A 144179-nucleotide genomic window follows, 5' to 3' on the forward strand; every position below is an offset into this window, starting at 1 on the left:
TACAAAGATCCCTTACTAAGAGAAGCCCTGTGAAGCCACTTCTTAGGTTTTTATTTATTCATCTCTTTGTATCATATTTGCATTCCCTGAGTCTCAATTACTTCATCTGTAAAATGGATACATTTGATCAGGAAATCTCTAAACTATTCAACATTTACGTTTCTGAAAATCCATTTTTAGAAACCTAGTGTTATTGCATGAATGGTTGGATTTTAGTCATCAAGAAAAGGTCTAATTACTTTTGGTGGTTGCATGCTGTAGGGTAAACAGAAGTCAAATTATACTGTTGTACACATGACCATACGTAATGTTGTAAACCAATGTTACCTCAATAAAAAAAGGTCTAATTATCTTCTACTTTTTTAAAAATAAACAACTGTTGAATGCTGGCTCCCCAAAACGTTGCCAGAACAGTCTGTGGATAAGGAAAAGCTAAGTTTATTGCATACCATATTGGGATAGCATATCCCAAGAGGGTCACTCACCAGCATCTCAGAGAAGTGAGGATGAAGCTGGGATCTTTACAGACATTTTGAAATCTGGTTTAGTGTGTGAAGTGGGGCTGGGATACAGTTGGATAAGGGTCATAATATTGGTTTGGTGGACGCAGCAAGGCAAGCGTTTTGAGCCAAGGGGTTCAAAGTGTCGATTTGCCATAGTCTTCCAAATGTTTCTCTCCGGAGCTGTCACCCTAGGCTCTCGATCCAATCCTTACCTCTCCCCCTCTCAATGGATGACCTGATTTCCTACTTTCCTCGGACCAGGCCACCAGGCATGTATATTCCTTGAATTCTTCTTTGTCCTTCAAAAAGTTCTCCTTGATTTCATCCATTCTTTTCTCTTTACCCCTCTTTTAGAGAACAATGCATTCTTCTCTTAAAACTATCTATAACTTAGTCTTGTTTCCTCCTCATAGCCATTCACCCATTAGTCATCTGCTCTTTCTTACATGTTAATCTTCTCATTCCTCATGATTCCTTTCTCTTGGCCTAAAAACATGATTTCAAGCCATGGTCTTCAAGCCATGGAAGGTTTCAAGCCATGGTCTTCTCCTGTTTTTTCTCTTCTGCCTGAGTCTCTATCCCTTGCTTCCTTGACAAGTCCTGACAGCCTTGATGGGGACTTGGAAAAAGAAAAGCTCTCCTTCCACCCCAAATCCCTCTGTAGTTATCATCTTCTCACTCTCCTATCCTTTCCTTCTTCGCCAGGGTTTTATAAAGTGTAGCTGGGGCTGCTTGTCTGCACTTCCTCATTCCCATTTACTTTCTATTTCACTGTAATCTAATGGCCTTAGGAAGGTTACAAGTGATTTCCTAAGTGCCAGTTTCAAGGGAAAATTCAAATTCCTTATCTTTGTGGCATTTCACACTGCTGACCACTCCCTTTTCATTGACAAACATATTTCTTTGCCTTCTGCCATCAACCCTTCTTGATTTTTTTCTGAAACTCCAGAACTTTTCATTCTCTCTAATTGGTTCCTTTTTCTACCTCTGCTCTTTAAATGGTACCATTATTTGAGGTTTGGTACTTGGTTCCTCACTGTTATCACAATATCTGTTCTCATGGGATGATTTTAACCGTTATCACTCACTCATGGGTAATTTCCTAAATTAAAGTAAAAAAATTTCCAGCATGATCCTCTCTTTAGTTTCAGATATGCAGTTACCTGTTAAACATTTCCACTTGGATCAAATTTATTATTTGCAAAATGAATTTATTATATTTTTTATGAAAGCTCTTCCTTCTATCCTTGACTCTATTAATGGAACCACTATCCACTCTCCAGTGTTTCCCCAACTTCCCAGATGATAAGCATCACTGGCAACACCTGTTGACCAGATTACAAGGCCTCCCACCTAGAAATTCTGATTCAGTTGACTGCGGTGGGTAGCTTGGAAAGCATAGATAGGACGGGGCATCATTCTTGCCCTTTCCATCTGCTTCGCTCCTACACCACCCATTTGGTCACTGGGATCTGTCCACTGTATCTACCAAGTATCTCTTACACCATAACTCTCCCCTCGTTCACCACTGTTACAGTTTTAGTTCTGGCCCTTGTGAATTGTTTGGTTTAATAATTGTTTTCTGCTTATTCTGCAAACCTAAACCTTCTATTCTCATTTTACTGAACATGCAGAAGTTCTTTGTTAGGCCACATTCTTCCTCATCTCTGTTTCCTCTTCCTGAAATACAATCCCCCATGCTAGCCTCCTTTTACTGTCAAACTAGTCATCCTCTGAGACCCAACTAAAGTAGGTTAGAACATTGTTGCTTGAAACATGGCAAATATACACTGATTTTGAATGACTAAATCCTTAGGTACTTCTTTATTTAGTTTCATCCGGAATGTAGCTTTTCATGCTCTTGGCAAGGGAGACATATTTCACTGCAGAAACATAAGTAAACTATAGCCCACATTTTGGCTTCAGATAGGCTTGAGTTTAATTCCTATTATTTCTATTTAATGATGCAGGATTTTGGGAAAACTCCTTAAACTTTCCAAACCTCAAGTCCTCATCTGTAAAAATAGAGATGATAATAGTGAAAATTTAATAACATAGTGGAAGCAATGTGTTGAACCCAGTTCCTGGCACAGTTGGGCTCCAGAATCTTTGTATAGGTGATAATTTATAGTCCAAATTAGAACTGTTTTTGAGAATTAAAGAAGGTGCTATTAATAATTTTCCTGGAAGACAGGTATAAACCAAGACTGTTACCTACATACAGGAGAGATCTTCAGGCCACCTTCTCATTGTAAGGAAGATGATAACTAAAGGATTTGCCTTGAAGTTGTATTGGCAGATGAATCCCACTCTTTTTACCTAAACCATATGATTGAGGTGAAAGTGGGGTGGACTAAAGACCCTCTTTGCACCATCATTTCCTGGCATATGGCAGATGCATAATATGTGTAATCTTTATGGTTATTAACCCAAGAAACTGTTCTGGTCATGCCTCTTTCTATTTTCACTTCCAATCTAAACTTTGAGGTCTTGTCCACATTCTCTGTCTCAGACATTAACCTTTCCACCCCCTTAGTCTCTCTGGTTGGGCATCCAGTAATGGCCGCCTTGTAGGGCACATATGTTCTTTGAAAAATGAAAAGGAAGCCTCACTCACTCTGTCATCTGGGATGGATGACTTAATTTTTACATGCAAATAACTCTATGAAGTATTAAGTACTAAGAGCTATGCTCTTGGTTATATCTCAAAGTGGCACTCTGGTGAACTAAAAGGTTATCCCATCATCTAGGATATGTCATTAGCATGGTGAAAAATCTAATTTGGCTTTAGCCTCTTTTGTTTTTGCATCTGAGCTTTCACTGATTCAGCTTCAAGGAAGTCCAGTCCGGAGCACACATGCCAAGCAAGGAAAGACTCCAGAAGAAAAGCACCAGGGCAGGCAGGTTTCTGGCTTCTCATCCACCTTGAGGAGGAAGACACGGATGAAATGGCTCTTCTTTTCTAGTATTACCTGCAGCTTTAGAAATTCAAGAGGCGTCCTGACACTTCCCAAGAGGATGGTTGATATCTGGAGAGTGACTTAGGCTCTGGGAAACCCTCTTATGAATTGCTGTATTGGCTTTAATTTGGAATGACCTTATTTTCAATTCAAATATTTCAATGGTTTGTCATGTTGTCAGTCACTGCAAGTGACCAGGGCTGGCTGCAAAGCAGGTATTTAATAAATATTTGTTAAATAATCCAGCAAGCTTTATCCATTCTTTTCCTTATAGACATATGCACATTTAATCTATTTTTAATTTTCAGCTTCTCTTCATGTCTATTCACACATGAAAAATTCATTAAATTTATAATTTTTCCAGTCACCATACTGGATCTCAGATTGATTGAGTGCTGTCACAGCCCTCAAGGAGCAAATGTTTCTGGTGGGAAGGGCAGAGAAATGAACAGAAGAATTGTGAAATCAGAAAAGTCAATGAGGGGAACATGCATCAGTTGTTATGGAAGCATGAAGGAGATTGAGCTAAACAACCAACTTGGGCAGACAGCAGTGGTAGAGATGTTAGGGACGGTTTGCTGGAAAAGGAACTCTGAGCTAAAGCTTATAGAATGAACAGGAATTCGGAGGTAAGTAGTTGAAAATGGGAAGGGCATTTCAGGCAAAAGGACAACATGAGAAAATCTGTAAGACAAGAACAATTTTGTGTTCAAGGGCAAAGAGAAGCAGCTGAGTGTTGCTAGAGCATCTTGTTTCAGGTGGGGAATGGGAAAGGGTGAAGCTGGAGGAGCAGGGCAGGCTCAGATCATACAAAGAAATCATGCTTTGTTCTCTCTTTGTTGAGGAGTTATTGAAGAATTTTGAGTAGATTTGCAAAAATGGAATACTGTAACTGAGAGGAGGAGGATGGATTTGAGGAAGACAAAATTGCTTAGGTATAGAGGTGAGGGGGAGAGATAATGAAACTGGTCCCTGGGTATACAACCTTGGGGATTGGGTAACTGGTGTAAGAATGAGACAGCACAGTAGTTCAAAACATTGTCTCTGGAGCCACATGACCTGAGTTCAAATCTCAGCTTTGCCACTGCTAACTGTGTGGCCTTGAGGAGGTGACCTAATCTCTCTATGACTCAGTTTCTTCATCTGTAAAGTGGGGTTGGTATTAATAATATTTATTTCTTAAGATTCTTGTAAGGATTAAATGAATAAATAGGTGTAATGGACTTAAAATTATGGTGGCACACAGCAAGTACTATAGAAGTAATTACCACTTTCATCATGGGAAAGGAACAGTTTTAAAGGGCAAGAGGCTGAGTTCAGCCTCAGACGTTTTGGTATTGAGAATCCATGTGAAGACATCCAGTATTTAGTTTGATATGTTCATCTGAAGTTCCAGAGAAAGGGCTTGGCTGGAGGTAAAGATATTTTAAAATTTCAGCATATGAATGTCTTAATAAAAACATGAGGGTCGAGTCAGCAGAAGGAAGGAAATAATAAAGATTAGAGCAGAGATAAATGAAATAGAGAATAGGAAAATAATAGAAAAAAATGAACAAAACCAAGAAAAGTTTCTCAGAAGGATCAACAAAACTGAGAACCTCTTGGCTAGACTGAGAAAAAGAGAGAGAAGGCTCAACTAGCTAAAATTAAGAATGAAAGAGGAGACATTACAACTGATGTCACAGAATAAAAAAGATTGTAAGAGACTACTAAGAACAATTATATGCCAACAAATTGGATAATCCAGAATAAATGAATAAATTTGTAGAAACATGCAATTTACCAAGGCTGAATCATGAAGAAATAAAAAATCTGAACAGACCTGTAAGTAGTGAGGAGATTGAAGCAATTAAAAAAAAATCTTCCAACAAATAAAAGCCAAGGACCAGATGGCTTCACTGGGGAATTCTACCAAATATTTAAAGAAGAATTAACACCAATCCTTCTCAAACTCTTCCAAAGTATCAAAGAAGAGGGAACACTCCCAAATTCATTCCATGCGGCCAGCGTTAACCTGATAACAAAACCAGCTGAAGACAAAACAAGAAAACTACAAACCAATATCCCTGATGAATACTCATGTAAAAATCTTAAATGAAATTCTAGCAAACCAAATTGAACAGCACATTAAAAGGGTCGTATATCATAACCAAGTGGAATTTATACCTGAGATGCAAGGATGATCCAACATGAAAATCAGTCAATGTAATACACTACATTAACAAAATAAAGGAAGGACAAAAACCATATGATCATCTCAGTCAATGCAGAAGCATTTGACAAAATTCAATACACTTTCTTGATAAAAATAGCCAACAAATTAGGCATAGAAGGAAACTACCTCAACATAATAAAAGCCATATATGAAAACCCCACAGCAAGCATCATACTGAATCCAGAAAGATTGAAAGCTTTTCCTCTAAGGTCAGGAACAAGGCAAGGATGCCCACTTGCACCACAACTATTCAACATAGTACTGAAAGTTCTAGCCAGAGCAATTAGGCAGAAAAAAAAAAATACAAGGCATATAAATTGGAAAAGAAGAAGTAAAACTACCTCTGTTCACAGATGACATTATTTTATATATAGAAAACCCTAAAGAGTCCACCAAAAAGCTGTTAAAAAAGCAAACCTAAAGTACAGTCAACAAAATAATAAATGAATTCAATAAAGTTGCAGAATAAAAAACAATACTCAAAATAAATTGTGTTTCTATACACTAAAAATAGGCAATCTGAAAAGGAAACAATCCAATTTACTATAGTACCAAAAAGGATAAAATACTTAAGAATAAACTTAAACAATCAGATGAAAGACTCATACACTGAAAACTATAAAATATTACTAGCTAAAAGAAATAAAAGAAGATATAAAAATATAGAAAGACATCCTGTGTTTGTGGATTGAAAGACTTAATACTGTTGAAACTTTCATACTACCCAAAATGATCTACTGATTCAATGAAATCCCTAACAAAATTGTGACAGCATATATTGCATAAATAGAAAAAAAGTCCTAGAAATGCAAATCAAAACCACAATGAGGTATAACCCTGCACCTGTCAAAATGGCTATCATAAAAAAAAAATTCCACAAATAGCAAATATTGGAGAGGATGTGAAGAAACCCTCATACACTGTTGATGGGAATGTAAATTGGTGCAGTCACTATGTTTTTTTTTTTTTACTTTAAATTTACTTTAAATCAGCCATTCAGCAAAGTCAGAGTTAAGTTCTTTTATTTTTTTGCTTTTATTAATTTTTAATACATCTTTATTAGAGTATAACTGCTTTACATTGTGTGTTAGTTTCCGCTGTACAACAAAGTGAATCAGCTATGTGTATACATATATCCCCATATCTCCTCTCTCTTGAGCCTCCCTCCCACCCTCCCTATTCCACCCCTCTAGGTTGTCCCAGAGCACTGAGCTGATCTCCCTGTGCTATGCAAAAGCTTCCCACTAGCTATCTTTTTTACATTTGGTAGTGTATATATGTCAATGCTACTCTCTCACTACATCAGCCTCCCCTTCCCCCACTTTGTCCTCAAGTCCATTCTCTACATCTATGTCTTTATTCCTGCCCTGTCACAAGGTTCATCAGTACCATTTTTCTAGATTCCATATATATATACGTTAGCATACAGTATTTGTTTTTCTCTTTCTGACTTTCTTCACTCTGTATGACAGTCTCTAGGTCCATCCACCTCACTACAAATAACTCAATTTCATTCCTTTCTATGGCTGAGTAATATTCCATTGTATATATGTGCCACATCTTCTTTATCCATTCATCTGTTGATGGACATTTAGGTTGTTTCCATGTCCTGGGGTGCAGCCACTATGGAAAACAGTATGGAGCTTCCTTAAAAAAGTAAAAATAGAACTACCATATGATTCAGCAATTCTACTCCTGGCTATATAACCAGAAAAAACAAAAATACGAATTTGAAAAGATAACATGCACCGTAAGGTTCCAAGCAGCACTATTTCTGATAGTCAAGACATGGAAGCAACCCAAGTACCCATCAACAGATGAGTGGATGAAGAAGATGTGGTACATATATACAGTGGAATATTAAACAGCTGTAAAAATGAATGAAATACTATTAGTTGCAGCAATGTGGATGGACCTAGAGAATATTATGCTTACCAAAATAATTCAGACAAATACTATATGATATAACTTATATGTGGAATCTAAAAAATAATACAAATGAATGTATACACAAAACCAAAACATGGGATTAACATATACACAGTACTATATATAAAATAGACAACCAACAAGGACTTACTGTATAGCAGAGGGAAATATACACAATAGTTTGTAATAACCTATAAGGGAAAAGAATCTGAAAATATATATATATGTATATAACTGAATCACTTTCCTGTACACCTGAAACTAACACAATATTGTAAATCAACTATACTTCTATATATATAAAAAAAATCATTTCCCAAGTTAAAAAAAAAACAAAAGTGAAACAGAGTCACAGACATAGAAAACAAACTTGTGGTTACTAAACGGGAGAGGGAAGGTGGGGGGAAGGAGCAAATTAGGAGTATGAGATTAATAGATACAAACTACTATACACAAAATAAATAAGCAAAAAGGATTTACTATATAGCACAGGGAATTTTACCCCTGTCTTGTAATAACCGATAATGGAATATAATCTGCAAAAATACTGAATCACTATGCTGTACACCTGAAACAAACACAATATGTAAATCAACCATACTTCAATTAAAAAAGAAAAAAGAAAGAAACAAACATCCTAAAATTCACATGGAATCTTAAAGGGCCCTGAATAGCCAAAACACTCTTGACACAGAAGAACGAAGTTGGAGGCCTCACACTCTCTGATTTCAAAACATACTACAAAGCAACAGTAATTAAGACAGTATAGTATTGGCATAATGATAGATATATAGGCCAATGGAAGAGACTAGAGAGCTCAGAAATAAATGCTAGCATATGTGGCCAAATGTTTTGGACAAGGATGTTAAGACTATGCAATAAGGAAGGCACAATCTCTTCAACAAATGGTGCTGGGAAAACTGGATATCCACATGCAAAAGGATGAAGTTGGACCCTTGCTTTACACTGTTTACAAACTTTAACTCAAAATGGATTAAAGACCAAAGTATAATTCCTAAAACTATTAAACTCCTAGAAGAAAGCATCAGGTAAAAGCTCCATGATGTTGGATTTGGCAATGATTTCTTGCATATGACACCAAAAGCAGAGGCAGCAAAATAACAAAGAGACAAATGGGACTACCCCAAACAAAAACTTCTGCATGTCAAAGGAAACAATTAACAGAATGAAAAGGCAACCTATGGAATGGGAGAAAATACTGGCAAATCACATAACCTATAAGGAGTTCATTTGTATCATACTTCTTAGATTCCACATGTATGTGATATCGTACGATATTTGTCTTTCTCCATCTGGCTTACTTCACTCAGTATGATAATCTCTAGGTCCATCCATGTTGCTGAAAATGGCATTTTTTAATTCTCTTTTATGACTGAGTAACATTCCATTGTATATATGTACCACGCATTCTTTATCCATTCATCTGTTGATGGACGTTCAGGTTGCTTCCATGTCTTGGCTACACAAGAGCCAAGAGGTTGAAGCAACCTAAATGTCCATTGGCAGATGAATGGATACATAAAATGTGGTAGATACAGACAACAGAATATGGTGAGCCTTAAAAGAGAAGGAAATCCTGTCACATCCTCCAACATGGATGACCCTCAAGGACATTATGCTAAGCAAAATAAGCCAGTCACAAAAGGACAAATACTGTAGGATTCTACACTCACATGAAGCATCCAACGAAATCAAAGTCATAGAAACAGAAAGTAGAAAGGTGGTTACCAAGGGCTGGGAGGAGGGGAAATTAGTGTGTAGTGTGTTTAGAGATGCAGTGTTACAGGATGAAAAAGTTCTGAAAACCTGTTGCACAACAATATAAAGATACTTAACACTATTGAACTGTACACTTACAAATGGTTACGATTGTAAATTCAATATTAGTGTTTTTTTTTCTTTTTAACCACAATAAGAAAGTTAAAAGAGAGAGAAAATCAGATAGGAGTGTGGATAGAATTCTTCAGGAAATATGTGGAGAGTGAGAGTAGACCAAGGATGGTTCAGAGGTTCCTCCAAGATTCCTTAGTATCCTTTGGGAATACATTGGGAATGGGTGGACACCATACACAATCATTAAGAAAGACTGCTTCTTATCCCTGGCTATACATGTTCTTTTCTTTCTAGAAGATTTGGGGGTCTCAACGGGAGGTTATTTCCAAATCTGAATTTTATTCCCATAATGATTTCAGTAAGAGAAATTAGTAGATAAAGGAAATGCAATATTATATAATAAGTGGTGTAGGTAGAGCTCAGGAAGCAAGACTGACAGCCCAGCCAAGAAATGAGAAAGCCAGGTCTGGAAAGTGAAGATGCAAGAACTCAGGAAGGATCAAATGCTGGGAATGGAGTTACTTTGCAAAGTTAGGAGAGTCTGAAGTGCATCTGAAATCAGTGGGGAAACTAAGGTTAGCAACGTAATACCGTGGTGACTAGGTTTTCTAAACCAAGGTCGGCGGGACACAGGTCTGAGTCAGGGCAAAATGTTCAAAGCCACAACTGTGCTAGAAAATCTAGGACATTTGGCAGGCATTCCCCTGGCCCTCCTTGGAAGATACAGTGCCTTGAACAAAGGAAAAGCCATCATGAGTTGACTTGGGACTGTATCCACCCCTTTTTCCCACAACCCGTACCTCCAGTGGCCCAGCGGACGATGTGGGATCCTTGTATCTTCACGGATGAATTTGAGCAACAGGACCGGAGGAGAGAACACCAACTTCTATAAACAGGGACCTGCTCTGTGGGCTATCAATTTAGCTTTGTTACAGGCACTAAATTCATCAGCAAAATGTTAGTTAGACCTTCAACTCAAACGTTATAGCTAGAAACGAATGATGGGAGGTAACCCAGGCCCTAAATAATAGAGACCAGATTTTAAGTAATACCAGTGACTCTGTGTGTATTTATATCTATGTTTCTGAGGAGGTAAGTAATCCACATACTTCCTGCAGCTGAGCACTTGATCTTACAACATTTGGTATATAAGTAGTGTTGCTCTATAGGGCAGCTTTAAAGTAAAAGGAACTTTTCTCCCTCTCACAAAGTTCTATTATTGGCCAAAGAACCCCATCTCTCTCTCTCTCTCTCTCTCTCTCTCTCTCTCTCTCTCTCTCTCTCTCTCTCTCTCAGTTACATGCTCATGCACGCACTCACAAGCTCAGTCACTTAAAAGTTAAACTTAACGTCCTTTTTAATGGGAAAGTCAATGGATCTAAGTGCTTGAAGCTGGTAAAGGTGAAGAAAACCTTGGTTCAGATCACCCAGGGCTCCCATAAGCTGTATCTTTCCAAAGACATTTTATCTTGAGTCGACCTTCCCCAAAGAAATGCCATTTTCCTTCTCATCAACATCTCTGAAGAAACCAATAATAACTGATGCATCTCTCCCAGCTCTTGAACAAGCATTTAATTGAGAGCTTCTTTTTGATAAGTGTTCAGATGCGAGCCTGTCACCTGGGCCGTTCAGGCCTCCATGTATTCGTAGCACAACTCTGCAAATAAACAAAGCTTTGAGTTCCTGGAGAAAAATGCAGCTTACACAGCACTTAGGAGTGCTCAAAGAGCCTCTGTTCCCTCTCCATACTAATGTGGTTTCACAAGAAGACCAAGATTATTTTATTGCCCCAGGATGCCAGGAAATTTTCATTTGGCTCCCTCAGATCTTTGGGATAAAAGTGGGACAGTAAGGAAAAGAATTCCCTTTGCTGTCTTAGATTTCTGTTCTCCAGGAAAATATGTTATGTTTTCTAAGATCAGATACTCTGTCGTTTATTTTTAGCATTGGTAACTGTATTATTTTACATCCCCCAGTCCCCATTTTTTTCAAAGGAATATCTCCCCCTCTGCTTCTTCCTGTTTTGGATCTTTTCATGGGATTCCACTTTTGGCTAAAATACAGGTATAGTGCCTTTCACACATCATAGGCTTATTGACTGATGTAGAAATGAAGGACACAGGTCCATCGTAAGTAGAAATTATAATCAGTTAAAAACTAATGAAGTAATTAACCTTTCTAGTATACCCTAAAATAGTTCATAGTAGAAGTTTTTGAGGTGTGGACTGTCAGAATAAGTTTGAGACTATCTGCTTGAGAGTTTATGAGAAAGTGCTTCCCTGACTTTATAACATGGTACGCCCCCTGCCTCTGTCACCTTTGGTCGGCTTAAGTTTTCTTCATAGCACTCAACACCTAGCATCGTATTTGTTTATTTATTGTCTGTCTCTGTCCACTAGAATGAAATCTCCATAAATGAAAGGATTTTACCTCTGCTGCACTTCTGGTGCATAAAAATTGATGAATGAATGAATGACCCCACAGTAGGGAGGAGTAGCCTATTTGTATATTTAAAGAAAACTGAATGCTGACTTGAAATCAGCTTCAAAGCTATTATTCAATTTCTTAAGTTCTCACCTTAAATAATTCTGGCTCTGCTTTGCATTAAAATCTTCCACAAATTCCACAAGCAATGAGAGCAAATCTGTATACTCACTTTTCTGACTGAAGTGAAAGTATCCTCCCTCTCCCTCTCTCTCCCTCCCTCTCTTCCTCCTTCCCTCCCTCTCCCCTTCTGTCTCCTGAGTAGGGAGCTCTAGTGTTTGTTCCTCACTCAAAGGACTTGGTTCTCTGGACTTTGTATATCCTAGTCTTGTTTCCCTGGGTTTTCCTGAAATTCTGCAGAAATATCTGGTCTTGCAAAGTATATCAGCATTTGACAAAAAGAGAATCCAAAGCTGTCTACCACTTGTGAAATTAAAAATTTTATGAACGTTTGCAAAATGAGAAATAAAAACACAATGACATTGCCACGTTGAATTCATTGGGGAAGCAAATGTGGGTACAAATAATGAGTCATAATAAAAGTAACATATACATATTTTTCACACACATTTCTCTCCTGAGTTATCAGGTATTCTCTCTCCTCTCCAACTCTGTTCTCCATATACCCAAATGAAAAATTTACTTGCGCACTGAATAAACATGTTCTATAGGGGATATGTATAGTAAATCTTATTAGAAAGGAAATTTTTGCTAAACTGATTTCCTCCCCGATTGCTCTCAAAGATTTTTTCATATGCTTTTGACCGTAAATTTAATAGATTGTCACTTTGAAAACTTCTCCTAAAATATTTGAATTTTATTGGTTCTCCATCAAGTGCTGGGCAGCTCCATATACCCCGAGAAAACCATAATACACTGTTTAATTTTATGCTCACAACTAACTCGTGAAGTAGATGCCACTTACCAAACGAGAGATTGTAAAGTTCAGAGAGGTTAAGTTACACACTCAAAGTCACACAGAAGGCAAGACAGGGAACAAGGATTCGAACCTAGGTCTTCTTGGCTTTAAATCCCATGCTCCTCCTCTTGTCTATTAAACCTGTCATCTGACTGTCTACATAGTCACATATTTATTTCTTGTCCTTTTGGGGGTGGGGGAACACTCACACAACCAGAAAATGTCGATTAGTTAAAACAGCACTGTTCTAAGAGAGAAGGTATTCCTTAGGGCCTGGTTTTCTTACCTGCAGAATGGACAAAGGGAGTTTTAAGACTTCTTTCAGTTCTGAAATTCTATGGTAATAAATGATCTTAATTGGAACCAATAAGAATAAAATATAATTTAAAAATATAAGTGGTTCAGTGCTGGAAGCTATATTCCAAGCTTTTCCATTATTCAAAAAGAAGGAATATTCAAAAACATTACATTTTAAAATGTGTTCATATCAAGTATAGCTGTAAAGTTAAATATGGATAGAAATATATTTAAAAATTTAATTCTTCTCAAGTCAGGACAGTTATGACTGAAAAAGCTTCATATTTATTAGTTAATATTTTACGTATATATATATCTGTCTTTTAAAACTGTTACTTGAAAGGCACAAAGTAATTCCCAGGCCAGGCTTTGGAAAAGGCAACAAACACTGTGGCTTCAGTGAAGGGGCCCGTGGTTCCTGATAGAGCATGTGACCAGGGCATCCCCAGACACCAGCTCCACCCTGGGCTCTGGGGCGGTCCCCAAGGCCACCTCCTGGTTGCCATTTTGTTCTCCAAGGTTTGACCAACAACCGCCCCTCCCCACCAACTCCTGACATGTTAAAACTGGTGAGAAGGGCACTGTTCCAGAGTAAAACGGCCAGTCCCAAAGCCTTCCTGATCATTAATTTATGGTAAAATGCAGGTTTCATACCAGAGTCTCATTTTCATTTTGAGGCTAATGTTCCCTGATCTGAGGTTCTCCTTTTCCCTTTGAATAGTCTTGATTATTTTTAAATGCCCTTTGTCCTGTTCTATAAATCACACCGGTGCTTTCTTTTAATCATGTTTATATACATTAGAATGTTTTCCACTAAATGTAGACATATTTGTTACAGCTTTCTTAAAGTACTAACACTCTCTTAAAGCGCTGGGAAGCCAAAGTACAAATATCTAATGGCATTATATTAAACCAAGGTTAAAAAGTGTTGAAACACATTTTGAGTGTATTTTCTTTGAGAATGTTACTATTTTTGTCTAGTGGAACTTTCATTTTTGAGGGGAGTAGTGGAAAAAAAATCTCAGTAGAATTTTACCATAAACATAGCTTTATGGAGACAATGTGTGGTACAAGGAATGAGAAAAACAGGAGAACCGTTTCATTGGCAAGATACATAACTGAGTATCTGGATTTGCCAAGACAACACAGACATCGTGAAATCTGACAATCAGAATTGCTAGGATTTCAAGGCACTACTCAAATGTTGTTTAAAGATGGTCCTCACTTTCAAAGAGTGTCTACCCAAGTTGTATCTTTCATCCAGAAATTCTACTATCTAAACATTTCGGAGACTTTGAAATGGAAATTGTCTCCATAAAGCAATATTTTTTTAGGGGGGAGGCCAAACTCTCATGGAAAAATGTTCCTTAAAATCTTTATCAAAGCGAATAAAACTTCAAATCCAAATTCCCCATGCATTTGATGTTAAAGCCGGTTCATGCTTTGCCTGTATATTTTAATGAAATGATCTTAAGTCAGGATGCAGCGTTTATCTCGTCATTTGAAGAATTAATTCCAGAAGGAAAGTCAGAGAGGCTCATTGAACAGGGGAATGAAGTATATCTGAAACAAATAATCCCATCTACTGAATATAGCTTGTATTTTCTTATGTGGTTGGTAAAGGAAACTAAATATGAAAAATACAATAGTCGGCAGGTTAAGTAATTTAGTAATAACTTCACTTAAAAATGACAATAAATGGAGAAGTCATTTACAAAATGTCCCATGTGTGGGCATGTGCATGTGTACACACACACACACGCACGCGCGCACACACACACACACACACACACACACACACACACACACACACACCCTGTCCAACCCTGCCAGATTCACCTAGGGTCGGGAGAGTAAGATTTTCATCAGGTTATGGAATTAAGCCTAACCTGACTTTCTCATGTGAAGCATTTGTTCTGACATATGGTTTTTTTTTCTTCCTTCAACCTTGTTGGATTTTTTTATTCCATTTTTATAGGACAGCTTTGTCTCTGCACTAAACCATGCCACTAACACGTTACTTAATCTAACTGGCACATTGTAAAATTTTACACATGCGCTCATCCAGATAATTACACAATTAATTTTCACTTAGTTCATCTGAAACAGGATAATGAAATTTCCACTGGTGTACTGTTACGTCCAGGGGCCAAGGGTCAGTTTCCTGTTTGGATAAGGGTGAGTTTAAAGAGGATTTCTGACAGTCTCCTTACTTCAACTCTTTCTAAAAACATTGCAATGGAATTTCAATTTACAGCTCTGTTCAATGAAAGGAGCAGATGTTGAGAGTGAACCACCGCCATGCAAGAGCCTCCTTCCACACAGGTGCGTGAGGGAAGCCATCAGCTCTTCGCTTTAGAGACGTGTCTCTTCTACCTTCCATTCTGGACTGAAAAAGTGGCTGACAGGCACTTGGAATTCATTTTCCCCTCAAGATTTACACAACTGCTGAGCTGTGACAGTAAAGCAAAGATCTCGGTCCCCACTGCCTTGCATTCTACAGAAAAACGGTAGAATCTCAATGACTAAATTGTCCTTGAATTTAGAGGAACTTGAAATCATACCCTTGTGAAAATTTCTCACAGAGCAAAAGTGGCCCAGGATCTAGATTTTCCTGGTGGTAAAAGTGAAGAAATTTTACTTCGAAAGGAAGTATAAATCTTAATCTTTCCTTGACAGATTGCGTGTTTTGCTATAGTTTCCAGGTTTAAGAGTCTCATCTTAACACTAGGTGGGTATTTTATAAGCAGCAGTGAAAGATGCCCAACAAGGGTATGATGGATATCTTGACTAATCCATTTTCTTTCTTCAAAATATGCTTTTCATTGAAGAATCAGACACATTGCTAAAAGTCTACATGTGGTTGAAAGAAGAACTGGGTTCTAACACAAGTCAGCTTTATGTTAAATCATTATGCATGTAAAATGGTCATTGTATGGTGGTGATAAGAGTCCTGGCCAGAGCTATATCTGTTCATTAATATAACCTCTGTGAGTTCCCTGTTTTGATGTCAATTCCTGTCTAGATTAACATCGGGGGTGGAGAATTGCTTTTATAGCTGAATCCAAATGCCTGAACCTTGCCATGGGAAGGAATAGGCTGAGATGATTATTTATATTGATGATAAAGAAAATTACTAAAAGGAACTATAGAAAGTATGGGACATTACTATTAATAGCCAAGGATGCTTCTTCTAACTGCATTGGAAGACTCATATGATAAAACTCAAGAAAAAGAGGTTTCCGATTATAGTAGCATATTAATTCCAGATTTCCCAAAGAAATAATTTCACCTTCTAAAATAAGTGAATCTTACATACATCTCAAACAATTGAGGAGAAATGATCTGGTACTTATTGGGACAGTTTGCAAAAATGCATCCAGGTAGAGTACATTTTCTCTCTCATTTCCAAGGTAGTAAGCTAAGCTAGACTCTGCTCTTTCTCCAGCACTCCAGGCATGCTTCTGCCTTAGAGTCTTTGTACCAGCTATTTTGTCTGCTTGGAATCCTCATACTCCAGATAGCTACAAGAACTCTCTTCTTCCAAGTATTTACCCAAATCTACCTTTTCAGTGAAGTCTACCCTGACCATCCTATCTTGAAATTGCAACTCACATGGTCCTACCCGCTCTCTTGGTCCTAACTCTTCCAGATCTCCCTTTGTCCTGGTCTACTTTTCTCATACAGCATCACATTCGAACATACTGTAAAATTCACATATTTATTACACATCTATTGTTTATTGTCTTCTAATGGAATGTAAGCTCTAGGTTGGCAGGGATCTTAGTTTTGTTCATTGCCATATCCCAAGCACCTAGAATGGTGCTTGGTGGGTACTCAGTGGGTATGTGTTGGATAGCTGGACAAAAGAATAAGCTCTGTGAGGTCAGGTGCTATTTCCCTTTTACTCCTTGCTGCAATCACAGAAACTAACATTGTCCTTAAGAGATATGAGAAGCTTACCCTTTATTATGGAATAAATGAATGAAAAACCAGGTGTAGTCATTTTGCTTTTATATGCTAGAGATGCAGAGCATTCTGGGAAGGCTCACCACGCTAAGACCAGTGGGTGATAACATCAAAAGCATAGCAGGTAGTAGGAAGCAAAGTTTCAATCTGCAGGTAACTAAATCTCTGGGGTAATAGAACATACAGGCCTGTTCTGCTCTTGACTTATTCTCTATCTTGAGCCAGTCAGTCAATCTGCTTTGCGTTCACAGTGTTTCACCTCTTATTCTTGCAAGTATTCAGAAGGGTCAGTTGTATCTTTAATACATTTTTATGCTATGGCAGACATTGTAGATCAGAAGACTGTTTATTTTGCTTCTAGGTAAGACTTGGGGGGGTGATTTAACATATATTATTAAAATACATAACATACTTCCATACTTTTAAGAAAGGCATCATAAAACCTTGGTTGTGTTTAGTGCACACAAGAACAGAATGAAGACATTTCTGAAAATAGTGAGGTTGCAAACCTGTCTTCCTTTCTTGAAAGAAAAAAAAAAGCTTTTGCCTTGAGTAATCCTGAAGCATCCCTTAGAGTTCCATGATACTTGGGCTGTTCATGAACATGTGACCACTTGGGCTTGAGCAATGGTCATTGAAAAACCAGTTATTAAGGGATGGACGGACTCTGGTGACTTTCCATTTGAGGACAAAGAAGGAGCTCTTATGATATATATTTTTTCTAGGTGTATAGAACACAAACAGGCTACAGGTCACATTTTTAAATAAAATAAAGAACATGTGGTTCCTTGTAAGTTCTCTAATTTGTCATGTTGTTTTCACTGAACTCTAGTTGTACAACAACAATGATTTGAAGTAAAATGGAAGAGAAAATTGGTGGTTTTAATGCCTGTGTTCCACCATCATCCCAGGCTTAAATGATTTTCATTTTATAGCAATGCTACCTCTCTAGAGAAGTTCAGGCCAAACTTGAGGTTAGCCAGCTCCACAATGAGGAAGTACAGAGGCCAATAAATGCCATTCCTCCACTAGACTCTGACGTTTAGCACTTCTGTTATAACTACTAGCACTTCTCTCACTCCACCACTTACGTCTTATGAAAGACAGACATCCACTGAGTTCATTTCTTCTTCCATTGACAAGTAATCCCAACCATATTCACCTTCATGTATTGTCTAGATTCCAAATTTATAACCAATCTCCCTGGTAAGATCTGTCCAGAAAATGTTTAGCTGTTTGACACCCACACTTTTCTCAATCAGTGTCCTGAGCACCAATTTTCCCTTTCTCTATTTTCTAAATTTGTTGAATTTTCTGAGATCCCACGTTCAATCTCCATTGACATTTTGTACTGTTAGCCAAGGTCCTCAGGGAATCTAGACAAGGGGGAAAAACATCATTTATAAATGAGTGGAGTTTTAGGGTCTCTGTTCTTTATATATTATTGAAAACTGGGTGATGGATTTGCAATCCCCATGGCCTTTATCTGTCACTTCTTAATATAATCACTGCATTGCTTCCATATGTTCGGTTGTTGCCCTTCCTCCATTTCATTTTGGCCCTTCTCCATGTGCTGTGACTGAGTATCTAGTGACTGTCCAATGGAATGATGGGCACCTCACTGAAAATTGCCACATTGTACACCAGGTTCCTTACTGTTGAGACTGTACCACCTCTACTAATAAAAATCACTTTACTGGATAGAAACATGATATCTCCAATCTCTCTCTCTCTCGTCTTCAAGACACCGAAAAACCAATGTAGTCAATTTGCTCATTTCAATCAGTAGTTTGTTTTTTTTTGTTTTTTGTTTTTATTTTGCGGTACGCGGGCTTCCCACCATTGCGTCCTCTCCCGTTGTGGAGCACAGGCTCCGGAAGCACAGGCCCAGCAGCCACGGCTCACGGGCCCAGCCGCTCCGCGGCACGTGGGATCCTCCCGGACCGGGGCACGAACCCGTGTCCCCTGCATCGGCAGGCGGACTCTCAACCACTGCGCCACCAGGGAAGGGAAGCCCCTGGGAATCCCCCTCAATCAGTAGTTTTTAAAATCACCTAGTGTCTGAGAATGAGGGCTGGCATGAAGCTCTCAAAACCTTTTCCTCCTTGTAGTAGGTTCAACAGCGTCCCCTCCAAATTCATGTCTACCTGGAACTTCAGAATATGACCTTATTTGGAAATAGAGTTATTACAGATGTAATTAGTTAAGAATCAAGATAATATCGTACTGAATTAGGGTGGCCCTCAAGTCCAATGAGTATCCTTCTAAGAGACAAAAAAGGACCCACAGAGACACAGAGAAAAAGGTGATGTAAAGATGGGGCAGAGATTGGAGTGATGTGTCTATAAGCCGAGGGACACCAAGGATTGCCTGCAACCACCAGACTCTAGGAGGGAGGCATGGCATCTAGAAGGAACGAAATTCTAGAAAGAAATGATGCCTTGATTTCAGCCTTCTGGACTCCAGAACTGCAAACTGCTGCCTTACAACATCATATTATTTTGTAAATTACTAAGCCCTCTTTAAATGTCATTAATCATTATTATAATCCCGATTATACCAGCCTACCTTTAGAAGCTATTTGAATAAATTGATTGACACGCCTTTTCTCCAGAAATAAACCAATTCCTTTATTTTATTAAAAAGAATTCTTTATTTCGTTTAAAAATAAATTTTGTTGTCATAAGACACCAGTTGGCAGTAATCTGTTAAGGCAAACACAGATGATCCGTTAATCCTCTACATCCTTTCCTCCCTCCCTGATGGTTGGTATCGGATCAACCAACTCTGTCCCTCTTCTTCTTTCATTTCCATTCTGCTCAGACTGCTTCTGGAATATTATCCCTATAGCTGAAACCACATTTTAAAGGATGGGCAAATGGAGCCCACCTAGAGAAGAGTGAAGAGTCTGAATATGTGAGAAAGTTAAGGGAGAAATACAAGATGCCTGTATGTTTTTGAAAAATGTTTGCAGTGTGAAAGCAGAAGCTGCATTCTTACATGTTTTAACTTAGGTAACAGGTATTAAAACACTTTGCAAACTGTAAAATGACACGTAAATGTTAGTACATTATTATTGATCCAGAATGCTGTGTTAGAGATGGAAAAGGCTAGATATTAAAAAAATATTATAAGAAGTTTGTTGTACAAGATTTTTTATCAGTGAAGCGAGTTTTCCCAGGAAATCATGAAATGTTCTTGCAGGAGACACTTAAATCAATATGATATGGCCATTGGCCAGATAATCTATAAATGTCTCAGATATTAACGAGCTGAGTAATCTTGGGTAGATGATCTACATTCTCTGAATCTGTGTCCTCGTATGGAAAATAAAATATAAATATTGGTCATTTGGCATGGTTGCAGTGATGATATAAAGCACTTTCTGAGCTAGAAAGCAAAATACAAACAAAAGGTATTACAGTTACTTTTTACTCTAAATTTAAATGATTCTGCATGACCTCCCTTTCCCAGTTTCTCAGGATCTAATACCACTGTCTGATACCTTTACTGCTAAGAACAGAGTGGAGATTCTAGGAATCCCTGTGGGGTCTTTACTGATGCCTCAGTAATGCCTGCTATCCTGACCAGAACAACTTCATTTAGGGTTCTTCAGGTGACCATTCTGTATGCCTAATCCTGGAGACACCATGATTGGTATTTTTGTCGGTCTCTGGGCTTGGCTACTGTGAACTAGCCTTTTTTTTTTTCATAATTGGCTTTTGTATTTTGGTTTTCCTCACATTTTAAAAATGATAAGCTAATTCAACATTATTCTTATCACTTTACCATTGTTCAATATGTCGTCTAGGTTTGTAAAGGCTGTTGTTTTGACACTTTCTGTGAAGCGTCCTCATTTCTTTATGTTTTAGGTATTATTCATTTGGCCTGACCTTAATAAATGCACACTTGAAGATCCTCTATGATTTGTTTCTATAGTCCTCCAAATTAGTGGGGCTTTTCCTTTTATCTTTTTCAGATCTTGTGACTAATGCCTAAACAAAATTTCTACAACCAGATGAAAATACATTCTTCATAATACATTATGAGAATTGGAGGAGATAAAATAGGTTCACTTTGCATTTACGATTGTCTACACAGTTTCAAACTAGGAAGTGCCCAGACTTCCTTTCATCATTAACATTTAACTAATTCTATCAATTCAACTTTTCGAATAGAAATTCTTAACGAGAGGCTCTGTAACACCTAATAATTAACCTCTGAGGGACCAGTATGCCTACTCTTCAAAAATAGAAATTCTGTAATGCTCCTTTCTATCATTCTCCTGCAAAAAGGAGGTCTTTCACATTTCAAATATTGGCTTTTCCTGCTTCTACACATGGCAGATTAATTTGGCTTTTATAATGAGGTGGAATGTTTCAAATCTAAATTAACACCTTTGGCTTTACTTTGTGAGAAGACCTGTTCATTACTCTCTAGTAACTTAATGGCTGTGTTGTTCTATGAACAAAATAGTGTAATGTAATCTGACATTTATGACTTCCACATAATATCAACTGCTAAAGTTTGAAAAAAGTTTCTATTCAGAAAAAAACTCAAACTAATAAGCATGCATCCAATATTAAAATCGGGTCAGAGATCCTTTTCCCTTTCATTACGTATAATTTATGCCACTTGAATGTAGTTTAATAAGGTGGTAAAAACGCCAGTTGTGGTATCTCATAATACTTTTTATAAACTGGTTTTACAATCTCTCCTTTGTTCCAAAGTTCAAAGTGACAATTGAAATGCACAGGTTGCTTAGGAGTTCTTGAAGTTTCTCCTGGAAAAATTGGTGAATATATAAATTATATATATGTGTATCTAAATATATATGAATGATACATAGCATTTATGAATATTTTTGTAGAATATACTTATAGATAAGTCTTAAATGCTATTTATTTAAGGTATGTTTTAAAAATGTAAACCTCTTTCCCAAAGTCTTCATAATTTACTAAGACATTCCTTTCTTCCAGGTGCACTTAAGTTGATACTTTTCAGTTAAAAGGAAAAAAACAGAATTTAAGAAAAAGCTAGTTTTATATTATTGCTCGGGCCCTAAACTTTTGTTAAGATGAAACAAAAACTTCCCAACACTTATTCCTCACTTGGTCAACGTCAAACAATACCCTGAGGTGCTCTTACAATGGTGGCATTGTCAGCTTTCCATGACTTCATTCACTCACTGACCATTGCTTTACTTCCTGGCTGAGGTAAATAGGGCTTTGCGAGTACTTCTCCTAAGTCATTTCAGAGGAGATAAATTAAATAATGATTGCAATGTAATATTGTGATAGTGCTAAAATATTTCCTTCAGGTTTCAACTTTGAGCACAAGTTTCCATAATATATAATTTTTCATTTGCTAGCTCAAACTTTGGGTTTTATTAAATTCTACAGCTGCACTCAGTATTTATGCATTTGGTGACCAACCCTGATATATTATAATAATATGGAGTTAAGACTTTATATAAGAATACCAAAATGTTTCAAAAATCACTATTGACTTAAACATGGATATTCAACACAATTTGCTTAAACACCAATTGAACAAAAGCGTGAGACACATTTTAGTTTTTGAGCCAACGTTAAAACTGGTATTCACACAGCTTGCTCCATCCATCTGAAGTCTTCCATAGATTTATTTCTATTTTGAGGTGAGAGAATTATTCTAGAAGACCTCTATAAGAGGTTCCTGTTCACTGTTCAACCATGCTAGAGATTTCAGTGAAGTCGATACTCGATGAATATGGAGATACTCCTTAGAAATGTTTGTCTCAGTCTGCTAAAAACAACAACAACCAAACAATACAGAATTTGTATTGCTTTTTTCAGAGAAAAAAACACAAGGGTTGCAGTCAGGGCTGAGTTTAGTTCAGTTATTGTATTTACTAGCTGTGTGACCTTTGATATGCCACTTAAGCTCTTTGAGCTTCCCTATCTGTGAAATGGAACTAATTGCAGCGTTCTGTAAGATTAGAATCAAAACAAGATGTATATTAAATGAACACTAGAATGTATATCACAAGAATAATACATTCTCAAAATCATCGTGTTCATTATTGTTGGAGGGAAGTGCACATGACATACTAAGCAGTGGATGTGGTTTGCTCCGGTTTTCTTCAGGATTCAGTTAAGACCCTGTCTTCTCAAGTCATATACTCTTGCTTATTGAATATATCAATGCTAACATCCAGGAAGGGCTCACCCTCACATAGCTGGGGCCCAGGAGCAAAGGTGACTAGGGAAAATCAGCAAGAAATTGCCAGAATTTGGAACCAATAGGGCAGAAGAGTTGGCTTTTGGAAGAAGGACAGCAACAAAGGAACACTGGTTTCAGGGAAGGATCAAGGCTGTGAGTTGCACATCACGACCAGCTAGACTTAGGGCAAGAACCAATGTTTCCATTGGTCCAATTATGCTAAATACAGTCTTCTCTTCCACTCCCAGTCATATGCCCCTGAGTCTGGATTTAAGACACAGTCCTGATTTCACAGCAGCACTGGTCTTGAACTTGAAGGGGTGGAACACACTCTCCCCAAGTTCATGTAAATTTTTGTTTGGGAATACCTTCTTGGTTTATAGTAGTCAGCTAATTTCCTGGTGGGGAATACAGAGAGAAACCTAGTAAATTTTCATGGGAAAATACACCTTGAGTTGTTAGATGAAGCGAGGACCAATAGTTATGTCAAATATATGATGCGTGTTAAATACAAACCATTTGTTCTTGCAAATCCTGTGATTGAAATGGAAGTTTCACTTTATCCTTCAGAAATAATTTTGCATCATTTCGGATATGGCTTTCTTCTTTCTTTGTAAAATAATCTCCATACTTGAAGTCATCATGGTTATCCATGTTTTATGGTTCATTTTCATGCTCCCTCTCCCTCACTCCAAGGGTTATAGACACGAGAGAGAAGGAAATCTGGGTTTGAACCCCAATCGATGTCACTCTACCTCGAGTCTTGCTCCTCACAGCTTCAGGATGTGTAATCCACCATTACCACCACCACACTGTGTTGCCAGGCAACATCCTCAGAATGGTCTTCAAAGTTTACACTTGGAGGCAGAAGGACCTCTGTCAAGGCCCAAGCTCAGTAACATTATTAAAGGTCCTCTGCTGAATTATTATGTAACTTTCTGAAAAATTGAAGCATACTCAACACTCAGAGAGGAGAAGTTATTAGGTGTGTATGATGAGGGCTAAGTGGGCGAAGTTATTGTGCATATTGAAGAGGCAGGATTGTGGTAAAGCCAAATCTGTGGCCCAGACAGGGTCCTTAGAAGTTTGCTTTGCATTTCAAGAACTCAATAGGAAGGAAACAACCCTGTTTGTGTAGTGACCAGTGAAATAACCTCTTACTGCTTTTAATTAGATCTTGGTACCTATTGCAACTTCCTCATAGGGTAGGAGACTCTGAAGACTTAGTGTTTTGATGTGAAAACTGTCTGAAATCCTTATCAGTAATTCCTAGCCCCATGTTGTTCCTTCAGTGATTCTGAGGTTCTTGTGTAAAGATGTGTTAAGATCTTAAACAGCACATCAAATACTGATATCCTGGGCATCCTCCAGTTCCAAGTGTCAGAATGCTAAATACAAAAAGTTTGAGGAAGAATCACAAAATTCATTCCAGAAATCAGAAACTTGACAGAAGTAGGTTCTTCCCTGTGCACCATCCAGATCTTTCTCTGTCTGGCTGTGTTTGAGAGTCTCTTTGCGTACCTACTTCACAAGTGAGGAGTGGGAATAGAAATAGAAATATTCAGGGGAAACATTATCATGAATTTCATTCATTTATGGTTTGGAGGGTAGTATACCACAATGTAAACTGCTCTGAATTTAGAATCAGGGACATGTGGGTCAAATCTGAGCTTTGACTCTTGCTAGGTGGTACACATGACAACAGAGGAACAGCCCATTAATTACTATGGGATGATGTACATAAGCCAGCCAGTAGAGCAGTTGGTTCAGAGTAGATTTTTCAACTAACCACTGTTATCTATAGGAGCTGAAATGTTACATGTTTCTTGTATGGTTCAGGGAAGAGTCTTGCCCTACCAATCACCCTAGCTTCCTCCCCACACAAGTTAATTTTTCTAGTCACCAAATACCTTTAAGTAGTTACTACCTAGATCTTTCAAAACCCATTCTAAGAATTCTCAGATAGCTTTGAAATTCCAAGCGCTGATAGAGTCTCTCACACCCAAACATTTTTCTTCAGTTTTTAGAGATTCGGCTAAGTCTTATGATATTCTGGGGGAAAAAAAAGAAAAAATTGCTAAAACCTAATCATGGAAAAATGACATAGATAACTAATCTAATCTGTTTTTCTTCCCTACAGGAAATATTGACACAATGTCCATTCTTCCTTACATGAGATAACTCTCTGTCTTTAAAAGTTTTCCAATTGTTTGAAGTCAAACTGAAAGTAGGCAGAAAAAATGACATTATCTGAAATATCTGAGCTTGAGTTTGAAAAGCAATCTTGAAATACATGTTTATACAATGATTTAGAATAACACAAAATTTTCCAGTTGACTGTCCCTCAAAGATAACAGAACATGTGTTTATGTTTGTTGGTGCTATGAATTACTCTTAGCAAATTTTTATTTGATTCAAAATGCTTATAAAATACAGTGGTCCACCATAGCAAGGTTTCATGCCTTTAATAAATGGATGAGCACTGAGACAACTTCAGTGACGATCTCATGATTGCTGAGCATCTCTTGTTAAGTCATTGAGTCATAATGGACAATCTATTTTTAGGTAGAACTTGGTCTCATAGTCTTTTTTATTCAAGTTTTGAAATATTCTTGCTTAGTGGAAGAGAAATTAACTGAGGTTCTATATGCTTAAGGACTAATAGTAACATGATAGACTATCTACAAAGATGGTCTCCAATCTCCTCCTATCCATGTCCAGGCAGGCCATGCCTCCTTTCTTCTGGGCTGGTCTTGATCAAAAGAATGCAGCAAATGTGACTTTGTGCTACTTCTGTGTTTAGATCTTAGGAGGCCTGGTGACTTTTACTTTTATTGCTTGGAAGCCTACCAACTTGTAAGAAGTTTTGGTTTCTTAGTGAATAATGAGAAACCATGTGGAGAGGGAGAGAGTCCATGTAGAGGAGAGATGAAGCACCCCAATTGATAACCAGCACCAAAGTCCCAGACATGTTAGTAGGCATACTGTCTGTTCCAGCCTAAATAAAGTCCCAAGTACCTGCAGCAGCAGCATGGAGCAGAAGAACCACCAGCTGAGTCTAGCCAGCCTACAGAGAGGGATATATATATATATATATATATATATATATATATATATATATATATATATATATATATTTCTTTTTTTTAGCCACTAAGTTTTAGTGTGATTTGTTTTACAGAAGAAGAACAGAGGATATAACTCACTATCAAAATCAGAGAATGGAAGGTAGCAGTTCTTGAAATTGGAACTTGGTATATTGAAGCCTGTATTGTGGTAATTCTAGCAATATCAGGCATCAATAATGCAGGCTCATTTTCCAGAGGAAGAATCATTTGATTGAGTTATGTTGGTCTCCTTCTCAACATGACTTGCGGTCTTATTTGCATCCCCAACTTTTGCGGCAGCAATTCCTCCTGACTCTGCCATCTCCAGCCTGGGGCTCCTTCAACAGCAGGTTTGGGTTTCCTCAGTAAAGTTTCAAAAACGAAGAGACAGCAAACATATACCACTACTGTACATCCCAACACTAGTATGCAAATAATTAGGCTGAAGAGACGATGCCCTCTGGCACATGTGTTGGAAGAGTGTGGCAAAGATTTTGAGTCACTCTGCAAAGTAGTTTCTCACAGTGAACCACACTACACACTCTGGCATGCACAGAATGTTTTATACCTTAGAAAAAAATGTAGGAAGTGGTCTCTAATCAGGTGAGAGGTAGTGGGAGTCTGAACAGGGCTCATGATATTCGGGACAAAAAGGAAGGATAATGACCCAGGGTTTAACAACTGTGAATACATGGGAGGTGACAGATTTAAAGAGACGAGCGAGAAGGGAATCTAACATCTAGATATAAAATGAATGGGCTAAAACACATTGCCTTCTTTTTTGAGGGGAGGCAAGCAGGCCTTCAGCAAACTATCTTTTACTGGCATAAAAACTGCTTTGAGTTGATCCCACACTAAACTCCCATGGTCTACAAGCACAGACACTCTCATAAATGCTTAAAAGTAAAGATACTCTTTAAGTGTTTTCATTGGACTACTGGTCATAAATAGAAATCCAGATAAGAAGAGATATAGATTTGGAATTTAGGTTGACTGAATGAAACCAAAACCAAAACAAACCAACCAAAAAAATCCAACAGGGTGTTAATGAAGGCCCATCAGGATGGTGGCTTGTACTGCAAATTACTCAGGGACTCAAAGAGCCCAGCAAAGCTGACCACTGCCCAGTGTCTTATTATTTCCAGCAACATCTTTTCTTGAAAAGTTCTGGTATGAATAAAATGTTTTGTTTGAAAAGCAGTATGTTCTCTAGCAGTTTTCCAGGGCTTCCAGCCCCTATCAGGGTGCTTAAAGAATTTCTTTATTTTCCACTCTTGGATTTGTCTAGATACTCTGCTTAGCTCAGTCAGGGGAAATGTTCATACTCATTGGTTTTTAGGCATATTTCCTGGGTGAATCTCATATTTTCCATTTTCTTCTCACTGCTGGAGTATTCAAACATTCTATGCCATGTAAAAAACAACTGAAACCCCAATCTTCCATGGTCTCCATAACCACTCCAGCTGTCTGTCTGTCTCTCTTTTCTCACAGTCAAACTTCTCCACATCCTTATACAGGCACATCTTGTTTTATTGTGCTTCACTTCATCCTGCTTCACAGATATCGATACTGTGCTTTTTACATGTTTGTTGAAGGTTTGTGGCAACCCTGCATCGAGCATGTTTATCGATGCCATTTCTGCAATAGTATTTGCTTACTTCATGTCTCTTACATTTTGGTAATTCTCACAATATTTCAAACTTTTTCATTACTATTATATTTGTTATGGTGATCCATGATCTTTAATGTTACTATTGTAATTGTTTTGGGGCACCACAAACAGTGGCCATATGACAATGAACTTAATTGATAAATGTTGTGTGCGTTCTGACTGCTCCACTGACTGGCCCTCTCCCCCATTTCTCTCCCTCTCCTCAGGCGTCCCTGTTCCCTGAGACATAAAAATTTGAAATTAGGCCAATTAATATAACCCTACAATGGCCTCCAAATGTTCAAGTGAAAGGAAGAGTCATAAGTCTCTCACTTTAAATCAAAAGATTGAAATGATTAAGCTTAGTGAGGAAGGCATGTCAAAAGACATAATAGGCTGAAAGCTAGGCTGCTTGCACCAAACAGTTAGCCAAGAATGCAATGCAAAAGTTCTTGAAGCTTTAAAAAGCTGCTCCAGTGAATACATGAATGATAAGAAAGCAAAACAGCCTTATTGCTGATATGGAGAAAGTTTAATGGTTTGGATAGAAGATCAAACCAGTCTTAACATTCCTTTAAGTCAAAGCCTAATCCAGAGCCAAGCCCTAAAGCTCCTCAATTCTACGAAGGCTGAGAGTGGTGAGGAAGCTGAAGAAGAAAAGTTTGAATCTAGCAGAGGTCGGTTCATGAGGTTTAAGGAAAGAAGCCATCTCCATAACATAAAAGTGCAAGATGAAGCAGCAAGTGCTGATGTAGAAGCTGCAACAAGTTATCCAGAAGCTCTAGGTAAGATAATTAATGCTTAGTGTGACGACACTAAGCAACAGAATTTTCAATGCAGGCAAAGTAACCTTATACTGGAAGAAGATGCCATCTAGGACCTTCATAGCTAGAGAGGAGAAGTCAATGCCTAGCTTCAAAGCTGCAAAGGACAGGCTGACTCTTGTTAAGGGCTAATGCAGCTGGTGACTTTAAGTTGAAGCCAATGCTCACTTACCATTCCAAAAATGCTAGGGCCCTTAGAATTATGCTAAATCTACCCTGCCTGTGCTCTATAAATGGAAAAAGAAAGCCGTGAGAGCACATCGGTTTACAACATGTGGTTTTTAAAAAAAATTATTTGTGTATTTATTTATTTGGCTGTGTTGGGTCTTCATTGCTGTGTGCGGACTTTTCTCTAGTTGCGGAGAGTGGCAGATACTCTTTGTTGTGGTGCGCAGCAGCCTTCTCGTTGCAGTAGCTTCTCTTGTTGCGGAGCACAGCGTGCAGGCTTCAGTAGTTGTAGCATGTGGGCTCAGTAGTTGTGGCACATGGGCTCTAGAGTGCAGTCTCAGTAGTTGTGGTGCATGGGCTTAGTTGCTCCATGGCATGTGGGATCTTCCCGGACCAGGGCTCGAACCCATGTCCCCTGCGTTGGCAGGCGGATTCTTCACAATAGGGTATGATTTTCTCTATTTTGCAGATGAGGGAATTGAGGCGCAGAAAGGCTAAAGACTGGTTGGAGATCACACAGCTGGATGTGAACAAGTCTGTCTGTCTGCAAGGTCCATACTCTCCTACATACACATCATGCTGCAGGCAAGAAGCTCTTTCCCATTAGAGACCAAAAAGATATCCACCTGCCTCCAGAACAATAGTGCTGACCTGGTAAGGGCTACATATAGTAACAATTTTCTGTTGAAGGAAACCCACCAGCAGCCCCGGGGAAAATGGAAATTGATGGAGAGCTGTGTCTCGGTGGTAGTGTTCACGGTCTTGCTGTTGGCACACGCAAGAGTAATGCGCTGTCTTCTCTTCAAGTGGCATCAAGTGACAAATCCGCAGTGTGGGAGGGAGTTCGGGGGAATGAGAGCATTTACTGCAGAGAATGACAGCTGTGTAGTTACCCCGCATGGACTTCACCACTTCTGACTACAGCCAGGGGTTCTTCCCTTGTTCGCTCTGTTTATCCTGAGACCAGCATCTTCTACCCATAGTCAAACTCCTATCGTACTTCTAGTCTGTCGTGCCAACTGAGACTCGAGTCCCTGAGCCAGGAGGCATGAATGGGATGTTGTCTTTTGGGCTCTTGGGGAAAGTAGGAGTGGTGAAAAGAAGTTGTAACCACGGATTCCAGCAGCTTCCATCTCTAAGAAACAGGGAGTGTTTTATACCCTTTTAGGAGGTGGCCATTCAGATCCAGTCATGAGAGGAGACAGAAGAGAGGCTCAGGAGAAAATAAAGTTTATTTTATTCACAGGTCCTAGAGACAGGAGGCACACAGAGCCATGCAGATAAACCCCAGTGTGGTCAGGAGGCAGAAGACGGGCCTTCGGAGAGAGCTTAGGCTGTGACCTTTATTGAGATTTCCTCAAGAAAGGCAAGGCAGGGCTGGGTGAACAGTTCAGGATTGGTTAGTTTGAAGAATTTCAGCGGGCTCTGGGCTTTAGGGGTGGTCTCTGGTTGCCTGGTACCCGGCCCTGGGATGATTAAGGCAGAGGAATATTGCCTCCAAGGCTCCTAATGGTGTCCTAGGAAGCCAGCCTGGAGCAACCATATTTCACGTGTGACTGAGTTGTGTAACCTTGGGCAAGTTCATCATCTACTTGGGCCTCAGTTTCCTCATTCGTCAATAAAGCTTGAGCCAGCTGATAAAATCCTTTTCAGGTATAATTTACCATAATTCTTACATATAAACGAAGTTTATATTAGTGAAATTTCTGGGTTTCCTCAAAGGGAGGGGGGTCTGAGAGTACAGATTTTGACTTAACCTATAAATGCAAATATTTTTCCAGGTTTGCTTCTCTACTCAAAAGATCCTCGAGGTTTACAGTGAGTTAACACCAAATCAGAGAGGTAAGTTGTAAATTGTTTAATTGGCCAAAATCAACTGTAGGTCAGTTATTTCAAGACTTGCTCAATGTTAGTGTTTGAAAAACATCAACACCTCTATTATGTTGCTGGTTTTGATGGAAAAAAGTACATGCACCCTCTTCTAAAGAGAAGAGGCTTGGGAGGTAAGGAAACTCTCAGCGAGCCATCACACAGAGGGTGTTGTAATAAAAAGAGTAAAACAAGGCCTTTGAAAGGGAAGTGTTGATTGCAAAGCATGTATAGAGGCATTTTAAAAATAAAGCAGGCCCTATGTGGCTAAATGATCAGCAATGCTATTTGAGAGCTAGAAACGTAAAGACTGGCACGCAGAACTTTATTCATGTTAATCTATTCATCAGTCAGCCGTATTTAGAAGTCGTCTCAAATATATTTTGGATGGGCTGTGAGAAATTTACACAGAAAAAGTGCTATTGTGACTTTACCAATAAATTGTGTATTTCACCGTGTGCTAATGATTTTTTTTTTTTCCAAAAGAGAATATGCTGTGACCTCAGTAAACTTTTATATTTCAAAATAATGAAACAGAACCTTATTTTCTGGTGCCAACTTTCTATAAAATCACTCTTAAAAAATATGAATCTCATGGCAGCATGTAGAATTTTACACACAGCTTCAGAAGACTTGGAATAGATTCAAGATTCAAATGCCAAAATTTGTATCTGTACCTTTGACTTTTTTTTTTAAAGGTATATAGCATATGCTTACACTGTATCACATAACACAATCACATCTTAGATAACATCAGTAGGTTGATGTTCATCCTTCATTACATTTTCCACAGTGGACATTTTTATAGACCTGTCATGTGGAGGACAACAAATAAGTAGATGTTACCTTTTGTTCAGTCAAGGTCGTTGTAGCCCTAAAAATAACAAAAGTAAATAGTGTTGTATTTTTTAAAAATCTATATGTCAACCTTTAGACTGGTTAATTTGTCTTCAGTGTAGTGTCCTAGTTAAGAGCTAAGAGCTAAGGCTGCTTCATTTCAAAACCCAGCTCTGTCTATTACTAGCTGCGTGACCTTGAATGCATTATTTAACTTTCCTGTGCCTAGGCTTTTTCATGACTACAACAGGAGTCATAATGACACCTATATCATAGGATCTTATGAGTTATTATTTGTGAAGTGTCTTGGACAGTGCTTGGCACAAAGCAAATGTTGTAAGTTCTTGTTGTTTCTTATCATCCTTAGATAAATGTGGAAAGCTGGAGAGATAAAGAAAACCTATGTTCCGTAGGGTAAAAAATATCAAAGAACAAGCTGGCAGAAAAGGAGAATAATACAATTACATTGGTTATACAAATCATTTAATTGTTTGCAAATAATTTTAAATCTTTATGGTCAGGAATTTTCTAAACAATATTTTTATGTCAAGAATATTCTATTATAAGACGAGAGGAGAGTGAACATTAGTGGGAATGGTGGAGTAAGGACCTCCAAAGGGCTGCTCTATCATAAAAGCAAGGCATACCTTGCGAAAAATCATCAAAAACAAATTTTTCAGAACTCTGGAAATTAACCAAAGATTTTCAATAATCTATGGAAAATTTTTGAAAATCTGAATTTGGGTTAAAAACAGCAGATATTGTGATGTTTGAACTTGCCCTACTCCCATCACCCTCTTCTCACCTCTGGAATAGCCTTGAAAACCAGCAGTCTCACAACAATGATCGCTGTGAAAAATAGTAGCCTAGCAGGCACTAGAGGGGTCAGAACAGGTTTGGATCTCCTCAGAAGCATCAGTCTCAAAGAACTGTCTTTATCTGAGCTGTCTGATAGTTCTTGAAAACTCCCACTCAAAGTGCTTGCCCTCACTCAGTACGAACAGCATTTTTCCTGGGAGCGTTTGTCAAAAATAATCAGCAACAATTGTTAACATTGCCATTACCTGAGGCAGCGATAATAGTTGGGGCAAAAAAGAATCTGACCAAAACACTTATAAGAAAATTTGGAAAATGAGATGTTCACAGGGAGCTTTAAGCAGGTCTGACTATTCCTGGGAATCTTAAAGGTCATGTACATGTGTAAGGCTATGGAAATGCCCGAAAAAGTCCTAAGCTCTCACTTCTGGATGACTTGAGATGCCACAGAAACAGGGATGCAAAGTCAGGTCAGAATTGTAAATTGCCTTCCCGAGTGTTGAATGTGTGCCTGCCCCCAGATACACACAGAGCCCCTTGGCAAAGGCTAGAAGACTTACTGATTCCAGGTATTTAAGGAAATCTCTATTCGATCATTAGCTGACCACTGAACTAACTGAGCAGAGACTTCAGTGGCCACACATGAAAGAGAATACACACTTACACAATTTGCTCAGGAAACTCACTAGCTAAGCAGCCAGCAGCCACAACAACCTACAGCAGCAACAACAAACCCTGGGGTAGGGGGGATCTGATTTCCAGAGTCACCATGTTATATTGTTTAAAAAGTCCAGTTTTCACCCCAAAAAACCCCAAAACAAATGCAAGAAAACAAGAAAGAGTAGCAAATAATGAAAAGAAACGGTCAGCAGACGCTGTTCCTGAGAAAGCCCAGAAGTTGGACTTGGCAGACAAAGATTTTAAATAAAATATCTTAAATATGTTCAAGAACTGAAGTAAATCATGTCCAAAGGGTAAAAGGAAAGTAGAGAGCAGTATGTCACCAAATAGAGAATACCAATAAACAGAAAGAAATAAAAAGAAATCTGATAGAAGTTTGGAGTTTAAAAGAAGAATAAGTCAAATGAAAATTCAAATGAGGGGCTCAAAAGCAGATTTGAAGTGGAAGAAGAAAGAATCAATAAATTAAAGCCAGGTCAATTGAGATTATCAAGTTCAAAGAATGAAAAGAAGAAAGAATGAAAAAAATTGAATGGAGCCTATGGTGAGCCCTAGGACACCATCCTATGAGACACAGACAAGCATACCAAACACAAAACCAGAGTTCCACAAAGGAAGGAGACACCAGAAAAGAAAGAGAGAAATAAAGGGATAGAAAGACTATTTAAAGATATAATGGGTGAAAATACTCCAAATTTGATGATAACTATTAATCTACATATCTAAGAAGCTCAGCAAATTCTAAGTATAATAAACTCAGAGGTCCACTCCTAGACACATCATAATCAAATTGTCAAAACACAAAGACAATTACAACATAAATGTATATTTTTGTTTGTCACTCTTATTTTTCTCCTACCTGATTTAAAAAACAACTGCAAAAAGCAATGATTATAAATTTGTTTTGATGGGCATGTATTGTATGAAAATGTAATTTATATAAACATAATAGCACCAGGGAGGGGGAAGGCAATGGAGTTACTGAGAAACAAAGTTTTTTAATGTTACTTAAACTAAGTTGTTATTAATCTGAACTAGATTGTTATAAGATAAGATGTTAACCACTAGGGAAGCTACTAAGAAAATAAATAAAAATATAATAAAATAATGACAAGAGAATAAAGAAGACAAACTATAAAATATCTATTTAAGGCAAGGAAGGCAGTAATAGAGACATAGAGAACAAAAATACGTAAGATCTATACGGAAAACAAATTGCAAATGGCAAATGTAAATCCTACTTTATCATTAATTACATTAAGTATAAATTCACATTTCAATCAAAAGGCAGAAATTGGCAGAATAAATAAACCCTCATATATTGCTGGTAGATTGTAAAACGGTGCAGCATCTTTGGAAAGAAGATTGTGTTTCTCAAAATGTTAAAAAGTTTTATAGGACTCAACAGTCCCATTCCTAGATAGATATATACCCAAGACAAAAGAAAACACACATCTTCACAAAAACGTGTACACGAATTTCATAGCAGCATTCTCCCAAATAGCCAAGATGTGGAAACAAACGAAGTGTCACTCAATTGATTAATGGGTGTGGTGTGTCCATACAATAGAATATTACTAAGCCATAAGAGAGAACTAATAGATGCTACAACATGGATGAACTTTAGAAGCATTATAAAAAGTGAAATAAGCCAGACACAAAAGGCTACACATCGTATGATTCCATTTGTATGACAGGTCCAAAAAGTCCTCAGAGACAAAGATAATTGGTAGTTGCCTGGCTCTGGAGATGTGAGTGCGGGCAAGCTAACTGTTAACAGGTTCTGGGTTTCTTTTTGGGGTGGTGAAAATATTTTAAAATTAGATAGGAATGGTAATTGTACAACTCTGTGAATGTGCTAAAAAACACTGAATCATATACCTTAAACAGGTTAAATGAGATATTTTAAAAATAGTAAAATATAGGTAAGTACTTGACACTGCCTGACAAATACTAAGTGCTGAGCAAATGTTAGTTGTGATCATTAATTGGAATAGACTATTCTATCATTATATCATTGAGAATAGAAATGCAAAGAAAGAAATAACTAAACTTTCTGCGGAGGAAATAATTTATAGAGTATTTTACTAACACTTAATATGGGTTTCTGGAAGAGTGAACAGTCCCTGTGCCATGTGGGAAGAAGAAGAAAACATGACGTGCCATGTGGGGTATAATTGTAAAATACTGGTCCCTCCTTGCATTACTCAGGTGAATCAAAAGTCATCACTAAACAAAGAAATCTCTAATTCTAGCCCCCTGGTGACGGCCGTGCAGAGCTGCACTTGTGAGAAACAGCCTGGTTACAAAATAATGCCTTCTTTTCTGAAAATCCACCATGGTGACTTTCAGTCAGGGGTTCATGGTGAAGATCTGACCATGATTTATTTCTCTCTCAAGGGCATCCATAATAGCCTGGCCCCACAATGAACTCTGTTCTCAGCTGTCCTGGGCGGGGGTGGGCATGTCTCTTTGAGTTGAATCTTCATAGGGTAGAGAGTCTATATTTTAAATCAGAGAAGCTCAAAAATACCCTCTGAATTTGGTGCAAACTTCTCCCACTATTTTTAAGAGATACAGAAATTTACCATGATTTATTTGTATTTAAAAAGGCTTCACTTTATATTCAGTATGATAGACAATGGGGAAACCGCTGTGGAAGAAATTTCCACGTACGTCTGTGGCTCAGAGAGTACACAGGAGTGTACTCAGAGGGCTAGCCCTCCTAAATCAGGGCAGAACTGAACAACCAGGCTGAGGAGATGGGCTTTATTGGTGGACAAAAGAGACAGAGGAAGGGACTTCCCTGGTGGTGCAGTGGTTAAGAACCTGCCTGCCAATGTAGGGGACACAGGTTCGAGCCCTGGTCCGGGAAGATCTCACATGCCATGAAGCATCTAAGCCCGTGCTCCACTACTACTGAGCCTGCTCTCTAGAGCCCTCGAGCCACAACTACTGAGCCCACGTGCCACAACTACTGAAGCCTGCGCGCCTAGAGCCCATGCTCCGCAACAAGAGAAGCCACCGCGGTGAGAAGCCCTCACCGCAGCGAAGAGTAGCCCCCGCTCGCCGCAACTAGAGAAAAGCCCGGGCAGCAACAAGGACCCAACGCAACCAAAAATAAATAAATAAATTCATTTAAAAAAAAAAAAAAAAAAAAAGAGGCAGAGGAAGAAAACACTGGCAGAAGAAGAGTAAAAACGAGGCCAAACAGAAAGAGTTTCTTTAACGGCCAGGGAGGAAAGAATCTGGATGAGAAAACAGAAGAATTTGGGTTCCTGGCAGTTATCTGCATAAGACTTGCCCTGTCATCTTCATGTAATCACTCTCCACGTGAGGGGAAAGTCACACACAGGGAGAAAACACTTTTCCACATTCAACACCACTCCCTTGAAGGTCTGTGCCCATTGACACTATTCCCGAGGAGGTCAAGGAAGTTATGCATGAAATCACTTTCTTGTGGCATCAACCTCTTCAAAAAAGAAAATGCCAAAGCCTTTCCAGTGCCAGAGAAACTGGGATTTCATAACGCGGCCTACTTGTGGGTGTTTCTCTACCGCTATGATTATTAGTATGTCTGTTTTCTCTAAGGCTTAAAATTAGAACCCCAGGCCCACGCTTGTTTACAGTTCAGCATGTGCAAGGCCTGAACCACACGGCCTGGCCACCAGGAAGCGTGTGTGCGGGGCACTGCCGCTCTCCACACCGAGAGCATCACCCGTGGTGTGTTTAGACAGCAGAGCCCAGAAAAATGAGCACACCGTAAACGTTGCTAGTCATTCAGAAACCGAGATATCTGGAAGTGATAAAAACTACGATTGATAAAAGCTTGCCTTGTTAAATGTAGGCCACACATACTCTAAATAAAATATACCACTTAGGAAATGATTTGTGTTGATAAAACTTGATGGAGTTGTTTTTCCAAATGTCTTCTCCCTGCTGGGAATTTCACACTTTGGCAGGCTCTCCTCCCGGCCTCCCCAGTTGCCAGTCTCCTTCCTTGACCTGACCTGGTGTTGTTTACACGGCTGTTTACACATTTCTTAACAACTTTTGCAAAGGGCCTTTAATGACTTTCACTCCTGGCAGTGCTTAGCTTGAGGCAAAGCTCCAAAGGCTGCCAGTGTTGTTCTGTTTATTTGTGCAGTGCTCTCCCCCAGCTTCCCTCCTCAGAGAGGGGCCTGGAAAGCATGGTGCAGGTTAGATAGCTGCAGATGAGTTTTAAGACTTGGGCTGTAGTTTTTAGTAACGAAACAGGGTACTAGCCATTGAAATAATTCAATTAGGAACCGCCATCATGTTTCAAGGGGGCTCGATTAGAGAACCAGACATTGATATTTGAGTCCATTTGAAGCAGTAGCATAACAAGGTCCCAACTTCAATACTCATTGGTTGTAGAATGGAGGACAAGTCCATGATCTTTCCTGGGCCTTGGTTCCCTCATCTGCTAAATGAAGGGAGTGAATTGGATGACCACCGAACTCATATTTGGCTATAGATTAAGAAAGATAACAATTTCCTCCTGCAGAAGTCTTGCAGAATACTATGAGAAGAACGTTTGGCTTTTGGGCTACAGTAATAATTTAGAGTGTGATGAGGATAATTGACAGTCCAATTATGTAAAGTAAGCCATGAAAATGCATGTAAGATCTAGCTTATCTAGAGTGATTTTTTTTTTTTAACTGGGTATTGCCAACTCTTCCTTTCTACTTTGTAGAGACCATTGTAAAGCCATGGAGAAGCCAGGAATCCATCATGAAATGAAAGAGGCAGAGTCAGGAAAGACCAGGAGAGTCTGGGTGGGCAGAGCAAGAACATTCTGGAAGACGAGGAGCCCTGTGTGTGGCGGCCAGGGTTCCAGATGCTCACAACAGAGCAGTGCCCTAACTTCCACATCATTCACACAGGCTGAGCGGGGTGCTGCTGAAATTAGTGGCATTCACATCAGCAACGTTCTTACACCAAGAACATGACTCTCAAAGAAACAGCAAATAAGAATACCAAACTGGGTCTATCTGATTAAAGCAGTTTCAAACACTTCTCATTTTGAAGCGAGAGTAAGATGTGTTGGAATCACATGATATTTCAAAACATCACTGGTTATTGTGACAAAAGGATTCACATACTTGAAAGACTCAGAACTGTTCTAAATACAGAGAAAATATGCTAAAACAAATTAATGTAAATGTGGAGCTCTCCCCATTTCACATATCCATTCCTAGAGGAATATTCCCCTCTGGCTTTTTCTTCCCCAAATCCTCATGGTCTCATGATATATTATTTTGGTGGAAGTTTCTTAAAATGATGACGTGAGGGTTACCAGAGACATCTCCTTCTCATGGATGTTTACATTAGTTCCCAGTAGGTGTTTATTAGACACTTACTGCTGTACTAGGCCTGGGAATTCCAAACTGAAGATGACACACAAAGAATATGTCTCTGTCTCAAAGAGCTTAAACTCTAAAGATGGGAAATGCCAGATAATTTTGTAATGCAGCAGAAACTCTTGTAGAAGTTAGAAAATGCATCTGTGAGCCCTTTACCCTTGAGAAATCTCCTTTTTTACAACAATTGGGGAACACACGCTCACATGCACTCTGAATGTTGTCCCTCACCACATATACTTGGGTTATTGGTTAACTTGGACAATGAAAGCAGCTTCTTTTGAAATATTTTCTGACTGGTGATTTTTACAGCATTATCCAGGTAGATGATCCTTGCATTACTGGGGTCTCTCAGTTCCCTGAATGCCTCTCTTCTAGTGATCTTTCTTCTCCTCTACCTTACTCTCGGGGTCATTACCAACATTATCATTATAAAAAACTGCAACCCCTTTATAATTTCTCCACAGCAGGATTTATCATTGCTATGGACCAGTGACTGCTGTTTATATTTCAGGTTTTTCTTCTCTTTTCCAAATGAGACCTTTATTTGAGGTTAACTGCCTTTATCTCACCATTGTGCATTGGAGGTGTGTTTATGTCTGGGTGGGGATGGCAGATACCATGTCTTTTTGTTCAAAGGTTGATGGTCTACAAGGAGCCACACCAGATCTACTAAAGAGGAGTGCACAGTGTGCTCCAGGAGGGGGAGAAAAAACTAGAATGGATGTGTGTACAGCAAAGTGGATCAGTTACACATATACATATATCTCCTTCCTTTTTGGATTTCCTTCGCATGTAGGTCACCACAGCACTGAGTAGAGTTCCCTGTGTTATACAGTAGGTTCTCATTAGTTATCTATTTTATACATAGTAGTGTGTATGTGTCAATCCCAATCTCCCAGTTCATCCCAACCCCCTTTCCCCCTCCTTGGGTCCATATGTTTGCTCTCTATGTCTGTGTCTCTATTTCTACTTTGCAAATAGGTTCGTCTGTACCATTTTTCTAGATTCCATATATATGCGTTAATATACAATATTTTTCTCTTTCTGACTTACTTCACTCTGTATGACAGGCTCTAGGTCCATCCACGGCTCTGCAAATGGCACAATTTCGTTCCTTAGTATGGCTGAGTAATATTCCATTGTATATATGTACAATATCTTTTAAAAAATTTATTTGTTTATATTTTTGGCTACGTCAGGTGTTAGTTGCGGCACACAGGATCTTTCACTGCGGCGCACAGGCTTCTCTCTAGTTGTGGCATGCGGATTTTCTCTCTCTAGTTGTGGCACGTGGGTTCCAGAGTCCGTGGGCTCTGTAGTTTGTGGCATGCAGGCTCTCTAGTTGAGGCATGTGAGCTCAGTAGTTGTGGTGCTCAGGCTTAGTTGCCCCACGGCATGTGGGATCTTAGTTCCCTGACCAGGGATCGAACCCACGTCCCCTGCATTGGAAGGCAGATTCTTTACCACTGGGTCACCAGGGCAGTCCCTGTACCACATCTTCTTTAAGAATGGATGTATATATATTTTTAACTTTGCTGATATAGTAAATTAGAAAGAGGTGAGTGATTAGGAGAAAAATAAACCAGGACAGGGAGAATATTTATATGGGAGATGGAATTTTGGGATGACTAGAGAAGACTTTACTGGAATCAGGTGGAAAACATGAGAGAAAATACTGATATAGAAGAATAACTCACGAGATCCGGCATCTGAAGAATAGCATTTTCAGCAGAGAATTGACAGAATGGAGAAATAATAAAAGAAACTTCCCATAGCTTAAGGGAGAGACTTAACCAGTGTGTCTACCTTACATAGGATGAGAATCCAGTTGGTATCAGATTCTTCAAAACGAGCAATGAATGGTAGAAGCAATGGTTTTAAAGTTTTGAGGAAAACCTATTTTCAATCTGGAAAATATCAGCCCAGCCGAACTATCAATTGTGAAGCCAGAATAAAGACTTGCAGAACTCAGAAAATTTACGTCCCCAGTTTATTGAGTCTGTTAGTAAACAGGAGAGAGGAAGGCATGAGTTCCAGTAAACAGCAGCTTCTACCGAGAAGGCAATGAAGGGAGTTTAAGGATGACTGACCATTGCACAGAAGAACTAGTAGGTAGTTAGTCCTCAGTGAGGATTAGTATTAGCAAGAAATAGGAGACAGTTAGTTAGCAAGAGGACAGGACAATAGCACCTCTGGAGGAAAAATAAGGTAATGTCCAAACTTAGAGGACATGCTTGAGACATAGAAAAATGTAAGGATATCATAATGGTATATAATGCAAGGGATGGGGAGAAGAGGACACTAGAAACTCTAGGGAAAACAACAATAAGTTATTAGAAAGAAAATACTCATAACAGGTTACTTGATACAGCAATTAGTGATCTGCATAATCATTAAACTATCATGCCATTAATTTATTTTTTACTTTTAGAATCAACTTATATGCAAATATAGAGGATTTAACTATGAGTATAGAGTTCAGTAGAAAGGTTATTTACCTTGAGAATGCAACAGTAAAAATATGTATGCTGGGAGTTGAGAAGAAGTTGAGATAGGAAGGCTGAAGAACCAGAGGCAAGTGTAGAGGTATTAATGCCTTCTTCATTCAAATAAGATACCTAGAGATTCCACGGGTGATACATAATTAGATGTTGAAAATAGCATTTAAAAGATAGAGAGAGAACATGCAAGATCCATTGTGAGCATACAAGTAATAGGATTTAATAGCTACATGAATAGATGTAAGGGGTGTGAAAGATGGATTAGAATAAAATATGGCTCCAAAGTTTTGTCTCTGGATGAAGGAGACTGATGGTACCATTCAGTTTTGGTCAAATTCCTTGAAAACAGGAACCACTTGTTACTGAACATGTAGATGAAGGAGAGAGAATCACAGAAATTGTGTGTGTGTGTGTGTGTGTGTGTGTGTGTGAGAGAGAGAGAGAGAGAGAGAGAGAAAGAGAGAGAGAGAGAGAGAGGGAGAGAGTCAGAGAGATGGAGAGTGAGAGTGGGAGAGAGAGAATAACTGATTAACCAAGGATGTGGTTAATCTCTCTCATGAAGGGAAGGGATAGGCTCAAGGAAGAAAAATAGAAGATTCATAATTCATTAAGACTACAATAAATTTAGAGGAGATGAAGATTGTTCAGATCAGATCAATGGTTCTCAACTATGGCTGCAGTTAGAATCACCTGGAGAGATTTAAAAATTCCCAAATGCCAGGCCACACCCTAGGCCAATTAAGCCCAGTATCTCCAAAAGTGGAACCCAGGCATCAGCATTTTTAAAGCTTCCAAAGTGACCACAATAACAGCCAAGGTTTAGAACTACTGGATTAGGTGATCTAGCTTGAGCTTGTAGGAGGTGAGGCCACCCGGGAAGAGTCAAGTTGGAAAAGACCTGAAAAGAAAGAAAACATTTACAGCAGGAAACCCAAATAAATCTTAGCAGAGAAGAATAAAAGGCTTGGTCAGTAGCAGTGAGGACCCCCTTATTGCACTGCACCCACATTTTCCTACTGCACCCTCTCAAAGGAGGTTTCTTGGTTTTGGAATGAACTCAATATTAGGAAATGTGAATTTTTTCCCCTACCAGCAAAAGGTTAAGTAGAAGAGAAGTTGGCTTTAATCAGGCTGGCAAACAGGATATTATGAATGTCGAGCGGATGTATATATCTAAGGGCTTGCTAGTGAATTGTAGAAAGATTAACAGTGAGGTCTGAGATGGTAGGGGATGAAAAAGTCAGGATAAAGGGACTAGAAGTCATGTGACTAGTACAATCGGTGAGCCCAAAGTAAAGAAATATCTTAGAGGACAATAGATTTTGGTTGGAGAGGTGTCATTCAGAGTTTGAGATGTTAGCAAGATAGGTCAATTCTACATCTCAGGCATAGCTATAATGTTGAGTGGCTGAAATAGGATGAAAATAAAGGCTGTAGAATTCAAGGAGATAAAGGAGTTATGAGAATCTTCAGAAAGATATTAGAGCCAGAAAGAAGGATATAAAGGTACAGAGTGGAGAGAGGAGCTGGACATGAACCAGGACACCTGCAGGAGTTGCCAACAGGAATGGGAAAAGGATGGTATGCAGATGCGTGAGGGACCAGAGAACACATGTTTCCTTCAGGATTACAAGCCACTGAGAAATTCTCTTAATCAATAAAAGTCATGTTTAGAAATTTTGGGGAAAATGTAATATAGAAGCCATATAAAAATATACCATCACACTTGAATCCCAGATCTGTAATGTACATATAATTAAGCTATATGTTATGCAAATGAAGACATTTAGGAATATGTCTTAGACTCTGGAGCTTGTACATGATGTTCATTGTTTAAAAAAAAATGAATAGTGGAATGGATAAAATAAATGTAGATAGAATGAATAGGATAAATATTACACACAGTGGGTATAATCATTTAAGCATGAGCTAGCTCCCACAATAATAATGTTTTGAGAAGAAGGAGGAGGAGGAAGGGGGGGGGAGGAAGAGGTAGGAGAAGGAGCGGAAAGCTATAGAATAATATATAGAGCATGACAGGGTCCCCAGCCCCCAGGCCACCGACCGGTACTGGTCCGTGGCCTGGTAGGAACCGGGCTGCACAGCAGGAGGTGAACGGCGGCGGAGCGAGCGAAACTTCATCTGTATTTACAGCCGCTCCCCATCACTGCATTACCACCTGAGCTCTGCCTCTTGCAGCATTATGGTGAGTTGTATAATTATTTCATTATATATAACAGTGTAATAATAATAGAAATAAAGTGCACAATAAATGTAATGCACTTGAATCATCCCAAAACTATCCCCCCCCCACCCCATCCATGGAAAAATCGTCTTCCATGAAACTGGCCCCTGGTGCCAAAAAGGTTGGGGACCTCTGGAGTATGACACCATATGTATACATTTTAAGAAACACACGTGGTAGTAGCATAAGTCGAGGACTGGACAAATATCACCAAATTCATGGTTCTGGTGGCTTCTGGAGAGGACTGGTGGTGATGCCAGAGAAGGGCACAAATAGGATTTAAACCAAACTTATAATTTTTTTTCTATTTTAAAAAATAAATCATTTGAAAAACATATAATGAAATGATAATATTAATACTGCAGTAAATGAGTGTTTTAAAATATTTTTTTCCTTGTGTTTTTGGACAAGTACATGAATAAAAGTGAAGTACTTGTAGAAGTATTTGCATTCGAATAAAATTCCTTCTATGGTAACATTTGTGTTCACAAATGTTAACTCTTTGGATCCTTCCCCAAATCCCTGAGAACAATGTCCTATTGATTCCCACTTTACAGGTGACAAAACTGAGGCTTTGGAGATAAAGGGCAAGGGGGAGGGAAAGCTGGGGCAAAATGCTGGATGTTTGTAAAGTGCCTAACCCAACACTCCTTTCAACACAAAAATGCCTTTTATTTTACCCTTCCACAAATAATCTAAATACGCAGTTTCCATTGAGTCATGCTCTTCTAAGATATGTGCTCTTTGAGTTTGGTTCAATGAATGATTGAAAATAGTCTTAGGCTGTGCTATAAGACAGTATTTTGAGTCTGAGATTAAAAAAAAAACAAACCTGTTTGAGATTATTTTCTTCATCTCTTGTTTCAGGACTTTTACCCTTTCAAGGAAAAAAATTTTAATTTCTACCTAACATTATCTCTAAAAGGTTCTCTTTCTTCCAGTCCATTCACTGTCACTCAACCATGAGAGCTTCGATATTCTTTTTAAATAGTTCAACTTTCCTAGAAAACTATGAGCTTCTTATCAGTCAGCAAGAAGTCAGGATGGTAAGATTTAGGGAACATCCCACTGGTCTAGGGAGGCAGATCCAGTGAAGCTTTTATCTTTAGGTTGAAGCTACTCCCTCTCTATGACAACTAATTGTGGACCTGTACTTCATACCCATCATCAGCAAAAGGAGTGAACGGTTAAGTGGCACCAAATTAAAGAACCTCTCAGTGATTGCTTTCCTGCAGTTAAAGAACAAGTAGCCATTTGTAAGATTAAAATCACCTCACTAGTTCCTTAATTCCAAGTGTATTAAATCATATGATGCACTGTAGCCAGGAGAAGAATAAAATTTTAGTTATGTAATTAAAAGGATGCTCAGTGCAGGAAACTTCTTACAGATTCATTTCATTGCAAGCAGTAACACCCTCGGTGCAACTGAAAGAATTTGGATTAGGGTAAAGAGATAAGCCTGACTTATTCTACCCCTGTCTTCTGGATAAATCATCGAAAGCCTATGTTCCTTTCCCCATCTTTAAAATAATGTTAGTGGAATTTAAATCAAATGAGAGAGTGAACATGAAACTATGTTGAAAGGGAGAAAGTACCAGTGTAAATTTAACTGCTCCTGTCCATTGATGATAATTTTTTTTTTATTTTTAAAAAGACTTTATTATTTTAGAGTAGTTTTAGGTTTACAACAAAACTGAGAGGAAGGTACAGAGATTTTCCATATACTCCCTGCTCCCACACAAGCAATAAGATGCATATATGTTTACTGTTCAATAATTTCTGGTCAGTGTGTACACCTGTGTAACCACCACCGCAGTCAAGATATAGAACATCTCCATCATTCAGTAAAGTTCCCTCATGCCTCTCTGCAGTCTTCCCATCTCCTTTTCGTAAAAACTACTGATCTGATTTCAATCAGCATAGTTTACTTTGCCTGTTCTGAAATTCATATAATAAAACTATAGTATCTGTATTTTTTCAATCAATACAGTGTTTCTGACCTTCATATATGTTGTTATATATATATATATATATATATATATATACACACATGCAGTTTAATTTCAAAATATATATCCCATGATATGCTTATCCATTCACTGATGGATGGGCATTTTGGGTTATTTTCAATTTTTGACTATTATGAATAAAGCTGCTATGAAAAACCCCAGTAAAAGTCATTTTTGAAGATGTATATGTTCATTTATGATAATTATTATTAATGAGTTAATTTGAATTTGCAAGCCACACCCAAACATATATTAGCTCATTTAATCCCCACAGCAGCTCCAAGGGGCAAGCTCTGTGGTTTTGCCCATTTTACAGATGAGCACAATATGCAGATATATACAGATATCTATCCATTGATAGGGTCTCTATCTGTAGCAGTGAGAGAGAGAGTGTCCTAGTCCTCAAGTGGCCCACAGTTTAGTTGCACAACCAGTCGGGGGTACGGCCAACTAAAGTGTAGCCTGATAAGTGCTTTGACCAGGGCTGGCTTTGTGGCCTTCAGCCTGTGTTGTCATGCAGAACCCTGCACTTAGAAGGGCCCCAAGCTTGGTTTAACGCTCTGCTATCGCTCTTCTGAAATTCTTGATAATTTTTGAGAAAGGCAATCCTTTTTTTTTCCCCTTTCTCTGGGTCCCACACATTCTGTAGCAGGACCTAGTTTTGCAGAAATGCAAGTGGTGTACTATGGGGTAGGGCAGGGGGACAGTTACAAAAGGGGTCTTAGAAGAAATTCTGCCAGAGCTTAATCTTGAGATATAAGGAGTTAGCCATGCAGAGAAGTGATTTGGGGCATGGAGTCCCACTTCACTGTACACACCAAGATGAAGAGCCCTTCCCAACTGAAGAACCTGGTTAGAGAAAGGGCTTTACTTGGTGGAAGAACCATCTGGGGAATGTGTTGGGGGGCTGGGGAAGATGTGGAACCTCGTTCCTACAGCCCACTGGGTAATGCTTAATGTCAGTGTGGGCCAGCAGGGCTCAGCAGAAGCTGTGATAGCAACACGGGGCTGCCAGTCAGGTCCTTGGGCATCCGTATTAAAAAAACAAGGATGGAGAAAACAAAGGGTCCAGTTGTGTGCAACCCCTGAGCAGAGTGTGCAGGAAAAACACCGAGTTTACCCTGAAAGCTAGGATTCCACTTTAACACAGAGAGATGGAACACCAGCTATTTAGCAGGTACTGGTACTGAGTAATAACGTTGGTTAACAATCGTATAGTGTTTACTAAAGGCCAGGCACTGTTCTAAGTGCTTACTTGTGCTAACTCATTTAACCTTCCCAAGCCCTGCTATGAGGTAAGTATTGCAGAAAATAACAATCTTCCTTGTTTTAAAGATGAGGAAATCAAGGTACAGAGAAGTGAAATAACTTTCCCAACATTACACAGCAAGCAAATGATGGAGTGGGGATTTGAATCCAAAGAGTCTGTCTCCAGAGTTTGTGCTTCTAGACACCCAGTCTATTGAATGCTGGCATTATTTTTTCTATATTAATACATGAAAGGTGTTCAACACATAGCCTAGGAAAATAGATGTAAATAAAGATAGGTTGAATATGAAAAGGCTGGGTTTTGTCAAAAATAGTTGAATATTGTCAGTTTCACATGATTCAATCTAATAGCCATATATAGATATAAAATATATGAAGATGTGACACAGACCCATAAATATGCCTGAGAAAATCTATATGGAGTTGATACAGTGTTTAAACAAGCATTTTGGCACAATTTTGGTGCCTGAGAAAGAGCTTCTCTTCTGTAACTTTGTCAAGCCACCAGCTGTTAGGGTGACCAAGTTGTCCTGGTTTTCCTGGGGTTTTCCTCATTCTGGAATTGAATATCCCACATCCTGGGAAACATTTCTGTCCCAGGAAAACCTGGATGACTAGTTACCTTAGGTCTTACAAAAGTTATTTCCGGAACTAGCGCTCAATTGGGTACTTCCTCTGCATTGGCTGCTGCCTCTTAACTCAGTCTTACAAATACATCATAGAAAATTACAGTGAAATCCACTCTCCAGCTGAACAGCTTTTTCATACCTGACATATCTTAATTCCCAGAGAGCAAAAAGAAGACCTGCTAAAGTCTGGACTTGATCAAATGTTGCTACTCCTTAACGATGGTGTTATATGCTGTGAGTCACAGAATCCACTCTGCTCAGTTCAGCTAAGAGTATGTAACATGGAAGTACGGGGGCGGTATCACCCAGTGCTCGGGCCGGGGTGTCACCACTTATCCAGGACTAAGGAAGGGTGAGAAATCTGCAGACAACTTAGGTAGTTATATTCAGAATTATGTACAGTAACCCTCAGCAGGAGGCAAGAAACGGGATGGGGGCATAGAAGGATACTTGTAGTTACAGCTTTTCCAGACAAACCCTCTTCTAGAAGCATGTGGAGCCTCCACAGTGTAACCCAATCTAGAGGTGTGTTAAGCATTAACACAGCAAGGCTTCATCTGCAGGGGGGACTCCCTGACACTGAAGGCTGAACTCTCCATTAAGTTTCCATAGCTTGCGATAAAGATAAAAATTCTGATCATGGATTAAAAGTCCTGGTCTGAACTCAGGACCTCTCTGGCTTCCTCTCTCCCACTTGCTCTTTCTCTGAGATGCTAAAGGGCTCACACTCCCTCCTGCTTGCAGCAGACTGTATTTTCCAAAATATATCCCAGCCTGCATGTACTTCTTAGAAGGTAGCAATGAAGATTCTCCTATGAAGACATGAGATCCGTGTACCCCGCACCTTGGAGTATCAGTGGGCGTCTGGTTATAGCAGAAGTGATGCCCTGTGAAGTATAAAGGAAGGCCACAGAGAGCAATGCAGCTTCCACCTGGCTCTCCTGAGCTGTGAAAAGCCAGTCCTTGGGTGGTGACAAAACACAGAGCTCACATGAAGAGCCTTTTGTAGGCAGGTGTATCAGTCTACAGCCAAGCTGGGGACCCTGCTGCTAGCATCACCATCCAGAAGAGGAGTGAAGAAGCCTTCAGGATGATTCCAGCTCCAGCCACTGCCTGACTTCCACTACATGAGAGACCCTGAGGCCTTGCTGAGCCCGGTCAGCCCCTGCAACTGTGAAAGGAAATCACATAATGATTGTTTCCTGCCACTCCATTTGGGGGGCGATCATTACATAGCAGCAGATATTGGGACAGGGCTTCTCCTGCTGTTCTTTCTGTCCACATTGCTCTTATCTTCCTCTTTTCCTATGCTTCTCTAACTGCATCCCCAAGTCCCCTCCATGATGCTAGGTCATGTTGCTCTGTTATATGCTGTCTGAAACCTCATTCCTTTCTTTTAGAGCAGGAGTCAGCAAACTTTCTCTGTAAAGCGTTGGATAGTAGATCTTTATAGCTTTGCCGGCCACATGGTCTCAGTTGGTGACTACTCAGTTGTGTGTGAGTGTGAGTGACAGCACATAAATGAGTGTGTGCCATGTGTCCCAATAAAACTTTATTTACAAAAGCAGGCGATGGGCCGGATTTGGCCTGAGGACCGTAGTTTGACCACCTCTGCTCTAGCGCAGTAGTTCCCAAACTTATCTGCACAGTAGAATCACCTGGGGAGCTTCTGAATGGCCGAGGCTCTGGCCACATCCCAGAGCCTTTAACTCACAAACTCTGGGAAGGTGAGAGTAGGTATCAGGTGAATCTAATGTGCAAGAAGGGTTGGCCACCACTGCTGTCCTGCCTCGTCTTGGCTGTCATCACACACTCTTGTGGGATGTCGGCTTGTGCTCCTCTCCCACCCCAGACCGGAAGCTCAGGAGAGCAGCTTCTACTCCGCACTAGACCCGACGTGCCCGACCAGTGCCTGCCGCATGGCTGGCTCCCTATTTGCTACCTAAGCAAATGAGTAATAAAAATTGGCTGAATAAACCTGTTAGAGTTCCCTTGATCCCCCAATTTTTGTTGTTGTTTGTTTTGTTTTGTTTTTTGCGGCACGCGGGCCTCTCACTGCTGTGGCCTCTCCCGTTGCGGAGCACAGGCTCCGGACGCGCAGGCTCAGCGGCCATGGCTCACGGGCCCAGCCGCTCCACGGCATGTGGGATCCTCCCGGACCGGGGCATGAACCCGCGTCCCCCGCATCGGCAGGCGGACTCTCAACCACTGCGCCACCAGGTAAGCCCTGATCCCCCAATCTTTAAAAGGTTTCCATTTGTTCCATGATTCCAGTCATGCACTCCCCCCATTTTTCCAGAATCCCTCCCACTGGTCCATTTCTTCGGTCTTCATTTCCAACAGATTCAATTAGTCACTAAATCTTATCGATTTAGCTGCCCCACAGTAGCCTCGGTCACCCTTCCTTTCCCATCTCACTTGAGTTCACCTTAGTTCAAGGCTTTACTAATTTTCTCCTGATTTTTGCGGAAATCTGACTGCTCTCTCAGCCTCTCGATCTCCCTCCCCCGCCCCCTCCTCTTCTTGCTTTCTCATTTATCCTGGAGCAGAATGACATGGGCTTTGGTGCCAGAGAACCGTGGGTTTGGATTCTGGTCCAGACAGCAGGCCACTTGGTTAAGTCGCCAGCCTCCCCGAGCCTCTATTTCCTTACTCAAATCCTACAGTTAAAACATTCTTGGGGGATTTGGTATATTGTACAGAAAACACCTAACACTGTGCCTGCCACACGGTAGGCAAAAACCGCTGTTGTTATCTATGGCCTTCATCCCAGTTGGCTTCCCGAACATACCCTCTCCCCTCACTAGAAGGTAAGCACCGTGAGGCAGGAGACTGTGTCTGTTTTCCTCACTCTTTATACCCAGCTGTTAGTGTTTTAACCTCTATAGCATGAGATTTGAGGGCCTGTCTGATTTGACTCCAACCTACTTTTCTTGCTGTATCTCCTTCACACTCTATTTGGACCCTGTGTTTTAGTCAAATTAAATGACTTATTCTTCCCTCACACTTTATCGACTTTTCTGTTAGTTCTACCAGCCTTCACCGGTCTCTGATTCCTCCCAGTTGAAACTGTGTTCATCTTTTCAAGCCCGACTCACAAGCTACTGTGTCCACTGAGACCATTCTAATTCTCCCATACACATTCTTCTGACGTTACGGCAAACACCCTCCTTTCATGGCATTACATGTGTTGTGTCAACATTACTGGGTTTTGTGTATTATCAGATGACTTTTGAGGGTAGGGAAGTCTAATTGAATTTTGTTTGTCCTTGGTACGTTCTCCTGGGCCATAGGCCTTGTCCAATAAACCTTGGAATACACTTCTGAGTGAATGAATACACCCTAATTCCCCTACCCTGGGGCAAGGGAATTACCTAAAAATCCTGACAAGAAACTATACATGATTTGGGGGTGTGATCCAAATTTGTAGTTCTAAAGTTGAAACTGGATTCCTCAAGTGCCAGTGGCAAAGACAAACTGTGTGGAGAACAAATGCACCTTGTTTGTAAACAGAGTTTGCAAAGATAAACCCATATGTGTTTTCCAGCTGGAGCTCATAAGCAATTTCCCCAGGGTTCAGCCTTCAGTGTCAGGGAGTCCCCCCTGCAGATGAAGCCTTGCTGTGTTAATGCTTAACACACCTCTAGATTGGGTTACACTGTGGAGACTCCACATGCTTCTAGAAGAGGGTTTGCCTGGAAAAGCTGTAACTACAAGTATCCTTCTATGCCCCCATCCCGTTTCTTGCCTCCAGCTGAGGGTTACTGTACATAATTCTGAATATAACTACCTAAGTTGTCTGCAGATTTCTCACCCTTCCTTAGTCCTGGATAAGTGGTGACACCCCAGCCCGAGCACTGGGTGATACCGCCCCCGTACTTCCATGTTACATACTCTTAGCTGAACTGAGCAGAGTGGATTCTGTGACTCACAGCATATAACACCATCGTTAAGGAGTAGCAACATTTGATCAAGTCCAGACTTTAGCAGGTCTTCTTTTTGCTCTCTGGGAATTAAGATATGTCAGGTATGAAAAAGCTGTTCAGCTGGAGAGTGGATTTCACTGTAATTTTCTATGATGTATTTGTAAGACTGAGTTAAGAGGCAGCAGCCAATGCAGAGGAAGTACCCAATTGAGCGCTAGTTCCGGAAATAACTTTTGTAAGACCTAAGGTAACTAGTCATCCAGGTTTTCCTGGGACAGAAATGTTTCCCAGGATGTGGGATATTCAATTCCAGAATGAGGAAAACCCCAGGAAAACCAGGACAACTTGGTCACCCTAACAGCTGGTGGCTTGACAAAGTTACAGAAGAGAAGCTCTTTCTCAGGCACCAAAATTGTGCCAAAATGCTTGTTTAAACACTGTATCAACTCCATATAGATTTTCTTAGGCATATTTATGGGTCTATGTCTCATCTTCATATATTTTATGTCTATATATGGCTGTTAGATTGAATCATGTGAAATTGACAATATTCAAATATGTTTGACAAAACCCCCCACCAAACCCAGCCTTTTCATATTCAACCTATCTTTATTTACATCTATTTTCCTAGGCTATGTGTTGAGCACCTTTCATGTATTAATATACTTAATTATCCTAACAACCTTTGCAGATTAACTGTGGTTACAACATCTGGTAACAACAAAGAAGCTAAGAAGTTAAGCAAAATATATAACAAGCAACAACAAATTAGTTGCTAAGTTTTCATTACCCACTGAAGACCAAGTATCTTCAATCCTTATCAGTAACTTGTAAGGTGGGGCTTTACTGTACTTATTTTATAGATTAGTGAAATGGGATAAAAAGAGTTTACACAAGGTGCTCAACTTTCTTTGGACAGCATTGCTTGTTTCATGCTTCCCTTCACCAGGCCACTTTTCTTCTAAGAGTATGCTGGCTTCAGGCATGACCTTGATCTCCATGGATTTAATTAAATACAGTTGTTTTTCAACATTGTGTTGTGAAAAATTACAAACGTATAGAAAATTTGTAAGAATTTTATAGTGAACGTGCTTATTTCTATGACGTAGATTCTATAATTGTTAACATTTTTCCATATTTGCTTTATTGTATATCTACCGACCTGAGCATCTGTCTAATCATCAAATCATCTTACTTCTTGATGCATTTCAAAGTGAGTTATAGACATCACTACGTTTTACCCCTAAACATTTCAGCATGTATATTATTGAGTTCAATATTGATTTATAGGCTTCTTTTTTAAAAAATTGAGACATAACTGACCACATAACATTGTATTAGTTTTAGATGTATTCGGGCTTTTTTTAAAGGTAAAATTCACCTAAATATTAAATATACCATTTGATGACTTCTGACAGATGCATATGCCTACGTATGCCCATACCCTTATAAAGTTGTGGAATATTTTTATCACGCGGAAGATTTCTTCAAGCACCTCTCTAGTTAATCTTGACCCCCACTTCTACCTTCAGAGGCAACTAATGTTCTGATTCTTTTCGCCATAGATTACTTTTGTCTATTCTAGTATGCCATATAAATCCAATCATACCATAAGAGCTACTTTGTGTAAGACTTCTTTCAACTAGCATAATTATTTTGGAGAGTTCATCCATGTTTCTGCATGAGTCAATAGTTTATTACTTTCATTGTTTTCATATTTATATTATCCCATTGAATGAATGTGGCACAGTTACTTTATCCATTTTCCTGCTGATGGACAGCGGAATGGGTTATTGATGGGTTGTTTCCAACTTTTTACTATTGTGAATAAAACCTGCAGTGAACATTCTTTTATAAGTCTTTGTGAAGACATATGATTTCAGTTCTTTTTTGTAAAAACCTAGAATTGGAACTGTTCACCCATAGGTAGTTACATCTTTAATTTTATAAGAAGTTGGGAGACATTTTGCCAAAGAGATTGTATTCTACCAGCAACGTATGAGAGTTCTGGTTGTTCTATGTCCTCACAACTTTTGATGTCAGTCTTCTTAGTCATTCTGGTTGCTGTGTGTCCGTCTCTCATTGTGGTTTTGATTTGCATTTCCCTGATGATTAATGATTTGATCATTTTTCCATGTGCTTATTGGCCATTCATATATTTTCTTTACTAAATGACTGTTCAAACTGTTTGCTCGTCTTAAACTTTTTAAAAAATTGAGCATGAATTCTTTTTTTTTTTTTTAATTTATTTTGGGCTGTGTTGGGTCTTCGTTTCTGCGCAAGGGCTTTCTCTAGTTGTGGCAAGCGGGGGCCACTCCTCATTGCGGTGCACAGGCCTCTCACTATCGCGGCCTCCCTTGTTGTGGAGCACAGGCTCCAGACGCGCAGGCTCAGTAGTTGTGGCTCACGGGCCTAGTTGCTCCGCGGCATGTGAGATCCTCCCAGAACAGGGCTCAAACCCGTGTCCCCTGCATTAACAGGCAGATTCTTAACCACTGTGCCACCATGGAAGCCCCTAAGCATGGCAGCAATATTACCCCCAAGTGGATGAAAATGGTGTCTTGAGAGGAGGGGTGAAAATATCAAGTATTACAATGGTTTCTAGCCATACAAAGGGCCACAGTACATAAAAATATATACAGTATATTTGTCGTATTAAATTTTAATTGGGGGGGAATAGGGAAACAAATGTCTAAAAGGTCTCCTAGGGAGAGCTGTAATGAAAATAATGTTGAGAAACTCTGTGACTGGGTTGTGCAAATTTTTTGTATATTCTCTATACAAGGCCTTTGTCAAATGTATTTTTAGCAAGTATTTTCTCCCAATCTGTGGTTTGTTTATTCATTTTTGTTATTGTATCTTTTGATAAGCAAAATTTTACAGTTTGATAAAGTTTATATTATCATTTTTTTAAAAAGATTGGTGTTTTTTGTGTCCTGCTTAAGAAATCTTTGCTTACTTTTTGCTTGTGAGGAAATTCATATTTATGAATTTTCCAAATATTTTGTTGTTAATTTCTAATTTCATTTCATGTGGTAGTAGAAAATACTTTGCATTATATCAATCCTGTACATTTATTGAGGCTTGTTTTATAGCCTAACATAGGATGGTCTGTCCTGGAAAATATTCCATGTGTACTTGAGAGAATTGTGTATTCTTCTTCATCTTCTGTCTATTTGTTCCATCCATTATTAAAATTAAGGTATTGCTGTCTACATTATTATTGATGAAGTATCTGGTTCTCTCTTCAATTCTGTCACATTTTAGGGTTCTGTTGTTAGGTGCACGTATGTTTATAATTTTATGTCTCATGATGAGTTGACCCTTTTATTGTTGTACAATGCTCTCCTATAACAATTTGGATAAAGATAAAATGTCTCTAATAATTTGTTTTAAAGTCCATTTTTTTTCTGATATGAAAGTAGCCATTACAGGTCTCTTTCTGTTATTGTTTACACAGTATATTTTTCCTATCTTTTGGTTTCTTATCTGTTTACATCTTTGAAACTGTATCTCCTCTCTATAGCATATAGTTGGATCATAAAATTTTACAATTTTATTCCACCAATCTTTGCCTTTTGATTGGAGTGTTTAATCCATTTATATAATGTAATTACTTAAAGGTAGAATTTACATCAACCATTTTAAAGTTTGCTTTCTTTTATCCACATCTTTTTTTCCTCTATTTTTCCATCACTGCTTTCTTTTTTTGTTAAACATATTTTCTAATACACACATTAATTTTCTTGTTTCTTTTACTATATTTTGAGTTATTATCTTACTGGTTACCCTGGGGATCACAATTTATATCTAAATTTAAACACTTTATTTCAGATTAATATCAACCTAATTTCAATAAAAGCTTCTCTTCTATGTGGCTTCATTCCTGTCCTGCTCATATTGCACTATTGTGTGCAAATTACATCTTTATACATCACATACTCATCAACACAGTCTTATAATTATTGCTTTTTAAAGTTGTCTTTTAAATCATATAAAATTACAAAAAAAAGAGTTAAAAACAAACAAAAATATACTGCCTTATATATTTATCTATGTAGTTATCGTTCCTGTTTCTCCTTATTTCTTCACATAGATTCAAGTTACTGTCCAGTGTCCTTTCATTTCAAACTGAAGGATTCTCTTGAGAGTTTTTTGTAGGGAGACCTGCTAGCTACAAGCTCTCAGTTTCTGTTTACCTGGGTGTGCATTAGTTTCTCTTCCATTTCTGAAGGACAGTTTTACCAAATACAGAATTCTTATCTGACCACACTTTGAACATTTTATCTCACTGCTTTCTAATCTTTGTATTTTCTGATGAAAAGTCAGATATTAATCTTATTGAGGATCATTTGTACATGATGAGCTGTTGTTTTCTTCATACTTTCAAGATTCTCTCTGTCTTTCTTTCCACAGATTGATTACGGCATGTTTAGCTTTGAATATCTTTGTGATTATCCTACATGAAGCTTGTTGAGCTTGTTGGATGTGTAGATTAATGGTTTTCATCATATTTGGGATGCGTTTTAACCATTATTTCAACTATTCTTTTTTCCCCTTTCTGATTTCTTCTGGAACTCCCATTGTGTGTAGGTATACTTGATATCCCACAAGTCTGTGAGACTCTCATTATTATTATTTTTTATTCCTTTTTCTATTTCTTCCTAAGACTATGTGATCTCAACTGGCCTACCTTCAAATTAACTGATTTTTCTTCTTCTGCCAACTCAAATGTGCTGTTGAGTTCCTATATTGAAATTTTCATTTGAGCTTTTGTACTTTTCAACTCTACAATTTCTGTTTTTAAAATAATTTTTATTTCTTTATTGATGTCTTCTATTTTGTGTGATATTGTTTTGAGTTTTTCATTTTATTATTTGTACATGGTTTTCTTTGATTCTCTGAACATATTACAAATAGCAGATTTAAAGTCTTTGTCTAGTAAATCCAACATCTGGGATTCCTTAGGAACAGTTTTATCAACTTCACTTTTTCCTGAGTCTAAGCCTGTACTAGTCAGGGTTCTCCAGGGAAACAAAACCAATAGGGGATCTATCTATCTATCTAACTATCTATCTAGATATATCTCCTATATACACAATTGCTACCTTCTTTAATTTATCCCATGTTCGTTTTCCCCATGTTACCGCATGTGCTAGGCTATGTTCCCCTCTGCTTCCACTTTTTCCACTTGTTTCTCACTTTGGTCTCTGTTTTTAAGGATAAGACCCAAATCTCTTGGCCTTCTCAATGCCTCCACCTAGTTGGAGATCATCAGATTAATGACGTTAGTGGTCACTTCTTCTTTCTGATCTTGCTGACCCCTTTGACTATCTTGAACTATAACCATGCTGACCATCCTGGCTTATGTTTTATACAGCCCCCACACTCTCCATTTATTTATTTATTTCTGACTTTCAGATGCCTTTAGCTCCTTCTAATTTACTGGAAGAAGCTGTTAATATCCCTCGTTAATTTTTCTCAGAAAGAACATTTAATACTTTCTCAAGTACAGGCCCCTTTCTGTATGCTTTTTACTTATTTCCCTTTCCAACATTTTTGTTCTTTCACAATTGTAAGATAAGAGACAAAATGCTTGTATTTTCCATGTGGGAACTACTACTCATATTCATATTGTTGCTGCTGAAAGACCCTCTTTTAAACTTTTAGACTTCTCACTGCCTTGAACACACATAAACACTCCATGCTTTAGGTCTATACACACAAGCTGAAACCCAGCAGCACATAGAGTAAAAATGCATTTCAAAAACTGGTTATTTTAAATTGCTAGCAAAAAAATTCAAACTATTAAGGTCTTTTTTTTTTTTCCTACACCCTTCTCTGAATTTGAAGATGTGTCATATAACACATATCTGAGATAATGTGGGAGCAGCCTGGGAATGGTAACTGTGCATTCTTAAAACAACAAAAATGTCATGTAGCACTTTGGTTTAGATAAGTGAACATTTGGGCTGAGGACAAGATGTAGGCAGAGGATACTAAAGCTCCAACTAATTAGGGAGTTATCACTTGAAAAGTTACATAGCTCTGGGTCACTGAAGTAACAGCTATCAAAGGAAACTTCTGGGAGCCATCTTGCTTTCATTTCACAATCTTCTGATGACAGAATAAGCATTATGATATGGTAGCACGTTCCTTGAAATATCACTGCCCTTTCTATGTCAGTGACAGAATACAAGGATCACGAAGAAACAGACAAAAACATTCCAATAGTTTGAAATGCTGTGACTTTTCAATTGATTTTATTAGAATTAACTAGACTCAGCTCAAATTGCATAAAATTAAACTTCTTGAAAATGATAAAAGCAAACAGTGCCTATTGCTCATTAAAACTCCAAAAAATATTCAAAAGTGTTTTGACGTCTGTTTGTCTCTGTCAGGATAAGGACTTTCCTAATGATCATAGGAAATCAGAAGTTAGAGCCATAAAGGGTGGAATAAACTTTTCATCTTTTTTTAAATTTCTGAATATGATATGTAGGCATAAAGGAGCCATAAAATTCCATTGTCTCTTTTAATTTAAGCTACATTATAGTCATCTCTAATGTATAAAATATTGATGCATGTCTTCAGGGTCACACACATATACACGTAGAACACATTTTTTATGAAGGTCACAATCTGAAATACGGTCGTAAAATATGAGCATTTCGATAACTAAATGTAGTAGAGAAATTAAGATAAAGAAGAGATCATTTGGGGATTCAGTGGTCAGGAAGAGTTCATGATGAAGGATGTACTCCTTGAAAGATTAACATATTTAGAGGTGAGCAAATGGCAGTAGCACAAACCAAAGCTGGAGGTTGAGATCCACATTAAGTAGGACCTGTATAGGAGCCCAGCCTTACTGTAATAAGGGGCTCAGGTAGGGAGTAGTGGGACGAAGCATCCTCTGAAGCCATGTTGTAGTTACCTATCAGACCCGTTCTACTTTCTATGTCAGGAGATGTGGGCAGCAGCATCTCTGTTGCTTGTCCTTGTCCGGCATGCTGCTTCATGGCAGAACTTCCATGACTTCTTAACTTGTCCTCTATCTCCCTGCTCCTTCTTCCCCCCAACTGCTTCTCCTTGCTGGCCTCATTCCTCAGCTCTCACAGCCCATTCAATCATTCAAGCGCATATGATTGAATCCTTTTGTATTACTGGAGCTCTTTTAAAATTTAACCTTCCCTCATTTGGAGAAGAAAAAACAAATGAAGTAGCTCCCCAAATCACACAACACAGCAAGATTTTAAAAGATAAAGACATTAGCACCAAAAAATATTTTAAATACATAAATAAAGGCAAAGGCAAAATAAAATTTTAACTGTAACTACTAATGATGGATTTTAAATTTGGCTCTGAGCATGTTAGCAAGCAAAGTGCAGGGGGCAGGGGGACCAAACAGTATTTACAGGATTTACACACCTTAGGACTCTTTACTCCATAGGTGATTATTCTGGTGTAACCGAAAGTCTTCAAGACTGGAAATAAAAAGCATATGAGCCTAAATTCTAGTCTTAGCTCTGCCAGTAATGGCTGTGGACACTAATCACTTTAATCTCATGAGGTCTTAGTTTGAACAGTCAATAAAGCCCTTCCCAGCTTGAACGTTCTACCATCCTAGTATATAAAGTTTTCTAGCAAACATGTCCCTGTGAAAACCCAACTAGAAAGGAATGGAAAGTGCAATAGAAAAACTTCTAAGTGTCTATCTTCTTCAATCCCTAGATGATAAATGTATTAAGGTAGGGGACAATACATTAATAGGGCTGTTAGATTGAACCATATGAAACTGCTGATTTAGTAGTTCAAATGTAGGCAAATATTTCATGTAGTTCAACCCCAAATAGTGTTTCATATAGTTTCATATTGTTCATATAGTTTCCTATAGTTCAACCCAGTAAGTGTTGTGTTAAATTGAGATAATCAATACTCAATAATACTTCAGCAGGAGGTGCTGGCTTTAATGTCCTTGAATCAAGGCAAGGAAGGAATAGTGTTGGCAATCAAATGAAAGGAGGGACTGGGTCCTTGGGCTTTAGACTTTAATAGTTGTCAAGTGTGGACTCCCTAAAGCCAAGCCACCTGGGTTCAAGTCCTAGCTCTCCAACGTTTCCAGCTGTATAAATTTGAGCAAATGATTTAATCTCTTTGGGTCTCAGTTTCCTCACCTACACAACTGGAATATCCAATTGGTAGGGCTGTTTTAAGGATTTAAATAGATAGAAAGCTTAGCACACTGCTTGACAACTGCTTAAGTAACTGTTAGCTGTTAGCTGCGTTGACTCTGGGTGGGCAACTCAAGAAAGTGCACAGATAATGTGTAGGCAATGACTGGCAACCTGAGGGATACAGTGGAACCATCTCTCCTGCTACTTGGTAACCTGTAATATAAGGGACACGGGAACCTGGCTTCCTGGCCAGTGACTCTCGGAATTTTCTAAACTGAGACTCAGTCAGAAATGCAATTTACATCCTAACCTGCTATACACACATGCACACAAACATACTAAAGCAAAATTTTACCAAACAAATCTAACTCTTACTGTGTGTTTTGCATTTTGATCTATTCTATTCTTCTATTCTATTCTATGCCATCCTATTCTAATTCTATCTTTTTTTTTTTTTTTTTTTGCCGTATGCGGGCCTCTCACTGCTGTGGCCTCTCCCGTTGCGGAGCACAGTCTCCGGACGCGCAGGCTCAGCGACCATGGCTCACGGGCCCAGCCGCTCCACGGCATGTGGGATCTTCCCGGACCGGGGCACGAACCCACGTCCCCTGCATCGGCAGGCGGACTCTCAACCACTGCGCCACCAGGGAAGCCCTCTATCTTATTTTTAGACACTGATTCCTAACCACTAAATTGATTTTATAACCTAGTAATGGGTCTCCACCCAATAGGTCACATTTAGGAAAGTACCAGACTGGGTCATATTTAGCTTTGAGTAAAAGAATGTGTATTCTGGTCCAACAGGACTGAGAATGGGCTCACATGGCAGTGTCAGGGAGAGAGGGAATGCCACTGCTGCACTTTCTACCAGCTATGAAAGTCAGTCTACCACCACCGCATCCATATTCCTGCCATACCGGCCACAAGGATATATACCAGTGACGTTTTAGCCAAATCTTAATGTGTAGATACAAGCAACTCATTTCACTTTTATCCAGACTCTAAGATAAAATTTTACATCATCAAATGTAGTAGTGAAATGATAGTTTAGATATTTGTAGTTCTTATTCTACTGGGTTTTCAGCGTTGCGCTTATCATTGGGTTAAAAGTGCAATTAGCAAGTGTAGCTTTTCCTGGCACGCTGTCTAGCAACATCTTCCCTACACACCAGCATGTAAGTGATATTCATCAGTACACACCACAGTTTTCACAGTAGCAATTTTGCTTTCAGCTTATGAAGCATCAATACTTCACCATTTTTTATTCGCATTGCACCAAAAGATACTTTCTTATATACCAAAGTGCACGTAACAGTGTGGTAATTCCACAAATAAATCATTATTACTTGATAATGTGTTTCACCTTTAAGTTTTCTATGAAGGTTAGCTACATCCTTATTCAGAGGATCATTCTGAAAGACATCTTCTAAGTAGTGTACGTTCAAGGCCAAGGGAAGGGTAGAACACACAGGCCCGGGAAGCCCACCCGTGATTCCTGGGACCAGGATAGAGAAGCAAGGTCTAGGCAAAACCATAGCATCACGAATCTTACTCGTATCCAAATTGTCTTACAATATTCTCAAAGTCCAAAGAAAAAAGCCAGAGGTTTTTAAAACATCCTCAGTTCAACACGTTCCTTCTTTCCTCTTCCAGAAGTCATCGAATGGTTCCCTCTTACATGCAAAGCCTTTTTCTAGGCTCAGTGAAGGATAGAGAAGAGCCATAAAACATGACCCTCCCTGAGATGAGTGGGATAATAAGAAGTAGCATTCCTGAGCTCTTAGCTCGTGCGGAGCACTGTGCATTTTCTCATTTGATTCACGTAACAATTCTGAGGGGTAGGTACTATTGCTATCCCACATTACAGATGAAAACCCCGAAGCTTAGAGAGTTTAAAACGTCAGTAGGTGGGGCTTCTCGGTGGGGCTTCCCTGGTGGCGCAGTGGTTGAGCGTCCGCCTGCCAATGCAGCGGACACGGGTTCGTGTCCCTGTCCGGGAAGATCCCACATGCCGTGGAGCAGCTGGGCCCATGAGCCATGGCCGCTGAGCCTGCGCGTCCCGAGCCTGTTGCTCCGCATCGGGAGAGGCCACAACAGTGAGAGGCCCGCGTACCGCAAAACAAAACAAAAAACAAACCTCCGTAAGTGGAAGAGCTAGAATTCAAATGCAAGACAGCTGACTCCAGAACTCATTTCTTCCATGATGTATCAGTGGGATTGGAAACTGGTCTAAAAGGTTGCAATCTGATGAACCAAAGAACTAGTGACAAACACTGCCCAAAGCCAGTTGAGTACAGACATTTTTTTTTCTCACTTGGGTATTCACAAGTGAGAATATACATAATAGTCTCATAGTATTTTGGGAAATTCATAAAAAGGGTCCTGCACAAAAGTTTTTTGAGTGCTACAGAGACTGTTAAATGTGTCCTCTCTTTGCATTCATACTAAATGTAGCATTTCTACTCTTTGGGCCACAGGATCAGTAGATTTTACAGAGAAAACAGCCTATGTCTCACTTTCTAGATGAATTTCAAACTGTGTCTTTATCCAAGGCTGACTATATTTATAATGTCATGTAGGCAGCCTGGCCATTTTTAGACGGTATTAATTCACTCTATTATGTTCAAGGTCCAAGAAAGGTGTCCAGTTTCTCTCTCCATCTCTATTTATAATAGCTCTGCTAGCAAAGGGGATGTTACATTTCTACTTGCCTGGATATATGCATTTGCATTTCCAAAGAATTCATGTAGGGAAAGACTTGTGCTCTTACTCTTTGAAGTATGCCATTTTTAAAGGCAAAATATTATATCAAGAGAGATTTATGTACATAATATAATGGTCCTTACAGCTTCTGGTCAATCAGGACAGGAGGTCACTGGTGGGTACTAAAGGAATTGATCTACCTAGAGATTTTCAAGGATGAACTTGCCTCTTCAGGGCTCACAAAGCACAGGTCCGTCATAGATGAGACACACTTCATGCTCTGAGCCGTTAAAACCACAGGACCACCATTGCCAATCTTAGAGCAGCAGCATTTCTCCGACTGTGGTCTGGGATTGCTTGGTTCAGATTCATCTAAGGAGCTGGTTAAAAAAAATGCAGATTCCACGTGACTCTACCTGAAGTCCTAGGTGAGGCTCTGGGATCTTCATTTTAAACAGTCTTCCCAAGTAATTACATTTTGAGGAATGCTGGTCTCAATAGTAGCTCTGTGAGCCTCAAGAGAATTGGAAGCCAGTGTATCTTCAGTGCATACATTTTGAGAAATTACAAAAGGTTTCATCAGGGTTTTCTAAAGCAATTTCTGCAAAATAACAATCCCAAGAGATGATTTGTAATAGACAATTTCCACGGTCAAATAAGTTTGGGAAAATTCCTTCCAAGATCCCTCCTCTTAGAGGTTCCTGTCGTACATATTAAAGGTTCTGAGAAGTACTGCAGGAAAGAAACCTGTTTAACTAAACACAAGTGTTTCCCAGGCAGGTTGCACCACAGGACTTTTCTTTTTGGAATAACACTTGCTGATTTTCCGTGGAACTAGTATTCTTCAGGCTTACTTTGGGGAAATGCCAGTTGCAGGCTAATGGTAGAATTTCCAGAGGAGATGAGCTAGGTTTGGAGAACCAGGGCTCCAGCTTTAATTCTTGATTCTTAGGAATCCTTATGGAAAGGCGAGAAACCCCACAGCTTATTAATTACACTTCACATCTGTGTGGTTTTTATGGTTCCACAGGCCCCTTTTCACACCTTTTCTCGTTAAAGAAAAATCCTCACTTGATTCCTGTGAGCCAAGCAGATCAGGTATTATTATCCCCATATTACAAGTGAATAAATACATTTATGGAGGGTAAAGATTTTGCCTCCCCAGGTCATGCATCTCTGACTCTTGTGCTTTCTTCGTAGCATCCAAGCTTTAGATGACCTGGCAGCTAAGGTTCCCAAAACATATCAGCCTCTAAAATTTTGCTACATTCAGTAATAATGTATTATCTCTTTAATGGAACTGGTGATGATACCGATTGGCAATTGGTAGAAAGACCTATGAATTATTTTTCCGATAGTGGTGACGAATTGCCTTGAACTCAGATCCCCTTCTTCATCCTTTCTGTACTCAGTGGAGTCCAGTGGTCCAGGCTATTATGTACAGCCATGGCTGTGGGAGGGGGGATTTGTAACTGGGAAGTTATTTTCATCTATGTAACTTTATTTGGTCTTTATAAGACATGAATTAGATTGCTCCTACACTATGCCCTGATTGCATGAGTTAACATATTCCACTGATATAATTTGTACTTCTTTTAGCACATAAAACCTAAGGCTTTTAAGGGTTATTATCCTAGTACATTTTGACTTTTATTTTTATGGCTTCTTTTTTAACATTTTCTACAGCTTGACTTCTCTAGGGCTTATTCTAATTTCTTTTAGTCCCAAGACTTAAGGGCTTTTATTCAAACATGACTGCCACAGAAATATTTAGACTAATAGCTAAATTATAAGATGTTTAAACACATCTGTAATGAACGATTCCAAACAGCGAGCGTAGATCTGCATGTACCTGGGAAAGTTTTCTGCCTGTCCAACAGCCTCGATAATGTGGATAAATGACACATTCCTAGATTTAATATATCTTCTCCTACTCTCTCTCATCCATCATCTGCAATTCAGTCTTAAGGTTTGTGACAAATTTGGGATATGACTATAGCTTGGTGTAAATTTCAAGGATTATTGAACATAGATAACTGAACAAATTTCCCCTAGGTTTTAGTTTCTATATATCTTTTTCAACATCAAAAAATTTACCAAGTTGTAGCAACTTCTTTTCTTCTGGATTAAACTGGGCTCTATTTTCTTAGGCTTTTTAGCTACAAAATATAGATATTTCTAGAAACAGTCCATTCTCCACCCCAACCCTGTAGTCTCTTTTGTTATGACTGATCCAGAGAAAATAAAAATGCATCATGTTTGAAGTCTATGCCATTCGAGGGTAAACCGTGTCTTGCTTTGAGTCATATTATATGTTCATTATATCTACAAAAACAATTTGGATAATAAAAGTGCCAAATGTTAACTCAAGCTATAAACATACAATGGCATATTTACATCATGCATCAAACTTTTCTAGATTTCTTTTCTTAATGCTTCTCATCTTGCACTAAAATTCTTAACCCATTTGTTCCATGATTTATGGGATAGATTAATTATTTTTGATTAATAAAAATTGGAAACGTTAATTGGACCCTATTTGAGGTTTGGTTGCATTAAATGAATCTACTGGTGATCAAAAATGTATTTTTAAAGGGAGTTTAGGCTAATATATCAACAAATGAGGAGCTATAAACATGATTAATATACACATTAGACTTTCCTTATCACATTGTGCTGGCAGTTTCTATCCGGTCACAGCTGAAATTCCATTGAGTTCTTTCTCCTTTTGTATAAAATACAGATTATGTGGAGACAGCAGTCTGAGCAACTGGAGTTTCATCTTGTCTGCCCATTAATTATTAATGCTGTTTCAGTACTTCTTATCTATCACTGCTGAGAGATGGAGGGCTGTATTTTTATAGTCATTTTCCAGTAAGAAAACAGGCGGGATGGTGCCTCTGCACTTGGCAATAGAGAAAGGATCAAAAGTACTTGCATTTTTATGAATCCTTGAAAAAGGAATGTTCTAAATCACTCATTTGACTATTATCCTGAAAGGTGTTATGATTTTTGACGAGTAAACGAAAGCCGAGAAGAGCATATGTCTATTTTGACAACTTTTTCCAAAATACCGTGATTTCCAAGGTATTGCATCCAGGCCACTGGGAGAATTGGAGATTACGCGTTGCCCAGGTTACATCGATACGTCCATGTGAGTACAATTTAGCTTTAAGGACTTGATGGTCCTATAGAGGTAGTGTTGTGATTTGAGCCCAGGCTGCAATGCAAGGACATTAGCCAGGCCACTTTGGGCAAGTGACTTAGAGTGTTCAGTTTCAGCTCCCTCATCTGTATGAGGATACCTTTTTCACGGGGTGGTGAAAAGGATTTAAATAAAACAGCATTTAAATGCATAGCAGGTTTCAAGCAATGATAGTAAACCCTGAAACTTCATTGCTATTGTCTCTTTTGTTTACTAAAGTCAGTGAAATGTACAACTGTAATTTTCAACAGGAAATAAAACAAGAAACTGAAAAAGTGGATTCAAGGAGTACTTCAACCACTTAAACTTTTTTTTTTTTACATCTTTATTGGAGTGTAATTGCTTTACAATGGTGTGTTAGTTTCTGCTTTATAACAAAGTGAATCAGTTATTCATATACATATGTTCCCATATCTCCTCCGTCTTGCGTCTCCCTCCCACCCTCCCTATCCCACCCCTCTAGGTGGTCACAAACCACCTAGCTGACCTCCCTGTGCTATGCAGTTGCTTCCCACTAGCTATCTACCTTACTTTTGGTAGCAACCACTTAAACTTAATTGAAGCTGTGGGCTGAGAGGGAGTGAGGTGGAAAGGACGGAAGTAAAATTCCTGGACTAGGATAGTCACCTCTTCTGATGAATAATAGAAAAGTAGGAGATCTGATTTACTAAGTAGAATAGGATTTGGGCTATTGAGACACTTTTCTATAATTACTTGATGACCTTAAACAGATCACTTATGTTCCCGCCCATTTTCAATTTCTCCTTTATTAAATGTATGGAGGAAATACTTGCTATCAGTGAATGTGTGGAAAATCTCAGCGCCCATGAGAACACACACATAGCACACACACTTGCATTTCTCTGAAAGTTTACATATACCACAACAGCATTCTCCCAACAAGTAGCAGAGACCACAGATTGTCCCCCAGGATCCATTTTCCTCTTCATCCCTTTAGGTAGAGAACACCCATCCTCCAGTTCTGTCAGGGCTTGTAGCCACCCAGCCAGAAACTCCCTTCCAGGTCCCCCTTATGGCCAGGTGTGACCAGGTGACTAAGTTCTTGCCATTTAAATGGGAGCATAGTGGTGTATGTAAGTTCTGAGTCACGTCCTTAGAAAGAAATTTGCTTGCCCTCCATATCTCTCTTTCCCCCTTCTCACAGGCTGGGTTTGGGGCAGTGACCTTACATCAACCATGTGGACAGGGTAAAATCCTAGCAATGTGCAAAGTTACAACATGGAAGGGACCTGAGTTACTGGATGACCTTGAAGAGAAGAGGCACCTACACATTCTATTCCATGGACTGTAATGCAGAAAAGAAATGAACTTCTATAGTGTTTGATCCATTCCATTTGGAGTTTATTTTTTTTGCAGCAACTTACCTTAACCCTATTGAAACAAGTTGGCCACATCCTTCCTAGGAGTTAGGGCTCTTGCCGTGGATGACTAACTAACGGATGTTTGTAACTTAAAAGAGTAAACCTCCTTTGTGATGCAAATGGATCTGTCAATCATTGTGACTTGCAGCAGAATGTAGTTACTAGTTCAAAAATAAAAGATAATTTTTGATACCTACTGAAAAAGTTGTGGCATTTATTTATTCTTTATCTTTTATTTTTGGGGGACAGATAGATGAAGGAAGGAAGGAAGACTGAGGGTCGTACAAATAGAAATTGCTTGCTGATGGTGTCCTGGCTTTTATGGTAAGAATGCCTTTTAGAGAATCTGGGACAGAAAGCAATACTGTCAAATCTGACATACATGACAGCTGTTGATACCAAAAAGAGTGAAGTCTCTTTGTACCAATCCCTAACTCCCTTCTCTGCATGTATTACTACTTCCCATAGGACATGGTAATTATTATTTTGTATCACAGTGCTGTGTTACCAGCCAATAGAAACACAATAATATGGGTGCATACACCAGTATTAGCACAACTTTAATCTATAATAAGAACGAAATGCCTTTGAGCTGTCTGCACTAAACTTAATATGTAACATGTCATGATAAAAATAATAATGATAAAAATTGATATTATGGGGATGATAAAGGGATCCTTTCACCTCAAAAGCATGGGCTTAATTCACGGCCTATATCTCAAAAGTTTAACATCATTTTTCTAGTCAGATAATGGATTAATTTAGGACAAATGTAGTGGTTCATCCTAACTCCCTTTATAACGTGCATGTGTAACTCCTCTCCCAGCCAGGGGGATCATGTGAAACTAACTGGCCCACACTTGGCTTTAGCAGAAAAAAAAGTCTAAATAACTGAGCTAATCAAACCAGTTATGTTAAAAGTACATATGCAGAACCCCCAATGTTATATACTTGATTTCCTGCTACCATCATTACAACACCTCATAAGAAGTTAAGAAAAGGAATATCATATATACTTTTAACATAGAGAAGGCATTAGTGGTTAACCAGTTCAAATCTTTGTGAAAAATATTCCCAAAGTATGGCATACTCTTCCTATGGAACACTGCTGAGCAAATAATGGGCATTTATGTATTCTGTGGTGTATCTGTGGCCTAAGAATTAGTCAGGGGCAAAAGTTACGTCCCGTGTTTTAACTACCAAGTGATCTTCCTGGTCTGATTAAACATATAATTTTAGAAACAATTTCTAAAAGACAGTAAACATTTCATGCAAGAATCCGTTGAGCTGCTGCTGAATTCCTGGTTCCATGGTTTCTCTTTATAATATCTGAATTAGTTTCACGGGTGAAGCTATAGTCAACTTCTAAAACGTGGTAGTGAGAGATCTGGCTCAGTGACAGGACAACCCAAATCAGGAAATGAGGGAAAATAACAACCCAGAGAATAATGGCTGAAAGAAGAACATTAATGCTAAATAATGAAGAAGAATGTAAACAGATAAGCGATTCAGAGAGCCTAGACCTTTAAAAGGCTGAAAGAGGGATGGCAAAGATAAAAAATGATAAGACCTGTCAGGAAGAACAAAGTCAATGTGTGTACATTATTCAGTTTAAGGAATTAGAGTCACAAGGTCAAGTGTGGGTAACATTAAATATGAATAATGAGGAATAAAATCAGTAAAAAGCAAAGCTAGTTTCATAAATCAATTCCAGAGCAACTTGGCTGGGGGATGGAAAAAGGAGAATGGAGGATAACCCACTGTAGCCTGTTGAAATGTCAAGATCTATTACCAATTACTAAATATCAATGCATTCGTGCAAAATCTCAGTGTTTGGGGTCATAAAACGGTGCACGCCATTGACCAAGGGGAACTAGAGAATTTGCACTTTGAAGTGTGTTTAAACAGAACAAAATAAAACCAAACAGAAAACACTGGCATTTGTAAGAGGAGGGAAATGCATGTGAGAGGGCAGGAACACGTGGGCTCCCATCACTGTGCGTTATCCCAGGGTGGTCTCTGAGCTGACCTTGAAAGGAACCCCCTTTTCTGCCTCTTTGGCAGTGTGGACAATACCAAGGAAGAAGCTGCTATAAAGGACAAGCAAAAGGGGAAGGTCTGGAATGAAGACTTGGGCCACAGTCTATACGCCAAGGTTAAGGGCCAGAACTCCTGCTCTTTATGCCTTCCCACTGGAGCTGTAGAGGCAGGAGGAACAGGGATGGCCCCCTTGAGGAAGAAGGGGAACGCTGGAGTCAGCCACTAACACCAGCTTAAAGCCCAGTGTAAACAGTGTGCCGGACACATGTGGGCTGCCGAGAAAGTGGTGATGAATAAGCCTATATCCAGACAAGGACTTCAAACAGGAGGAGGCTGAGCGGTGATGAAAATGATTCAGTGCCCTCACCAATTACTCGGGAGAGGCAGAGAATGTGAGGAAAATAAAGCAGTGTCCATAGTTATCAAAGCACTTGACAAAGGAGAGGAGGATGCACAATTAGAGAGAACAAATCATCGGGACAGGAAGAGGGAAAGGAACGAGGCTGTGGACGGTGTGAAAAGAAGAAATCTAATGATGGAAGAGCAGCGCTATAAGATGGTAGATTAATTCACTCTCACTGAATTGCAGTGAATCCAAACTAACGTTCCAGTTCCAGTGTTTTAATCCAAGGGAATGTGGACTCAAGCACTGGTCTCTACCTGTTCTGGGATCGTCTCCATTTGCAGGCTCTTTCTCCCTTTAGGAAGGGCTGAGATCCAGCAGGTACCCATGGGCAGGGCCTGACCAGGTGTTACAGTACATGTAACATACTTCATTGGGCAGTGTTTATAGAATACCTGTTGCTACAAAGTTTGACTATCAACCCTACCTTCAATTATTCTTTGATAATACAGATCTTCCTTGACTTACAATGGGGTTACCTCCTGATAAACCCAGCGTGAGTTGAAAATATCTTGTCGAAATGCATTTAATACACCTAACCTAGAGCTTAGCCTAGCCTACCCTAAACATGCTCAGAACACTTACACGAACCTACAGTTGGACAAAATCATCTAACAGAAAGCCTATTTTATAATAACGTGTTGAATATCTCATGTAATTTATTGAATACTGTACTGAAAGTGAGAAAAAAATAAAAAAACAATGGTTGTATGGGTACAGATGGTTTTAAGTGCGTCTGTTGTTTACCCTCCTGATGGCAGGGCTGACTGGAAGCTACAATTCCCTGCTGCTGCCCAGTGTCACAAGAGAGGATTGTACCACACCAGGCTAGCCTAGGAAAAGATCAAAATTCAAAGTACGGTGGCTACTGAGTGAATATCTCTTTTGCACCATTGGAAACTTCAAAAATCATAAGTCGAACCATCCTAAGTCCAGAACTGTCTGTATTCTGAACGCGTTTGAACTAAAACTTTTTTTTAATTTATTTTTTTAATTAAAGTATGGTTGATGTACAATATTATACAAGTTATAGGTGTACCATAATTGTGAATTCACAATTTTTAAAGGTTATACTCCATTTATAGTTATTATAAAATATTGGCTATACTCCCTGTGTTGTACAATAGATCCTTGCAGCTTATTTTATGCATAATAGTTTGTACCTCTACTCCTATATTGCCCCTCCCTCTTCCCTCTCCCCACTGGAAACCCCTAGTTTGTTCTCTATATCCATGAGTCTGCTTTTTGTTTACTTACTAGTTTGTTGCATTTTTAAGATTACACATATAAGCGATATCATACAGTATTTGTCTTTCTCTGTCAGACTTATTTCACTTTACGTAATACCCTCCAAGACCATCCACGTTGTTGCAAATGGCAAAATTTCATTCTTTTTTGTGGTTGAGTACAATTTAATTGTATATATATATATATATACCACATCTTCTTTATTTATTCATCTGTTGATGACACTTAGGTTACTTCCATATTGTGGCTATTGTAAATAATGCTGCTATGAATATTGGGTTGCATGTGTCTTTTCAAATTAGTGTTTTTGTTTTTTCTGTATATATACCCAGAAGTGGTATTGCTGAGTCATATGGTAGTTCTATTTTTAGTTTTTTGAGAAACCTCCATACTGTTTTGCACATTGGCTGCACCAATTTACACTCCCACCAACACTATATGAGGTTTACCTTTTCTCCACATCCTTGCCAACATTTGTTATTTGTGTTCTTTTTGATGATAGTCAGTCTGACATGTGTGAAGTGATATCTCACTGTGGTTTTGATTTGCTATTCCCTGATGATTAGTGATGTTGAACATCTTTTCATGTGCCTAGTAGCCATCTGTATTTCCTCTTTGGAAAAATGTCTATTCAGGTCTTCTGCCCATTTTTTAATTGGGTTGTTTGTTTGTTTGTTTGATGTTGAGTTGTATAAGCTGTTTGTATATTTTGGAAATTAAGCTTTTGCTAGCCAAATCATTTGCAAATATCTTCCCCATTCTGTAGGTTATATTTTTGTTTTGTTGATGGTTTTCTTTGATGTGCAAAAGTTTTCAAGTTTAATTTGGTGGCATTTGTTTATTTTTGTTTTTATTTCCATTACTCTAGGAGACAGATTTTTTTTTTTTTTTTTTTTTAGGAGACAGATTTTAAAAGATATTGCTGCAATTTATGTCAGAGTGTTCTGCTTATGTTTTCCTGTAGGAATTTTATAGTATCCAGTTTTATATCTAGGTCTTTAATCCATTTTGAGTTTATTTTTTCTATGGTGTTAGAGAATGTTCTAATTTAATTCTTTTACATGTAGCTGTTCAGTTTTCCCAGCACCACTTATTGAAGAGACAGTCTTTTCTCCATTGTATATTCTTGCTTCTTTTGTCGTAGATTAATTGACCATAAGTGTGTGGATTTATTTCTGGATTCTCTATTCTGTTCCATTGAGCTATGTGTCTGGTTTTGTGCCAGTACCATACTGTTTTGATTACTGTAGCTTTGTAAGTATAGTCTGAAGTCAGGGAGTGTGATTTCTTCAGCTCTGTTCTTCTTTTTCAAGATTTTGGCTATTCAGGGTCTTCTGGCTATTTGGGGTCTTTAGTGTTTCCATACAAATTTTAAAATTATTTGTTCTAGTTCTGTGAAAAATGCCATTGATATTTTGATAGGGATTGCATTCAATCTGTAGATTGCCTTGGGTAGTATGATCATTTTAACAATATTAATTTTTTTCCAATCCAAGAACATGGTATATCTTTCTATCTGTTTGTGTTGTCTTCAATTTTTCATTAAAGTCTTATAGTTTTCTGAGTACAGGTCTTTTACCTCCATAGGCAGGTTTATTCCTAGATATTTTATTCTCTTTGATGGTAAATGGAGTTTAGTTAGTTCTTTCTGTTAGTTCATTGTTAGTGTATAGAAATGCAACAGATTTCTGTAGAGTAATTTTTTATCCTGCAACTTTGCTACATTCATTGATGAGCTCTAGTAGTTTTCTGGTGGCATCTTTAGGATTTTCTATGTATATTATCATGTCATTTGCGAACAGTGACAGTTCTACTTCTTCCTTTCCAATTTGGATTCCTTTTATTTCTTTTTCTTCTCTGATTGCTGTGGCTAGGATTTCTGATATTATGTTGAATAAAAGTGGTGAGGGTGGCCATCCTTGCCTTGTTCCTGATCTTAAAGGAAATGCTTTCAGCTTTTCACCGTTGAGTATGATATTAGCTGTGGGTTTGTCATAAATGGCTTTTATTATGTCAAGGTAGTTTCCCTCTATGCCCACTTTGTGGAGAGTTTTTGTCATAAATGGATGTTGAAGTTTGTCAAAAGCTTCTTCTGCATCTATTGAGGAACAAGTGCAAAGTTCAACTGGGCAAATGTTAGGCTTGAAGAAACAGACAAAAAGAAAGGGATGACCAAGGTCAGGGAGTCCTACTTGTTTAGGGTTGGGGTGCCAGCAGATTTGCAGTGGCCCCTTCCAAAAGGATGGAAAGTTACTCCTGCATTTGGCCACAATCAGTCACAGGTAAACACATTTCCCCCCATGACATTTGGACTAGTTTTTAAAATATAGTGTTTTATAGTTTTTGAAAAAGGAAGTGTGATATAAATCTCTACTATGCCAGTCTACCAGAGTGAGAGCAAAGTATCTCAGAATGTGAAACCCTGTGGTCTGACACCAGGATATGAAGTGCAGAGAAATATCAGTGGCACCGATGATTTTACACTCTTAGATCATGATTTTTCTTGCAGATCCTATATCTTGTTGGACTTATCCTCTTACCTGGGTCACTAAGAACTTTGGGGTTATGTACTTAGCTTCTTTAACAGGCCCAGCACATAGACAGTAGTTAATGAGTAAATGAATGTTTGTGGAATGTATCAATAAATTTAAATGGCACTAAAATGGTGCCAAAGGATCTCTGAGAACTGAGAAAAAGTATTCATAGGATCCTCAGAGAATTCTATAATTGGAGGGACTTTGTAGACTGTCTAGTTTAGCCACCCTCCCTGAACATCTCAGGGACCTCTCCACATCACAGGATGGCCTTCTCTTCTTATGGCGAGCTCTGACTCTTACACACATCTGCTTCCTGTCACTCCCCAAATCTTTGTCTCCACCAAAATGAAAGCCATGGGTAGAATGAAATAACACTTTTGTGTTGAGTTTTATCTTCAAGCTTGTCACCAGCTTCCAATCTCTAGGGGCCCAGGGCCCCATAGTGTGGCATGACAAGCCCCTTCCAGCACCGTGGCTCCCCTTTAGAACTCCCGTCTCTCACCTTCTCCAACCTCTAATCAAATACACAGGTCTGGCATCCTATTTGAAATAAATCTAATAAATAATCTGTACACTTTAAAATAGACTTCCTGGGAAGAATGTCTTACCCTGAGGTGTTCTTTACTGATAGGAACCTGTAAACCTTAACATATAAGAGTGAAAAACTTTGAGGGCAGATGGAACCCTCTTTACCCCTCAGATCTCACTCTGTGGGCAGCTTTGTGAGTTGGCTCTTCACCTTATTTTGTCCTGACCTTCCATTAGATGGAAGACTAGAACATTTTGCTCCCTTGCTTAGTTGCAATTCTCAGGCACTTATTTTTGAACATATTCAAGTATCTAGATAGAGATTTTTTAAAGTTCTTTCTCCCTATTAAATATCAATGCCATAAAAAAGAAAATAATTTTCTTAGTTTTGAGAAGTACACAATTGCTACATCTTATAACTCTGTGTGGGTTTCCTATAAACAGCAGGTGTAATGGAGATTCACCAGAAAGAGGCTGGGTTTTGGAGTCAGGCTGTCCAAGATTCGAATCCTAACACATGTGCCTTTGAGAAAGTCACTTCTCTGAGTCTGTCTCCTCACCTGTAACGTCAGTATAATGATACCACATTCCAGGATGCTTTTGGAGTTCATATATTCCTGGCAAATAGAGGGCACTCAGTCAATATTTATTTCCTTTTCCTACCCAAGAAGAATTTTTGTGGAGAAACTTCCCATTAAAAATCACTTATTTCCTTTAAAAGAATAGGTCTTCATTGACGAATCTATTAAGCTACAACAAGAAGAGTAAATCCGTACTTTGCCAGACTTTTGCAGATCGGGAAAGGGCTTTCCATCAAAGGCTGTCCCAAATTGGGGTGGTGAAGCACCTGTGTTATTAACAAGTATGAATGGGGCTGTGCCTCCCCCATACACTTTGCCACCACACCACTCTGCCTTGACTCAGAAATATGACTTAACTTGGACTTGGGAATCTGATTGACTGCTAGAAACAAATGTGATTCATTCCAGCATCACCCTGGAGACACTCTGCAGCCAGCTGAGTTCATTCCATGGCTAAACCAAGTGACCCTGAAAGCCACTGTAGTCACTGCAGCAGCCCCTGGAATCATCCTTTACCAAGAGGTCAATATTCCAAAGTGGGATTATAGAACCCCAGGCCAGCTCCAGCGCAGAATTATTCCTTTCTCCCCCATCTTTATTTATGCTATTTATTTTACCTCCAAAATACTCTCCCTTCATGACTCAACTTTTCAAAACTCTGCATAAGATTCATTTACTTCATGAAAAGAGCTGACCATCTTTAAAATCACTCTTCCAGCCTGCAGGTCTTTCTGCAGGGATTGGGTTAGGTCTGGGAGTTTATGTTCCATTTATTTGTGTCACTTACTGTTTTTATTAGTCTTTTTTTATATTTAATTTAATTTTTTAATACAGCAGGTTCTTATTAGTTATCTATTTTATACACATTAGTATATATATGTCAATCCCATTATTAGTCTTGTCTCCTTAAATATTGCAGATTAGATATTTCATGAGGTCAGGGGTCATTTCTTTGTTGACTTTGTAAGTTTCCTTGATGTTCAACACAATATTTACAATAAGGTTAATTCACTAACTGATCCTCACAGAATTATTTGCCAATATCTTGTCTCCATATAAAATAATCCCTTGCCTAGGTCTTCTTCATTTTCTCATTATTTCATTTCTTCCTTCCTTCGTTCATTCATTTTTTCATTCAATAAATAATTAACTAGATTCCAGTTAAGCTCTAAGCATTGGTCTAAGCCATTGGGAAGCACAGGTGAATACTATATCCTCTTCTCTCAAGAGCTCCCAATCTTGCTGAGAAAGATGAATGATTGTGATGTAAATGGTTGGTAATCAATGACTATGACCACTGTGATATAAAGGGGCCAATCGTTAACTGAGTAAAAAAAGGCCACAGAAAGTGTCCTAGGGAAGGTGGCAATGGGGAAGCATCCTTATTTACGCATATGAATTTTTCATACAAACAATATCAGTGGGGTTGTATTCCAGGATGAGAGAAGAATACAGCCATCTCTCAGTATCCACATGGGATAGGTTCCAAGATTCTGCAGGTACCAAAATCCATGGATGCTCAAGTTCCTTACAAGTCAGGGTTACACACCCTTACATGGGCATATACACCCCTTCTGCAGATGCAGAACTCACAGATACGGAGGGCCGGCTGTGTATGCAGTAGCATTGTGTGTTTAGCCATGGGGCACAGGCAGAAAGTAATCAGGGGTGGGAAGTAAGGTTAGTGAGGTAGGCAGGGGGCAGGACCATGAAGAATCCTGGAAGCCATACAGGGGAATTGGGACTGATTCCTTTGGACAGAAGTGTGTCGTCAATGACTTTTCAGTCAGAAAGATGGGACTTGCTGTCCTCTTAATCACCTTTTAATCACTCACATCATCGGCTGAATTAGACTTATCCTAAGATGCAGTTTGACAATTATGTGTTGGCTGGGCAAACCACATGCTTTTTTTTTTTTTTTTACAGAGGAAAGCTGTCTAATGACCAGCCCTGAGATAGCATTTCAGAGAAGAGTCAGCACCAGGAAGGGAAAATGTACTTCATGTTCCCTGTTTAACACGCTCCTCTAGACCCACAGTGGCAAGAGAGCAGGGACCCTGTCTGTTTTGTTGACCCCTGTATCTGGGCATCCAAGTCAGGGCTGGCTCACAGAAAGTAACCAACAAATATTTGTTGAGTAAATGAATGATTTCATGAATAAACCTGAGTCAAGATCAGATCATTTTGGAGCAGAAGTATCTCTTTTTTATTAAGCAGGAATTTGAGTTTGTTCACTAGAAATATCTAGTCCCCAAGGAAGTTGGTTTCTGATTTATATTTCTTCTTCTCCAATCTCCACTGATGGCCAGGCTGGTACTATAATAGTAATTAAACTCTTCTGTCTGATTTTTCCTGACACAAATATTTGTTTGTTTGTTATTTATCCTTTTGTCCAAATGAACATTCTTTTTTTAAAAAAATTGAGCTACAATTGACATATAACATTATATTAGTCTCAGGTGTACAATATAATAATTTTATGTTTGTATGTGTTGTGAAATCATCATCACAATAAGTCTAGTTAACATCCATCAACACACAAATTTATTTCTTGTGATGAGAATTTTAAAGATCTATACCCATAGCAACTTTCAAATATGCAATACAGTGTTATTAACCATAGTCACTCTGCCGTACATTACATCCCTAGGACTTATCAATTCTATAACTGGAAGTTTGTGCCTTTTGACCATCTTCACCCATTTTACCCACCACATACCCCTGCCTCTTGGCAGCCACCTATGTGCTCTCTGTTTCTATGAATTTGGTCAAATGAATATTCTTAATTCCTTCAGATAATACAAATGGTGGTACTTGGGTCAAGATCTTAATCCACAGAATTTTCTCTCACTATAATTACTTTTCGAGGTAGTTAAGTAGATTTAATAAGTATTGTAAAAATTGTCAAATATATTAGCCATAAAAAGAAACGAAATTGAGTTATTTGTAGTGAGGTGGATGGACCTAGAGTCTGTCATACAAAGTAAGTCAGAAAGAGAAAAACAAATACCGTATGCTCACACATATATATGGAATCAAAAAAAAAAATGGTTCTGAAAAACCTAGGGGCAGGACAGGAATAAAGACACAGATGTAGAAAATGGACTTGAGGACACAAGGAGGGAGAAGGGTAAGCTGGGACGAAGTGAGAGAGTGGCATTGACATATATACACTACCAGATGAACAAGAGATAGCTAGTGGGAAGCAGCCGCATAGCACAGGGAGATCAGCTCGGTGCTTTGTGACCACCTAGAGGGGTGGGATAGGGAGGGTGGGAGGGAGACGCAAGAGGGAGGAGATATGGGGATATATGTATATGTATAGCTGATTCACTTTGTTATATAGCAGAAAGTAACACAACAATGTAAAGCAATTATACTCCAATAAAGATGTTAAAAGAAAAAAAAAGAATCCTCCTGCCAATGCAGGGGACATGGGTTCGAGCCCTGGTCTGGGAAGATCCCACATGCCGCAGAGCAACTAAGCCCGTGTGCCACAACTACTGAGCCTGCGCTCTAGAGCCCGCAAGCCACAGCTACTGAGCTCGAGTGCCACAACTACTGAAGCCCCTGCACCTAGAGTCTGTGCTCCGCAACAAGAGAAGCCACCGCAGCGGGAAGCCCTTGCACTGCAACGAAGAGTAGCCCCCGCTCACCACAACTAGAGAAAGCCCACACACAGCAACAAAGACCCAACACAGACAAAAATAATAAAAATAAATTAATTGTTAAAAAAATTTTAAAAACTAAATATGTTAGATGATGGTGTGTTAATTAACTCAATGGGGAGAATCTTTTCACAATGTATACACATATCAAATCATCATGCTGTATACTTTAAATATCTTACAATTTATTTGTCAATTATACATCAATAAAGCTGTAAAGAAAAAGATACAATTACATGCTATCTACACTTTAGATTCAAAGACAAAAATAAGTTGAAAGTTAGAAAATGCAAAAAGGATATAATATACACACAGCAATGATAAAAGAGCTGGAGTGGCTATATTGATACCCTAAAAACACAGTCTTTAAAAAAAAGTTACTAGACATATAGAATGACATTTCATACACCAAAAGGGTCAATCTATTAGGAAGGTATAAAAATGATAAACTGTATGCACTTACAAAAAAACTCCAAAATACATGAGACTAAAATTGACAGAATGTAAGGGAGATATGGACACTTTCTGAATAATAGCTGGAAACGTCAATAACCCACTTTCAATAACTGATAAACCAATTAGGCAGAATATCAACAAGTAAATAGAGGACTTGAACACTGTAAGCCAAGGCGACCCAATAGACATTTATAGAACACTTCATCCAGTAGTAGCAGAATACATGTTTCTCAAATATGTGCAAGTCACTCTTCAGGATAGCCCATAGGTTACACTGTAAAATAACCTCAGTAAATTTAAGAGTATTGAAGTTATACAATGTATGTTCTGTACCTACAATGAAATGAAATCAGAAATCAATAACAGAAAGAAATTCACATATGTATAAATTAAACAACACACTCACTAATACCATGGGTCAAAGAAGAAATCACAAGGTAATTTAGAAAATACTTTGAGGTGACTTGATACAATATACCAAAACTTATGGGATGCAGCTAAGGCACTGTTCAGAGGAAAAATTATAGGTAAATGCCTATATTACAAAAGAAGTTCTCAAATGAGTAGCTTAATTTTCCACCTTATAAAACCAGAAAAGAAGAGCAAAATAACCTCAAATCAAGCATGAAAAGGGAGATAGTAAAGTTCATACCATAAATAAACGAACACAGAATAGAAAAGCTATAGAGTAAATCAAGTATATCAAAGTTAGTTCTTCAAAAGATAAATGAAATTGACATATTTTAGCTAGGCTGACCAAAAGAAACAGAAAGAAGACTCAATTACTAAAATCAGAAATGAAAGAGAGGCTATCACTACCAAACTTACAGAAATAAAGGGGATGACTATGGGAATACTATGAATAAGTATGTGCCAACAAATTAGATAGTCTAGGTGAAATTGACAACTTCTTAGAAAAATACAAATTACTGAAATCGAAGAAGAAATAGAAATCTGAATAGACCTATAACAAGTGAAGAGATTGAATAAGAAACTTCTCAAGAAAAAAAAGTCCAGGTGCAGATGGCTTCAGTGGTGAATTCCAAAAAACATTCAAGGAAGAACTAATACAATTCTTCACAAATTCTTCCAGAAAATAGAAGAGGAGGAAACACTTCCCCATATATTCTGAGAGGCTAGTATTACCCTAATCCCAAAACCAGACAAAGATATCACAGGAAAAGAACGCAACAGATCAATATCCCTTATGAATATACAGCTAAAAATCTTCAACAAAACGCTAACAAACTGATTCCAGCAACATGTCCCATGAGAGCAAGATTGGCTTAACATATTAAAATCAATTAAGGTAAGACATAATAATAGAACAAACCCATAAAATGTCTCAACAGATACAGAAAAAGTGTTTGACAATTCGAACACCCTTTCAGGATTAAAAAACAAACAAACAAAAAACACTCAACAAACAAGGCGTGAAAAGAAGTGTCCTCAAACTGATAAAGGGCATCCAAGAGATGCCTACATTTACATCATCCTTAATGGTGGAAGACTGAATGCTTTCCCCTTAGATGAGGAACAAGACAAGGATGCCTGCTTTCACCATTTCAATTCAGCTTTGTATTGGAGGTTCTAGCAAGGGAAATTAGGCAAGAAAAAGAAATGAATAAAAGGCATCTAGATTGGAAAGGAAGATGTAAAACTATTTCTATTTTCAGGTGATATGGCCTTGTATATAGAAAATCCTAAGAAATCTGCTGGAAAAAATAATCCTTAATAAACAAGTCTAGCACGGTTGCAGGATGCAAAATCAATATAGAAAAATCAATTTTACTTCTATACACTATCAATGAACAATACAAAAATGAAATTAAAAAGATAATTCCATTTACAATAGTGTCAAAAAATAAAACACTTAGGAATAAATGTAATACAATAAGTGCAAGATTTTTACACTGAAAACTATAAAACATTGTTGAAAGAAATTAAACAAGACTTAAATAAATGGAAATACATTGCATGTTCATGGATCAGAATATTTAATATTGTTAAACGACAGTAATATCCAAATTGATCTACAGTTTCACGCAAATCCTATCAAAATCCCAGCTAGTTTGTTTCCATGAGTTGACAAGCTGATTCTAAAATTCATATGGAAATGCAAGAAACCAAGAACAGTCAAAAAATATTGAAAAAGAAGACCAAATTGGAGGACTTACTTTCCAGTTTCAAAAGCCACAATAATCAAGACAGCATGGTACTGCCATAGGAATAGCCATATAGATCAATTGAAGAGATTTGACAATCCAAAAACCACTCTCACATTTATGATCAATTGATTTTCTAAAACAAAAAGTGTCAGAGAAATTCAATGGGGAATATTATCCTCAACAAATATCCATTAGATATCCACAGGCAAAGTATGATGTTGGTCTCCTTCCTTTTCTTCAAAGAAGACATACAAATGGCTAATAAGCTCTTGAAGAGATGCTCAGCATCATTAGCCATTAGGGATATGCAGTACAAACCACAGTAAGATATCACTTGATACCACTAAGGAGGCCATAATAAAAAGGGTAAGCAATGACAAGTGATGACAAGCATGTGGGAAAATGAGATCCCTTATACACTGGTGGAGAGAATGTAAGATGGTTAAGGTGCTTTTGGAGAACGGCTTGGCAGTTAGAGTGGATTTTTGTTTCATTTAATTAACAAATCTTTCTCAGATCCCTAACACATGCCAGTCATTTGTACTAAGGGCTCGGGATACAAGATAGCTAAACTGTCATCCTTATTATTACATGAAGAGAGATCTGTAAACAAAAGATCGCAATACAGAGTGCCACGTCCTACGTACTAGGCTTGATGTTGGAATAAAAGAAGAGAATAGCAAGGAGCTCAGAATGACTGAAGAGGTGGGTCAGGAGTTTGAACCATGCAGAGCAGATAAGGTGTAATCCTCTAGGCCACTGAGAGCCACTGAATGACTTTAAGCAGGAAGTGGCAGTAGCACATCTGCCCTGTCAGAGAACCCTTATGGTGACAGCCTGGAGTACTAACTGGAGAAAGACAATGAAGACCTAACCTATGGCATTATCCATGGGATGGACAGAAATATGTAGATTCAAGTGACGTCGCTGAAGTAAACTCTAGGGGGATTTAGTAATCACTTGAATGTGGGGTGAGGGAAGTGGAGAAATAGTAAATAGTTCTCAGATAGTGGTATGCCGGTAAATGTTTAGCAACTGCCTCCCTGAAGAAAAAAAGTGCGCATATATAAAAATACATAAGTTTATTATAAATTTTACTGATATAAAGTATGTATAGTACATAATTTAAAAAAAATAATAAAAGTATGCAGTATTCTTCCCTGTAAATTTCATAAGGCCAATTGATTCTCACAGAATGCTTTCATTTCATTAATTTTTGCTGAACTCATATCTGTGGCTCATCTATAGTTGCAATCCACCCATAGTTTGACAAATGAAGTTGCATGCCAACCTGCTAACACTTTACCCAATAGAATTATTTCCACTAAGTCTGACAGGTGGCCTGCTATTAAACTATTTCCCACCCTCCTACAAGCAATATTCAGTAAACTGAAACTTCTTCCAGCTTCAGCACTAGACATGAAAAGTTGATGCTTTTAACTTGCATTATTAACACTTTTCTCCATCACTTTCTTAAGATTAGACAGCCAAAAAAAACCCCATCAAGCCCTGATGTGCGGCATTTGCCAGTTTCCACGGTGAAAATGTTCCCACTGCAACTGATTTCAAGCTACCTATGTCATGTCACGAACCAGGGAGTTAGGAAGCAATGCATAGAACACCCGTGATATAGTATTTCCAATATACAGGTACAGTATAAACTCGAGAGCCTAGGAAACAGTAAGACTGTTGGGAAATGGTGATTTTTCAAATATTTCTGATCTTTGGTTTTAGCATAATTTATTAAACTATAATTTTATATAGTTTAAATTTTAATGATGGCTGTTTTAACAACTGGTTTGCAAAGTTCTGAGTTTGTAAAAATTGGCTTGTGTGGGCTGGTATGAACTGGCTCCATGCCCCGCTACCAGCAGATGGTCTGGCTTGGGTGACAACTTGGAACTGAGGATGAAAGGACATACACTTTGGATCAGGTAAATACAGCACCACAAGAACACAAAGTTAATCTTTTTTCATATGTGTAGCAATAGTGGACTCAGTTCATACATCAAGACCACCACCAACAAAAACTTCTGGCTTAAACAAGATAGAAGTTGGTTTCTCCAAAGGTATGGACACCAAGGGGGGAAGGCGGGGGCAGGGGGTGGTGGTGGGATGAATCGGGAGATTGGGATTGACATATATACACTAATTTATATAAAACAGATAACTAATAAGAAACCTGCTTTATAAAAAAATAAAAACAACAACGACAGAAAGTGCTAGTTTGGCACATATTGAATGAATAAACGCCCCCCCCCCCAAAAAAAAGGAAGTTTGTTTCTCTCTTAGGTAAATCCAAAGGGAGACTTTGCCTAGGCTGCTATAGTGCCATGTTTCCATTGAAATATCATTGGCCGAAACATAGTTACATGGCGCTTCTAGAGTCATAGAAGACTAAGGAATATAGACTTTCAGCTGGATGGCAATGCCTGGCTATGAATCAGAGTTCACATTATTAAAAATAGGGGCTTCCCTGGTGGCACAGTGGTTGAGAGTCCGTCTGCCGATGCAGGGGATGCAGGTTCGTGCCCCAGTCCGGGAAGATCCCACATGCCGCGGAGCGGCTGGGCCCGTGAGCCATGGCCGCTGAGCCTGCGCGTCCGGAGCCTGTACTCCGCAACGGGAGAGGCCACAACAGTGAGAGGCCCGCGTACTGCCAAAAAAAATAAAAATAAATAAACAGATGAATGAATATTAGGAAGAAGCTTACAGTCTCTACCCCAAAGTTTTCTACCCCATTATTTTTCCATTGACTTACCAATGGTAATAGGAAGAAAACACAATACACCTTAAAAGAGCTCAACCCATTCAGAGAACAACATTTGAGTACCTAAAGTGTGTTCTGTTCCAGTCCAACCGGGTCTGCCATCATCAGACCTGGCATGGGCTGTGCCCCAAATAGGCTGGAGACATTTTCTCCTCGTTATCACCTTGTTAAGCAACCCCCTGCCTCTCAGGCATGTTCTGGGGTCTTAACGAGGTGATAATGAGGAGAAGAATGATGTGGCAGCTCTTGGTCTGGTCTAGTCCTCATAGATCAGAGGAGACCCACGCTTTAATTAAAAATACTTTGCTTTGATATAAAACTTTCAGAAGACATATTTTTTCAATGTACCTGATTAGAAGGAAACAGGGAGAAATGTGTATTTCTATAATGCATATCTTGGAGATGTCTTTTCTCACTATCCAAGCGAAGAGAGGTGTATTCCTTGATATTACAAGAAAAGACACAAAATTGAACAGGTAGGGGTAGGGAAAGTGGGGAGAGAAAACAGACTTGAAGAAAAAGAAGTCTAGGCAATCTACATCTTACAGGCAGAACATCTAGATTTTCCCTCCATTTTCATCTTACCATTTGGTGCCCTGTGGGCCTATTCTCTCTAGGAAAGGGTTTCATCATATCTGTGTGTTCGGTCCACTAGTGCCACTTCAACTCATTATACAAACCAAATAATTCATTTAAAATGTAAAAGGTTTATATGCTATTTGAAGAATATACTTCACAGTGATTAATTTGAAGGGCTTCCTTTATTTCTTTAGAATGTAATTTTGGATTGTTTGCTGAATGTAAATGATAGCTTCTTTATTGCCTACAAATGATATTAAAATCAACTTCATCAGTGCTAAAGATAGTCAGACAGTGATCACTTCTGCTTGACGGGGAAATCTATCAGTAAATGCATGCATTTAAATGGTCTTTCTTCTTAAGAGGTCAAAATACTTCCCTTACTTTTAGGTGTTCTCAGTTTATCTCAGTGAGATAGTTAATAAAGAAAGAAGGAAGGAAAGAAAATTTATAGCCACTGTGTTACACATGGTGACATGGAGTACTCCTTTTCACGAAGCAAAGCATTGGATCACAGCCCAGAAGACCCATCAGCACTGTTTCCCAGTGGCCGTCTATCTTCATGACAAATCCTGACCACCCAACAGTCCATTTGGCTGTGGTGAACACAGGGGGACGAAGAGAAATGGCCAAAACCCACCACGCTGACACACCATCATGCCACAGTCCATTTGTTCAGTTGTGCTTAAAGTCTGAAGCAAATGGAGTTGAAGGAATTTTCCCAAGGCCAGTTCCTCGTAAATGATAGATTCACTTCTTCACCTATTTGGCCGCGTCACACAGTTGATTTAACTATTCCACAGACAATCCCATTTTATTATTAGAAAGTCATTACACCTTCATCTGATTTTATTTTCTGGTCAGTCCCTCTGTGGCCCATCAGTGTCACGATCACTCTTCTTTACACCCTCTCATAAAGAAAAAAAAAAAATCCAGAACAGTATTTTTCTATCTGAACTAAGCTACTTCTCAATAAGGAACTTTCAGGATTGCTAATGCATGAAGTGTCTTGCTAACATCTGATCTTGATTTCTTCTATTAACTTCATTTCCATTTTTCTAAATATTTGATTAAAACTTAAGAAAGAAGAGTTCTATGGCTTTGTTTTCATTGACAGGTGGAAGTTGGAGATCACTTCTAAATGAGTATAATCAACTCTAGTTTGTTTTCATGGAGAAACGCAGGAGCAAGGATTATTCTAAGTAGTAGATGATCAAAGACATATTCATGTCTTCTTGAATAATCATAATTTTCTTGTTAAGATGCTACATTAATTTTTATCCTCTGACCTTTTAGCAAACAATTGTGAAGAAAGAAGTATAAAAATCACAATCTGAGTAGCAAAGGAAAAGCTCAAACATTCCCCAAACATAAAACACATTACACATATTAAAGTGTAAATATATTTTACACTTTAAAGCCAGATTGTTTTCTGTCTATAATGAGTGTAAAATACAGATTTGACAGACACAAAATCAATATGAATAGCATTTCTATTTAGCTTGAGTCTAGAGAAACAGCCTGTTCTTTCAGAAAAGCATTCCTGTTAAAGAAGAATAATTTCACTCTCATTTCTCATCATAGGGAAAGTGACAAGATTGAATTAAAGCAAATACTCAGATTTTTACATATCCAATTACCCTGAAGCCAGGATCTAGACTAGCAAATTAGAATACTGTGTAAATTTCTCTAGCAAATTTACAACCAAACAGATTATTTTGCTGTTTAAGTAATTGGGATTGGACAAACCCTCCAAACATCAGGTAACTGAAACCCCGGCACTAATGTTACTCTTTCAACATCAGCTAGAGCATGAATGAGGAAGTATAAATGGCACCAGAGGTGGATGCCAGTTTTGATTTCTAGCCCTAAATCGGCCACCAAAGAGATGTGTGGCCCTAGGCAAATTACTTCACCTCTGTTGGCCTCAGAATCCTCATCTATAAAATGTGAAAGCTGCGTTAAATGACTTTTAAAATCACTTCTAGTTCTGTGGGGTTTATGCCCAGGAGGAGAAAGTGAGGGCGACAGATCCCCTCGAGCAATGTGCTCAGGGTTTTATAATAAAACCCAGTCCGGAATCCTCCTCTCCTTTTGCTCTAATTATGTCCTTTCTTTCCCACGCACTCCCCAGCACACCATTAGGAAGTACAATGAGGAAGAAAGAAAAACCTCCTGTTGCATGCAAAAAGCAGATCTGCCCGTGGTCAAGGGTTGGGTGAGATGGAGCCTTTCGCTAACGATATCGGATTATATTTTAATTAGACGTCAAGTTCTAAAACCACGAAGCCGACGTGATAAAGAGCAGGCTATTCAGTGTCCCAGTTTCGGAGTCCTGATATCTCTTAATTTATGTACTGATAATCTCCTGGTAATTCTCGGGGTGCTGCCACCGAGGAAACATTCCAAATTCTCTCCTGCTCCGCCCGGATTTGCTCCCGGCCCGTCCCGGAGTTTCCCCCATCCTGCCCGGCTCGGCTCAGGCTCAGCTCATTTAGAGCCAGCGCCTCCCCTCGCAGCCAAACCGCCGGCCTCTGCTGGAGCCGGGTGGCGAGCGGACCGCAGCGCATCTGCCGCGGAGCCTTTGGTGGAAGTGTGGCCAATTAGTCACACGTTTGGTGTTCTAATTAGGCGAGGCTGGGACTTTGGAAAATGTGCTGTTGATTTAGGTACTTCCTCAAACAATGCGAAATTGTGTTACGTGAAATTCAATTAGTCTTTTTCTAAACGTTTCCACATCTGTTCTTCTTTAAGCCTAAAGTGATGAGGAAAGAGAAGTGAAAAGCCAGAGTCTCCACTGGTGAAATATGTTAGGCCTCAGGGACCAGCCCTTTCCCAGCATTTGACCCTGAACAGTGATATACAGGAAGGAACAAAGTTGGAGAGCTATCATGGTGAAGCCCTTTTAAATAAATCATTAGAGAAGAAATACTGCAACTGCACGGGAATGTAATCTCGTATGATGGCCATAAACTCAGCTTTGTTTAAAAATGGATGGCATGGGGGAGGAACCATTAAGAAGTAAATGATTATAAATTCTGCCTTAAAGGTATTCTTTGTGGCCATTCTGGTTATATTTTTATACAGAGTCTTAAAAAAAAAACTTTTGGTTTAATATTTCATGTCTGGGTCCACCGTCATGAGTTTTTGTCCCCTCATATCTACTGAAATTTTCCATACGAAGTTGAGAACAGCCTGAAATCTCAAAACACTTGAGGATTTAAAAAAAAAAAAAAAGAAAGAAAAAAAAGTAGGAAGAAGAAGGAGAGAAGGAGGAGGAAGAAGAGGATGACGAGGAGAAAGACAGGGAGAAGAGGAAGGCAAGATGCCACTTGGTCCAGAGTGTTTCATAGTCCCCGCCTGAGCCGCTACTGTCTCCTCGTGATGGCATGTCGCTTGGATCTTCGCAGCTCTGTGCTGCGCCAACCCGGAGTCCCTCGTTCGCTAATTCGCTAGAGATGCTGGGGTATTGCTTCCTAGCGTCTCTTAATGCCAGCCCTCTCCCATCAGTGCATCTAACACCATGTCCAGTGTGCGTTTTCACGTGGTAGCACACTTGGCATATCCACTGACTTTGCCAGGAGACAGGTGGCATGGCTTGAAACCGCAGGCTGCCGCAGGTGAAGGGATACATGCATTTGATCCTTGTTTCTGTTATCACCTTTTCCGTGACTAACATTTCAAAACCTTATCTGTGGCTGGCAGCCCATGTTTCAGTTTTTGTCAAAGCCCGGATGTAGACTGTACCATTTTCCAATGATATATCTCCATAAGATTTGTGGAACGCTAAAGGTGGAGTTGTCAACACTACCTTACGGCACCCCGGTGCATGTCAGAAAAGGAAAATAGTTTCAAAAGTGATAGCATTATTTTGACCGATGACACGCTCTTTTAAGACAAAGACTTATTTAACTTAAAAAATTTCAAGAAAAGAAGCCCAAATGAGGCATTACCAGTAAGCAAGGTGATTTACCTGGTGTCTAGGGCTCACGAACGAGAGAAAGGAAGATTAAAAAACCAGAATGATAACACTTTTAAAGCTAGTCTGGGTTTGCAATTTTTGTTAACTAAAAAGCATCTTGAATTTGATGACTCATTTAAATTCCCATTCACCAAAGGGATTACGTTCCTCTGAAGATAAACAACAAATATTTCCAGAATATAATAAAACCAAATGAACAAAAGGAAGTTGCAAACAATTTAATACATTTAAGTAAAATAAAATATAACCTGTATGGTTTTCAGAATCAGTTTAAAATTCTATGTAATGGAGGTTACAGCAACAGATGTAAATAAATTGGTTTTTTATTCTAGAAGGTATCTGTAAACCTTAAGATTTCAATAAGATTGTCTAAAATCTGGTTTTGCAGGAATCTTGGTTGGTAATTATTGTCTATTTATCGTTTTCCCACTTATGGGATTATTTACCAATATTGTAACCTCCACAACTATTGTTGAATAGAAACTCTGCTTTAGTTCCTCAATTTATCTTTACCTGCCTTGTTTGTGACTTAATAAAGTTGGATTAACTATGAGACAACATTAACCTCACAGAGCAACATTATTTGATTTTTAAAAAACTCTTTGTTAAAAGGAACAACAAACTTTAAGCTGAACGTTGATAAAAGAGAGCATTTAAGTCATGGCTTCTGTAAAGACAAACGAGCCCCACCTTGTGCTACTTAGAGTCTCGATCAGATCATCCATCATTGCTGAATTTATGCTCTTCTTGTAGCATTTAAACAAGATCACTGTGGACCTGTCCACTCTGGCTAGCCTGAATAAAATTAGCCCATGTCACCTTGCTTCCTATTGGCTTCTCATTAGATGGCGATGCCTGTGTTATCAGTTAACAAAATGACATCACTCATCCCCATGTTCTGTGAGCATATATGCTATGATTAGTACATGTCAACTGATTTGCAGTTATAACCAGCACAGATTCAAAACCATTCTTCCCTCTAAAATACCAGTCTTGGGGAGAAGCATCTTCAGAACGCTGTGGACTAACTTCGTGTACCAACGACCAAATGCCTAAAATAGTTTTCTCTAGTTCAAATAAAAATTAAACTTCATGTAACAATGGCAGGTCTCTGGGGAGAGACGGGAAGCAGGTCTGCAGATGTTGCCACTCCAGGTCTGCGGCAGGTCTGCCCCTTGCCTTTGGAGAGCTGTGCTTGGTCAGCTGAGGGGCACCCGTGCTCTCCTTATTTGCACAGAGTGGCGTTCAGAGTCAGTTTTCAATGCATCCCACATGTGTTTGCCTTTTGCCGACTCTGAGTTGGCCTTGTGCTGGGCCAGGCCTGGCTCTGGGGTTATCTTTTATTTTGATAGACAAGATGTCATGTTTTGTTCTCCTTTCACAGCACAGTTGTGAATGATACCAATTAACTATATACGTAGATTTTTGCCATGTATAAATAGTATCTTGAAACTAATTTTTCTAGTTTTAAAACTTAAAATTGCTCTCCTAAACTCTTTCTTTCTTTTTTTTTTTTTTTGCGGTACGCGGGCCTCTCACCACTGTGGCCCCTCCCATTGCGGAGCACAGGCTCCGGACGCGCAGGCCCAGCGGCCATGGCTCACGGGCCCAGCCGCGCCGCGGCACTTGGGATCCTCCCGGACCGGGGCACGAACCCGCGCCCCCCGCATCGGCAGGCGTACTCTCAGCCACTGCACCACCAGGGAAGCCCCTAAACTCTTGATTTTTATTTAAATTGTTGCCTATTTCCTGGCTTATTTGGAGCGTGAATTCTATAAGGGCAGGCATTGCAGTTATACATGTCTATTTCCTTGTGCCGTAATTTACTGAACACATATTATCTATTGATTTGTTTTGATTGATGATCCTAAGTGCTACTGAGTTTGTGCCATAGCATGACGGCCACAAATTCCACATCTCCAGATGTTAGGACCACCTCAGAATTGGATCCCAGACCCCAAACACCCCTAGTTTCTTTTGTCTTCTGTTGTTAGGCTGGTGCTACCAATGATTTTCATGTGTATTTTACACTTGGGGTCTGGGATGGCTGGGAAATTATAGAAGGATAGATTTCCTAGATACACTCAGAGGGGAACCAACTAACAAAATTGAAGCAGAGGACAGCATTGGAGATGGAAAAGTATATTGATGGATTAAGAAAAACTAATTCATCTAGAAAGAACTAAAACATAAATAAGAGTTAAGTTGTCAAATAAAACACAAGACAAGTCACACACAGCATAGAATTAAGTGCCTGACTCTGATGGATGGGTAGGGTGTGAATAAATGGAGGAGATTAAAAAGGTATTTCTAGGCATTTCTGGTACAGAGTTTGACATGAGCTAAGTAAGGCAAGGAAGCAATTAAGGTGGCTGTCCTCACGCCTCATGGATTTCTCCTTCTCCATCTCCTTCCTCTTTCTCTTCCTGACCTCCAACGCCTCAATCTTCAGACCTCTTCTCAACTTTACATACCCTCACACCCTAAGGGATGCCGTTCAGTTCTACTGCTTTAAAAGCCATTTGCATAGTGATAATTTCCCAATTTTTATCTCTCCTGGCTTAGATATCCTGCTTATTCAACATCTTTATTTGTATGTCAAATAGCATGTCAAAGCTATACAAACTTGCCCCAAATTGAAATGTTGATTTCCCAGCTCCTGCCTCTACAATCTGCTCCCCAAATGAATATTCTATTCTCTTACTTGCTCCTACCAAAAATCTTACAGTCATGTCTCACTTCTCTTTTTCTCTCATTCTGAATCTATCCCATCAACCACTCTTCCCACTCCTCTTTCAAAATATATCCAGAATCTAATGACTTCTCATTACCCTCATGCCACTATTCTGGGCCAAATTGTCATTCCCGCTCACTGGGATGATTGCAATAACTGGCTACTTTCAGACCGAACCAGAGTGTTCCTCTTAGAAAGAACACCAGGTCTTGTATTTTGTGCTCAAACCCTCTCATGGCCTTCCATGTGTCTCACTGGAAAAGCCAAAGTCCTTACCATGGCTTAATCTGTCCGATCCGAGTTCACTCTCCCGTTATTTGTTTGTTCCTCTCCTATCCTCCTCATTCACTCCACCCCAGCCACATTAGGCCCCCTTGCTCTCCTTGAAAACTCCAAGCACATTCCCACTGCCAGGCCTTGGCACGTGCTGTTCCCTCTTCCACTGTCTATCCACATGACCTGTGATGTAGCTAGTGACTATCATGACCTCCCCTCCCCATAAAATACCTCCCGAGCTTCTAGCTCCCTCTGTGCTTTATTTATCTTCATAGCCCTTATCAATACCAGTCCCATTAAATTTATTTGTTTGTCTGTCTCTTCCCTCCAGAGTATAAACTCCTTCAGGTCATGAACGTCATCTACCTGGTTCAGAGATATAATCCTGAGTGCCTGGAATAATGTCTGGACCATGATAGGTGCTTAATAAATATCTATTGAATAAATGAGTACATGAAGGATGACAGAGAATAGATGGATTTTTAGCTAGACAAAGAATTTTCCGTGGGAAGTCCTGGGTCATCATGTTGGAAAGTCAGCATGGACTCAGATGGTGGGAAACCTTTAATATTAGAGGGAAGAGTATGGATTTTATTCTCTAAGTGAACCTATTCAAACCTTTTAAGTGGGGATCTACAACATGAATACAAAATTTGTGGGTTACCAGTCTGGTGATACCATAAACTGTAAGGTGGATTTTAAAGTTGGAGACTTTCTCAGTAATCCAGGCTTTAAAACCCTGTGATCAAGGGGATAAATGCAGCCTTTAGATGAAATTAACTATAAGTTGAAATATACTTATCATTTCAAAGAACTAGACTTCTTAAGGCAGGAATAAGAATGTCTACGTCATTGAAATCCTGCTAAGGTGCAGACTAGAGGTTTGGGTAGCGTCCACTTAGCCACAGATATCCAGTGAGACGTCAAAAATCTCATTTAGCTATCCAGAGAGACTGCCCCCTCAATGCTCCAAACAGCTGCATTTCTAGAAACAAGAGGATCTCTTTTCTACATTCCTTCAGTTGGATGGCATTCCTCACCTGTGCTCATCTGAGCAGCCAGAGGTTTCTGGAACAAAAGATGTGACCCTCAGGAGAAGAGGAATGGGACGGATGAACAGTGCTGAGAACTTGCCTGGGGAAGGTTTCGTCAGGCTGTCGGCTCTCTTGAAAAGACAGTCAAGAGACTATGGCTCATGGGATCCCACAACCTTGAGCAAAAAGGTAATGATAGTGAAGTAGACTCTGAAGATTCCCCTGGCTCCAGTGTTTCTGTGTTCTGCTGAAGTGACTAATTTATCCTTCTAGGCGCTCACTTCTTAAACTTTACCCCAAGAATCAGAGATTTATCATCTTCATCTCCAGAGACTACACATCTACTTTCTTAATTCAGCTTCTTGAAGATCTAGAATTTCTCCAATGTGGGAGTGTCTCTCTTTCCAGACATTGGCTCTTATAGTGGGCGATCCAACTGGGGGGAGTTTGGTTGTTGTTTTTGTTGTTTTTCCTATGTTAGAAAGAGGTTCTCATTCGAAAGAAATGCATCTTGAGTAGGTATGATTGCGGTGAAGATTTTAATGATTATATTATTCAAATTGTTACAGGAGCAGAAAATCCAAATGCCTCTTTGTGTCACTAGTAGGGGAAATTCAAAAGCTTTCGCTTTATCTAAATGCTGAAGGTGTATTGCGGCTCTGACATGGGGTAGTGAATATTATCCTCTCACTGATGCTCTTTGTGGTCTCTTAGCCCATCATTAGTGACTCTGAGCTGACTCACAGAATTAGCAGGTCCACCCATCAGTGACTGTAAAACGTTTGGAAAATGTCTGGGAAAGTGGCTGTCATTAGTTCCCTATGAAACAGTCATTTTCAATGTGAATCAGCAAAATATTATGATGAAAGGAAAAGGATCCTATGAGCTGCACCAAACATGTGTCAATTGGTACAGGCATTATCACGTTTGAGAAGTCTCTGTCCTTAACGGTTTGTAATGTGGGAAAATCTAGGGTGATCTAAAAATAAAATGGTTATGTGATATATGAGCCATCAACTACAGAATCCCAAAGAGATTTTTAATTCTTATGACCTAATTCCAGCCCGCTGCCAGTGTCAGAGTAACACTGCTCCACCTCCAGCTTAGAAAGCAGGACACAGGAGGAAGGTGTATTTAACCTGATTTCGGGGGCACTGCTCATGGAAAGAACCTAGGTTTGGCAGTAGAAGGCCCGAGTTAAAGTACTTGCTTTGCAGTTGTATAAGTTTATCAACTCAGTTAGAAGTTAGGCATTGACTTTTGCTTGTCTGCAAAAGAGTTGATAATAATGCTTGCCTTACTGATAGCAACAGGATCCTTAGGATGTGCAAATAAAATAATGTGTGTGAAAGGGCTTCATCAATTATGAAGCAACATGAAAAAAATGGCCATGCTTTCTGCAGGTGTTCATTATATTTAGTGTGGATTAATTTACTATTGCAGGTATAAACCAGTGTGAACAAGAGGAGCCTGTAGGAAAGGATCACAGTTACAGAAGGAAACAAACTCCCTGGATCCCCTGACAACAGCGCCTGGAGCATTAGCTCCTTCCCAAGCCCACCCTGGAGTTCAAGGGAGGTGATCTATACACTAGTCTTTGTTTTTTCCTTCTAGAAAGTTTATTGTTTCACTAATCACAAATACTGTAGGATTAAACATCTCAAACCAAATTTCTGTATGGTGTGGGAAAGGTCACACCACATGAGATAGTTGGTTGATCCAGTATTTTCTTTTCCACCTAAATTATATTAGTACATTTTTTGTAAATCAAAGACTGTATACATATGCGTCACTTTCTGTTACAGTTATCAAGTTGTCTATTATTATGCCAATACCACACTGTATAGACTATTCTTACATTGCTTCCATCTTAGTTAAGTCAGTAACTAAGCAAACGTGATGACACAGAATCAGAGGCTGGGGATATGACAATGAACAAAACAGAACTGATCCTTGACTCCTTGGAACTTGCCTTGAAGTAGAGGAAAGAGAATAATCAAACAATCATCCAAAACTGCAACTGCGGTTAGTGCAAATAAGGAGCAGAACATGGTCTAATAGCGCTTGGAGAGTTGTCCTGATCAGGTAGGTCTGGAAGGCTTCCCCAGGGAAAGGGCCATTAGGCTGGGATCTGAAGGATGCATGGGCCATGATACAATGAAGAGGAAGAACAGAGCGTGTGTTCTTTTCAAACAGGCTTTATGCACGGAAGGAGCTCAGCTCATTCAAGAACTGTTAGGTTGAACAGTACAAAATTGCTGATACTCAATTTAAGTTTTTAACTCAAAGAGGCAGCGTTTCATATAGTTAAGCGTAATAAATGTATATAGTTATAAATAATATAACTAATAATAATTATTATTATTAATAAGCGTAATAAATGTATATAGTTAAGCGTAATAAATGTATACTGACGTGGCTACAGGGCAGAAAGTAAGAGTAGGCTTGGCATAGGGCGGTAGTAGAGGTAGGGAGGAGTTGCTCATGAATATGCTTCATAAGCTGTGTTGAGACTCTTGGACTTGGTCCCAATAGCAGCGGAAGTCTCTGAAGACCCGTACTTGGTGATGACGACCCTGGCTCTAATGTGGGTGACAGAACCGCTGAGGCTATTTGTACCTGTTAGGATGATACTGCAACCACCCAGGAAAGAACTGCTCGTGGCTTACAGCCTTCTTACTCAAAAAGGGTGCCCGTGGACCAAAACCATGGGCATCTAGGAGGCTGTTAGACATGCAGGCCTGCTGAATCAGAATCTGCATTTTACCAAGCTCCCCAGGTGGTTCACTTTTACGCACAATAAAATCAGGGCTTAGACGACACTGGAGGTGGGTAGATGGATAGAAGGGAATGCGCTCAAGAAATATTAAGAGGGTAAAGGCATACATATTGGTGACAGATCAGATGTGGGGAAGCAGTGAGGACAAGATGAGTCCTAAATTTCTGACTTGTACAATTAGATGGAAAGGAGGACTTTCTCTAAGATCTATGCACTGGAAAAAGACCAGGTTTAGAAGGAAGGATCATGCGTCGAGTGTCGGATTTGCTGAGTTTGAAATAATTTTAAAGCACTCAAGTGCAGAAGTTGAAGCTGCAGTTGGATATATGGGTCTTAAGTTCTGAGGAAAAATATGGACTAGAATTCTACGTTTGAGTCATACATAGAGGTGAACATCAGCCACGAAAGAAGTAGGAAAAGCGTATTTAAGTCAGAGGCAAGGGTGAGAAGTTCCCTGAGACAAGAGAGCATGTCCTTGACTCAAAGAATTGAGAGATCTTTACACAGGCTGGGAGCAGAGTGCGGGGGCGGGAACTCGGTGAGCGGTGAGGCGGAAATGTAGACAGGGGCCAGATCATGCCAGGCCCAGAGGTCTCCTCAAAGATTACTGAGATTAGCCAGTGATGAGAACACTGATATGGAGGGAAGAGCTGATCAGATTTACTTTCAAAGGATTATCAAGGCTGTTTGTTCCCTAGAGAAAGGACTAGAGGGACCATTGCTCATCTTCTGGAGGAAGAATCTGTACAGTCAGGCACATGATGCTCTAGAAATTTCTTTTCTTGGCTTCTGAGCCAGGACCTCTCCCCTTACCCAATTCCACTGCCACTGCTCACACTGAAAGCAGAGGGGAACGTTTTTCTCACTAATGTTGCCCCCTACTTTTAGATTACAAAACAGCAATACCTTTGCCCTTAGATTCACACAGAAATTCTGTGAGATGAACAAAAACTTTGTTCCAAGGTTAATGGACCTCTTCTCATTCAAGTGTCTGTCATGTATACTAATCCATGGTGCATGGACCCAGAACACAGACCAACTGTAACTCGGTCTGCAAGTTTTGTCTCCAGTGTATCAGCATCATTCCATCCTTCCCAGCCATCAAAATTGTTTAAAATTCCAAATTGCCTACTTCTGTCTGTGCTTCCCAATTCTATCATGTCTGTTTTTTCCCATCTGGAAATGAAATCTGGCTGTTTGAATCCAGAGCACAGATCTTTACAGGAAGACTGACCCACATATGCCAAGTGGTACTTGATTTTACCTGAAATACAGAGATACATTGCAAGAAAGGGGCAAAGCAAGATCTGTGGAAATACTTGCTTAGGATTGGGGGCAATCCCTAGCAAGTTATAACTTTTCGTTCTCAACAGGTCACTCATTACTCATGTAGAGTAACTAGAATGTAGGGAAGTATGTGCTCTGCTTGGTGCACGGCAGCTGCAGAGCAGCCTGGCCACCTGGTGCAGAACTGATGTACAAATGGTAAAACCTGTACGTGGAGCATAATAAAGTGCACAGACTCCGGAGCAAGATGCCTGGGTCTGCATTCTGACACCAACATTTACGAACTGCATAACTTCGGGATTGACATATATACACTAATATGTATAAAATGGATAACTAATAAGAACCTGCTGTATAAAAAAAATAAATTAAATAAAATTTAAAAAAATACTTTGGGTGCCTCAGTTTCCCCTTGGGTAATATATAGAGTTGCTATGAATAGTAAATGACTCAATATTCATAAAGTGCTTAGAAGAGTGACTGGCACAATGTAAGTGTTTGTTAAAGAGAAACTTTATTTTTTATTTGTTTCAAATGACCAGATTTTCCAAAGGCATCATTCATGGTTCTTGAAATAGTACTTCTTTTCCATCACCTGAGGGTCTTCCCTACCCATCACCCTCAAGGAGTTATTAGCTGTAGGTGAAAAGGATATGGGAAGATTAGAAAGCACCATCCCTAGACTCCAAGAAAATTTCCAGAGGAAATTTTAGGATCCACTGTCTGGGTTGTATTCTCAAATATCGGATAACAGTGATGTCTGTGTTCCCACATGGATCTGCAGCAGTTCACTCTGTCACTTTAGAGTTTCCTTTAAATTAAAGTCAAATCGTTCTGATGATATACAGTTTCATATCCATGTAACTCTTTTTCTTCAGATGCCACCATTATGTAAATGCACTCACAACTTGCTCTGCCAGCAGTCTCTGTACACTGTGCAGAGATTTTGAAAACAGCTCTTTTACCAGGGTTACCCCCATGTCCCATTTATTTTCAACTCAGGCCTGGGATAGAAACCTGCTAGGGATTTGTGTCACAAGTACCTTAACTTGACTTGAGTCAATCTCCCCTTCATAGTCTTCTCAAAGACTAAATGTCAGTGTTTCTCCTAAACCTACTCAGGCAAAATGCCCTTTCTTGCATAACCGTGGTCTTCCAGTGGAAATAGTATATGGTAAACTATTCATGTCTGAGTTCATTTTTGAAGTAGAATGGCCTCAAAGGCAAATATATTTACTGCAGAGGAACTGTATGATTGTCATCTGAAGGGAGATTTCAATATATACAAAATAATAATTTCTTGCTACACAATGAAGACATGTTCTGCAAAGTTCAAAACTTGAATTATTTAGAAAGTGTCTGTAAATATTTTCTAACAGTCCATTGTCAAGCCCTTCAGCAAAATTCTCAAGAATAACAATTTGTACTATTCTGGAAGCCTTAAGTGATTTTAGGAATCTTTGAGAAACTCTTTCAAACCCAGATTTAAACATTAAGAATTAACATGTCAATTTTAAATGTAATATCAAATATGATCCAAACTCACTCCCTTGATCAGTTTAGTCTAGGAGCGTTCACAGTATTCACTTGGGTTTTTCAGTTTGCTTTACTTTCATGGTTTTGGTCTTAATTTTGTTGTAGTTTCTAACTACCTTTCAAACATTTTTTTTTATTTACAAAACTAAAGCCAAGTCTATACTAGCAAATTGAAGTTGAAAAGTAAGGCACTTTTGAGGATAAGTTGAGTGGAAAACTATCTTTCTAGTTACTAGCTTTTTTGAATCACTGACAAATATTCTCTGATTGTCTAAGTTCTCAACGTTTTGTTCATGCTTTGACCCAGACTTCACTAGGTAGACTTGTCCTAAATCCTGGAATACTACAACAAACTCTATTCCATTTAAAATTCCTATACTAAATAAGATTTTCTTGTATTTTCAGCAGATGTATATATTTTGTGTCTTATTCTAAATGCATGACTTACACAAAAGTATTTACATAGAACTACTCCTTTTTTCAATAACTATTTTAAAAAGTAAAAAAACACGCCAACTTATCTGTGTATCATCTCAGGTTAAAAATGTAATAATAATATAAAAAAAAGTGAGTACACAGATTCAATCTCAGCATGTCCTAAACAACTAAATAATGATTACATTGTTTTGCCTTTTTTAGTAGATATATCTCAAGATAACTAGATTCTTCAGTTTCTTCCACGTCCATTTGACTTTAAAATCTAGGTTCCCTTTACATGCCTTTGGAAAATTGAAAGAAATGTACCTCTTTATTTTGACTTCTGAATTACAAACGAAAATTCTATCATTTTTCCTTTGTTTTAGTGAATTCTAGCTTCCACGAGAGGAAAGTGGTCCCTGACATCCAGGAGTTGGGCTGGCACCACCAGCTAGGCCTTGGCTTTCTGTTGAACATAAGCCATTTCAAAAAAAACACCAACGTCAGCCAAGGCATCCTGTGTCCATGTGGATCAAGACAAAAAATGAGAGCACTCCTTGATCTTTCCTGAACACAGACAAAAACAGGAATATTTCCAACTCACAAAGATGACCAAAAGTTGCCCCGTCGGGGCTACATGAGTGACTGCTGCTTCTTCACCAATTACAGCCTTGCCCTCTCTAGTCTTCCCTCCTTTTAGATAAAATTTATTGATATTAAATTACAGAATTACCCCCACTTCCTGAAGTGACCCAACCAGAGAAAAGCCCCCATAAACTGTGCCCCAAATCACCTACCACAAGCCCAAGACCTGTAATAATTTCTAACACCCACTTACTGAGATGCCCACCATCTCTCTGGTGTGCGTTCTCCCTCATTGCAACAAGGCAACCAGTTCAACTCCTGGTGTATTTCTGGTGGTCTTGGACTGGAGGCAGTAACACGAAGCAAGACCCTAGTTCCAAAACATATTTTAAAACAGTTTCACTTTAGGTAGGACATAATTTTAAGCAGTTATATGGTGTGGAGAAATTCTAAATCTCATGTTAGAATTCTTCTAATCAATTTATGGTAGTTTAATGTAAATTTGTACTTCTTATAAAACAGAGAACCAAGTCCTTGTACTAGTCAGTCATTTTCACCTTTGTTGAGATCTTTGTGGGATGTGCCTGACAGATCTGCGGGCAGAGATGAGGGTGAGGGTGAGCCCACGTGGATTATATGGAAGTCTGAGAGCCTGCCTCCAATATTCTCTAGGAGAGAAAGAACTGACTTGGCTGTCCATGGTCCTAATGTAGAAGTTCGTGCTGGGAGTTGAGGGTAGGAGGATACCATTTTGCCTTACTTTGGTACGAAGGAAAAATTACTTCCTTCCTCCCCTCCTCCCTTCTTCCCTTCTTCCCTCCCTCCCTCCCTTCCTTCCTTTCTTTCCTTTCTCTATTTGCTTCTTTTCCTCCTTCCCTCTCTCCTTTTCCCCACCTTCTTCTCTTTTCCTTTCCTTTATATGTCCTTACAGTGCAGGGAATGAATATTAATCAAACACTCTCAATTTTTATTTCCTGGAAAATAAAATTTTCATAAAATTCATATACAAAGTAGATACAGAAGGATGATAGCAATATACAAATATGGTGAATTGGTAAGAGAGTAGCTGAATGATCTTTTACCATTTAAAAGAAAATTTTATGTATTGAAATATTTTCAGTTAGCCTGATTTTATAACTTCTGATAAAAAACAATTTTTTCAGTTCACTACAAATAGCCTCCCTCTCTCAGGTCCCTCCCTCTCTTTAATACACACACACTTTGCCCTTTCCCTTAGAGCAGCGTAAGTGGTTTTGAAGCGCAAACCGAGGTGATAGGACTCGAAAAGTCAAAGAAAGTGAAGCTTCTCCTGTTGTTTCTTCTGTGTAGCCTGGACTCCTGCTCTTTGAGGACCCCTCTTTGCTGCACTTTAGATAAGAGTGTTGAGCCCCTAAATTCATTAGCAAGGCACAGAGCAGCTTCCCCGTCCTTTCACAGGCTCAGGTTTCATTCTGTGCCAGGAGTCATACATCACACTCGACGGTGTATCTCCAGAGCCAACTGAGGAAAGTGCAGAAAAACTGCTGTTAACAAGGGACTAATCACATTCGACCTAAATTAATTATTGGTCACTCAGGACTGGTGAGCAAGGGCCACACAGATGGCCTCTGACTCACTTCCCACCTTTGAGGAAAGAAATATTCCAGTTTGGTGCACATGACCGCATAAGATAACAAGAGGCAGGTTATTTCTGGTCTACTGGTCTTGAATTTACCATATTTGCTAATATGACATGGGGCTTATTTGCATTAACACTGTAGGTACATTGTATTTTTGGGAGAAAACATGAATGATAGTCACTTGGGATGGAGGTCATTTCACAGCAGTCAGCATTGGGACCAGTGAAGTCAAGCCAGGGACCTTTAAAATGCAATTCAGTCAAACGAACAGGTCATGGATCAGTGAGCAGGTGATGGAAGGTGTTCGTGAGGAATTCAGATTAGCACAAAATTCAAACAAACCACAAGAAACAGGGAAGAGAGAAAGCAGGACAACCTGGAGAGCAGGAAGCCATGGTCTCAGCAGGGTGGAGAGGAAGACCCTGATAATTCCCGGACTCTATGCTCTGTGCAGGCGAAGATAATGATTGTTCATTTGCTGTGTATCCTCAGAGCCGGCATGGTTGGCACACATCACATGACAATGAGGTTTTTTGAATTAAAAATCCTCAAACCATTTGAATTTGTTCTGTTATTCATTCGTGAAATGTCATGCTCTTGCTAGACATCTACAAAGAATTCATTCAACTCGGTCTTAGGTGCTTTAGAGCACCTACTATGTGCCAGACACAGTGATAGACACTAGAAAATGTATAAACCGTGGCTCCTGTTCTCAAGAAATTTAGAGTAGTGTCTGAGGCAGAATTGTAAATAGGCAATCACTAGCCACTCTGGGAACTGTAATAATAGAAGTACGGAGATGGTAAACAGGTAGAACAAAGGAATTACTGATTGACTCTGTCAGGGAAGGGCTTCCCAGAACAGTTTTAAAGTATAGATAGGAATATGTCAGATGAACAAATTGCAGAAAGCACAGTAGGAAAAAGAAACAGCATGTACAAAGGCAGAGAGGACTGAGCAACATAGCAAACTCAGGGAAGATGTAGTTAGTTCATTAATGCTGGAGAAAACTAGAGAGCTATGAGGACACTGTAAGGCCAATGTAAGGTCCTTGAGTTTGGGCAAGGGTAGTGGAGACCCCAAGCAGGGCTGAAAACAGAGATTTGCATTTTAATAGGACAATTCACCTAACAGAAAAGAAAAGAATGAGGGTGAGGGAGAAGATTGGAGACAGGAAGGTCAGGAAATTAACCCAAAAGTCCATGTAAGAGATGGGAAAACACAGAACTAAGACAGTCACTGGGAAGGTCTACATTCAAGAGATATCTGAGAGATGGGATACGTAAGAGTTGATGTTTAATTGGATATGGCCAAGGAAGGAGAATATAAATATTTAAAATATCGTTGAGTTGTAAATATTTTTGAGACTGGATAGACGTTGAATTACTAAAGGGGTTAAAGAAAATTGGATGAAGTAGTTGGGAGTGGGTGGAAAGATAAGGAGTGGTTTAGGTCATGTTGAATTTGACTGCTCATGGGACATTTTGATAGGAATTTTTAGTAGGCAATCAGATTTTTCAGGTAAGCTCTATGTTAGAAACACAATTGGGGAACTTATCATGCTATAGTTAAAGGCAAGAGCATGAATGAAATGGTCTAGGAAGAGATGTAGATTGAGAAAAGAAAAGTATTAAAGATACATCTTGGTGAATACTTATATTTAAGTGATGAGTGAAGAAAGAAGAGTTAGTGAAGAAGACTAAGACGAAATAAAGAGGTGGGGAGAAAGGCAGTGTGGAGGAGTAGATGCCCAGGAAGAAAGAATTTCAAGAGGAAGTTGTGGTGAAATAGATATTGAGGAAGGTAGGGAAATCAAATAAGAACTGAACATGGTACATCATATAAAATGATTAGAAAGATATTAATGGAATGGTCGGGTTAGAAGAGAAATGCCAGTCAAAGACCATTTAGAAAATAAGGATACTTTAACCTGCATGGTACATTATTCTTTGAAGAGTTTGACTGAAGAAGAAAACAGAAATAAGGCTGTAGCAAGAGAAAGATAAAGCTTCATAGAAAACCTTTTGTTTGTTTTTGGGTGGAAGAGAAGTGAACCTGTTTGGAGTGAGAAACCAAGGCTGTAGGGTGGAACAGAAGAGAGGGGAAAATAAAGCGATATTACAGAGATGAAGGAGAAAGAGGGGATCATTGCTTTTGAATTGCTTTGAAAGGGAAGGTTGTTTCTTTTTCTGAACCTCAGAGTGATGAGGGTGAAAGTGGACAGCATTTGAGTGCATTTCTGTTTGATGACATCACAGTTACTAGAAATTAAAGTTAAATCAAAAAAAAAAAAAACCATACTAGTGTTTGAATAATTATCATGATGATCAAAGTGACCCAGAACCATTTTCATTTTCATCAAGGATGTCTTTTTCAAAGTCTGCTTGAATACGACGCGGTGAAAAACCAAAGGTTTTCATCCTCTTTTCTTTGTCATAAACTCACAATATGATTATTATCTTGTATATTCTAAAAATAATTCACTGGTAAATAAAAGCCAAACTAGTGGGCCTTCCTATATTTCAGACTTTTTGAAATTAATTAATTCCAGCCATGCTAGAATTTAATTTTCCCAGCTCAGTAATTAGCATGGCTTCTTGCATAATTGTTTGCAGTTATTAGCAATTGATCATAATGATGATAATTTGTCAATAGCTGACCAGTCATTCACCTGAGTGGCATTATGTAGACCTAAATTCAGAAGTCATGATCTCTTGTGCAGTAGGAAAGCCCACTTCCTCAATAACCACTCAAAATCTGTACAGACCACCTTTTCTAACACCAGTGGATACCATAATCATATAGCTAAATTTCAAAGCAAGAAATCTAAGTCATCACTGACCTAGTGATCACTATTGAGATTTTGATTAGGACTGCTTTGAATCTAAACATCAACTTTAGGAAAATTAATATCTTTACAATACTGAGTATTCTAATCCATAAACATGGTGTATTTCTCCATATATCAAGGTCTTTAAAAACATTTCTCTTAACAATATTTACAGTTTAGTGGTCTTACACATTTTTTATTAGATTTATTTCTATGAATTTGCTGTTTTGATATCATTATAAAGTATTCTTTAACCTGTTTATTATGTAATGTTATTGACATATAGAAATTCTAAATTCATTAATTAATGTTAGTGGATTATCTGGGATTATTTTGCCTTTTCTGCATAAGAAATCATGTTGTCTGCAAATAATGATAGCTTTAATTCTTCCTTTCTAATACTAATAACTACGATTTATTTCTTTGCCTAACTGTGTTGTCTAGGACTTCTAGTACAATGTTGAAAAGAAGCAGTGATAGTGAGCATCCTTGTTTCAAGATAACCATTTTCACCTATAAGTTTACCTGCCGTAGGTTTTTATTTATATATTTATTTTTTACTTGTTATGAAAGTATAATGTACATACACAAAAGTGCACATTATAAGTGTACAGTGTAATGATTTTTCAAAAATGAGACAATCCATACCCACTATCCATATTAAAAAACAACATTACCAATGCTCTTAAGCCCCCTTCACGCTCTTTGACAAGGTTCAAGTACCCTTATGTCCTTATTCTTACAAATCAGCCCGCACTCAAAAGGGAAAGGAATTAGAACCCACTGCTTGAAAAGAGGAGTATAAAAATTTTGTAGACATATTTTAAAACCACCAAGGTGTATGTCTCCATTTATTTAGGTCTGTAATTTCTCTCAGCAATATTCTTTAGCTTTCAATGTATAGACTTTCACATAGTTTGTTAAATTTATGCCTCAGTATTTCAGGTTTTTTTGAGGCTGCTGTAAATGCTTTTTGTTTTACCCCACCCCCTATTTTTCATTGTTTGTTATAAAAATAAAATGATTTTTGTAAGTTGAGCTGATATCTGTGACCTTGTTAAATTCATTTAATGATTGTAGTAGCTTCTCTGTAGATTCCTTAGGATTCTCTAAGTACACAATCATGTTGTCTGCAAATAAATGTTCCATATCATTTATAGTAGAGCCAGGAAACAGAAACCATACCAATTATTTTAACAGAGAGTATATATATTTATAATACATATTGAAGACCTCAAAAAGCAAATAAGGGAACACAGAGATAACAATAGCAGGAAACAGCTACCACACTCAAGGCTTGGGGGAATGAACAGAAGAGGTTAGAATTAGTAAAACATAAAAATTTAGAGGAAGGAGCCAGGACACTGAAATTCACCCCTCTGAGAAAGGAGTGCTGGTCAGTTGGTGCTAGTCTCTCTGAGTTCAAAGGAGGGTTCTCATGAGCTTTAACCCCAGCCTCTGAGGAGGGGTTCTGAGCTGGCTGCTTCTGGTGTCTCTGAGGTGGCACAGTGAGGCTAGTTCTCTCAAGAATTGGGAAAACTGCAAACTGGGCTTAACTACCATGACTGGAATGAACTACCACAGTTGTTATCAAGAAGTGAGCCTGGGGAGCCATTGACAGGAATGAGAAGCAAACAGGAAGCTCACATAAAGCAAACAGGAATAAACAAATGTCTTCTCCTCCAGTATGCTCCTCTAGATTTATATCTCTAGATTTATCCCTAGATTCATAGCACCCTCTATTGACTCTATTAGAAGCATTTAGCAGGTTGTCAGTTGGCAAAAGAGAAATGTGGAGAGTCCTTCATGTTACAAGCTGAATATTGAAGAAGGGGTTTAAAGTTGAGCAATATTACTTTAATATATGGCACATGGACAGGGAAACCAGAAGAAAATCGGGAGACCTCAAACTCAATAGCAATTGCTTCCCTATGAACATTTGTCAAATTGGAAACCATCTCTAAAGAAGAGCAGAGCTTTCAACAGTCTTATAAGCTAATGATTAGAGTTTAGTGCCTCAGGCTTTGAGTTGATAATTTGGAATGGCCAGAAGCAAAATACATGTAGATGGACTAATACCATATCTGGCAAACCAGCCTTGATTTATACAATCCCTAATTTATCATGGGGATCAGCCACCAGTAGACAGACTAGCCAGATGGATGGGTGACTCTATTATCTGAAATATCTACAACTTTGCATATATATTGCTGGCATTCAAATAAAATTAAGGGACTTGCCAAAGAAACAAGACCTCATAACAAGAAAACAAGAGAAACAAACAACAATAACCAAACCAAACGAAAGATGACCCACATACTGGAGTTATATGACAAGGACTTCAAATAACTATGATTAATATGTTCAAGAAAACACGGATAAAATGGATGGAAAGATAAAAGTAACCAAGAAATGGAAATATGGTATTCAAAATAATCAAATGGACATTCTAGAACTGAAAAATACAATGTCTAAATTAAGAAATCATTAGATGAGTTTAGCATCAGACTAGACACAGCAGAGGAAAGGATTAGTGAAATGGCAGAAAACTTAATAAAAAAATATCCAAATTGAAGTACTCAGAGAAAAACATAATTAAAAACATAGAAAAGGAGAGTAGAGATGTGTGGGATAGATGAAAAGGGCCAACATATATATAACTGGAGTTCAAAAATGAAAGCTAGAGAGGCCAGTGGAGAAGCACTATTAGAATAGATAATAGACAATACATTTTAAAAAATTATGTAATACCTCAACTCACAGATTCAAGAAACTCAGTGATGGGCTTCCCTGGTGGCACAGTGGTTAAGAATCCTCCTGCCAATGCAGGGGACACGGGTTCGAGCCCTGGTCCGGGAAGATCCCACATGCCGCGGAGCAACTAAGCCCGTGCACCACAACTACTTAGCCTGCGCTCTAGAGCCCATGAGCCACAACTACTGAGCCCATGCACCACAACTAATGAAGCTCGCACACCTAGAGCCCGTGCTCCACAACAAGAGAAGCCACCTCAATGAGAAGCCTGTGCACTGCAATGAAGAGCAGCCCTCACTCACTGCCAACTAGAGAAAGCCCACGTGGAGCAACGAAGACCCAACACAGCCAAAAAAATAAATAAATAAAATAAATAAAGAAAAAAGAAACTCAGTGAACCCCAAACAGGATAAATCAAGGAGTGTAAATATAAATAAAATAATATTATATACATCATAATAAGACTGTTGAAAACTAAAAATAAAGAGAAGATTCTTAAAAGCAGCCAGAAAAAAAAAAAATCCACATTACCTTCAAATAAGCAACAGTAAACTGAGAACTGACTTTTTAAAAACATGGGAAGATAAAAGGCTGTGAAATGACACCCTTAAAATACTGAAAGAAAGTAACCCTCCAATTGAGAATTCTATATTCATAACAAATAGCCTTCAATAATGAAAATAAAATTAAAATATTTTCAGACAAAAACAGAATGTGTCACTAGAAAACATGCACTAAAAGAAATAAGAAAGATTTTTTTTTTTTTTTTTTTTTGCGGTATGCGGGCCTCTCCCTGTTGTGTCCTCTCCCGTTGCAGAGCACAGGCTCCGGACGTGCAGGCTCAGCGGCCATGGCTCACGGGCCCAGCCGCTCCACAGCATGTGGGATCTTCCCGGAATGGGGCACGAAGCCGTGTCCCCTGCATCAGCAGGCGGACTCTCAACCACTGCGCCACCAGGGGAGCCCCAGAAAGAGAGATTCTTAGACAGAAGAAAAATTATTTGAGAGAAATCATTGAGTGTTCTCTGAATATAATGGAATCGGGCTATAAATAAATAACAAAGAGATAACTAGGAAATCTCCAACCTCTTGAATATTAAATAATGTATATCTAAATAACACACAATCCAAGAAGAAATTACATTGCAAATGTTAAATGGTTTAAATCAAATATGATTAATATATGCCATTTCAAAATTGGGGAAGGGGTGTCAAATGAGTACTTTAAGGAAAATACATAACCTTAAGTGCATATATTAGGAAAGTTAAAATGACTGAAATCAATGATTTATGCTTTGTCTCATGAAATTAGAAAAAGAAAAATGAAATATCAAGGGAAGGAAATAATAGATAAGAATAGAAATCAATGAATTACAAAACAAAGTTCAGAAGAGGGAATCAATGAAGACAGCAGGTGGTTCTTTGAAGAGATTAATAAAATTTATAAATCCTTGGCAAGACTGATGAAGAAAAAAAAGAGAGAAATCATAAAATGCCAACAACAGGAATAAATAAGGTAACATCAATACAGAATTTGCAAACATTAAAAAGATAACAGTGAATGTCTTTATACCAATATATTTTGAACTCTTGAAAAAAATGGAATTTTTCTTGAAAAACATACTTTATTAAAAACTGTAAGGATAAAAAGACAAATCTGCAAAATTATAGGAAGGGAATAGGAAACCCGAATAGCTCTAAGTAGTGGGCTAAATGGTGCCCCCCCTCCCCCGAAGATATGTCCACCAGGATTCTGTGAATACAACTTTATGGAAAAAAGATCTTTATAGATGTAATTAAGTTTAGGATCTTGAGATGAGGTCATCCTGGATTATCTGAGAGCTTGAAATCCAATGACAAAGGCAAGGAAGGATTGGCCACTAGGAGTTTTTGGAGGAACTGTGGCCATGATGACACACTGATTTTGGACTTTCTGGCCTCCAAAACTGTGAGAGAATAATTTCTGTTTTTTTGTTTTTTTTGCAGTACGTGAGCCTCTCACTGTTGTGGCCTCTCACGTTGCGGAGCACAGGCTCCGGACATGCAGGCTCAGTGGCCATGGCTCACGGGCCCAGCCGCTCCACAGCATGTGGGATCTTCCCGGACCGGGGCACGAACCCGTGTCCCCTGCATCGGCAGGCGGACTCTCAACCACTGTGCCACCAGGGAAGCCCAAGTTTCTATATTTTTTAAGCCATCAAATTTGTGGTAATTTATTATGCAGCCACAGGGAACGAATACACTCTATAACTTTTTAATTAATTGAATCTGTTAACAAAAATCCCACAAAGAAAACTACAAGATCAAATTGTTTGCTAATGAATTCTTCTCATTATTTCAGGAAGAAATAACACTAGTCTTATCCAAATTCTTGCAGATACTAGAAAGAGAAGGTGAATATTTCCAACTCATTTTATAAGTCCAGCAAAACCTTGGTACCCAAACTTTAGAAGGCCAATAAATTATAGGAAAAGTAGAGACCAGTCTCTCTCATGAACATAGATACAAAAATCATAAATGAAAATTAGCAAACCAACCTAGGGTTTGTTCTAGGGATATAAGGTGATTTTAAAATTTATGTACTTAATTTATACAGAGAGTTTAAAACTAGGGAAAACTAATCCATAAATTTGAAAATCAGGATAGTTTTCATGTTTGGATTGACTAACAGTGATATGTGACTAACCAGTGATTTCTGGTAGTTTGATAATGTCCTGTTTTTTGACCCGGGTGTTGATAACAAGGGTGTGTTCATTTTGTAAAAACTTATCAAGATGGTCCTTTACGATTTGTGTACTTTTTGTGTCTATGTTATAAAATTTTTACGTTAAAAACCTTTTATCAGTAGTTGTCAGAGTCGAGTTATTAAAGCTAAGAATTTGAGAAACCATGTATGATTTTAATAGAATATTGTGGGTGACATAAAATGTAGAACTGTGGCGTGAACTGGCTGCATAGATAGGAAAACTAGATAGTATCTATGATTGCTGTGAAAGAATCCTTATTTCTTACAGCTGCATGGCTGAGATTTCTAATAACTAATGCGTTATACACTTAGATGATGAAAACAACACTGATGAATTTACAACCTTGCTATGACTCTTAATGTTAAAGTTGGGGCATTGATTCGGCTATAGTGGAACTCTGAGGACTGGTCCGGGGACATCTGGGTAGATATTGGTGAAGCTGTATAAACTGGATCACCAAATTCTGCAACATTCCTTTTCACTACGAGAGCCTTTCCTCTCCTGTCTGAGGTCATTAGCTTTCTCTTGTCTAAAGAATATCAGTGACACCAACTGGAGTAATTTTCTTGCAGGGAAAAACTGGTCATCCTCAAGACCTCATAACACCTATCACTGCTTTCAGACCTGGTCTCTAACGGATTGCTTGGTTGATTGATTAAAACCTAGAATCAATGGTGGCCTATGTTAAATAAATAAAGAGTGAGATGCTACAACTGCCTTGACAAACTATAGAGGAAGAAACTCGTAGGCATATGGAGGCAAGAACACTGGATATTTACTAAGTGCAACCTGGTCACCCACCCCTTAACTCTGTTCTCTAATGGGTCCAGCAGACATTCCTTTCACCAAGACTTTGAAAAATATACTATTGAAGGGCCAACTGGCATCATTGATATTCTCTGTAGTGACCCTTCTCTTCAGGCCATAGATGACAGTGGCAGATGCTAACATTGAAAAATTCCCCCTGGATTCTCTGGGGACAGTTGGATCCTTTCTTCAACGATGTCAGCAGCAATTAACCACCAGAAATAAGGTATGCATGGTTACTCTAATGCATGGTAGGGCTGGAATGGTAATCAGAATTGTTTGATTTGCAGAGAGCTTTGGTGGTGGTTAATTGGTCATGTTGTCTCTATGATTGAGATAGGTTGACAGTTTATGCAAGTCTTACTTAATATTAATACATGGTAAAGACTCTTAAGTCTGATGAACAGAAACCTATTCTGTGTCACTATATTAGAAAACCATGATCTAATTCAACTCTCATACCTGAGCAAGTTCACAGACTTAGAACCTCTTGATAGAAGGAGAGAGAGTCTGCTTGAAGATGGACCCAGCTACATTCCCAGAAGTTGATGTGAATCGTTCTCCTCCTCTTTCCCAAAGTGAGATGGACCTATTTACCAGGGTGACTTGTTATTGGAATAATGGACATTTTCAGACTATCAGTAAATACTGGATAATAGCTTTGAACTGCTGCTAATTCTTACGGGTCCCAAATCACACGGTGATCCAGTATTCATAAATGTGAAGTGACAAATGGATTTTTGATCTGGGTCTGGCCAGAGGGTCCTGAACCCACCCCAAGGTTATTTCCTTAGTGCCTAAACGCATAACTGGAGTAGACGTAACCGGCTGCCAGCAGAATGCCCATATTCATTCCTCAACCTGCAGAGATATAGTTATTCTGGGAGGAAGGGCCAAGTAGAAACCCTAAAACTGCTTCTCCTTATCAAAATAATAAAAAGTAATGAATCAAATCAATACCACCTTTCTAGAGAAATTTGAGAAATTAGCGCATCAGCAAAGATTCAAAGATACACAGTTCACAGAAGTTCAGAGTAGATCTGGCTCTGTCCTTCCCTTACTTGGAGTGATTCTGGTACCTTTTAGTCAACACAAGCTGAACTCCTGGTCATTATTTCCTGTTACCAGCCTTGGAACCCAGCAGATGTATGGCATATCTGCTCCATACTTGGGCATTGTTCCATTTCTGGTCCACAGTGATGCTGGTCTTATTTTTGAGCTTACCGATGTAATTTTAATTTTCTTTTTCAGAGCTCATCCATCATTGTTATATGTTTGGAGCACAAGGAGGTATATTGATGCTTGAATTTACTGTACTTCTTAACCTGACATCACCAATCATGAGGTTTGTAACAAAATCACTAACCTGGGCAAAAATCTGCTAACTTGTAGATTGTAGTGAATAATAACCAGTGCATAATTTTTGTAATAGATCTTTCAAAGGACACTGATATCTTATTCTACAGCACTTTTGTGCTTACCAGGATATAACTGTAAATGCAGCATGATTTCCATTTTTTAAATGATACCGAGAGGGATACATTTTGAGGCTAAACCATAAATAGCTTTTACATGAGTAAAATAGCCCAAGTGAATGGATTCTTAATAATTGCAGGAGCTTTTTATTGCAAATGGATTCTGGCAATGTGGGAATTCTTATGACAAAAGTAGAAAGAATTTTTCCTGTTGGGGATTTTTAAGTTTTGTTCTATAGCTTATTTTGAATGTCCCTAGACATAATTTGGTGACTTCAATTGTTTAAGGCTGAATTCCCAAACTTAATGCACCCAAATTATTCCAAATTTGGATCAGAACTCAAGTATTTTTATTCTATGGTACCAGGCAACATTCTACAATAACGGGTAATTTGGAGTGGCAACTGGGGCTTTTTAGTTCTGAGCACTTAGGTCTGAGGTTTTCCGAAATGAAACCTCTCAAGAATAGGGACTACTTTTCTTGCTTTCTCACTTTGTCTCTCGCTGGATTTGATACCCAGTAATCACACAGAAAATGCTTATTCAGTGAATGAATAAATCAAGACATAACCATAGATAAAAAGTGTTTGGATGTAAGTCAGACAAAAAAGTAGAACTGGGTTTGATTTATCCAGGCCATTTCATAAGTTTGGTTCAGAAATAATCAAAATGCATGACCCACAATACATGTTTAATAATCTGACACACGGTAAGTGTTTAATACATGCTTATTATTAAAAATACTCAATAGTCAAGCAAATATTTTTGGGCTTAAAATAACCAATCGCTGAGTACATCATTCACAATATAGATACTATTATTGAAAGAAATAATAATGAATAATTTTGTGCATGTAATGAAATTGTTTCCCTTTTCTCATTTTCTAAAGTTTCTCTTTCCAAAGGAATAGGTTTTTTTGGATTGAAATGGTAAGATCAATCTTAAATGATTTATTAGAAAAATAGTTCCAAAACATATACTGGCATTTGGGAAAATTTTTTTTACTTTCTCTATTCTGTGATGAAATCTGGACTTACTAGACACAAAGCTAAGAGATAATATAGCAATTATATCTTTAATTTAGGGTATACGGACAACTGATGAAGACATTTCAGAGGACCCAGAATGCAAATTACTCAATGCAGGATACCTGCGTTAACTAGTGACTGCCAAGTCTCCCCTGCTCTTGTGGCTGTGTTAATAGGACCCACACACAGAAAAGCTAAGCATTCTTAAGGTAAGGGGGTAAAATTCACTCGTAGTACTTTGTTCATGTACATACATTGTGGAAATATCTCCTTCCACTCAAGTCACAATCAGTATTTTCTATGAAAATGATACATTTATATCATGGATTTGTTTTAGAGGAGCAAATTAACTTGTGAAGTATGGCAGAGACAATGCTACATGTCCATCAGACAATTTCTTTTTCCTTCTGGATACAGAGGGTGGCTGGTTTCCCAACCACGTGACTGACTTTAGCCAATGGAGAGGGAGTGGAGGTGGTGTGTACCTCTCACACAGTCTCTAGGGTCTTTTCTCCAACCCCGACCCTTCCAGTCCCTGAGAATCACTCACTATGGTATCAGTGAGATAGGAACTTTTTTGTTTGTTTGTTTAAGCCACAGAGATTTGAAGGGATAATATTTTTCAATAGTGACTATCTGGTTTATACTTTATGCATCACAGCAATGTAGCCTGTTCTACCTTTGGAGAAGGAAGAGGGAGGTTGTCCTTTGTGTGGAGTGGATTTAAAAATAATGCATTTTTCTTTAAGGCAAGTCTAAACACAACATTTTAAGTCAGTTTAAACTGTATTAACTATCAAATATGAAGTTTTCTTAATGATGTGTTTCGTGCACCTTAAAAAATTTGTGAAGCTTTCTTTAGCTTTAAAATTATTATCTGAGTTATTAAAGTTACAAGTTCCAGGCCTAGTTTTCCTTAAGCTTTCAAGTCTAGCTTGCAATCTTATTATTTTAAAGTCCAGTACAGCAGTCACTTTTAAGAGACTTTGAATAATTTACAAACTTTTAATAAAATTCCATTAAATATATTAAATGGCATATGTACATTTAATATGTTTGATTTCTTTTGTGGGGGGAGCTCAAATATCTGACTTAACAAACCTTTCCCAGGTTCTTGACATAATTCATGTATCTAATGATTTAAACTTATAAATATGATGAGAATTAACTTCCCTTAAGTGTTATAAGGCTATATATATATAGTAAGATTTCAACTTGAAAAGCACAATTTAAAGCAGTTAGTTACTCAATTATTCATTCTAAATTAAGAATTTTAAAAACAGACCCATTTAATAGGTAAAATTCTCTTACATATTGCAATGATATGAATTATTAAACATGCACATATTCTTAAGCAGAAAAATATTAATGCTGTGTATTTGATTCTTTTAAACATTTTATACTTAATTACAAACCATCCTGAACTTAAAAGATTCCAGCCTACTAAGAAAACAATGATGTCTCACCAAGCAAAATTTGAGGAGTCCCTTCTTATCCACTTGGGGTTGTATGAACCAGAAATGCTACTAGATACTTTTTTTTTTCCATTAAAATTTTTTTTTTATTTTATATTGGACTGTAGTTGATTTACAATGTTGTGTTAGTTTCAGGTATACAGCAAAGTGATTCAGTTATATGTATACATATACCTATTCTTTTTCAGATTCTTTTCCCTTATAGGTTATTACAGAATATTGAGTAGAGTTCTCTGTGCTATACGGTAGGTCCTGGTTGATTATCTATTTTATATATAGTAGAGCCACTTTCAAAACAATTTTACTTTATCTCAGAGTATAGTTGATTGAAAATGCTGTATTAGTTTCAGGTGTACAGCAAAGTGTTTCAGTTATATGTATACATGTACTAGATTCTTGATGGTGACACTGATGGGTTTACTGCAGGAATTGCTTCATAACTTACTCCTTGAGTTGTTCTTGTGGCCTCCTTTGTAGTCTTCATCCCTAGGGAACTCAGACAAGGCTGTTTATTTGATTCTTAAATTGAAATGGACTTTTAAGCTTTTATTGTTTCATTTTCTTCCTGTCTATAGGACTATGCAAACGAGGTCCAATTGAATTGTGGAAATCTCTCAAGGCTTAGATGAATCACAACTTCCAAGGCCTTTCTATGACAGTGACATCAAACCAGTGTTGCCCCATAGGTAGGCCCTCTTATGGGATTAGTAAGTATGATTAAGCCTATTCACTGTATACTCAGACTGAGCAGTCTGGCTCACTGAGGTTCATACACTTGGAATCATACGAAGCATTGCATCTCCAACAGATAAAGACCTGTCCCTAAGGCCCACATCACGGGGCCTCCCCACACACTAGTCTTCAAGTGGAACCCAAAGACTTGCTCAAAGTTGCTTTGTTATCATCTAATCACAGAAAATAAAAATGAAATTAATAGAGAAAAATGTTCTGTATACGTCACTAGTTAAGGGCATGGCTAACACTTTCTCCATGAACTCCTGAGTCTGGGTCATTGTTCTTACTCAGCAAAGCTCTGGACAAACTTAAGATGTGCAGAGAATCAAGAACCACAGGACAGAGAAAGGGAGGTATATAATCTCTCTGCCTCTGAAAGAGGACACTCTGCCACGTCTGCCAGGTCAGCCAGCTCCCAGCACAGAGGCTGAAGAAGGAGCCCTCTCCTATCACCTTTGCAACATCTCTACGAAGCTCTGCTGCTGGTGAACTTATTTCTCTGAAATGAGACCCTCAGAGCTGTCCAATAAAACTAGTGACTCCAATTACAAACATTTGTGATGTCTAAGTTTATTACTGCTGAACAGATATTGTCGTCATGAACGCACAAAAGTTCAATTTCAAAAGCGGAAATGTCTAAGATGTTATTTAAGGGTTAAAAGAAAGAGAAAAAGGAACGAAGATGTTTTGCTTTCCCAGATGACGGACACCACCAGAGATTACTTCAGGGAAAAAAAATTAGTCCTGAACTGTAATGACTTCAGTTCTCAAACCCAAAGTTGAGAGAGATCCCACAGTTATTAAAGTTAATAAATCAGAGAGAAAGAGAGAGATCCTACATGCAAACCTGGACAACTTTTGCATTTTTCCACACAGAACTTAAAGGGTTTCTCTCCACTTTCCCTCTCCCTTCCTTTACCTCATTCACCATGGGTACCTTAAAAACAGCAGAGAGACTCATGGGACGCACAGTTTTATGAGATGTAATTATGGTACCTTATTTTTAAGAGTTTAAAAGTGCATCTTTATGGCCTATGCAGCCATGGTAACTTTTATATGTTTGATTGACATAAAACATCTCCTCAAACTGTAGAAATGTGGAGATTTTGCTCGCTCTGCTCTCCCCTCCTCCAAGTGGCATCCCCTCCACTCTTCCTGTCCCTCCTCATTTGTTTAGTAATATTGATCAGCTGTAGTTAGCAGAAGGCAGTTGGTGACCCCAGAACAGCTCTTCTGGTTGTTGTAAAAGCTAAAATGAACTGAAATAAAGAGTATGTGCTTCATGAGCTACACATGCGTGTGGAACTCAGAAGACCCAGCATTTACAGATCATTTTAAAGGTAATCTTTCATATGTGAGATTTACATCGTCCCAGTTTGACTTTTGATTTGTTTTTTTGTTTGTTTGTTTTTTGCGGTACGTGGGCCTCTCACTGCTGTGGTCTCTCCAGTTGTGGAGCACAGGATCCCGACGCACAGGCCCGGCGGCCATGGTTCACGGGCCCAGCCGCTCCGCGGCATGTGGGATCTTCCCGGACCGGGGCAAGTCCCCTGCATCGGGCAGGCGGACTCTCAACCACTGCGCCACCAGGGAAGCTCTGTTTTTTGAGTTAAGTGAAAAGGGTTACCTTTCCCTCTCAGATAGAAGAGGTGTTTTTGTATAGCCGATATAAATACTTCTAAAGTTTTATAGGGTGACTAATACCCTACAGGGATAAACCAGGCTGTCAACTTTCCTGAGATTTTTGTCTAGAACTCCAAATGTTCGCTAAAGGCATCAAGGGAAGATCCTCATCTTAGAAAAAAAGGCTTTCTATCCTGAGACCATAAATAAGTGTATATGGAGGAACATATGTTCACCTATTCTTCCAAAATAATGGAAAGCCTAGATTCTAAAAGAAATTCAAAGTAAGTCTATATCTAGCTATATTTCAATTTTCACTAGAATATAACTTCATTAATGTTGTCAAACAACCAAATAAGTATTGACTATTTTTCCTCGAATATTGCTTAGAATTCCTTAAAACAAGATTGGCTACTTCATGAAGCAGTCTCCCATTTGTTAGAGCAGAGAGTTCTGAGTTGGAAAAGAGAACGTTCTCTGACATCATATTTTAAACTAGTAATTCATGTTTCAATGACCTCTCTGTTGGTAATAAGGGCTTTTTCTGATGATTTCCCAAAAAAGCTCACCTCAAACACTCCTTCACATTTTACTGAAATATCTTGTGTAAGTGTTTACTGAAAGCAGCCCCAGTAGTCTTTCATTCTTTAGGTTTTTCTGACCAGATGTCTATTTTCAGTTACTGCGTGTAGCCACTAATAACTCTTCCCTCGGGTGACTGAGGAAACATGGTGGCCTGGTTAATTTATTCTACCTCCCCATTTTCCCACAAGTAGACCAGGAATTGTTGCCAATTAGTCAACAAGGATTTGCTAAGTGCCCATAAAGTAAAAGTGGTATACTACATTGGACATTTTGGTCAATACATCCTGAGAAAACATGTAGAGGTTTAACACAGAAAACCCCAGCTCCCTAGTGTCTAAGTTCCCAAGACCTTCAGGTCTCCAGAACAATTCTAGGCCCAGAAATAACCAGAAAAATGAACCAATAACTCTTGCAGCACAGTCCTGAATTTCCAGTAACCAATAAGTGACAGCAGAGAGGAACCAAGCTCCAGACACACTGTGATTGGCCCATTAATTACTCTTAAGGAAAGGAGCATTATGATTGGCTTGTGAAGGTTATAAAAGATCATTCTGCACCTCCCAGCACCAGCTTTTTGCTAGTAACAAGTAGGAAGCAGAAGAAGTGAAATATAGAAAATACAGAGAGAAGAAAGAAGAGAAGGAGGCATCTTGTTAAATCCCCACGAGGCGAGATGAAATTTTGAGATTATTAATAACTGGATTCTTTCTCCTTGTATTTGTCCCTGTCTCCTTTCACTCATTCATGATGTTAGCAAGCTCTGTGTGTCCTCTCTACAGGGAAGAGCAGGAAGAGCAAGATTGTCTAGATTTGTTTTTAAAAAGTTAATTCCATTTCTCTTAATATTCTTTCAGCAGTGGTTTCCAAAAGATTCAAGAGTGAAAATCTTCCCCCAGACAAACAGCAATTGAACACTACACACACATATATGTGCTCCAGTCCGGGCAGGAGGTGGGGGCGGGGGTTGTGGTTCCAAGGAAGGGGCACCAAGGGCTCTTCTCCTGGGCAAGAGCCCACTGGGAGGACAAATAGCTCTAGGGTGCATCTAGGATGATCACGGGAACTGCGTCCCTGGCCTTGTCAAAGATGACCAAATCCTAAGAAAAGTGGATGCTAATGTGCTCCAGGTGCTACTGCTGGCTTGGACATACAGGACATCAGTGATGCTCGTGAAACTCTGCAGACCAGTGGTCCAAACTGCCTTCCCCGTTCTCCAGGCAACATGCAAGTCTTCCCAGTTGTGATGTGAGTGTTTCCAGGGACAAATGCTTTGAAATGTACTACAGGCCAGGCAAGGAGGCTTAGAGTCAGAAATAAATGTACATTATGGCAAATGAAGTTAGATTTCTTGCATACGTGAGTTTAGAGAATGAGACTCACACCTTCTGCACTCACAACAACCACATGATAAGTAATATTATTTCTATTTTAAAGATTGGGAAACTTAAGTGAGAAGTTAAGTAACTTCCATTAGGTTATGCCATTAGTAAGTGATGCAACTGGGATTTGAAGACAGGGGAGGGGATGCAGAGGCCAGCAGCCTGCTGATTAGAAAATAAATGGAACAAGAAGCATTTCTTCAGGAAAGGGAAGAAAGCAGAGATAAAGAAATCCAGTGTCCCAAAGGACCAAAGAACCAAGATTAGGAGGAAAAGTCCCAAGTAGTGATGAGAAGCCCCTAAGGGCATGTATTAGCCCTGCTAAAGGGAAGAACCACATAGCAGTAGTTCTGTTATGATGCAATGAAAACTTCACACTGAGAAATGCAGTTAGAATCTGGCTCTGTTGGCAAACCAAGGCCAATGGATAGAACGCTGGGTGCAGACTCTCAGGGAGCTGTGTGCAGTCCAATAGAGTCCACAAGTACACTGAGATTTATATATATATGTGTGTGTGTGTGTGTGTATACACATATATATGTATATATATACTTTAAACATTTTATTTTATATTGGAATATAGTTGATAACAATGTGTTAGTTTCAGGTGTACAGCAAAGTGATTCAGTTATACATATACGTGTATCTATTCTTTTTCAAATTCTTTTCCCATTTATATATTGAGCAGAGTTCCCTGTGCTGCACAGTAGGTCCCATTGTAGCACTGTTTACAATAGCTAAGACATGAAAGCAACCTATACGTCCAGAGATTCTATTTTTAATGTGCTTCAACTCAAAGCAATAGAGGAAAAAATTGATTTTCTAGAGGGTAAAATCTAAAAGGAGGTTGCTTCACCTTTCACTCGCTAATTTTATAACAAAACATTTAATACTTTGACTAGAGGTCATGCATCTACCTGACTTCATTCAACCTTAATAAGAAAAAAGATAATGTACCACCACTCCTCCTCATGATAATTAAAAATAAGAAAGGAAGGAAGAAAGGAAAGAAGGAAGGAAGGAAGGAAGGAAGGAAGGAGGGAGGGAGAAGATAAAGCACTGTTCAACATCAAGTCCTTTATCAAGTTCCACAATTTCTTCAGAGGTTCATGACATTTTAACTCTTTGCACCGATATTCTATCCCTGATAATCATAATAGTGATCAGAAAATATTAAACTATATTTAGTGAACTCTGTTATGGTAGCGGGAATTCCCATGCATACTGCACCTGTATAAATTGGTAAAAATAAACTTCTATAAGGTAAATTGACAACATGTAAGAAGAGTTTTTAGGGCTTCCCTGGTGGCCCAGTGGTAGAGAATCCGCCTGCCGATGCAGGGGACGCGGATTTGTGCCCCGGCCCGGGAAGATCCCACATGCCACGCGCGGAGCGGCTGGGCCCGTGAGCCATGGCTGCTGAGCCTGTGCGTCCGGAGCCTGTGCTCCGCAACGGGAGAGGCCACAACAGTGAGAGGCCCCCGTACCGCAAAAAAAAAAAAAAAAGAGTTTTTAAAAACTTCTTTCATTCTCTGACTCGGAATTTTATTTCTTGGACTTTATCTTAGATCTGTAAAAAAGCTACATTCATGAAGATATTAACCCTTGTACGATTTATAAATTGAAAATTGGTATTTAAATACTATACAGTCAACCACAGGGGAATTAAGTAATTTATTGTAATATATTGTTGTTAAGTAAAATTACAGATACGAAGCCCATTTAAAACATGGAAAACTGTTCTTACAAAGTTTAGAGAATATCAGTATAAAACTTTTACTTATATGTTGATTACAACTATCTTAAAAATACATATGCACGTGAGAAAAGACTGGAAGAATATAAACTAATACTACAAAATGTTAACTGTGATTATTTTGAATGAGGATATTACACATGACTGGATTATTTTTTCTTTATTAATTTCTATTTTCAATACTTAATTATAGTTTTAAAGTATCCTATTTCCCATATTTCCATTTTGACAGGGAATAAAGCTTAAGTCAAACTGTAATTTTAATGAAAACTAAATTTAATATTAAAATAAATTCAGGTAACTATTTATTATATTTTACCATGATTTTTAATATTTAAAATGTTACATTTTCAGAATTTAAAGGAATAACCTTGAGCTATTTAGGAAAATAAGACTATCTAGAATAACTCTCACTCTAAAAAATCAAAGTTTTACTGAAAGGCAAAACCAACCACATTTCTCTACTAACTATTATTGCTATGAATTTTAATTTCTGTATACACATGAACACATGTTGCATGTGTGTGCAAATCTGGGATAAACACATCAACATATACTTTTATTTTTTAAAAAATATTTCCAGTATTTGCCTCACCAAAGAATATCTAAAGGAATATGGAAACCAGATTCAAACATACAAATATTACCTGAAATCTGGATAGATCCACAAAATAAAAACCTAAGAAGAATTTTTCAGCCAGATTTCTTTCAAATAATGAAATTATTGAGTACATATGATACCTGAGTTTCAAACACATTGAAATCCATCATTTGTAAAAGGAGATGTAGGGTTGGTCCTGCAGTCTCATTCCCATTAAGATTTAAATGACTGATGATGCTTAATTCATTCACTTCCTGGAGAATTTTTACATTTCAGCAGTGAAGGAACTCTTACGTCATTGAAATGAATCATTGATAGTACAGTCTCAGCAGTCAGCAAGTTCAGCGGCAGGAGAATTTGGGGCTAAATGAAAATTCTCTGGAGTCCCGAAACTACGTGCTGAAGATAACCATTGATTTAAACTCTGCATAATGCTGCTGGTGGCTGTTTGCAAGTACACAGCTATACTTCAGAGATTCAGATGCTTCAACACAAATGTGTCCAACGTTTGGGTTTGGAGCTTTGGGGAAACTTTTCTGATCCAATATTACCAAGACTGTAAACCCATCTGCATAACATCTGGAAAGGACTGTTTGTTTTGCAGGTTAGTAACTAATTGACATGACCTCATACTTTTCTTTCTGCATGTCCACCTTTCATCTCAATTTAGTAGTATTACTAATAAAGAGTTCAACTCTTCACTTAGAAGATCGCAGGGGAGAGAAACCTGATAGACACTACAGAACTGAGAACAGAGAATTTTGATGAGAGAATTGAGAAAAACACCCTAGAGTGGCTAATTAGGCAAAGAAAACTGATGACCTTAAATTCTTCAGCTATTTGTTGGTTCTTCCAGTCTTACACCTCAGACTGGTTAGACATAACCCTAACCAGTTAGGCTAGGGTTATGTCCTCAACAGAGTTTCCAATAAATGAGAAAGTTCATAAAAGCTGACAGGCAAGAAGGTTAAAATTATTGGCTAAAATAAGGTCTGGGCTTCATAATAATAAGCCTCTTCAGGATGTTATCAAGTCTGTATTCCATTACCATTGATAATTAGGAGGTCACTACATAAATAGTTTATGAGTTTGTCAAATGATTTTATAGTCTGTGTGTGTGTGTACCAAATTTCATGCCCTCTGAGATAAGGGCTGTGTTTGTCTCACTTACTGTACTCAGTGCTATGCGAACTTCTGAAAAGAAAGTCCACATTTGGGATGGTGATCATGATGATGAAGATGGTGATTTCTACGGTAATATTCCTCGAGTCCATAAGAATAACCACAGTAGTGGAGATGCACCATTTAAATGACTGCAACATGTCTCTTTGTGAAGTTGTCTAAGTAGCTAGTTGTCTAGGGTATATACCTGGGAGTAAAATGACTGGGTTGTATGGTGTACGTATCATAATCATTATTGGCATCAACAAATTATTCTCCATAGTTATTGTGCTGATGTATACATCACCCAGAGAAGTTCTGTTTTTTTAATCTCTTCATCATTTGTTCTCAGACTTTAAAAATTTTACCAATCTGATAAGTATGAAGTGGTGTCTTATTTTATTTTGCATTTTTCCAATTCCTTCTGAAGTTGGTCATCTATTCTTATATTATTGGCTTTTTGCATTTCTTCTTTAGTGAATCGTCCTTAAATATATTTTTGCCCAATTCCATTGGTTGTTCAGCTACTTTTAAAAAATTGATTTTAGGAGAAATCCTTATAAAGTCTTGACAATAATGCTTTGCTTTTACGTTGTGCAAATGTATTTCCCCAAACTATTGCTTATTTTGGCATTTATTGTGTTTTTTGTGATATACAATTTTTATCTTAAGGTGGTCTTTTTATCTTAAGGTGGTCTTTTTATTTTTAGAAACATCTCTATTTTATGTATATATATATATATATACACATATAGATAGATAGATAGATAAGTCTGGTTGATTTACAATGTTGTAAATTACAATGTTGTATTAATTACTACTGTAATGTAGTATTAATTACTACTGTACAGCAAAGTGACTCAGTTATACATGTATATATATTCTTTTTCATATTCTTTTCCACGGTTTATCTTTTCCATTACGGTTTATCATAGGATACTGAATACTGTGCTATACAGTAGGACCTTGTTGTTTATCCATTCTGTATATAAAAGCTTACATCTACTAAGCCCAACCTCTCACTCCGTCCTTCCCCCATCTCCCTCCCCTTAAGGTGGTCATTTTAATCAATCTCTTCTTGCTTCTACTTTCTGTGCCTTAAGTGATTTACTCCTGTTCAATGTCATAAAGATGTTCTTATTTTTTTCTCTAAAGATGTTCAAGTTTTTCTTTCCAAATTAAGGTATTTTATCTACCTATATTAATTTTGTGTATTCTGTGGATTGAAGATCTAATTTACACTTTCCTATATCAATGGCTTGTTGTCCCAGTACAACTTATTAAAGAGTCCATCATTTCCCTACTCCTTTATAAAGCCAAATCTGTCACAAAATGCATTTCCATAAATGCATGGGTCCATTTCTTAGTTCTCTCTCTGTCCCATTGGCTTGTCTTCCTGTGCACCAATACCACACTGTTTCAATTATTATCTTGTTGTGTAATTCTTGACTCCTTTTTCTTTTTTTCTCAATTTTTATTGGTTATTCTGTGCCCTTTATTCTTCCACATAAATTTTAAAGTAAGCTTTTCAAGTTTCACAAAAATCCCTTTTGGAATTTTGATAGGAATTATATTAATTTATAGATAAAATGTAGAAAGGTTGGTGTATTTGTAATATAGATTCTTCCTGGTATACTGTTCTATTTACTTAAGTCTTTTATGTTTTACAATAATGTTTTACTATTTTCTCAATAAAGAATTTGCACATTCTTTGTTAGATACGTTATGAGATACTTTACAGTTTCTGTTGCTTAGAATATTTAATACTATGATGTCATCAATATTGGTGAGCAGTGTGATGTTCTACGGGATGTCAAGATGATCAAGGTCCCTGTGAGTTATACTGTGACTTATAGCAGTTAACAAAGCTCTGGGGCAAGCCAGTGGACGTATACTACTCTCCATATCTTTTCTACAGAGCCCCCTGATTGAAAGCACTCTGGTTGCCCTTGGCGCTCACTGTGCTACAAAGTTGCTGGGTCATTTTTCTTTCCTATTCTTTCATTTCAAGGTTTGTTATGTTGTAATCTGTGGCTGAAAATATCAACATTGAAAATATTTGCTACTCTGTTTCTGTTATCTGTCCTTTTTGCCTGTTTGTGCCCATTATGCTCATATAATTGCTTAGGTATTTTTGACCATAAGCTACTCATTTTCTTTGGAGAATTTTTTGTGGCAATCTTTGAAACCTAGGATTAAAGTTCAGTCTTCTAGGCAAGATTTAGTTTTGCTTCCACATGGCTCCAGTCGCCACTTCTTGAAAGTATGGAACCATTTTAAATTTACAGCTTGAAGTTTTTGGGGTCACCCAAGTGATGTGAATATGGGCTGCACATGCATATGAGGAGAAATTATTAATACAACCCATTGATAAATCTTATTTCCACACCTTGCTTTGTACAGGAATAAGGCAACTTTTCCTGAGTGTGGCAAGGTGGAGAGATTTATTTCTTGTTCACCATTTCACCCTGAAGGTAGACTTTTAAAATCCAAACTTAAAAGCAGAGGATCTCCTATTAGCCTCCAACCTTGAAAAGGCCTGGGCAATGTCTCCTGAACTCCATCCCAAGAGTTAATGAAAATAAAAATATAAGTCACTCAGGTCTGAGAGAGAACCTCAAAGCAAAAGCTGCTTCAATATCTCTGGGGCTAGATTTTGGTCTTACAAGTCTTTTTTTTTTCCCTGCCTTTCCTACCCTCCCCCATCACACAGGGTAATATCTTCCCTAGTCACACCAGTTACACAGGTTAATACTTTCCTTACCCACTTCCATCACATCCAGGCCCATAAGTCTTGATTGTATTGATGTTTTTAAGAAAACAAAATTTAAATACTTAATATAGAATTTTTAGGTTTTCTCCCAATGGGAGGGACAATCTGAGTGTCTAATAAGGTACGGTACAAAACACAAAAGTGTACACTTACCTTTTTAACTTGCTTACTTCACTCAACAAAATCTAACATTACACAATGCCTTGATCATATTCACAACCATTCTAAGAGAATTCTTCTATTCCCCTTCCTAATTTTCTTCTTATAATTGCCTTTAGTTCTGCCTGTTTACCCCATGTTAGTTTTCTATTGCTGCTGTAACAAATTACCACAAACTTTGCAGTTTCAAACAATAAAAATGCATAATCTTGCAGTACTATAAATCAGAAACTCAACACAGGTCTCACCAGGCAAAAATAAAGTTGTTAGCAGGGCTATATTCTCTTTTGAAGGCTCTAGGAGAGAACCTGTTTTCTAAACTTTTCCAGCTTCTAGAGGCAACCCTTATTCCTTGGCTTGTCTCCATTTATCTTCAAAGCTAGCCATGGCAGGTCACATCCTTCTCATATTGCACTCTCTCTGACATTGTTGCATCTTTTTCATGGCATCCAGTAAAGGATCTTGGATTTTAATGACTCATATGATTAGATCAGATAGCACCTAAGAAGGGATTATCCTGAATAATCCTGGATAATCTCCCCATCTCAAGGACCTTAACCTTAATCATATCTGCAAAGTCCCTTTTGCCATGGATATGTCATGGGAACCTGTGATAAGGTAACATATCCATTTTTAGGAAGGGAGAGGAGGGTGGCATTTTTCTGCCCACAGAATCCCCAGTAAAAATTTATTATTATTATTATCAATCTTACTTATATTTACCGATATACTTTCTAGGTTCTTTGCTCATTGTTGCTTATCCCTTTCTACATTTTTTGGCTTAAAATTATTTTCTTAAGGAAGAATATATTTTATTGATTCTCTTAGCAAATATCTATAAATAGTCTTTTTAATCTGTCTACACCTATTTTTGTCATATAAATGATGGTTTACCAGGGTATGGAATTCTAGGTTCTCTAATTTTTCCTCCACCTTATTAAGATAGTATTCCACTGGGATCTAGTATCTGTTGTTGCTCATGAGAAGTCAGTTTTCAGTCTGGTTGTATTCCCTTGTATGTAACTAATTTTTATCTCTGGTAGCTTTCAAGATTTTTCTCTTTGTCTCTGATATTTCTCAAATTCATCCCCATAAGTTTAGTCTTGAATTCATTTGTATTTATCTTAGTCAAGACTCCATATATTCCATCAAGTTGAAGACATGTCTTTCCTCAATTCTGCAAATGTCCATTTTTTTTACTTCAAATATTGTCTCACCCTGTTTTTATAATTTTCTTCTTTCAGAAAACTTAATAGATGTATTAACTATTCTATCTCAAGTTTTTTATCTTCTCTTTTATATTTTCTATCATTTTTACTCTGCCTACAATCTGAGTAATTTTCTCTTGTATATTTTTCAATTCACTAATTCTCTATAACTATAGTTGTACTTAATCTCTAATACCTTTAATACCCTAATTCCTAATGCCTCTAATTCCAGTGAGTTTTTTCTATGTCTTCTTTTACCTCTATACCAAAGCTTTATTTACCTCTTAACCTTCATTAATCCTCTGTATGGAAAGGACTCAATATCTTAACTACCTCTCTCTGCTTCTTCCTCAAACCATACTTACTCAAGCCATGGAGCTCACTGAACATTTATGGCCAATGCTGTCTAACCTCTCGTTTGCCTGTGCATGCCTCCCTCCTACTAGTTGAGATGTACACTTACTGAGAGCCCATTGTGTTCATCCTTAAAACTGATTATGCCTATAAGATTTTACCATGTATGTAGGTAAATTAATTATCCACATATTAATGAAACAGGGATGTGAAAAGAAACTTGTTTATTCTCTGAAAACTAAGTTTAAACCTGTGAAAGATTTGATAAAAACAAATTGCAAAAATAATCTTGTTGAATTAGATAAGTGCAAATAACAAAAATGTGGGCAACATAAAAATCTAGGATGCTTCAGCCCTCAAATACTTTATAATTTTTTATATATTAATTTATATTTGTCATTTTATTTTATATTTTTTATATATTTATATTTTTTATATTTTTATGTATTTTTTTATATTTCACTCAGCTCTAAATAAATGGGTACTGGGCATCTAGATGAAGCATTATTGATAAAGCATCCCCAAGGAAAACCACAAGGCATGAAAATACTGGCACATCAGTGTATAGTAAAGTGAAATAAAACTTTTAATATAGAGATATTTATGATTCCTGATTTTATCTAGTTTTTTAAATTAGCCAAACAATCCTTGGTTCTAATTATGTCGACTAAAAAGAATGCTCTTTACTGTTTGTAAAAGATATTTTTATACATTACTTATTGGGGATGCTGCATGGTGACCTAAAGAAATGCTTTCAGCAGTTTAGGCCCAATGAAAAAGGATTTTTAAGGATCTTAATAAACTAATCTCCTCTCAATAGGTAGAAAGAGGATAGATAGACAGAAAAATGGAGAGATAATTTGTAAAGTGCAGAGATAAGTGTTACAGAAAAAGGACAATGAATTTCAGAAGCAATGGGTGATGGTCAACATGAATACATATTGAATAAAGAAAAATCACTGCACTTATTATTTTTATTAAAATATTTGAGCTCTATAGAAACAAAAGAATTTACAACATATGTACGTTATAGTCCTTTCTTAACTACTTGCAAGACATAACATTTGTATACAATACAGAGAGCTGCATCAAGCATACAGCATATAACATAACTCTTTCACAATATTTTCTTCTAGACAATGCAGTTTGAAAACTATTTCTCACATATTTAGAAAAGGATTTACACAGGTATCTCCATATAATTGTTCCAACAAGAAGTTCATAATTAGGTACTTTTATGTGTTGATGAAAGTGCTCTAGATTGTTTAGAATGAAACATGTAGGAATTGTGCCAGTGCCAGTTGTAGGCCTGTATGCCATTGCCTCTATTTGTTGTGTTTCTCTTGCTCTGCTCCATGTTTCAGGGTCAGGAGGTGATAGGAAACGGAGCAGAGAGGTAGAATACTGGTCCTTGCAGGTCATGTTCTTAACTTCCATATAAGCTGGCTTCCAAAGGGGTTCGGCCAATGGGAAACACAGCTAGAGGCTGGAGGGCAAGAGGAAGAGTGAACTTAGGGTATTTCTCATTTTCTTTCCCTCCTCTGGTGATGACTCTGCAGTGGCTGTAACTCCAGCTCCCAACTCCTGCCATGGGCACCACTAGCACCCCTTCCTTCCTTTATGTCTTCAGCTGATGAGTGGTAATGGCTTCCTGCTATTGCTAAACTTTGATTACCTCAGCATCCCCTCTTTAAATTCTCAGACTCTCCATCATCTATGTAATCAATCCCTACACTAAATCCCCCTCTGTTGTAAATATTCCAAAACCTTTGTCTTCCTGGTGAGTCTGTGATTGATACAAGGATTAAGTTACAGTGTCCAAATTCTAGAATTTAAAAATTTTGAGGCCTTTCTGAATATTTATCTAAAATTCTACTGCATTTATGGGCTGTAAGATGATATTTAGTTTAACATGTAATACTTTAGCTCTTAAAATATGCTATTTGAGGTTATTTATTCATTAATTCATAGAGTTCTACAACCATCATTTGGATTATAATTGAGATTCAAAGAAATTAGAGTTGACCCTTGGACAAGGCCACGGTTAGGGGCACTGATCTCTGTGCAGTTGAAAATCCACATACAGCTGGCCCTGGGTATCCTCAGGGGATTGACTCCAGGACCCTCAGGGGATACCAAAATCCATGGATGCTCAAGTCTCAAAGACAACCCACTGTATCCCGGTTCCGCCTCATCTGCAGATTCAACCAACTGCGAAAATGTATTACTGTTATTTATTAAAAGAAGTCCCTGTATTACATGGACCCTTGTAGTTCAAACCCATGTTGTTCAAAGGTCAACTGTAATTAGGTTGCATGGCTAGTCAAATAACTCTAAAAGTTTTGAAGCTAAGTAAAATGACACATATTTAACTACAGAGCTGACCACCAATGTTGCAACATTGTATACGTAGTAGATGCAAAAACTTAATTGTTGATTTGTTTTGGAATTAGTTGATATAAGCCAATTGAATACATTGCTATGTGCATTTTTACCCCTTCGTATATGCCGTATGTCACTTTATAAATGACACCATGTCAAGCTCTATCAGATGTATATGATATAGAGAGGGTGAGAATGTATAACTGAGTTCCGCAATAATCCAGTGTCATTTTTAATTTTAATTTTCCTCTTTAAATTTTTTTTTTTTTTACCAGAGTTGCTAAGATAGTGAAATTGATGGTTTTAAATTCTTTCTTCTTTCATGCCCCCTACAAAATCTGTGCTGGAGATACTAATAACAAAGTAAAATCCTAAAGCCCTATCTCCAGAGGAGTGCAAAACAGCAGGAAAGGAATAAACTGTAGGCTTTTGAATTATGAGGTGCTGACTGTAAACACTTACCCAGACCCACCAAGCTGCTCTGGGTTCATCCCTTGACAGAAGCTTCAAGGCCAGTTGCTGACAGTTTGAGAATTTAATTTCTGTACTTAAAATTTAAATATTGTTTTTTTAAATTTTCTGGGACAAAAATTAAAATGTCTCTATATTCTTAGACCCAAGAGAAACAATAATGACACAAGAAAAATGAATATCCAATGATATCTAAGCCATTGACAACATTTCATTCTTTAAAATGGAAATATTTGATAAAAGAAGCAATTCTGATGATGTGCTGATCACAAGGAAAAGTATGGTTATTCTTGGATGTCTCCCCAAATAATAGTATAAAGAGGACACCTAACCTTTGACTTGCTGAAACAGAGACTATTCCCTATGCGAAAGCACATTTTAGAGCAGTGAGATAAAACAGAGAAAGCAATTAGCTCTTTGTTCTCCTGCCATCTGGAAATAGCTAGCTGGGCAGCCACATGAAGTAGACTCTTGGGTACATAAAGAAGAGGACTAATAGGAGAGCAATGTTATTTGGCAGCCTGGTCTCTAAACCAAAAAGTGATGTCAATATTGGTCACATAATTATATAATGACCCAGTAGATGGGTGATCTGAATTAATCAGAGCACGAGTAGAGCATTTGCATGTCTGTAGACCTGGATTCTCTGATGCAGTTCCCTTACCATGTACCGGGTGGCCATGTGTCCATTTCACTCTGAAAAGTGGTGATGTAACCATGGGTGGTATCTTCCTTCCCACAAGTGAGACTTAACCATGCCCAGATGAATAATCTCAGCAGGTCTTAAAATTCCTGTACCTGGCAGTACTCAGTCAACTTAATTGAGCATCATTCAGGTTTTTTGTTTTGTTTTGAGAATAACGACATCATGGAGAAGAGATGTGATGTAAGGCCTATATTAAGTCCCAATATATGTGCTGCCGTGACATCTGGTGCAATCAGGAGGGACTCCTCTGGCCTAACTGCAAAATCCCCTCCGTACTCTATTCTGCGGGTGAGGTCTCCTAGCCAAACAGCCCTCCTTATCAAGGGGACCAGGCACAGTGCCTGCTTATTCCTAGGTAGTGGGCTTTAACTCCCTGCCGGTCTAAGGAATTACTCAAACAAGTCAATCATATCCTCCTGTGGAAACCAGAGGGCACTTCATCTTCTTGATACATCTACAGCCCCTGGTTTATCACTCTGTTCCTGAGCACAACCTTCATGTGGCCCCCCATGGCATGCAGTGTCCCACCCTCTGGGTTGTGAGTATATGTGACTAACAAACTGCTGTTGATCTCATCCGTCCAGTGTTGGGTATTGTTGGTCCACCTTATAACCCTAGGGCGGGAATCCCTCCCTCACCAACAGGATAAAGAGGAGGTGATTAAAGCAGAGTCAAAGTTAACAGTTCTTCTGAGCTGATGAAAACATTCCAGTGTTGCTTTCATAGCTTTCTGAGAATCAGTCTTCATAGTTTATGATAATTACTAATACTACTACTGATGCTACTATTACTGCTACTGGCTTTTATTCATTTATATGTCAGACACACGCATTATTCTATTTAATCCTTACCCTCATTTTACAGCTAAGGAAACTGAGATAGAGAGAGGTTAAAATAATTTGCACATGGTCATAGGGTTAGTAACTGGCAGTTTCAGGTGTAAACCTAACTGGTTGTTTACTTTGCTTGTCTTCTACCTTCAGAGTTTCTGTGCTTAACCACAGGATTATACCACCATCATCATTTGCTATAATCATTATAATTCTGGAGAGCCTCAAAATGATGGTTAGAACTCACAAAGAGTTTCTTAAAAACCACGGATAAATGGCAAACCACTTTAATTCAATTGAATTAATGAATACTTGAATTGTGATAAAATGCTGGATACAATATATGGTTGTTAAATTTAATTATTGATTTCTTATTAAGTGCACTTGTGTCTAGAGTTGGTAGGACATCCTACCAAGTCAAATAAAACTCCCAAGCAGAATCAGTAAATACATGTAAAGTGAAAGACTGTATGAAAGAATGAAACTAGTATTCTTGTTTAATAATGTACAAACTACTATCTAAATGGCCAAAAGTGCTCTAAAATTTATATAGAAAATATCGGCAAATGAGAATATAAAAATGCAAAAAATTAAAGATAAAAGGAAAACAATTAGTGTCATAGTCTCTAACATATTTTAAGATGATTCTAATTTTAAAACATTTTCTCCAGACACTCTTTTGAATTCCCCATCCCACTGTTTTATTTGGAATTTGAACTTTGTAACAAAGAGAATTTTTTTTCAGAGTCAGCAATTTCGAAAACAAAATAAGAGTTATTGCTTAGATGACCTGGTTTATTTCACACAGAACCAGGCAAATGGAGAATGAAAACTTCTGTTTCTTCACTTTTATAGATGGAAGATGCACCATGGGAAAGTTGGCCAGCTATATTTTTTGTCCTATACACACTTCATGGCCATGGCCACTTTTCCAACATTTCCTGAACTGGACCTACTTGCCTCTCTTTGGTATAGTCTACAGCAACTTATTTACTTCTTCAGGAGAAAAATATCGAGACAGTTTGCTGTACATTCATGAATAACTAAAATAATGTGGGTGTGTGTTTACCCACTTGCTGTTGGTTGGCTGGTTCCATAGCCTTCTTGACCATGTGGCTTCTACTAACACTGTTGCCATTCAGAGTAGAGAGTTTCCTCACTTCGTGTGTGGACAGGTCATGCACATGAGGCAATACTTGTGTGCAGAAGTAATTTTCAAGGTATATAACAACCAGTACAACACAGGCACCCACTGAACAGAAAGGACAATGGAGCGGAGGCCGGAGCCATTAACTATTTGCTAGATTATGGGGAGATCCAATGGGTCCAAAGGGAAAAGACAAAGTTACACATGGGAGGCAGCAGATATTTTTGAACTGGGTCAGAATTATTTCAATATTTTAACAAGAAATGTAGCTATACTTGTGTATTCTTAGTGCATATCATTCCTAAATATGTGTGTCTATTTATTATATAAATGTATACATATATATATATATATATTATGTAGGTTATAATGCATGTATTCACAGAACGGTTGAAGGGGCTTTTTAAGTATCTGGAATTTTCTTTACAACATTTATACACCAAAAGTCTCCTATGACTCCAGGATCTTATCTTAATTAGTTGTACACCAGAACTCTTTAGTGAGACACACTGACAGATGAGTGCTGATGAGGAAATTTATCCAAGATGTCATTATTTATTGTATAAGTTAATAGAAAGAAATTTTAAAATGTTTTGATGTGGCTCCTTTTGGGGGAGACCTTTTCTGGGATAAAGAAAGCGAATTAGTAAAAACTACCGATGTTCTTTTCATCTTCATCATAATTAATTCTACCTGTGCACCATTTTGGGTCCAGTTTCCTATACATATTTGTAATGTGGGTTTCATTTCCATAAAATGGGAACATAATAAATATAGGGTTTACTAACGATTGTTTTATGTGGCTGCCAATCTGCCAGTCGCATTCTTAATTATTGCCAGGAAACTAGGCATTTTCCAAACATATGTTTTAGATTTAAGACTAATATGTCATGTCAGCCCTCTCTACTGGACTGATGGGAGCCCAGTGGGACTTCAGAGTGTCTGCTTTAGTGGGTGACTTTTGGGGGTTAGCTAAAAGCCCTAATAGGAGGAGATAGAGCAAAGCATCAAAAGTTTCTGAGAGCAAATTCTACAAAGAAATACATCAAAGAGTTATGCTTTCATTATAAACTGATACTTTTACTAGACAAGGATAGAGATCGATCTTCCTTTGGAAGCCATGGAGTAAAGGAAACCAGACCCTAAGCTACATTAATGAACCTAATTGCAAGGCTCTTGTCTTCTTTGAACAACATTACCCGGAGTTTTGCCTCAAAAAAAAAAAAAAAAAAGTATATGTGGCTTTTTCATTAGCCTGTGCAAACCTGGTATGTTCCATCAAAGAATTTATTCCATGACTTGGAAAAAAAGGAAACTGAAAATCAAAAAGATCTGGTCCAAATGAGCTAAATTTCTGAATGTTCCCCTCAAAAATGTTTTTCAAGTCCATGGAAATATCTTTTGGCAGTTTGAGTTTGCTCATCCAACACATACTTTGCTTATGACCCATAGTTCCCTGGTCTTGGCCAAAGAGCTCAGATACCTGTTAAATACACATGTAAGCATGAAAAAAATTATTATTGACATAAAAATATATCTTGTTGTTCCCGAATTGTTTTTTTAGAAAAAAAATATTTAGCATGTAATACCTCAATTCTGCCTTTGGATGTTCAAGTGCTATATCTATAGGGCTTAGAAGAGGTGGGCATTGAGTTCTGGGCATTGATCTTTTTCCCTAAGAAAAGTTGGGTAGTTTTCTATTAGATTTAATTATTTATTACCCTTTTGAGTTTTTTTTTTTAAATGAGTATTGTCATTAATTCATAGAATTCTGAATGCAGATATGTTTTATTTGAATATTTGGTTAAAGTGCGAATTATTCGAGCTCTGTGCTAGCAATGTCTTCATGTGGCGAGGTGACTTCTATAATGACAAGGTCAAACACAAAAATGAATACAGGACATTTGCTGGGCATCAGTTCCTATTCGAAACATTATGCTCTCTTCTTGAGAAATGGAGAATGATACACGCAGAGTTTACTTTTCCCCACCAAATGCATTGCAACTGCAGCCAACACTTTAGAAATGGTATGTGCATATATCAATACATAAAGATGACTCAATATTTAAAATGGAAGGAAACGTCAACATCTATAGCTGATCAAGCATACTCTGAAGAGAAGAGAAAAATTGTATAATTGTAGAATAGCCTTAAGGCTCAAGACGAGGTAAAAAGCCTTGGAATTCAGTATTGTCATTATTTACTGTATATATGTTATTGTCTATTGAATACTATATACTCAGCTCAGTGTATTGAGCTGAAAACTAGGATTCATCGTCTGATGAATTACACTTACATCTGATGCTTGACTTTAATAAGCCACCCGAGATCATTTAATAAACAGTATGTGAGATAATTGATGATGATAATTGATGATGATTCAGTGCTTCACTCCTTTGGAAATAAGTATTGAGCTGAGAAATTTCAGGGGAAAATTAACATTTTATTTCAAATTTCTTTCTTAACAATTGGGACATTAGAAGAGGAAAACAAATGACTAGGAAAATATTTATTGGTAAAACTAGGGAATTTCAAAAGCTATCAGGTAACTAACCAATATGATTTTGTTCTCTTCCTTCTCCTCTTCCTCTTTCTTCACCTTCACTTTAGAATTTGGGACCTTTAATAGAAAGCATTTAGAAAATAAATCTCCTCAAATTACAATATTTACAAATAAAACCTAGCCTATCTGCCAACCTGCCTGAGGAATTTGGCAAAGCTCTGGGGTAGGTGTGTAGTTTTCTCCTGTGTCACTGCAAACACCAGTAGAGAAGGAAAAGTAACTTCTCCCTTAATTCATTGTTTCAGGTCTTGAAAGTATTTCCCAAGCATGCTTTTGTTAATAGGGTCAATTTATTGATTGGTTGATTTGCTCGTTTGCTTAACAGTAAGGCTTTCCTTTAGCAAGTGTGACTAACTCTCAAATAATGTACTACTATTTAGAATTGTCACAATCCCAAATGGATAGAACACAGGCTTTGTGGGTTTGAATCTGTTAAGACCCTAGACAGGCTTTCTGATCTTTCTCATCCTTTGTGTTTTAATACGTAAAAAACACACTGTGTGTGGCAGTAGCTCCCCCAGAACTGCCACAAGGAGCAAACACGACAGTGTATGCAGAGTGGATGCACAGTGCCCGGCACTTGGGCAGCCTACAATAAATGGCAGTGATTCTGATAGCTGTGAATCCTTGCTTTGCCAATTAATCCTCCTGCACAAGGCACTGCTCCATGGGGTTGGTGCCTGACAACCTTGTTAGAGGAGTATTCTCCATCCAAAAGAAAATTGCCAGGGATGACACAGATCTTCTCCCACCGGATATATCTCCCTCAGGGTTTGTGAAACTTAAACCCAGCATGGACTGTGGATATGAGCTAAATTATTTTGTGATGAAATGTCCAGAATCAAAAATTCCTTTGACCCCAGAGCAACCCTGAGATAGCAAACATTTTAGAGGGAATTTGGCTGAATTTCAGAGTTCTGGGCATTGATTTTTGACTTCTTATCCAAGGACCACAAGCAGTTGAGGCCAGGATTGACCATCTGGATTGCATCATCTAACATTTGTTTGTATTTGTGCATTTTGTAGTATGCGCTCTTTACATCATCATGGTTGGGTAGGAATTCCCCTGAAATTTAAAAATTTAAATTATAGCAGCCACACTAAATTGTCTCCTAGCATTTATATTAAATTCAATTTTTTAGCTATTCAAAACTTATTCAATGGGCTTCCCTGGTGGCGCAGTGGTTGAGAGTCTGTCTGCCGATGCAGGGGACACGGGTTCGTGCCCCGGTCCGGGAGGATCCCACATGCCGCGGAGCGACTGGGCCTGTGAGCCATGGCCGCTGAGCCTGCGTGTCCAGAGCCTGTGCTCTGCATCGGGAGAGGCCACAACAGTGAGAGGCCCGCGTACCGCAAAAAAAAAAAAAAAAAACTTACTCATTTTGTTATTCATTCAGTCATTAAGCTCTACCCATATAATTCTATTATTTTACCTGGAATAGCTATTTATCTCTGACCATCAAACTCTTACCAATCCTCAGGGCTCTTTCCTCCCAGATGTTTACAATAACCTCTCTACCAGAGGCAATATATCCCCTACCATAGCACCTTCATAGAATTCAGATGTCATGTGCTACCCACTACCTTGGATGACAGTTTTATATATGGTATGTTTTATATCTGCCCAAGAAGACCATAAGTTGCTTGAAGACAGGCACCTATTATCTTTATATTTTCCGTAGTACAATACCTTGTACATAATTGGTTCTCAATAAATGTTCATGTGCTTCTGTGGTTCCCAAAAGGTTAGACAGTTATTGACAGCAAAGTGGTTTGTTTGTTTGTTTAAAAAAGAACACACTGTATTATTTCTGCCGTGTCCTGAAAGTAAAGATGAAAAAAATTCCTCTAATGCAGAAATTACAGATAGGTTCTTTCAGGGGAGGGATAGCAGAGGTAAAAACGTATTGTTCAGTTCTTCCTCCTCTTTTGCCATGAATGGTGTTTGGACGCATCTGTGATGTGTCCTGAACATGTCACCACACATCAGAGAATCCCTGGAGAGAAATGTGCCGTGAAATAAAGGCAGAAAGGATATTTCTTCTTTTCCTCTACTTTTGATAACAATCCCTAACTTTGAACATAGTCACTGTTTTGAATTCATTTTTCAGGTCTTTCCCCAGAGCCAAAAGGTTGTATAGATTTGGGATCCATCGGTGAACGGCTCCACAGGTTTTTTAAATAACAAAAATAAAAGATGCTGATTAAGAGGAGATTTTGAGGATTAAAAACACACAAATAAACAAACCAAACACAGGTGAGCCTGTGTCCACCCTCACAGGTCCATGAATGATGGCACAACTCATCCCTAAGACAGGCTTGGGCACAGGAGAGGGAAGACCCTGCAAAGGACGTACTGACGCAACTTCCCTGAAAATGAAGGAAAATATATCTTTAAAGGGAATATATTTCCAGAGAATATAAAAACTAATTTGATACTTACTGGTAGTTTTAAGATTAAAAAACAGATTAAGCACTTAGAGCAAATGAAAGGCAGGAGCATGGAGCCTCAAGAAAGAGGGGATAACTCTTAAGGAAGGACATTCCTTACAGTACTGATGGAATCTATTCAAATGGAAAGGAACTGAAGTAAATAATCATCTTTTTCCTTTTTGTAACTTATGTTACTCATTAAGATCAAATGGTGCCAACTTACACTGAGAAATATTGTTTGTTTGGCATATAAATGAATGAATCAATGAATGTATTACCTCATTTAATTCACACAACAATCCTGTTGTTAGGAATTATTGTCCCAATTATATGAGTAAGAAAACAGACTCATAAAGGTTAGATAAGGAGCCCAAGGACACACAGTGAATAAGGAGTAGAGCCAGATTTCCAACCCAGATCTTTTGATTCCAAGCTGAGCTTTTTGTTTAACAGGAAAATCATTGCTTCCCTTTTAAAAGATAAATCACTGTTGTTGGCAACATTGTGCGTTGGGTGGACAGATGATTCAAAGGCTTGTCCAGAGGAGTTCTGGATCCACCTTAAGACCTTTAGAATCAATCATCAGAATGGAAACAGTTTAATGACAGTCTGGGCAATGACCCCATTACGTCCAACAAACTGGGGAGAAAGCCTTCAGCTTGATTCACGGATTTAACTGTTGTTTCAGGCGAGGCCTGAAAGGAAAAGAGGTTTTGTCAATTATGTTTTAACAGAGTGACTAAGTTGTGAGCATTTCCAACGAAGTGTTTTTTTTTTTCTTCAGAGGTTAGTTTTACTAGCTTTGGAGACAATGACTCAGGCATCCTTTCCTGCTTTGCTCTCTAATTAGCAAGTCTGAGAGACATCATCTTCAGAAAGGGAGGGGAAATAGCCTTGATTTTGTGCAAATCCTCACTCACACCGTTCCCCTAAATGGACTTCTAGAAATGTTATCAAGCCGTTAAAGAAAGTTGATGAAAGGAGAAAGTACATGGCCTGTTACAACCAGCTTCCCGAGAAGCACGGGCCCGGCCCTCTGACACTATCTTTCAAAGGCTCCCAATGGTTTCAGACACACATTTAATCAAACACCTATTTATTCCGTGACCCCCTGGAGTACCAGTCAAGTGCTGGTAGGTTGTAAGATATACAGTTTTATCACCGCTTTCCTAACACGTGAAGAGGACCACAACCAGAGCTCATGGTGAGGCAGAGACGGTCAGGAGAGGAGAAGGTGAAAGCAATTTTTCCAAATTGGCCCAAACAAGAGTTGTGCTATGCAATTTCTCTTTTAGTCTGAAAACATTATATTGTTTAAAAACCTTACCATCTGTTTTATAGGCTTTTGGAAGAAACTGCCTCGACGCTGCATCCCAGGTAAAGGAGAGCATCCCTGCTCCCGGGACTCCAGACGGGTGGGGACACCGCGGAGATGCGGACAAATGCCGCCGGGGAGCCGTGGCAGTCTGCAGAGGCGCTGTGTTAATCAACCCCAGGAGAGATGGACTGTAGAGGCATTGAGGCTTCATCATCACCCAGGCGTTTTCAACAGAGTAAAATTCCTGATTACAGAGGAATGTGACGAGGTTTGTTTTACACAGTTATCAAAAACTTCCAACATTTTAAGAGACTGAGCGCTGAATGTTACCCACTGGCAGAGTGTGGGATGATTGTACTGATGTGTAACCTCTCTTTAGAGCAATAAATGAGATGCTGTATGGAAATACTAAAACAGGATGAGCAATGGGGCCGCCCATCCGCCAGATGGCTCCCAGACTTGTTTTTGTTTTCTTTTTTGGCTTTAAGGGTTTTGAGGAAAAAAAAATTAGTTGCAAATATGTTGAAAATCAGAGTTCACATGAAAATGCAGATAGCTGGCTCCTCTTTTTAAACTGAGAGATCTAGCAACCTGGGGGAGGCCCACATTTCATCATGATGTCAGCAAACACCTGACGCTGAGAATCCGTGGACCCTTAGAGGGACATGGGAGGGAGCGTTGGCCAACATCACGGTTCCCACAATTTCCCTATGTTAGCTTACTTAAGCCATCTAGGTACATGCCCTGTATTTTGTTTTGAAATCCCAGTAAATAAATGGAAGCCAATAACCCGACCCTCAAACCTGGAAGATATAACTTTCACTTAAGAAGCAGCAAGGCAGCAATTAAATAGCAATGTAACAGGGAATAAAACATTAGAGTGCGGTTTAAATCATTCTAGGCCTGCACCTTTAAAGTTTAGAATTACCTGCAAAATAAATTGGTTGGAATAAACATGTGTTACAAAAAGAGAAAAGAAATATGAGCATTCACCCCAGACCTTGCAAAAGGGCAACTGTAGAAAGGGGACTTTAGTTTTCCTTTCTCACTCTTTAAAAATTATCTCATCGTGAATCTTTTCACAAATAATAAAGTCATGATTAGCTTCAATTATCATACCCTGTCAATTTTGTCAAACCACCTTTTCCAAAAAAAAATTCTCTGGTCAGAGCCTTTAGTACTTTATTTATTTAATTTTTGTGGAGTATAGTTGATTTACAGTATTGTGTTGGTTTCAGGTGTACAGCAAAGTGAATCAGTTATACATATACATATATACACTCTTTTTAAGATTTTTTTCCCATGTGGGCCATTAGAGAGTATTGAGTAGAGGTCACTCTGCTATACAGTAGTCCTTATTAGTTATCTATTTCGTATATAGTAGTGTGTATATGCTAATCCCAGTCTCCCAATTTATCTCTCTTCCCCTTCCCCCCCGCCGGTAACCATAGGTTTGTTTTCTATGTCTGTGACACTATTTCTGTTTTGTAAATAAGTTCACTTGTACCATTGTTTTAGATTCTACATATAAATGATATCATATGATATTTGTCTTTCTCTGTCTGCCTTATTTCACTCAGTATGACAGTTTCTAGGTCCATCCATGTTGCTGCCAATGGCATTATTTTATTCTTTTTTATGGCTGAGTAATATCCCATTGTATATATGTACCACATCTTCTTTATCCATTCCTCTGTCGATGGACATTTAGGTTGCTTCCATGTCCTGGCTATTGTAAATAGTGCTGCAAGGTATAAGCCCAGGAGTGGGATTGCAGGATCATATGTTAGCTCTACGTTTAGTTTTTTAAGGAACCTCCATACTGTTCTCTGCAATGGTTGTACCAATTTACATTCCCACCAACAGTGTAGGAGGGTTCCCTTTTCTCCACACCCTCTCTGTCATTTATTGTTTGTAGATTTTGTGATGATGGTCATTCTGACCAGTGTGAGGTGATACCTCACTGCAGTTTTTTTTGCATTTCAAAGTAACTAATTCCAGTGGACATTTCAGACCTTAGCCTATCTGGGCATTCATCCACCTCTATGGAGATCTAGACCCTCTGTGGAGATCTAGATGTCCACTCTACAGCTCCACTTGGGCACCTCACCAGCATATTTATATGGAACCCTTGATTATCCCTCCAAACCTCCATCTGCACCAACATTCCCCATCTCAGTAAATGGCAACACCACCCCTCAGACTCATAAAGAAAGCTGGTCAACCTGATACCTCCCTTTCTTTTTACCTCTACATCCAGTCAACCCCCAAAATCTTGGTCTTGGTCTTCAGAAACAGCCTCTTCACTTCTTTCCCTAGTTCATCTCTTGCCATGCCCTCTCATCGGTCTTGACAGCCAGGTGACCCCTATAAACCAATAGCCTGATAATGACCAGCTCCACTTAGAACTCATCATAGCTGCCATTGCCTCTAGAACAGTTTAGAATTCTTAACATGGCCCTCGAGGCCTCACCTTGAGCCACTTTCCCCACAACTCACTTCACGTCAGCCATGATGGCTTTGTGGTTCCTTCTTACTGCAGCTCCTTCACACATGCTATTCCCTTTCCTGAGATGCTTGTCTCTCCTCCTCTCCCTCCCTGATCTGCACCCTTCACCTCACTAACTCCTCATTCTCTTTCAGGGCTCAGTTTAATGTCACTTCTTTAGTGAAGCCTTTCCCAGCCTCTATGAATATAAACCTCACAACACCTGGACTTTTCCATCATAGCACATATCTGCATTACAATTATCCAGTTGCTTATAAAATTTTGATATGTCTGTCTTCTTCTTTAATTGTAAGACCTATAAGTATGGAGAATGTCTGTCTTATGCACAAACACATTACAATATTCCCATCTGCCTGGCACATAGTGGGTGTTCATATGTTGAGTGAATGAATGAATAAGTATTACCTATCTGTCGGATATAAACCTTAAATGAAGAGGACCACCATGATTCAAGGCATACTGTTTTTAGGGATCCAAGACAGCAATAGAAACATGCAGGACAAATCATAATTCCAGACACTAAGCCATAGTGATGAAAAACGATGGCTAGGGAGTTTGGGACTGACATGTACACACTGCTATATTTGAAATGGATAACCAACAAGGACCTACTGTATAGCACAGGAAACTCGGCTCAATATTATGTAACAACCTAAATGGGAAAAGAATTTGAAAAAGAATAGATATATGTATAACTGAATCACTTCGCTGTACACCTGAAACTAACACATTGTTAATCAACTATACATCAAAAAAAAAAAAAAAGTTAAACAAAACACTCCATTTGCATGAATAACTAGTGAGATGATCATAATCACATACAGTGTCCTAATTAAAAAGGGCATATTCACTGCCTACAAAAATCACTGTAGGGAAATCATGTCTGTACATGAAAACTTTGATGTCTATATATTTTCTTAGCCTGTTTATTTTTGGCTCAGTAACATCAGATTTTAGTTTTATTTTGACTATTGTATTTCATGTGTGTCTGTCATATGTTGGTGTTTCATATGTTGCTTGTTGTGGGGAAGAGCTAAATGATTCCAAACTAAGTTGGTTCAATATTAAAATCTCTCTCTCTATTAAGTCAAATGTATTGGTTAATCTAACAAAATATTGATTGTTTAACACTTTCAAATAATTTTCAATTATAATTGCCTGGGGAGACTGGTTTTGTCCACAGAAACAGGTCATCTTTCTTCAATTATTCCTAAGAACTTTTATTTCATCCATGGATCTTCTGTAGTTCTTCTGATTGTTCAAAGATGTACACAGCCTTAGTAAGCACAGCAATATTTATTGAATGTGCACTCTGTGCCAGGTACTGTTCTAAGTGCTTTATATGTGTTTATCATTTAATCTAACAAATCTATGAAGTGGGCACTACTGCCAATATATTCCACATTTTACCATATGAGAAAACAGAGGCACAGAATGATAGGTAAGCCATCCAAGGTCATCAACTAGTAAGTCATGAAGCTAGGATCTGTACCCAGGCATTCTCTTTACAGGGCCTGCCTTACTCTCAACCTCTGTGTATGGCAATAGGTATTTAAATGAACACCTTATTTTTAACTTTAAATTTTGTTTCTATTCACTGTAACATTGCCATACATCTCCTTTAATTTTCATGGATATGTTTGGAAATTATGTCATAGAACAAGCTATCATTTTCATGTTAATGCAATGACTTTCTATGTCATGTAATTATCATTTAGAATTTTAGCTTTATGTTGCACATATGCTATAAATACGTCACCAGTTAGGTTGTTATCTGATCATTTATTCCAGTTACCTAACAACTTTAAAATGGGGAAGGTGATCATCTTTTTTGCTCTGCCTTCTTTTCTAACTCCATGATACGAAGGTTTATACAGGCTGTTTTATACGATCTATGACACCTCATTCTCCAGATGAGTCAAAGGTTCTTACCCAATAATTTTGAGATTTCCTGAGAAACCAAATGGCACTGAATTCTAGGCCTGTAACGCATGTCAGATTCTGCGGTTACCTTGTAACTTATCAAATTATTGTCACCCTAATCAACAGAACCTACAGAGAGAAAACTTTCTCCCTGGGTTGTTTTTCTGGTAGCTTGAAGACTGAAATAAAAGACAGTATAAAAGTGTGCTTGAAGCAACATTTGCTTCATATATATTAAATGAATTCTCAAGGATGCACTGCCCTGTGTGAAGTCAAACCCACTGTGAAAGCAGAAAATGACCCTTTCTTAGAGCAAATTGACCCTTTCTTAGAGCAAAATCTCCTGCTTCCATCCCACCACTGAACTAGAGTCAAGACCCTGAGACCTGAGAGCTTCCTCGGTAGATAGATTCCCACCCCAAATGAGCCATGTACTCATGCAACCAAAGAACCAGAAGAGATCTCTGGGACCCTGGAGTTCCGCAGTTCCCAAGTGCTCCTGCAGCCAAGACTCCTTTTATCTCCTCTCCCACATCTCAGCTGTGGACCATGGCTTTGGAAAAAATTGTTCAATTGAACTGAATATGTTAAATATAATTAACTATATCTGCCAATGTTCTTCATCTAAGATCCATATAAATATGGATACATATATAGTCTGAGCTTCTGATCCAAGATCTTCACCCCACAATAACTTGAAATAATTACTAACCCAAGGCAAGGAAACTTGAGATTATGCAATCTTAGAAATAAAATTCAGAAATGCTCTTAGAACCTGACTGTTGTCTTCAAGGACGTTTAGGTCTGGAAAATGATGATATATCCAATCTGGTATTATACTGAAGACCATAGAGACATAGAGACCTACCCAAGACCAGACTACGGGGGAGACCAGAAACTACGCATACAACGTAACCCAAGTCTAGCCAGCTCAGCAAGGTACAGGTCAAGTCATTTGGGAGAATATTTGCTCAAAGGTGAAATGGACTATTCTGCTGAAAACCTGCTACCAAGACCAATTTCATATCAGAAAATGAGAAACAACATCTAAAAGAAATTTGCAGGAGTTAGGTTTGCTGAGTATAATATGACGCTCTGCGAAGAGGAGTGAGAATACAGAGAATAGTCTGGACGTGGCTATGAACTTTCATGAAAAGTGGGGTAGATTAGGATTCAGCTGACAAAGACTAATGTAGGAGGTGAGAAATATTTAGAGTGAGTATTCATGTCTTTACAGAGGAGGAGGAAACCCAAGGAAAACAAATTATATCAGTTAAGTCTAACAGGTTAGAGATAAGAGAAGCAAAAGTGCCAAGGGAGATAAGGTAAACCCAAAGGGTTAAAGAGTATTAGGAGGGCAAATCTATCAGGAGGAAAGGATGATGAGAGAGAAATTGGAGCTTTTAATAAATGAGCAAGCGCCCAGAATTAATCACAACTCTGAAATATGCTGAGCTGCTGAACTCATTTTTTAAGTCAGCCCTCTTGGTGGAAAAAAAAAACAAAAACCAAAAGGTAAGAAAAAGAAGAAGTATGGTGAATTTGAAAGGAATGAAGGTCTTAGGAAAAATGCCACTGACATAAAACAGAAAAGGATTATCCATGTGTACGAGCCCGCATGAAATCAGCCCATCCCCTTTCTCTTTAATGGTAGTGGTAACTACAAGATGATATAAAACAATGAAGAAACAAGTGCTAGGTTTACTCAAGCAACTGGTTATTACTAGTTCCCAAGTTAAACTGTTTGATTGAATCAAGCCTTTTCTAGGGGTTAGAGATGCTAATTTTAGACCTAGAACAAACCTCTAAAGATATTTTGGTCCAGTCCTTTAAATTTTGGACAAGTAAACTCTCACTCCCATTTTAGAAATGAAGTAACAGTGGTCACAGAGATAGTTAGTAGGTGATGGAATTGAGACTAAAATCAAAGAGCTCTACTCTCAGGCAGAACTTTCTGGATTTCAAACTGATTGCTATTAAAAACTATCACTTATAACAAAGTGAATCAGCTATGCATATACATATATCCCCATATCTCCTCCCTCTTGCATCTCCATTGTAAAGCAATTATACTCCAATAAAGATGTTAAAAAAAAACAAAACAACTATCACTTATTGGGTCCCCACCATGGGCCAGTACTGAGCACACTGCAGTACAAGAAATCCACTCAACAATCTTGTGACTAATATGTCCTACTCCCTTACAATGAGGAAACTGAGAACTAGGGAAAATGAATAAATGTCCAACTTTACAGTTGGTATGTGAAAATGTACTAGTTACTGTTGTCTGGAAGCCTAATACAGAGATACATTCTGTTTTGAGATATCTTACTAAGTGAAAGAAGAGCTTTAAAAAAAAAGAGAGAGGTTATTCACCTTTCAAGAAGTTCACAGAAAAGCAATGACCATAGCATTCCTTGGTTCCTTCAAATATCTTAATATCTGTAGCTATTAAGTTCCCTGCAATTTTATTATTTAACAATGCTAAGAAAACAAATGGAAA

Source organism: Grampus griseus, assembly GCF_964374135.1.
Source record: "Grampus griseus genome assembly, chromosome: 13".
Classification (NCBI taxonomy): domain Eukaryota; kingdom Metazoa; phylum Chordata; class Mammalia; order Artiodactyla; family Delphinidae; genus Grampus; species Grampus griseus.